Here is a 144179-nt window from a genome sequence, read left to right as displayed (position 1 = left end):
TTTACCTCCATCCTTATCCGATACTGTCACTAAAGCAACAGCAGTGCCAGGCTTGGTATCCTCTCTAATCGTCTCTAGTAGCGGTGTCACTGTTATTTGTGGTGCATTGTCATTCAAATCTATAACCTCCACTAAAACTTTGCATTGTGAGCTCCTCGGTGGATAACCTGTATCTGTTGCTTGAACTCTCAATTCAATTGCAGGATTTTCCTCATAATCAATTTGTCCTTGTACCATTATCTCTCCCCTATCTGGCGTTATACTAAACATTTGAGAAACTTGTGAATTTCTCTGACCAATTAGAGAATACAGGATCTCACTATTCACACCCTCATCTGCATCAGTAGCAGTGACCGAGGTTAATACTGTTCCAAAAGAAACATTCTCCGCTACCTGGACTTTATAAAGCGATTTACCAAAAACAGGGTTATTATCATTTACATCCAAAACGTGTATTATAACGTCCAAACTCCCAGACTTTGGAGGTTTACCCCCATCAATTGCTGTAAGCACAAGCGATATGGCTGATTGTTTCTCTCGATCTAATGCTTTCTGAAGCACTAACTGTACCGATAGACCCCGTCCTCCCTCACTCTGTACCTCTAAAGAGAAATATTCATTAGGACTGAGAGTGTAGCTTTTAAGAGAATTACTTTCCGTATCGGGATCATCTGCTACAGGCAGGTGTAGTCTCTCTCCAGGACTCGCATTTTCCGTTATGTTTACCGTTTGTGAACTGATGGGAAATGTGGGTACATTATCATTTACATCCAAAATATTTATCTGAAATCTGTAAAGACTATGTGGGTTTTTAGTCAGGGCTTCTATTTTTAAGGCACACTTAATATTAGTCCCACAAATCTGCTCTCTGTCAATTCTGTCGTTGACAAACAAGTCTCCGGTCTTGACGTTTGCATCAAAGTACTTCTTGTTAGATCCGGATACAATTTGAAAAATACGTGACTCCAGTTCCTGTACATTAATATTCAAGTCCTTAGCTATGTTCCCAACTACTGTTCCCTTGCCCACCTCTTCGGAAACCGAATATACAACCTGACCGTAAGATAAGTCCCATAGCCAAGCAAGCAGTAAAATCCGGGTCCATACGTATCCTCCGATTGAAATACCCATTGCTGACCAGTGGCTCTTACTTATCGCCTGTGCTCGATAACATCGATAAGGTTAGCTAGCCCTTAAGTTTTACACTCCACAAATGAAGAAACACATTTTCCTAGTTAACGTCTCGCCTTTCTGCACCTTCCCTGCAAAGATGCATTAGAGGTGGAGTCTGAAAAAAAATCTAAGTGCTTTACAATCGCGGTCTTCAGTGACACCATGTGGTGTGTTTGTATCGCGGTGCATCATCTTCTTGAAGTAGGCCTGTGCTCCGTAAACATCAAGACATCGAACTATGCATTATTGAAATGCACTTGCGCAAGATAAATACTCTACAAACTGTAGTTCAATGGGTAGAGCACGGACCTACGAACACCAAGCCCATGGGTTCGACAACCCAGAGAGCACACACAGGTGATAATCTATATCTTCCCTGCACTGCAAGTTGCCCTGGGGGGAAAGCATTTGCTAAAGGTCTACAGTTTAGCTTGAAATGGTTTTGAAATATCGAATACATGTAACTAAGAGGTAAATAATGCATACATCACCATTTAAATTAAGAATTCACGTGGTTTCATAAACAACATTTCCCAAAAAATCGAGATAGAAGTAGTTGTCAGATGTGGTGACATCCTTTTGGCTGCCCAGATATTGCTGAAACAATAACGTGTCGTGGAGTGAAATGAGATAGTACGACTCCTTTTGATGCGGGTATTTTAAAGTGTGACTGGATTTTTAGAAGGATTCAATAAACACCCCTTTAGCCTACTTATTCGTGTAACTGTTGGTTCCAGGACGGCATTGCAAATGTGAATACAACAATCAAGTTTAAACTTAATTAAAAAGAGAGTACATCATCAGCAAGGTCGGTAAAGTTTGAAGTGGATTTCGTCTACAATTTAAGAAGTCATAAAAAAACCGATGTATATTCATGAAATGTGTTTCTCTGATGTCACAATAAACATAGTTTGGTCATACATACAAGGTGATATTGATTCAGCAGAGTTAAATGCTTTTCAGATAAGATTTGATACAGTGTATAACTCTAAACATTTTGGCAACAGCAAGGGAGGAGACATTTGGGAACATGGTGCAAGCACCTGAAGACACACAACAGAGACAATTATGCACTCATTCAGTCCTTCATCAATGCAGGAGGAGCGCATGGAGCTCTTACAAGGCGCTGGCTCCTGTTACCTCTCTGATAAAAGAACGCAACAACTCCAACTTAAAATCATAGTTTATGACATTCATCATCTGAGAATATCCTCGTAAAGTGATTTCACAAATAATATTCGCAGCTTATATCATAAATAGCCCTACCTTCTGAGTACTGGGTAGAGTTTGTGTCCGATTAAAAGTATCTCCTCCGTTGATACTGACCAGTTCCGCGTCTGTTGGCGGATACGGTGATGGGAACACAACGACGTCACTCTTCAGTGTGTCTGAGCTAAAACAAACGTCGTACTGCTGAGTAGTTTTAGAGTAAGACCAGCTCCCGTCTGGGTGAGTGGTGATCATGGGGGCGCTGCAGGTGCTGAAAATACCGTCAGTCCTGTTGCATTTCACTGCTATTAAAGTGATGAGACTCACTATAAAGATCACTGCCACTGATATAATAGCAATGACTAAATAGAGATTTAGATCCGAAAATGTGTCCTCAATCCGTGGTACTTGTTCGAAAGATGTCTGCTTGTCTCCTGAATTTTCTTCAACCACAACGTCAATTGACATGGATGCAGAGAGAGGTGGCTCTCCATGGTCAGTCACCAAAATAATAAGTGGGTGCGTTTTTAAGTCACTATCACTCATACGCCTCTTGGTCCTTATTTCTCCAGAGCTGGTTCCGATTCGAAAGAGATTCGTGCCTTTAGGTTCTGAGATGTGGTAAGAGAGCAGCGCATTGTAACCAGAGTCTGCGTCTACAGCCCTGATCTTGGCCACAAAGTAGCCCGCTTCAGCAGAGTAGGGAATGGTCTCAGAGTTAACAGAGCCTTGGTCAGAATAGGGCGGGAGAATAACAGGGCTGTTGTCATTTTCATCCAGGATGAGAACATGTACAGTCACATTACTGCTTAATGTGGGAACACCAGAGTCTGTAGCTCGGATCTGAAAGTCGAACTTTTTTACTTCTTCGTAGTTAAGAGACTGCATGCTGTATATTTCGCCATTTAAAGAATTGATATTCAACACCGTGGACACCAGAGGGTCAGTTATTTTATTTTCAACCAATGAATAAGATACTTGCGCATTTTCGTTTAAATCTGGGTCGAGAGCACTAACTGTCGCCATACGGGTCCCAACAGGAGTATTTTCTTTTAGGTATACATTTATTACATGCTCTGGGAATTGTGGGGCATTGTCATTAACGTCAGAAACGTAAATAGTGTAATTACTAGAGCTGGAGAGAGACGGGATCCCACCATCCGTGGCTATGATAGTGACGTTATAGTGGGAATTGTTTTCTCTGTCCAGGGGTCCATCTACAACTAAGGAATAATAGTTTTCATAATTAGACTCGAGTTTGAGAGGAATTGTATCTTTAATGATGCATTTTATCTCTCCGTTTTTACCAGCGTCTTGATCAGAGACTGTAACGAGTGCAACAGCTTTCCCCGGCGTGGTATCCTCTCTCACCGTGTGCAGTAAGGGTGTCACGGTTATTTCTGGCGCGTTGTCATTGATATCTATGATCTCCACTAAAACTTTACATTGTGCACTACGTGGTGGAGAACCTTTGTCTTTAGCTTGGACTCGCAATTCAATAGCAGGGGATTCCTCGTAATCAATTTGTCCCTGTGTGTGTATCTCTCCAGTGTCTGGCGTTATACTGAATTTTTCAAAAGCTTTTGAATTTCTGTTTCCTGTGAACGAGTACTCAATATCGCTGTTCACGCCGTCATCTACGTCTGTGGCGGTTACAGTGATTAGTTTGGTTCCAAAGGGAACATTTTCAGTCATGTGAACTTTATAAAGCATTTTACTGAAAACAGGACTATTATCATTTACATCAAAAGCATGTATCATTATTTCTATGCTCCCAGATTTGGAGGGTTTACCTCCGTCAAACGCAGTTAATACGAGTTTTATAAAAGGCTGTTTTTCTCGATCCAATGATTTTTGTAACACTAATTCAGCGGATACACCTTGCACCCCCTCGTTCTGTGTTTCCAAAGAGAAATATTCATTTGGACTCAGTCGGTAGCCTTTTAAAGAATGACTTCCTGTGTCGGGGTCCTCTGCTATGGGCAAATGATACCTTTCTCCGAGGTTAGCAAGGACTTCAGTGATGTTTAAGGTAAGCGAGCTAACAGGGAAAGTGGGCGCGTTGTCATTTACATCCAAAATATTTATTTTAATTCTGTAAAGACTATGAGGATTTTGAGCCACTGCCTCTACTATTAAGGCACATTTCAAATTGTTTCCACAAATATGCTCTCTGTCGATTCTTTCTTTGACAAACAGTTCTCCTGTTGTTAATTTGACATCAAAGTAATTTGCGGTAGAACCTGATACAATCTGAAACATGCGTGTTTCCAGTTCCTTAACATTAATGTTCAAGTCTTTAGCTATATTTCCAACAACTGTTCCTTTGCTCACCTCCTCTGAGATGGAATATAGAATCTGACCCGAAGACACGTCCCATAAACAAAGAAGTAATATAATCCAGGTCCTCGCAAATCTGTTTGGGATTGTATGCCCCATCTTTATCCTGTGCTCTTCGGCGATGTTAGATAATTTGCATCAAAAGAAAAGCATGTCCATAACATATGTGTTAAACAGCACAGACGGGGGCGAGGGTTTTCTCAGCGGAAGATTATCATGTTGTCGCTTTCGTACTCAGCTCATCCTGTTGGTAGGATGTAATAGAGGTGGAGTCTCAACATGACATTTATCAAAACCTCACAATCATGGTCTACGGCGACACTCAGCGGTTCTTTTAGTCACGGGAGCATGATAAGATGTGGATGTTTACATTTGATCTCCCATTATTGTGGAATACTTGTAATGCTATACGACTACCAAACACTTTGTTTTTGGTATGAGAACTAGCATATTCCGCTTTGAAATGCAATTGCATGCAAAAAGAAACAGGCTGTTGCTGTCCGCTGATGAGGTGCTGAAACCAATAGCAGTGCCGAGTTTCCTGGTCAGAGTTGAACAAATAACTTAATGTAAGTATTACATACTTAGACTATTTAAATAGAATATTTTACTTTATCTTCCTATTTCTTGTGTTCTCCCTGACCAGATTAATCGCAGACTGTTAAGTAAGATGGTGGCTGCATAATTATTTAATCTACCTTAAGGGCAGAAATGGAAAGGTTTCTTCTTACCAATACAGCGACATATGTTGTGTTATCGGTAGGGACACAATTGTCTTCAGCCTACCATGTAGCCTAAATGTAATTGCAGCACCAACCAAATCTACAAAACTTCTTGAACTTTATTATTGCACACGGGATGCAGCTGCAAATTCTGTACTGCAAGAGGTAGGCCGACTCAACAAAAAAAAAAAATCCCTTTTAAGTGATTGGCAAGTTATTTTAGATCAAGCACTTGGATACATTGTCACTCATCGTTAATTAGCCTCTGCCAAAATATGTGTGAACTAGATATGTAGATTAGTATGATGGTAGACATTTATAGAGATAAAAAGAGCATGGGCAATCAACTGACATTTCTTAAATTTTTCATAATTTGCGTGGAAAAAATAATTACAAATCAACGATGTCCTACCTTTTGAGTACTGGAAAGAGTTTGTGTTCGCGAAAAAGTGTCTCCTCCGTTGATACTGATCAGTTCCGCATCTGCAGGTGGAAACGGTGATGGGAACACCACCACGTCACTCTTCAGTGTGTCTGAGCTAAAACACACGTCGTACTGCTGAGTAGTTTTAGAGTAAGACCAGCTCCCGTCTGGGTGAGTTGTGATCATAGGGGCGCTGCAGGTGCTGAAAAGACCGTCAGTCCTGTTGCACTTCACTGATATTAAAGTGATGAGACTCACTAGAAAGATCGCTGATACTGAGGTGATGGCAATGAGCAGATACAGATTTAGATCTGAAAAAGTCTCATCCTTTAGTGGTACTTGACTAAGGGGTTTCTGCATGTCAGTGACCCCTTCAGAAACCACAACATCGATAGAAACCGTCGCTGATAGGGAAGGTTCTCCATCGTCAGACACCACGATGATGAGTGGGTGTGTTTTTAAGTCATTGTCACTCATTCGCCTTTTAGTTCGTATTTCCCCAGAGCTGGTTCCGATTCTGAAGAGATTCGTGCCTTTGGGTTCAGATATGTGGTAAGAGAGAAGCGCATTGTAGCCAGAGTCTGCGTCTACAGCCCTGATCTTGGCCACGAAGTAGCCCGCTTCAGCAGAGTAGGGAATGTTCTCAGAGTTAACGGAGCCTCGGTCAGAATAAGGCGGGAGAATAACAGGGCTGTTGTCATTTTCATCAAGAATGAGAACGTGTACAGTGACATTACTACTTAAAGCGGGAACACCGGAGTCTGTAGCTTGAACTCGAAATATGAACGTTTTCATTTCCTCGTAGTTAAACGACTGTAAGGAGGAAATTTCACCACGGATAGAATCGAGACTGATACATGAGGATAAAGGAATATCACTACTCTTACTGTCAACCAACGAGTAAGACATCTTAGCATTTTCAATGAGATCTGGGTCATAAGCGGTTACAGTTGTGATAAGACTCCCCACAGGCCTATTTTCTTTTATGTAAACAGTTATCAGAGGCTCTGGGAAGCGTGGGGCATTATCATTAACATCCGAAAGGTAAACGGTGAATTCATTAGTGCTAGAGAGAGACGGGGTCCCACCGTCTGTGGCTACTATTGTGACGTTGTAGTGGGAACATTTCTCTCTGTCTAGAGGTCCATCTACAACTAAAGAATAATAGTTTTCGTAATTAGTTTCAAGTTTAAAAGGAACTTGGCCTTTAATGATGCTCCGTATTTCTCCATTTTTACCTCCATCTCTATCTGAGACTGTGATTAAAGCAACTGCTGTCCCGGGCTTCGTATCTTCTTTCACCGCTTGTAACAGAGGTGTCACTCTTATTTCAGGTGCATTATCGTTTACATCTATGACTTCCACTAAGATTTTGCATTGAGTAGTCCTTGGGTGGTAACCGTTATCTTTTGCCTGTACACGTAGTTCTATAGCTGGATTTCCCTCAAAATCAATTTCACCATTTACTTGTATTTCACCGGTGTCAGGGTTTATAGAGAATAAGCCATAGATTTTCGAATTTCCATGTCCAGTGAATGAATACACAATTTCGCTATTTACACCAGTGTCTGCATCTATCGCGGTTACGGAAAGCACGCTTGTCCCGGGAGCAACATTTTCAGGAACCTTGACTTTGTATAGTGTTTTACTGAAGACAGGGTTGTTGTCGTTCACGTCCAAAACATCTATTTTAATATCTAAGCTCCCTGATTTAGGAGGTTTACCTCCGTCGATTGCAGTCAGTACCAGATTTATGTCCGACTGCTTTTCTCGATCCAAAGCTTTCTGCAACACTAATTCAGCGGACAGACCTTGCCCCCCTTCACTCTGCGTATCCAAAGAGAAATATTCATTGGGACTTAACCTGTAAACTTTAAGAGAATGACTTCCTGTGTCGGGGTCCTCTGCTATCGGTATGTTATACCTTTCTCCTGGATTAGCGATTTCGGTAATGTTCAAGGTAAGCAAGCTGACAGGGAACGTGGGCGCGTTGTCATTAACATCCAAAATATTTATTTGAATTCTGTAAAGACTGTGAGGATTTTGAGCCACGGCCTCCATTTTCAAAGAACACTTCATAATTGTGCCACAAATCTCCTCTCTATCGATCCTCTCATTCACAAATAATTCTCCAGTTTTTCCATTTATCTGTAAGTAGGCTACTTCTTATTCGATCCGGAAACCATCTGAAACACGCGGGTCTCCAGTTCTTGAATGGCAATGTTTAAGTCATTTGCTATGTTTCCAACCACTGTTCCCTTGTTCACCTCCTCCGAGACGGAATATACTATCTGTCCGATAGACATGTCCCATACACAAAGAAACAGAATCAATGTCTGTCCGTATGCACTAACCATTGTATTTCTCATTGCTGTCCTCTGCTCCAGCACGACTTTCAGTACCAGATATTTACGAAACCGCAATTCCAACTTGTTATTTCGCATGCCTTGAACAAGGAGAACCGCATTTAGAGTAGAGGACCACCGCTCGTCTATTTCTCACTCCGCTCACACTCTTCATATGATGTGATAAGAGGTGGAGTCCCAGAGAGAAGTACTTTAAAGCCTCACAAACGTGGTCTCTGGCGACACTCTGTGGATGCCACTCAAAATAGTTAATTGTGTTTATCCTTTAAATTCGTTTTCATATTGCATGGTTCTTTGGTACACAAAAGTGGCAATATTACAGACAATTGACACGATGTGATCACAATTCGCCTATGGAGGTGACGTTTTGGCTTAACCTAATCTATTTTTGTTTGTGTTTTATGAGGATGTTGTGGCAGTTGTTTGGCTATTCATACAGACAAGAAGAAAAACTTTCTTGAAGTTTTCATCGGGCGAAACTTGTTTTCGCTGTCCAGCTATGTGGTGCTGAAACGCATTTACTTAAGTGGTTAAATACTGTTGGCTGATTGCATTCCCACATCAGAATCCTACCGACTACTAAATTAACTGGCTTATATAAATATGTTTAGAAGTACCAGAGCAGAGATCGCATCTTACCTTTGTTGTACTAGGAAGAGTTTGGGTCCGTCTGAAAGTGTCTCCTCCATCAATACTTATCAGTTCTGCGTCTGCTGGCGGAAACGGTGATGGGAACACTACTACGTCACTCTTCAGTGTGTCTGAGCTAAAACAAACGTCGTACTGCTGAGTAGTTTTAGAGTAAGACCAGCTCCCGTCTGGGTGAGTGGTGATCATGGGGGCGCTGCAGGTGCTGAAAAGACCGTCAGTCCTGTGGCATTTCACTGCTATTAAAGTTATGAGACTCACTAGAAAGATCACTGCCACTGATATAATAGCAATGAGTAAATGGATATTTAGATCCGTAAATCTCTCATCTTTGAGAGGAACGTTCTTAAAAGACGACTGCACGTCACCCATGTTTTCATCAATCACAACGTCAATAGCAGGGGCGGATCTAGCCATTTTGGGGCCCTAGGCAAAATATAGACATGGGGCCCTCATTTTTGAAACACGTACACAAAACAAATAACCATCCCAATACTCTTAGAATCGCAATAAACCCATAGTGCACTGCCACTCAACTCTCCACAGTAAAATCAGTTTCAGATTTCTCCAGCCTTTGCCAAAATTACATGTTTATTACTCAGATCAAACGAGAGAGAGAGAGAAAGTGAGAGAGAGAGAGAGAGAGAGAGAGAGAGAGAGAGAGAGAGAGAGAGATTAGAATTTCCATTCTCTGCCGTGTTCTTTTAGGAAGGCTGATACATTTTTCCAGTCTTTCGTGCCGTCAGTGCAGAACCGCTGCTTATTGCAATCGCCAAACAGCCGACAACAGAAACAAACAGCGCGGTCTTTCGTCTTACTGTACACAAGCCAGGACCTCTGGATTTTTTTCGCCATTTTTCATGTTCAAATACTAGTAGTGCGTGCTTGTAAAGCGTCTGCCCTGTTTGTTCTGGGGGAAATCTCCCCGTAATTGCACTGGTCCTTTCTGTACAATTGAACAACACTCGTAGTCTGTAAACTTTTCTGGCCAATGTGCAGGGTAATTTTCACCGAGTCGCATACAGATCCCTCTGCTTTGGTTTGAAGTAACGTTATTTCGTGCTGCGCGCGTTACTACGTCCTCATATTCTGGACTAGTCCAATGCACAATGGAGGGGGGCATGTGTGCTGGAAAATGATTATTTAGGCATTAGTTCGGCGTTATGTTGATATTTTTGCTATTTTTTTCTACTAGAAATGTGTGGTTTTTTTTTTTACTTAAGTAATGGCTGGGGGGGTCAGATTTGGGGCCCCCTAATAAAGACAGATTTGGTTGGGGCCCTAGGCACTTGCCTAGGTTTGCCTAATGGAAGATCCGCCACTGGTCAATAGACACAGTCGCCGAGAGGGTAGATTCTCCATGATCAGACACCGTTATCACCAGTGGGTGTGTTTTCAAGTCACTATCACTCATTCGTCTCTTGGTCCTTATTTCTCCAGAACTGGTTCCGATTCGAAACAAGTTCGTGCCTTTAGGTTCCGAAATGTGGTAAGAGAGCAGTGCATTGTAGCCAGAGTCTGCGTCTACAGCCCTGATCTTGGCCACAAAGTAGCCCGCTTCAGCAGAGTAGGGAATGTTCTCAGAGTTTACGGAGCCTTGGTCAGAATAAGGCGGGAGAATAACAGGGCTGTTGTCATTTTCATCCAGGATGAGAACATGTACAGTCACGTTAGTGCTTAATGCGGGAGCACCAGAGTCTGTAGCTTTGACCTGAAATGTGATTTGTTTAATTTCCTCATAGTTGTAGGACTGACTGTTATATATTTCACCACTCTCAGAATTAATATGGAGCAATGTGGAGATTGGAGTATCACTACTTTTATTGTCAATCAAGGAGTAAGACAGGTGTGCATTTTCATTCAGGTCTTGGTCAGTAGCACAAACGGTCGCAATAAGATGTCCTATAGGACTGTTTTCTTTCAGAAAAATGCGTACCAGAGGCTCTGGGAAGCGTGGGGCATTATCATTTACATCAGAGAGGTAAACAGTGAAATCATTAGTGCTGGAGAGAGGTGGGGTCCCACCATCTGTGGCTACTATTGTGACGTTGTAGTGGGAATATTTCTCTCTGTCTAGTGGTCCGGCTACAACTAAGGAATAGTAATTTTCATAATTGGGCTCAAGTTTGAAAGGGACGGGATCTTTAATAATGCATTTTATCTCTCCATTTTTACCTCCATCCTTATCAGAGGCTGTAACTAAAGCAACTGCGGTTCCCGGCTTAGTATCCTCACTCACTGTTTGTATCAGTGGTGTCACAGTTATTTCTGGTGCGTTGTCATTCACATCTAAAACTTCAACTAAAACTTTACAATGTGAACTTTTTGGTGGCGAACCTTTATCTTTTGCCTGGACCCGTAACTCCATAAAGGAAAATTCCTCGTAATTAAGTTGTCCTTTTGCCTCTATTTCACCTGTATCTGGTATGATCATGAAGAAAGAATTTTCTTTTGAATTACCATGTCCAATTAATGAATATGATATATCACTGTTTTCTCCTTCATCTGAATCGGTGGCGGAGACTGAGATTATCTTAAATCCAGGAGCTACATTTTCAGAGACCTGTACCTTATATAGAGGTTTGTGAAATATCGGACTATTGTCATTGACATCTAATACAAGGATTCTAATATCGAGTTCTCCCGACTTGGGAGGTTTGCCTCCGTCAATTGCTGTTAATACAAGCTGTACAACCGGTTGTTTTTCTCGGTCTAACGCACTTTTCAAAACTAATTCAGCAGACATACTCTGCTGCCCACCGCTTTGTGTATCCAAAGAAAAGTATTCGTTTGGGCTAAGGTTATATTTATTTAGAGAATTACTCTCAATATCCCTTTCTTCTGCTATGGGTAGGAGGAATCGTTCACCAGGACTTGCGTTTTCGGTTATATTTAATATCAGCGAGTCAACGGGGAAACTGGGAGAGTTATCATTTACATCTAAAACATTTATTTGAATTCTGTAAAGGCTGTGGGGATTTTGAACCAGGGCTTCGACTTTCAAAGCACATTTGCTGTTAGTTCCACATAACACCTCCCTGTCGATCCTTCCGTCCACATATAACATGCCAGTTTTCAAATTTACCTCGAAATATTTCTGACTTGATCCGGATACAATCTGGAACATGCGTGACTGCATTTCCTCGACATTGATGTTCAAGTCTTTTGCAATATTCCCAACCACAGTTCCCTGGTTCACCTCTTCGAAAACAGAGTACTCCAACTGACCGGAGGATAGGTCCCAAATACAAACAAGTATCATAATCCAGATGTGTGAGTGTGTCGAACGAAAAGAAAATCCCATGGTGGTTATCTAAGTATAGATAGGGATGTGAAGACAATCTTTGGGGGCAACGCATCAGTTCATAACAGGACAAAATAAACTCTATCTATAAACCTCGCCGTGCCGCAGTTAAATGCGCCGTCGTGAATAGCAGTCGACACAAAGGTGGAGCCATAGAAATTCTGACTGTTTCAGTATCATGGTCTGCAGCGACACTCTGTGTACATTTTAGGGGAAATATTAACATTGCTGAAATGGGTCTACACAGTACAGTAATACTATATAAAAAAGACGAAGACCCTACATTTGTAGCAGTTTGTGGAAGCAAAGGGTTTGAAAGAAAACACTGTACAGCCTATAACCACTAATGATGCTTTCACAAAACAGACCAGTTAAAAGTCCCTTGCAAAAATTCTTGCATAAAATGTGATTTGGTACAGGGATCTTAAAGGACGGCTAAAATGTACAATTTTAGACAGTGCCAAAACACCAACAGATCAAGAACAAGACAACAAATACACAGGCATCTTCATTAAATATCCAACTAACTATTTTCACTTAAAATCAACAGGGAGATTCACCTTGATATCGGAGATATAATGGGTTATAATCAATATTCAGAAACATCCTGTATTCAAAATCCTACTATCAGCTCAACAGTATGACAACTAACAACTAAATTGTACTTTACAAAGTGCAGGTGAGTTATGTAGCAGCATGCCAATGACTAAAATGTGTTAGACTCCAATCACCTTTAAAATAAGAGCCGGGTTAGACAGTGCTGTGCGTGTACATTTTGTTGGCGTACACATACAAAGATTATGTAAACAATCACGGCAACACATGACATCCACGACTCCTTTAAACTGTGTGCAATAGTTGGGTAAAATGCCACCAAATAAAACACAAGATAGTAAATCACTCGTTGCTCTTTACCGTCTTGGAGCTGGAGAGCGTTTGTGTCCGTTTATAAGTTTCTCCCCCATCAATACTGATCAGTTCCGCGTCTGCTGGATTAAACGGTGATGGAAACACCACTACGTCACTCTTCAGTGTGTCTGAGCTAAAACACACGTCATACTGCTGAGTAGTTTTAGAGTAAGACCAGCTCCCGTCTGGGTGAGTGGTGATCATGGGGGCGCTGCAGGTGCTAAAAAGACCATCAGTCCTGTGGCATTTCACTGCTATTAAAGTGATGAGACTCACTAGAAAGATTGCTAACACTGAGAGAATGGCGATGAGCAAGTACAGATTAAGATCGGAAAAAGCCTCGTCCTTTAGTGGTACTTGATTTCGGGGTTTCTGCATGTCAGTGACACCTTCAGAAACCACAACATCAATAGACACCGTCGCTGATAGGGAAGGTTCTCCTTCGTCAGACACCATGATGATGAGCGGGTGTGTTTTTAAGTCATCGTCACTCATTCGCCTTTTAGTTCGTATTTCTCCAGAGCTGGCTCCGATCCTGAAGAGATTCGTGCCTTTGGGTTCAGATATGTGGTAAGAGATCAGCGCATTGTAACCAGAATCTGCGTCTACAGCCCGGATCTTGGCCACAAAGTAACCCGCTTCAGCAGAGTAGGGAATGTTCTCAGAATTAACGGAGCCTCGGTCAGAATAAGGCGGGAGAATAACAGGGCTGTTGTCATTCTCATCCCAAATAAAAACGTTAACACTTGTGCTGCTGCTAAGTACAGGGGTTCCCGAGTCGGTGGCCTGGATCAGAAATCTGAACTGTTTAAATTCCTCAAAATTAAACGATTTCGCGCTGAATATTTCACCTGTCTCAGCGTTTATGCTGATATAACTAGACAGGGGAGTGTCGTTATTCTTCACGTCTGCTATGGTGTATTTGATGTCTGCGTTCTCTTTAATGTCTGCATCATGTGCTGTCACTTGTAATATTGTACTGCCAACAAGACTGTTCTCTTTCAGGTAAACGTTTATAACAGGCTCCATGAATTTGGGAGCGTTGTCATTTACATCGGAAATATTAACAGTAAATATAACTGAGTTGGACAAAGGCGGATTCCCTTCGTCTGTAGCTTTAATTGTGATGTTGTATTGAGATGTGCTCTCTCTATCCAGAGGCCCGTCGACCACTAAAGACAAGTAATTGTTGTAAGAGGACTCAAGTTTGAAGGGCGAGGCGTCGGCAATTTGACAGAGTACTACACCATTTTTACCAGCATCTCTGTCAGAAACAGTGATTAAAGCCACAGCTGTTTGCAGCTTGACGTCTTCGGGCAAAGTATTCAGCAGCGGCGTTATTGACATTTCAGGAGCATTGTCATTTAGATCCACAACTTCAATTAGGATTTTGCAGTGACCAACTCTGGGAGGGTTTCCTTTATCCATTGCTTGGACGCGCAGTTCATATGCCGGAGTTTCCTCGTAGTCAATAAGTCCAGTAACAGTTATAACCCCAGAATCAGGGTGAATGGCAAATGGCTGTTTTTGCTTTAAATTGCCATGTCCAGCCAACGAGTAGATAATCTGTCCGTTTAGACCTTCGTCATCATCGGTTGCATTTACTGTAATTACAGTGGTTCCAAATGAGGCATTTTCAAGTAACTTAGTTTTATGCAGTGATTTGCTGAACGTTGGCGTATTGTCGTTGACATCAATGACGTGCACCGTGATATCCAGTGTCCCCGATTTGGGAGGTTTACCCCCATCAACAGCACTTAATACAAGGCGAATTTCGGGTTGTTTCTCTCGGTCTAAAGCCTTCTGCAGTACAAGTTCTGCTGATACACCTTGTTCGTGGCTATTTTGTACATCCAGAGAGAAATGTTCGTTTGGACTGAGTGTGTATGTTCTTACTGCATTGCTGCTAATATCAGCGTCACTGGCCATTTGCAAAAGAAACCGGTCTCCCTGGAAAGCGTGCTCTGTTATGTTTAATGCATACGATTGGACCGGGAAGGTTGGTGGATTGTCGTTGATATCTAAAACATTAATTTCCACTTGACTCATATACGTAGGACCATGCGCTACAACCTCTATCTTCAGAGAACATTTTACATTACCCGGACATAGCTCATCTCGATCTATTCGGCCATTTACCACCAGAACCCCAGTCTTTAAATCGACCTTAAAATACTGTGAATACGGTCCAGGTACAATCTGAAACATACGTGATTCAAGATCCTGAACGTTCAGATTAAGGTCCTTTGCTATATTCCCAATCACTGTTCCTCTATTCACCTCCTCTGTTACTGAATATACTGTCTGGCTGGAATATACATCCCATAAACAAAGGAGCAGTACAACCCGAATCCACCGAAATTCCACATGAAGAAAAAGATCCATGGCTTTCTAGCATTGACAAATGGTTAGCGCACGGAGTCCTCCTTTAAACACACGAGACTCATTCTCAAGTCCAGGCGAACACTAGGAATCTTGCAGTGTTGTATACAATGTTACAATGATTTGCTTAGCCACCCTTCAGTGCGGAAATACTCATAACCTGCAACAACTACAGTCTGCAGCGACATCTCGTGTTTCTTTGCATGTGTGGCATAACAATATGGTGAGTTGATGGGACTACCTCAAGCACGACTACGCCACCCTGGGGATTTCGCCCAGGGAAATAGTTGATTTAATCTAGCACACACACACTAGGGCACACAGGTTGGTGAAACTGAGGAAGCTTAGAGACGTGTTTCCATAAATAATAAATATATGTTTATTAATACACAGGTATAAAATACACACAACACACAAAGACAAGGAATAACAAACACAACAGATGGATGAACACAACACAAACAGACACTGGACTGAGGCTTACCAGTCAGGCAGGAGTTTTAGACAGCAGGGATATATCTCCGGGAGGGGGGGGAACACAGCAACCGTGCACTGCTCACACCAAATGCATATACGGTAAAGGGGTGAATCCACACACAAACACACCAAAAGGGGCTCAAGACCACACACACACACACACGGGAGATATTACCACCGCTAGGGTGGGGAAGGAGGAACTACCGTACCTCGAGCACAGTCAACAGAACATTGAAGACGTAACAAACAGAAACAAAACAAAAGTACCCACACGAAGATGGACACAAATAAACAGAAAAGAAATATGAAAACAGTAACACCACCACGCAGACACAAGCACACGCAGGAGCAGCTGTAACAAACTGCAGCTGCGTGGGAGGAGGACGAGACGTGAAGGAAGACGAGACAAACGATACAGTCACTGTAAGCAAAACAGCAGCGGCAACCCACCCAGGCCAATTCCTATGGGAGAGATGAGAACGTTACCGCCACACAACGTTAATAGTAAATATTAAAACAGAGGCAGCAAGGTAGCCTACCAGGCATCCAAGGGTATGAGACGCAAGATGACAGGCAGCAGCTTCTGTGTCCGCTAGCTAAATACAAAGTGTAATAAACTGTGAGTAGCCAGCTTAAACAGAGTAACCGTTTGTGCAGGTCAAGGACCCAAACATACCTGTTTGCAGCGGCACACAACGAACACGTAATCCGTTTGACTGAACAGGATACGGGGTAATGGCTGGAACCACGATTTAAACAGGCTTAAACACACGACGAAAGGTGAACTGAGCTTTACGCAACAGGTACCATGGAATACGACGCATGCCCAGATGGCACGTAGTTGCCCATATATAGGAGCTAAGGGGAGGCACTTAATTAGGGCTCAATGAGACAGGCGGGGAGAAGCAAACAGACAGAGCAGTGACGTCAGCTTCTACCCGTCCTGCTACACATGCGCCTAAACATTTCAGATCAGCTGAACACTTTGACAACAGTGAAGCTTTGGTATCACATACTTGCTATCTTGTATTTCTGTACAGATGCGAAGGACTTTGAAAAGCAAACATAGATTAGGGTTTTTAAAATAAGGTGCCATCGTTAAGAATACCAGAAGCTTATTTTCAAATGTTGCTTCAAAACACTGTATTATCATATTATCAATGTAAATACCGACTAGTATGACAGTATCGCTGTCCATGGTCCTGAAACCTGACAACCGCAACGATTTCAAAATATATATTTTAATGAACTCTGCCTGTTCTTACTTTCTATTAAAACGATTCAATATTTTAAATATCACATTTCTCTAAAGTAAAAGGGAATATATCAGCAACATCTGAAAGTTCTGATCAGCTGATGCTAAAACAGATTCATCTGCCCATTGTCACGTGTGCTGTCATCAGTCCTTCCAACTTTTTAAAACGTAAACCCATGATGCTGTAATCACATGCAGTAAGTCGGGGGCGTTTCTTGGGACCAGTATATGTAAGCACATATTGTTGTACGGCTAATATCAGGGATTCTACCGATTCATTCACATCAGAAACACGTACAACTACACGTATTGTGCTTGTGAGAGGAGGCGTTCCCTCATCTGTTGCTGTGACTGTGATATTATATTCAGGATTCGTTTCCCTATCCAGTGGCCCTCCAAGTACAAGAGAGTAGTACTTCCCTTGGGATGATTCCAACAGGAAGGGTATGCCACCGGCACTTTTGAAAAGTAAAATATATATACACGTATATATTATATTATAAAATAAATATTCATATTTCTCTACTAATCTGTGGTATGGGTGTAATTCCTGATTCCGATTCCCAAGATTCCGATCATTTCGAGCATTTTTATTATCAAAATAGCTGAATTTGCGCATTTCCGGTTTAAGAGAAAACAGGGACTTGCGGTCAGGTGAGGCAGAAGCATTGGTGTCTATGGGCAAGTGAGGCAGTGCCTCACCTAGGATTGCGCAATCACTCCAAACTTTTGCGCATGCGTAGAACCTTTGCCTTAAGCTCAAAACGCATTGAAAAATCCGAAAGACAGTAAAGACTGTACCTTTGCCTCAATGAATGAGGCGAGCGAAAGGGCACTTGTCGGGTATATGCTGGTTCTGAAGTCAGTCTTCTTCTACACTTCTACGTAAAATGAAATGTGAAATGATTAATAATGGGAGACCAATGCCGGTGTTAACGGTGACACGGTGACACGGTGTAAAAGTTCAATTAGGCAGCGTTCACACTAGACTTATTTTTTAGAAAAAAAAGCGCCACCTTCCGCGCCTTTTGAGCTCTTCAGAATTCATGGATATCATGTGACGTCACTGTCTTTTAAGCACCGCCATAATTGTGTCCGACACAGACTCATCATGGTCACAACCTACGGTCACAACTCACAGAAAGTTCAAAACGCTAGGGGATATGTTGTGCTGTTGAATGCGACAACCTAGATATACAATTGCTAAAGATTTAGGGAATGACTGACCTGTTAAGTGAAATGCAGCACGTTGATACAGTAGTATCTGTAGTAGTGCTGTGTATTATCAAAACTATAGCTACTATCTTGAGCAAGCTACAGTGCTAGCAGTAATAGCTAGCGAGCTGTTTACGGTCACAACCCACAGACAGTCCAAAATGCCCGGGACATGTTGTGCTGTTGGATGCGAGAACAGTCGCAAAAGAAAACCTAGATATACAATTGATACAATTGTGAATAGTTGCTGTGTCTTAGCACTCTACTGATCAAGATAGAGTGCTAATAGCTAGCAAGCTATTTAGCCCTTCGCCCAAGGCTTTGGCTACAACTTGTTAGCCAATATTGGCACTCTTGCCTGCTCAGAAGAGTTTCTGTACGCTTGAAATCTCCGGTTTATGAGGATGGATTATGTACAAGATAAATGTCAATGTCAGGAAAAGAAAGTTGGGGCAGATGCTTTGCAAAAACACAGAGGAATTGTTAATCGCTAACGACTAGAAGCATGCTTACATTAGATAGGTAGCTCAGACACCTCGCAAATCCTCTTAGACGTATTTTTCAGTTACAATAGTGTGGTTTTAATATTGTACAGTGTCTATTTCTCGGTAACTTTCCAAAAATCTAAGCAAAAAAAAGTAAAAGTAAAATCTTCTAGGTTTAAATACGATGATCTACGGAGTTTGGTCGGCCATTTTTTTTTTTAACTAAGGTAGTAGGTTACTAGGGAAGGTACGCGACTACCTACTGTCCTTGTCCTGATTGGTCAGCTGTCAAAAAGACGCTTGACGTCACCCGGCGCTTTTCTGAAAAGTTGAGAATATTGAACTCAAAAAGGCGTTGGAGGTTGTGCTTTTTTAGAGTGTGAACACGGCCTTAGCATAACGGTTGTACGTTTAGCTGTAGGCCTATAGCCTCGTTAAAGTTAGGTTAACAAGTTAGTTGAGTATTGAGCCGCATAACTTATCATAATAAAAAAAAATAATGGTTTTAGACAATAAAACATAAAGTTTTTTTCAGTTCTGGTCAGATGACAATTTTTAAACCATAGACATATATACATTCTATTTTTTTTTTAAACAACTACAGATCGGATTCGGAATGACGTAATCACTTCCGGTCTCTGTGCCTCACCAGCTACGAACCTCACGGCACGTCACTGGCCACCGGGGATGGAGCAGTGTACGTGTCCGTTTTTCCCTCCATCCCGATCTTGAACTGTGATCAGGGCGATTGCAGTGCCTTTCTTTGTATCCTCTCTCACACTCTCCAAAAGGGAGGAGAGTTTGATATCGGGTGCGTTGTCATTCACATCGAGGATCTCCACCAAAACTTTACAGTGTGATGCGAGTGGTGTGTGGCCATGATCCTGGTCCTCCACTCGTAACTCGTATGCACTTGTCTCCTCATAGTCTAGATTCCCAAGTGTTGTGGTTACACCAGTACTTTCATTTATTGCAAATTTCTCAAATATTCTCCTCCGGCCCTGTTTAAATGTGTAAATAAGTTCACCATTTACACCTTCGTCAGCATCAGACGCAGTAACTGTCAGAATAGGTGTACACATTAGGTGTGTGTTCAGGCCTCTGTGTGTACTGCTAACTTGAAAAATGCATTAGGCGACAGCTTATAGGAATGAACAGTGTTGCTGCAAACATCCGGATCATCAGCACTGGGCAACGAGAATTTAGCACCTACCAAGGTAGACTCCGCTATTCTAATGGTTTAAGATCTCCCAGGAAACACTTGTGCATTGTCATTGATGTCAAGTATTTTCACCTCCACACGGTACATTTTCAAAGGGTTATTAACAATTGCCTCCAGGCTTTCGATGCACACAGGACTACTTGGACACATTTCTTCCCGGTCTTTCCTTTGAATGACGAGGAGGGCACCTGTTTTTATTTTTACATGGTAGGAGGAGATTATGGTAGGTGAACTGCAAGTAGACAGCGACACCACGTGGAATATAATAATGCGTATAAAACAGAATCATAGTGTATTTGAAATTAGGTTTTGAATTGTTGGAAGGAGTTTGATCTCATGTCTCAGGAAGATTGCCAAGCATTCCTCATTTATGTGGTAGCAGTTTTCGACCTTTCCCAGGGGAGATACAGTCGTATGCAAAAGTTTAGGCACCCCTGATAATCTTTATTACTTTCATTTATAAATTGTTGGGCGTTTGGATCAGGAACTTCATTTTCACATATATAATACTACATGGACACAGTGATATTTTAGAAGTGAAATAAGGTAAATTAGATAAACAGAGAATATGCCAAATGTATAATGACAGAATTAGACAGGTGCATAAATTTGGGCACCCCAACAGAAAAATCACAATAATAATTACTAGAGCCTCCTTTTGCCAAAATAACAGCCTCTAGACGCTTCTTATAGCCTCTGATGAGTGTTTGGATACTGAATGAAGGTATTTTGGACCATTCTTTCTTACAATACAGCTCCAGCTCTGTAAGGTTTGATGGGTGCCTAGCGTGGACAGCCTGCTTCAAGACATCCCATGTATTTTCAATTATATTCAAGTCTGGGGACTGGGATGGCCATTCTAGAACATTGTAGTTGTCCCTCTGCATAAATGGCTTAGTGGATTTGGAGCAATGTTTCGTGTTATTGTCCTGCTAGAACACCCAACTCCGCCGTAACTTCAGCTTGGTTACAGATTCTTGAACATTATTGTCAAGAATTTGCTGGTACTGAGTTGAATCCATGCGACCATCAACTTTAAATAGATTTCCAGTTCCTGTACTAGCCACACAGTCCCACAGCATGATGGACCCCCCACCTAATTTTACTGTGGGCAGCAAGTGTTTTTCTAGGAATGCTGTATTAATTTGCCTCCATGCGTAACGCCTCTTGTTGTGACCAAATATCTCTATCTTTGTTCCAAAATGAGCCTGGCTTGTTCAAATGTAGTTTGGCAAACCTCAAGCGAGCTTGTTTGTGGCGTGTGTGCGGAAAAGGCTTCTTCTGCATCACTCTCCCATACAGCTGTTTTATGTGCAATGTGCGCTGAATGGTTGAGCAATGCACAGTGACACCATCTGCAGCAAGATGACCTTGCAGCTCTTTGTTATTTTTCTTGGCCTGCCACTTCTAGCCTTAGCAAGAACTGTGCCTGTTGCCTTCCACTTCATAATAAAATTCATCACAGTGGAAACTGATAGCTGAAACCTCCAGGATAACTTTTTGTAGCCTTCCCCTAAATAAAACTGATGAACAATCTTTGTTTTCAGATCATTTGATAGCTGTTTTGATGCCCCCATGTTGCCACTGTTCAGAGGAGAATCAAAGAGAAGCACAACTTGCAATTGGCTACCTTAAATGCCTTTTCTAATGGTTGGATGCACCTTTCTATGGAATTGAAGGCTTGATGAGCTAACCAGACTAATTCTATGTTGCATTTTATCAGCATTGAGTAGGTACAGGTATTCAAATCAACAAAATTATGAGGGTGGCCAAACTTTTGCACAGCCTATTTTTCACATTTGATTTAATTTCACACCAATAAATACTGCTACACTAAATATCTTTGTCTGGAAAACACCCTAGCACTCAGTGATAACTACAAAATAAATATTTGACCACTGTGATCTTTTTTGGTGAAGACAGAGTAAATTATCATGCAGCCTTAGAGGGGTGCCTAAACTTTCGCATACGACTGTATAATTATCTCAGCACCATGGATAGTTCCTGTCGAAAAAACTGTCAAAACCATCCATCAGTACATCACAGATCAGCTGCATTTACAATGACATTAGTTGAGATGAAATGAGAAAGTTAACCCTCCTATGGTGTTCATATTTGTATCACACTTGTTTGTGGGCCTGCTGGACAACCATAAGAATTTATGGAAATACACTGAACAGATGTTGACTTTATCTCAGGTACAAGCAATATATACCATATCATAGTAAATATTTACCATTCTCCTCTGTCAGATAACATGTATCAAGCCAAAGCACTGTTCAGAGTCCCACACCCTGTGGTGGAATATAATGAAGTATTTTTAAGTACATTTTTACAGATCTGTACTTTACTTAGTTAAAAATTATAGTGCATACTTTTTACTTTTGCTCCATTACATTTTGCAGCTATTATCTATACTTTTACTCCGCTAAATTTCTACAATATGTGTTGTTACTCGATACATTTTATGAACACAGTTTTAGCTTTGGTTTAGCTTTTCCTGTTATACCTGAACATTCAACAGACAGCATGACTAACTGCCTATTCAACATGGATCCAGAGTCAGCCTGAACTGAGCCCTCTGATATGAGCCACCCTTGGCCCTTGTTAAAAGATATGTTCGAGTTCAAAGGCCCCAAGAATGACTCGTGGAGGTTTCAAGTAGTTTCCTGTCTGCCTCAAATTAAGAAGTTGCTAGCCTTCAATAATTCGTCCTCAATTTTAAAGTAGCAAATCGAGATAAGCAGAGTGATTGCTATGCTAAGTTAATGTCCCTGAATTTTGAATATTGATATATGTATTTAATTTGTTTACTGACATGATATTATAATGTTGTATAGGAAATGCATGTTGACATACAGCAGTAGCATCAAAATAACATGATTGTATCTTCATTATATATAAGCTATAACGTAGTTGTAAGGTCAAGCTGGTAGGTTAGCTATGTCAAGGTAGCGTGCCATGTTCTGTCCAGTTTTACAATTACATTTGTTTTTCATGTTCCATGTTTCCCTTTTTTACACATTAACAATTAAATAAAAGATTTACAGATATAACATGTTGTCTTTATTGGTTTGGCTTAATGGTATTAACATTGCAAATAATCCCTGGTTGATAACTTGTCATCCGCAGAATTGTAAGATAGAGTGTGAACAGTATTACAGATTGTAGGCACAATAAGTACAACAACCTTTCCAATTAACACATGCTTTTGCTTATAATTATTACTAGTAGTGACATCTGTAGAGGCATTTATTACCAGTAGCCATTTCTTTATCAAAATGCACAGCCTATACATTGAGAGACAACCCATTGCGTGAGTACTTTTACTTTTCATACTCAAAGTAAATTTAAAGTAAGTACTTTTTACTTTTACTTAATTATGATTGTTGATGTAGTACTTTTACTTTTATTTTCCTGGGTACTTGTACTTTTACTTAAGTACTCAACTTCATTACTTCCTCCACCACTTCCCACACCCCACTCAAAATGAGGAAGGAGACTGATTCCTGTGCCTGAAATATAAACTTTTCGTCAACTTCGTCCTTGTGTTTAAGCAGTTTCACTCAATACATAGGGTATCTGTATTTTATCTGATCACATATTGTACCAGGTTTGCCTTTATCCCACTACACACATTGTGCGTTAATGTTCTTCACAAAACCATGAGCCGAGGCACAAAAGTCGGGTCAGGCTGAAATGATTTATTGATCCATGTCATGTTTTAATAAACATTGAAAAGGACCCAAACGCTACAGGAGGGCTAACAGCACTCTGGTTGTCACCTCGACTCTCCTTGCCTTCTGTGCTCCTCATTGGAACTCAACACATCTGTGGCCTAATATCTGTGATACTGACTTGTCCTTACTGGTTGTAAGATGCTTATAGCTGATGACAAGACAAGATGGTAGTGGGTAGAGGCCACTGAAGATAGAGACTCAAAGTGGTGAGCAGCTCCTTACGGGAGCTAAGATATGGTCTTTCTGGTTTTGTTTTAGCTTGTGGAGCCATAGACGTATTATGAAACCATGGGCCCCTGGGCCTGGACAAACACCATTAGGCGTAAATACATTTTACCAACAATGTGTTGGATTTTGGGGCAGGGGAAGCTGAATGGGCTGTTTATCCTGTCCTTTGAAATAGCAAATCATGCATCACCAATTTTATGTTTGAAAGCCGTTGTTCGGCAGGTGTGCTGTGCCTCTGGCTGTGTTCAGTCAGCTTCTCGGTCTTGACGTTCAAATTCTGCGTCTAAACTAGCTATATCGTATTGTCGCATCACATGTTCAAATAGAGACTTGACATTGGACAACAAGAAAAATAAGAAATGATTCATTAAATTGAATCGGTTTTTTAATAGTTTCTATAGTTTATGTACGAAAATGATGATGATGATGATGAAACCATGACAGAGACAGGTTTGCCATTTTGAGAGGATACACAGCATATCCTGATAAATCCCAAACAAATGAACCGTTGATCAATGCCACATTTTACTAGCGACACTCTTGACATTCAAATGTCCGAGGAAAGTAATAAGGAAAGGCCTGCTTAGCCTACGATCCCTCCGCGCTGGCTGCATTGGCTTTAATTATTAATATTATTAAGCCAACAGCAAATGACCAAATACACCTTGTTCAACCATGATGAGATGCATAGCAGCAACTTCACGCAGAGGCTCTGGCTAAGGGGCCCGGTAGGCCCATTCGGTAATCCATCCCTGTATGGGGCCATCACTTTAAACCAACAATAGAAAGACATGTTGCATCAACATTTGAACTGTAATGTACTGTAATGTGTATTGGTTGCTAAAAGTGCAAAGTCTTTAGTAAATTAATTAGAATAAAGCAATTTTCTTGATCTTGACCTGCTCCGTTTCCTTTGGCTTTATCTGTTGTTTTAAAAGATGTTGTCAAATCCTCTCCGGATGTCAGAAGACACGGGCATCAATAGATAGATGAATTAGGAATTGTGTGAAATGTACAACTCTCTCCCTCTCTATCTAACTATCTGTCTATCTATCTATCTAATTTCTTTGTCATTCTCATTATCCCTTTTCTGTAAACGCTGTGAGTCAGAGGGGAACATACATATGTTGTTTCTGTCCAGGTTACTGATGATTTTTGACCCCATGGACCACTTTTCCATGTACACTTGAACATAACTGAAAGGTTTAGCTTGGAGAACCAATCTGGGTGTATTGTATGTCTTTCCACTATGTGATCCAAACTTTCATCAATGGCATAACCTCATGAAACAACAGAATCTGAAATAACAGAACCCCTAAATTCAGGAAATGATGTATTTTCCGTGTATTATAATGTGAATGTTAGGATTTCGTAAAAAAAAATTAAATCCCTCATTCTATCTTCCCTTTCTGCATCAGAAGCAACGTCGTTAGATGATACTACTTGTTACTACTTGATACTACTCTTTTTTAGGTACAGCCCTTACAGGCTGCAGAAACAGGAGGTTCAACAGAGAACCGATAGATCAGCAGCTCCCCTTGGTGGCCATGAGAATAAAATTGTGAAAATAACTCTCTCTCTCTCTCTATAGAGACTGGTGATCTACTATGAGCTGCACAGCATCCCAATGTAATTTAAAGCTGTACTAGGTTAAAGGTGGTAGTGGAACATTCTTTTTTTATTCCAGTGACCTGTACATGAACCTTGTTAGTTAAACTGTGATTAAAGATGGATAGATAAACCTCATAGCAATGCCCAGTGTGCATGATAAGTCTCATCCATTATGTCACTGGAAAACGTTTCCCATGTCAGCTAAAGGTATGATAAAAATGACTATATCAATCTTTTAAAATGTTTTTCAGTACTTGGTGTACAGAATGCAACACCCCATATCAAAAAGACGATCCTTAAGCCTTTAAATGTGCACTCCTCTTTTGGGGGTTTCACAGTCTTGTGGACTACAGTGCATTTAACTGTGTGTGTTATGCCACATACTGTACGACAATTGACAGAATCTTTAGACCTTTGAAAATGTAAAAAAAATGCTAAATTAAATGCTGGTGCCTTCAATTGCAGCATATCGTGGCACCTATATGTTCAGATGAATATTGCTTAATGTCACACTGGATAAAATTAGAAAAATTCCACCTTAGGATTCCAAACAGTCATTTTAATTCCTCTTCAAAAAAGTATTATTTTTTAACAAAATTACACAATGGTTGGCACCCTCAAGAAATTCTTGTAAACAAAATGTAACAGAAGCATTTTTTTATTTATATTTTACTTGATTCAATTTGCTAAGAGTGTTTAGGAAACGTATTGTACAAATATGAGGTGACACAGAAGCCAAATTACCTTAATCATTCTGCAACTGGGAAAGATAAGAGAACACAAAAATCTAATAAGGGAAATGTGTGATGACCTTCATAAGTCAGGGAATGGCTATACAAAAACTGCCTAAAAATGCCCATATCTATATTTGTCAGGGCAAAAAAATTATTAAAATTAAAGCAAAAAACAACTGGATCTTGCTTGGAAGAGGACTGACGTTTTTTGCCCCAAAGGACAGTGTGGAGGATGGTAAGAGCTGCATAAAACCCAGCAAGGATGTTGGAGAGTTATAAAAAAAGAAAGTCACCAAGAGTCAAAAACTACCATCAGGCGCCACCTCCATGCCAACAGATTATTTGAAAGGAATGTCAGAAAAACGCTGTTCCTGTTGTTTAACCACAAACATGAGGACCTGGAGTTTGCTAAATACACTGGGACTTCAAATGGAACTGTGTTCCATGGTGTGCTGAAACGAAAATTTAGTTTTTTGGCATCAAACACTGAAGGTGGCTGTGGTGTATGAAGAAGGATTAATATACTGAAAAGAACCCGATCCCCACTGCTGAGTATGGTGGAGGGTCTGTTATTCTGTGAGGACTGTTTTCCCTTTAGAGGCCCTGGGAACCTTGTTAGGGTACATGGCAGCAAGGACTCCATGAAATACAGTATGTTTGACAGTTTGTTAAATAAAATGTGTGAAGTAATTGTGATTTACGTCACTGTGAGTGCTCCACAATACTTTAAACATAGGCGAGAGGGAGAGAGGAGAGAGGTGTGGAGTGATGAAATTCAGTTAGATGGGAAACTGTATGGCGGAGGGGAACCTAAAGTACTTAATGTTGCACCTTTCAAGAACACTGAACATAAAAAGTTTAAAGGAAAAAAACAGTTCCTCAATTGCAATAGGATAGCACTGCAATGTATTCTCTCTCAAAGGGTAAAGTAAAAGAAAGTGTTACATCCAATTGTTGGACTGGTTGCTAAAGCTATTAATTGGCCCTATGAAAGACCAAAAGGTCAAAGTCTTAGTGTGAAGCTACTTAGTTCAATTTGGAGATGTAATAGGGGTGATATACAACCGTTAGTGAAGAGTATTTATAGTCAAAAAGAAAATAACACTAAGATGTATTTAACCACCACCACCAGAGACACATCAGGTATACAATCTGAGGCTGGTCAATAATTAGATGACATGGAATCACCATTAATCCATAATTTCCTCTTGAATTTCAACAGAGACTTCATAATAGGTATAATTGGGTATAATTTGACTACATTGGACCTATACTGAATCCAAAAAAGGAGAATATAGAAAATATAGGCCTACACTGTTAATACAAATAGCACCAATGAAAATATAGACAGTTTGAGAGGATGCATGTCTACAGAAGATTTGATTTAAAGTGATGTCAAACTTGTGCTTGTGTAGTCCTGGTTATTCAAGTTTTTTTTTTCAATCTTATACAGGCCTGCCTAGTCAATGGTATCTTATAACCGTTATAAAGTAACTTCTAAACAGTACCAAATATTTATACTATATGCAATGGTCATGTTTTTGTAATCATGTTTTGCTTTTGTAATGCAAATACATTATTTTTAAACTAGGCCTATTTAAACGAAATAATGTTCTAAAACAAGTTAATATAATGCACAGATAACAAAATACTATTATAAACAATGATCTAGCGCAGGGGTGCCCAAATTCTTTCTTGTCAGGGGCCAAATATTAATCGGAGTGGAGGGCCGCGGGCCAAAACCAGAGTTTCATGTTAGGTCAGGTCCCATTATATTGAAATGTATTGCATATGTGTACCCAATTAACATTACCATTAATATGACTCCAAAGGCTACCTCCACAAACATTTGTTAAGCTAACACGAACAGGTGAAACTTGTAGCAAGAGAGCGTCATGCCTTGACCTCAACTGAAGGACAGACTGCCCCAACTCAGATAGAGAGAGAGAGAGCTTGCACATTGACTACTGGTTGATTTCATATTTCAAATCAACATTCTTTACACAAACATAAGTAAGGTACTTACAGTTGGCAGTTGCTAAACTCGTGTTGACATGTGTGAATTTGAACTCATGAATATGAACTTGTTCTACCTTTTCCCATTATACATGTAAGTTGAGAAGACTATAACATCAGCTAGATAACTAGCTATCATTTCATGCAAACGGAGCTCTTCCATTTAAATCGTTTAAGGTTAAGGTAAAAGCTAGCTAGTTAGCTAGCATAGCAACAAGATAACCATAGATATGGATCTGTATTGACAAAAGGTCAATAGCGCCCCCCTTGACCCATCTGAAACAATGTTAAAACTGTGGCCAAGCAGTGAACTGCAACCAGTCTTAGTTAAATATGACGTTGAAACAGAGACCCTGTTAAAAATGGGTTAAAATGCTGTCTAACGAATGACGTTCTAACTATAATTCTGACCGGAGCGCGGGCCAAAATAAATCCAGCGCGGGCCACATTTGGCCCGCGGGCCCCAAATTGGGCAGCCCTGATCTAGCGAGTAGACAGACTCAGACCTTATAATGAGAAATGGGCTACTATAGCTTTCAAACACGCTTCCAACTATTTTCCCCATCATTACGACAAATTAGCCTGGATACCAGCCTGAACTCCGCCCACAAAATTTTTGGTCTGGGAGATTCAGTCTGGAGTCGAGCTAGTTGGGAGGGATTCAAGCCCACCGAAAAGTGATCTGACCAATAAAATTGTAAGGGCGGGCTTTATACGTTGATGGACAGATATAGATAGAATCATAGATATATAGAATTACTAGATAACTCACGGCGGAGTCTAGAACGTCCGCAGAGGTCGGCCATCTTACCCCGGGCAGATCGCTCACCGTAACATTGTGGTGGTAGTGAAAAATGTACTTTTTAAATAACCATAGCTTGCTCAATTTTCAACCGATTTTTAAACGGGTTGGTTTGTTATAAACGTCAGAGATGTAGCTATGACACTATATACGTATGAATAATCATTTAATGTTCTAAACAATAGAATAATTATTCTAAGTATGTACAATATACGACAATTCAGCATGATGTCACAATAACAAATATCTTACTTCCGGGTGGCAAACTTCGCCCCTGCCCATAGTAAACCTTAATAAACCAATAGGATTTTCCATGTAATTTAACAAAGGTACGAACGAGTTTAATCATAATTATGAATATGATTACAACACGTTTTATGCGGATGATCTTGTCAACTGAAAAAAATAGACGTTCCTGATTTCGTTGCTGTTGATATTTGTTAGCGAATAACGGTAATATTGCATCGACCAAGTCATTGAAGAACATTGAAGTAAAGTCGTAGTGACTGAGATCGCTACAATATCCAACTTAACATGAACGATTTTCAGGACTGTTTGTAGCTTTCCAGCTATTTGTGTGGACACAAGAATTTGTCCATACAGATATAAATAAAGTAGCCTACCTATCTATTTCACAATAAGTATCGTATTATAACTTTACATACTTTAACTGTAATAATCACAATATCATGTTGTAATGTAGAATTTACTGTGAAATCAATAGACACAGTAAGTTACTGTGAAAAAAATGATACAGTGATTTCACAGCATTTTGTTATTCCACAGTAATATACTCTATTCAAATCCTCCTTTGAGATAACCCAATACATTACTGTAAATTTGAACAACTGCGCTGCATTGTGGGCTGAAGAAGAGACAGTTGAACTTGGATCCACGGAGGATGATAGAAGAGCTCGAAGGTAAGTTTGACAGACAGCTTGTCACAACTTTATAATATTGTTTGTTGTCTGGGTTAGTAAATGAACGATGTTTTGGATCAAGTGTGCGAGTTATTCGATGAAGAATACGCGAATTAGCGTGAAAGTTAAAGTTAGCTAACGTTGGCCACCAGCTGCAGTAACCAGCTAAGTCATTTTAAAGGCGTTTCCCCCCGCGAAGCTTTGCCTCATATCTTTGGAAAGCTCAAATTACGTGTTTTCGTAATGGTCCCCTGATGTCTTTAAGAAGCATAGCGTGCCAGTTATTTGGTCGAGAATACGCAGTTATTAGTGCAAATATGCGCAAAAGTGAGCTAATGTTAGCCTCCAGCTGCAGCAACTAAGTAATTTCAAAGCTGTGTTTCTCCAAAAAGCTCGCATCACAGACAATACAGTATTTTATATCTTAGGAAGGTGCAAACTATGTGTTTTCATTTGGTGGTCTTTACATGTCAATAGGAAGGATATGCATGAGTATTTGCTAGACTACTATCTCTCAGTATCTGTCAGTAATTGCTCTCCATTCTTTTTCAAAGGCAGTTAACAAGAGTGGAGCAGGCTGTTGAGGTAAAAAGAACACCTTGCCAAAGGGGCAAAAAACGATTTCATCTGATGGGGAAAATAAGTGTTTCTCTTTTTACTATTGTACTTTGATCCGTCATTGAATGTTTCATCAAACTAGCAAATTACATTTTGATCAAATTAAGCTTATATTCATGAATCACTACAAAGTTGCTATAGTTGATATTTATATTTAAGGATGATATTTTCTTAAAATATATTTATGAACTGTATTTTAAGGTCTTTGCCCTACGATGGAAGCCAATTTCTTATATCAATCTGGCTTTGCTTTCAATACTAATTTATTTGGTGTACGATTTGGTTAAAGGGGAAGGGGCACCACTGCATGTGCCTTTAAAAACAATGCAATATAAAATCTGTAAAACTGAAAGTTGTCTTTGCTTATTGTTTACAGGTGCATCTTGGGCATTTACTCAGAACAAGGCTCGAAGGAGAGGCGTGGACTTTGAGTGGTCTTTGTAAATGTGAATTTGTCGTGTGCATTTTTATAAATCACAGTTTACAAGTCAAATTTGCAGTATTTTGCAGAGTTATTTAAATTGTAAATGTACAGTGCATTTCTGGCTACTAGTTGCATTACCTTTACAGTAAAAAGCATAACAAAACAGACAAATACTGTAATTTATATACAGCAAGACGATGTAATTCCACAGCTACATACCGCTATATCACAGTAATCCAATGGCATGACAACTGTGAAGTTACAATATACCGCTGTAGTTGCATTGCATTTTGCTGTGAAATGTTTACATGTAATTACTGTGAAACATGTACAGTACTTTACTGTGAAATATTTAAAATAAATAACTGTGAAATTACTGTGAAAGCAATGCAACTAGTAGCCAGTAATTTACTGTAAAAGTACAGTACCCACAACCTCTCCGGTCAGCCAGGTCTGCCTGTGTCTGCCTCTTTCGATGGCGAGGCGGTGCTTGTACATTGTCATGGTTTTCCTGAGTTTTTGTGTTTTGTTAACTGTCTTTTACTGTATTCAGGTAATAAAAACACCTTGTGCATGTGTGTATTTATTACACCTATCTGTTCTGTTTAATGTTATTTTCATATGAAAACCCATGGTTATAATTATAATTATTCATAAGTATGCAGTGTCATAAATACATCTCTGTACAGGGTGGGGATTTCAACATGCATCATTTCTTGATGTATATTTGTATAGGGAAATATTGTACCTACTTTATATCATTATTGTCAGTGAAGCACAGTTGCAAGCCAGTTTAAAGACATATTATGACGTCATGATGGCCCAATGTAAGTCAATGGGAAACATTTTATTAGTTTTTCTTTAATGTTTTAAAAAGTATAACGTTTAAAAATATGAGATACATAATCCTAGTGTCCTTTACAAGACCTACACAACACATTTTGAATGAAGTTTCTACGTTAAGGTGTTCGAGCTGAATTAAGCACAGAAGTCTGTACAAAGAATAATAAGTATAAGAAACGAAGGAATAACAATACGGGGCATTTCATGCACTGTAAGTATTTATATTTATATAGTGTCATAGCTACATCTCTGACGTTTATAACAAACCAACCCGTTTAAAAATCGGTTGAAAATTGAGCAAGCTATGGTTATTTAAAAAGTACATTTTTCACTACCACCACAATGTTACGGTGAGCGATCTACCCGGGGTAAGATGGCCGACCTCTGCGGACGTTCGACTCCGTTGGCCGGCAACGCGGATAATGTATCTAGTAATTCTATATGTCTATGGATAGAATAGCCATCGGACAAAGATGGCGCCGTCTCGGGAGCTTAGTGGGACATATTTTATATGATTTAAGCTATCTACACGACTTTTTTTATGTCTACATTGACTCGGTTAGTTGTGTATACGCAAAACGAGTGTTGCCAAAGTTTGTAGGTCTTAACTGAAGCACTCTAGACCATTATTGATCGGTTATGCTAACGCGTAGACAAAAAAAACATTGAAACAAATGGTAGCTTCTAGCCTTGAGTGCTAATTAAGTAACGTGAGCAGGCATATCTCAACAGATATTGATAGCGCATTCATTTTGAAAGAGGAACAGAGAAACGCGATCAAGGCATTTGTCGATTGAAACGATGTTTTTGCCGTCCTTTCTACGGGATCAGGTAAAAGTTTAATCTACCAGATGGTAATAATACTACGTTGCTCTGATTGGTTCTAGGTATCCAATTCAGCAAAGAGGAATTTTCTTTCCTGGTTCGTTGAAACACGCCCCATAATCACAGCCCAATGGTTCGGTCTCAGACTCATATTCTGACTAGAATTATGAGTATGACATCGTCAGGCTAACGACAAATGCAACAAAAACTCGTTCCATAAAAATTTTTTTTTTATAAAACAGTCGATTTACAGGGCTGTTTGTTAAAAAAAAACTTTCAGTTGATACAACAAACTTATTTTACTTCCTCGTTTCGTTGTACTTCCTGGGGTTATTGTGGGTTATCGTCGCTATTAGAACGGAACCTGGAAAAGTGTACGTGTCCGTTTTGTCCTCCATCCCGATCTTGAACTGTGATCAGGGCGATTGCAGTGCCTGCAGGACGATTTTCAGTACACTCTCCAAAAGAGAGGAGAGATTGAAAGCGGGTGCGTTGTCATTCACATCGAGGATCTCCACCAAAACTTTACAGTTGTTTGCGATTGGTGTGTGGCCACGATCCTGGGCCTCCACTAGCAACTCATACGCACTTGTCTCCTCATAGTCCAGATTCCCAAGTGTTGAGATTACACCAGTACTTTCATGTATTGCAAATTTCTCAAGTATTCCCCCCCGGCCCTGTTTAAATGTGTAAATGAGTTCACCATTTACACCTTCGTCAGCATCAAACGCAGTAACTGTAAGAATAGGTGTACCACTAGGTGTGTGTTCAGAAACCTGAACCTTATAGATAGATTGAGAGAACTCGGGTGCGTTGTCATTGGCATCTAAGACATCAATGGTCAGTTCCGTAGTCCCAGATCTGGGCGGGTTTCCGCCATCGACAGCAGTCAATATGAGATTTATTGCAGCTTGTTTTTCCCGATCTAGCGCTTTTTGCAACACTAACTCCGCAGACGGGCCTTGGTCGGCCTCCGTTTGTACTGCTAAATTGAAAAATGCATTAGGTGACAGTTTATAGGAATGAACAGTGTTGCTGCCAACATCTGGATCATCAGCGCTGAGCAACGGGAATTTAGCGCCTAGCCAGCTAGACTCCGCTATTTTAATGGTTTGAGATCTCCCAGGAAACAGGGGTGCATTGTCATTGATGTCAAGTATTTTCACCTCCACACTGTACATTTTTAAAGGGTTATTAACAACTGCCTCCAGGCTTTCGATGCACACAGGACTTCTAGGGCAAATTTCTTCCCGGTTAATATTTTTAATGACAATGAGAGCACCGGTTAGTAAATTCACTTCAAAATGTTTCTTTGCAGAGCCTGAGACGATCTGAAGCATACGCCCCTCCAATTCAGACACTTTCAAGTTCAGATCCTTCGCTAAATTTCCAACAAAGGTCCCTGGGCTTACCTCCTCAGCTATGGAGTAAGTAATTTGTGCCGACAGTCCTTTGCAAAAACTAAGAGCTATCCAAAACAGACTTGCAATGCAAAAACGTTCTCTTGTCTTGAATACTTCCATTGTTTTGCAGTCGTGTACACAAAACCAGCTGTGTAGAAAATGTTATATTTACACAGTAATAAGTTCAAAGAGGTTTTGCGCAAACAGGACAACTATATCACATTCCTGCGAAACACGTCATGGTAAAAGAAGCACGGTGGTTGGGGCTGGGGCTCATAGACACGTATTCTATGTCTATGCTGGGGCTTCCCATGGTAGGAGGAGATCAGAGTAGGTGAACTGCAAGTAGACAGCGACACCACGTGGAATATAATAATGCGTATAAAACAGAATCATAGTGTGTTTGAAATAAGGTTTTGAATTGTTGGAAGGAAGATTGCCAAGCATTCCTCATTTACGAAAAAACTGGCAAAACCATTCATCAGTACATCACAGATCAGCTGCATTTACAATGACATTTGTTGAGATGAAATGAGAACCTTAACCCTCCTATGTTGTTCAAATTTGTATCACACGTGTTTGTGGGCCTGCTGGACCCTGCTGGAAAACCATAAGAATTTATGGAAAAACACTGAACCGGTGTTGATTTTATCTCAGGTACAAGTAATACATACAATATCATAATAAATATTTACCATTTACCTCTTTCAGATAACATGTATTAAGCCAAAGCACTGTTCAGTCTCCAACACCCCACTCAAAATGAGGAAGGAGACTGATTCCAGTGCCTGAAATATAATAATTTCGTCAAGTACGTCCTTGTGTTTGAGTAGTTTCACTCACAGAGAGTACCTGTATTTTATCTGATCACTGTTGTACCAGGGCCCTATTCGGCGTATAGCTCGCTAAGCGTTTTAGCTAACTAGTTTCCAGGCTAAAATAATAAAAAAAAACGCCGAAGCAACGGCGAAGCAACTTTCGATAAATCACCATAGTAACATATCAATTAGCACTAACCTGCTCCAGGGCAGGCTAACCTAAGTTTAGCTGGATAAGCTTGCCACACCCCCGCCAAAAGGAGGTATCCCATTGACCAAGGAGTCATATTAGATAGTTTGATTAGCATAGGGAGTAGGGATGGGAAGATTCACCGGTTCGCATCGATGCACCGGCATAAAAGCTCACGATGCGATGGCCCGGATCAAAAAAATCTCCACTGCTGTCAATGGCCGATTCTCGTGAAGTCTATAATTTTTCTAAAATCTCTATCTGTCTGCAATACCACTCTCGGCCTCTACGCAACTTCTGCGCTTTCACAGGCAAAGACCGAGGGATAAAGGACTGTTAACCGTGTTTTTCGCCTGGAAGTCTCAAAAAATCTGGAACCTTATAGAACGAAATTAAAAAGCGTGAACGTGCCGTTCAAAGCAGTGACGTGCCGTGAGGTTTGTAGCTGGTGAGGCACAGAAACCGGAAGTGATTACGTAATTTTGAGCTCTAGTTGTTTAAAAATGTATATAATGTATACATACATGTATATATGTCTATGGTTTTAAAATTGTCATCTGATCAGAACTGAAATAACGTTATGTTTTATTGTCTAATACCATTTTTTTTTTATTGTATTATGATGAGTTATTAATAAGATATTAATAGTTACAAGCTAGAGTATGTAGCCCTCCACCAATGATATGGCTCATTTAATTTTGTCTGGAGAAAATATAACTACGGTAGTGGGATGCTAATTTAAATGACCATTTACCCAACTCAGACACAGTTTTGGAAAACTATTACATATTTATTTACACAACATATTAACAAGCAAACAGTTAAACACCGCATACATTGCACACAATACTCATGTTCTACTGGCCAGACAAAACTTTTAGCTCCGGCATTGGTCTCCCATTATTTACCATTTCACATTTCATTTCACGTTTGGATTGAAAGTCCAGTTTTGAGATCTGCTTCAGTTTAGCAATACGATGTTCCATTTTCGCCGTCAAGTAGAAGTGTAGAAGAAGTCCAACCGACGTCAGAACCTATACCCGACAAGTGCGCTCTCGCTCGCCTCCTTACCTGAGGCAGTGGTACTGCCTGCCTCCCCTGAGGGATTTTTCAATGAGTTTTGAGCTCGAATCAAAGGTTCTACGCCTTCGCACGCATGCGTTAAACCCAGTTTGGAGTGATTGCGCAATCCCAGGGGAGGCACTGCCTCCCCTGCCCATAGACACCAATGCATCGACCGCACGTCCCTGGTTCATTGGCTGATCACTGTCACTGGGAACCGGAAATGCGCAAATTCAGCGATTTTGATAATAAAAATGCTCGAAATGATGAATCATGCAAAAAGACACCCGTAACACAGATTACTAGAGAAATATGAATATTTATTTTATAAATATATATTATTATTATAATTTTTTTGATTTACTTTTCAAAATGACAGCACATCCCTGGTTCACAGACACCAGAATGAACACGTCCACAGTATCGTTCATCAGGCAGTAATACCGTACGTTCAGTTCACGTTCACCGAAATTATGAACGAGTTGATGAACTTTCGTCCAATGAACGCGATCAGACACAACACTGGCGCTTGATCCACGTTTCAAAGACCTGGCTTTGTTGGAAGACCACGGCACCAAGGACATGATACTTATTAAGATAATAGCAGAGGTGATGATGGAGGAAGAGGTAAGAATATACTCCATATATATCCATATATTAGCTAAACTCGCTATTTGTTACTTGAATTTACCTGTATCTTCCTTAAATTGGAAAAGGAAATCTAGCAGCTATACTGATTTTAGTCAGGCAAGTGACAGTGGCACACTGAATGAGGGCCAGGCAGATGAAACAGAGGTTGACAGAAGCCCCCACAAAGAGGAAGAGAGGTTTGTTCTGATAGAAACTGTGCCAAAAGTTATAAAACAATGCTTTCAGCCTATTGGCAAAGAGCTTCCCCTCCATCCCAGCAACAAGTGTACCCTCTGAAAGAGTGTTCAGCACAGCTGGTGACATACACCACAGCGCAGTTTGCTGATCATGTGGATCAATTCATATTCCTAAAGTAAAACCTTAAAATAGGACAAATTAGTTAAATTTAGTGTGTCAGGCAGTTGATCCACATGTTTAGGATAAAGTAAACTGTGTTGTGACTGCCAGGTATAGTTAAAAAAAAAATACATTCAGAGAACACATACACACATATACTGTACATATATTTTATCTTTTGTCAGAGACCTTGTTAATGATTTGTTGTATGACAAATTAATGAATCATTATGTACCATATGAAATTGCATTCTTTTGCATCGCATCGTGTCGAATCGCATCGTGTCGAATCGCACTGCATCGCAAAAGGGGTGAATCGTATCGTATCGGATCGCATTAGTAGCTGCTTTTATGTATCTTTAATGTATCGGATCGTTGGCAGTGCATCGAGATGTGTATCGCATCGTCCTCAGTGATGGAGATGCAAATCCAAACATTTGAACTGTAATGTACTGTAATGTGTATTGGTTGCTTTAAGTGCAAAGTCTTCAATTAATTAAAACCTACTGAGATCCTGCTGTAAAATCTATAATACAATTGTATTTACTTCTCTCAAGGCTTGTGCGTTTAAGTGATTACTGAATATGTTTGTGCTCAGGCGAGAGACTTCCTCTACCAGCGACGTCCAGCTGTGCACCCCGTTGCGCAGGCCACTCACGGGACTTTGGGATCCACAGAGAGGTCACCCAATCAGTTGATCCCAGAGTTCCGTGGGGGCTCGTGCACAGTGGAAAATGACTGATCAGTTGGCTACCCCAAGCCGATTTCAAAGCTCCCCATCATCACTCCTATAAATATCCCACCCACCTCTGGCCAGTTGTTGGGCAATAGAAGCTGGAGGAGTTTTCTTCGAGAAGTTCGTTGGACAATTCAATATCACCATCAGAGCCATTCACTTTCGTCATTGGCGTGCATCATAAAGAATGTGAGTGTTTGTATATATGTGTGATTTAGCTATTTTGTATGTCAGTATCATTGTAGAAAGTATCTGTTAGTTACATTTATCATAATCATCTGTAGCATTCGAATTTCACTCTGTGCTACTTCAACCAGTTACTGTTGGTAATGGAGATAATGGAATGTTCTCCGTTACACAGCATGGTACAGATCCATATTCAAATCATAGCCTTATTATTCAATGTGTTTATACTATATCCATACTTGTTGTATATATAATTGTTAATATCTGTATGTCATTGTTATTCATATAATTTCATTGAACCCACGGTTCACCAGTCATTCCATATCCACCTACCAATTCATGTCTTGCGATCAGGGGCGGTTTTCAAATACCCCCCTATTTTATACAGGTTACTGATGATTTTTGACCACATGGACCACTTTTCCATGTACACTTGAGCATAACTGAAAGGTTTAGCTTGGAGAACCGTTCTGGATGTAAGTCTTTCCACTATGTGATCCAAACTTTCATCAATGGCATTACCTCATGAAACAACAGAATCTGAAATAACAGAATTCTCGATTCCGGTCACAGATGTTTTTCCGTTACTGTAGGAAGATGAAACGTTTTCTAATGTAACTGTTAGAATTAAGTAATAAATAATGACATCCCTCATTCTATCTTCCTTTCCCTTCATCAGAAGCAACGTGTTATTAGATGATACTACTTGTTTTTTTAGGTACAGCCCTAACAGACATTTTTTTGAAGGCTGCAGAAACAGGAGGTTCAACAGAGAACGGTAGATCAGCAGCTCCCCTTGGTGGCCGTGAGAATAATAATGTGAAAATAACTTGCTCTCTCTCTCTCTTTCTCTCTGTGAGTGAGTGAGTGAGTGAGTGAGTGAGTGAGTGAGTGAAGAGAAAGTGAGAGAGAAAAAGAAAGAGAGTGAGTGAGAGAAAAAGAGACTGGTGATCTACTATGAGCTGCACAGCATCCCAATGTAATTTAAAGCTGTTCTAGGTTAAAGGTGGCAGTGGAACATTTATAACTCCACTGACCTGTACATGAACCTTGTTAGTTAAACAGTGATTAAAGATGGATAGATAAACCTCAGTGTGCCCAGTGTGCCCAGTGTGCATGATAAGTCTCATCCATTTTATCAGTGGAAGACTTTTCCCATGCCAGCTAAAGGTTTGACCATCTATAGAAATCCTTCATAATAATAATGACTAGTTTAATCTTTTTTTAAATGATTTTTAGTACTTTCTGTACTGAATACAATCTCGACAGCTTCCCACTGATTAGACAAAATCATGTTACTAACTTTCACCTGCTACAAACATTGGAGTCTGACTGAACTCGAAACAGAAAAGAACCCATAGGATAAAAAACATCTTTAAGCCTTTAAAAGTGCACTCCTCTTTTGGGGTTTTCACAGTCTTGTGGACCACAGTGCACTTAACTGTGTTATGCCACAAAGGACTATTGACAGAATCTTTAGACCTTTGAAAATGTTTCAAATGCCAAATGAAATGCTTGTGCCTTTGATGATGTGCCTGCTACTCCAATCACAGCGTGGCACCTTTAGTTTAAATATATATGTTTTGAGTTTTCTGATGAATATTGCTTACATAATGTGGAAACAATTAGAAAAATTCAACCTTTTGGATTTCAATTGAAGTAGTTCTCTTCGAGAAATACTTTTTTTTTAAAAAACAAAATCACAAGTGCCACATTTGTTGGCACCTCTAGAAATTCTTATAAACAAAATTAAACAGAGGCATTTTTTTTTTCATTTACATTTGACTTCATTTAAGTTGCTTAGAGTGTTTAGGAAACGGTAATCCATGACTTCTTGTACAAATATGAGGTGACACAGAGGCCAAATTCCCTTAATCATTCTGCAACATGGAAAGGATAAGAAAACACAAAAATCAAATAAGGGAAATGTGTGATGGCCTTCATAAGTCAGGGAATGGCTATAAAATAGAGCGGCCTGAAAAGGCCCATATCTATATTTGTCAGGGCAAAAAAATAATTAAAATTAAAGTCAAAATCAACTGGATCTTGCTTGGAAGTTTTTTTGCCCCCACAGTGAGGAGGATGGTAAGAGCGCCATAAAACCCAGCAATGATGTTGGAGAGTTTTAGAAAAAGAAAGTCACCAAGTGACCAAAACTACCATCAGGCGCCACCTCCAGGCCAACAGATTATTTGGAAGGCATGTCAGAAAAAAACTGTTCCTGTCGTTTAACCACAAACAAAAGCACCATTAACTGGAACTGTGTTCCATGGTTTGCTGAAACCAAAATTTCGTTTTTTGGCATCAAACACTGAAGGTGGCTGTGGTGTATGAAGAAGGATTAATATACTGAAAAGAACCCGATCCTCACTGCTGAGTATGGTGGAGGGTCTATGAGGCTGTGAGGGTTGTTTTCCCTTTAAAGGCCCTGGGAACCTTGTTAAGGTACATGGCAGTAAGGACTCCATGAAATAAAGTATGTTTGAAATATGAAACTCTTGCTGCCTCTGCCAAGACAAATGTAAAACTGGGTCGTGGTTGGATCAACACAAACTAGATTCACTGAAATAAAAATATGGCTGTCCATAAACCTAAACCTAAACCCCATAGAAAACCAGTGGGATGAGCTAAAGATCAGGGTGCACAAATTCTTTGGAAGAGATGGCGAGATTCTGTAGAGAGGAATGCTCTCAAACTGCTGTGTAGTCTCCAATATTATAAGATGTGGGGAGGTTGGGCAAAGTATTATATGCAGGGATGCCAATACTTGTGGCACAATGATTTTTTGATGAGAGTGTGAGCCTAAGCTAATTCACCAAAAGGTGAATTTATTATAACCCTTTTATACTCATCTTTACCAAGGGTATAAGTGATTGTGGAGGGGACTGTATCTATGAATTGGCTTGCTGCCAAAGAGGGAAAAACACTCACTGCTTTCTGCCCTTACCACGGTAACCATGACAACGATCATTACATAAATGCATGATGAATATGTCTGTTTTGTGTTTGTCCAATATATAAACTAAAACACAAAGGCCTTTCTGTACATACTGCATATTGCAGTGTATCCACTGGCATTGCTAAATAAAGATTGTGGGAGAAAAGTCAATAAGTGGAGAATGGCATCTACACTGCTTATGGTATGTTTGTGTGTTTATATATTGCTGTTTGCAGTTATGGGTGTCAGAAAGCTCAAGGAAGTCCACTGTAACACTGAAACTGTTCTGATGTTTCTGAGCGTGCACACATGATGGTGTAAATGATGGTTGTCTTACAGCACACATCACTCTCTCTGCTCAGTAACCAAACACCAAGGGTACTGCAGTGAGCTCCAGTTTCGAACACCTCAGCACCTTCCAGCTGCTGCAACCCCTCCCACCATCTCTCTCTCCCTCCCTCCCTCCCTCCCTCTCTGCCTAAATCCTCAAAAAGATCTAGTCTAACGAAATGTACCATCAACACAAATGTTGAAACATACCATTTCCGTCCCTGACTATAAGTGCATACACTTTAATTGTACACATTTATGTTTGCTGTTTTCAGCAATTTTCAAATCAAATCATCTGGACTGTTTCATAAAACAGAATGCAAACTTTCACAAGGCACATCCGGGATATTCAGTATTGCCTAGTACCCGAGGCATGTGCACACAGATGTTTCATAAGGAATGCATGTGTTACAGCAGTACATCATCATTAAGCCAATCTCTCTAGAAGGTGCCTTACTATCTCATCTTTACCAGGGGTCCCCATGACTGTAGAGGGGACTGTATGTGGCTCATAGAGTCAAAGATATGGCTCAAAATAACCTATATGCCATTTGATGATGTGAATATACGTATATAACCACTGGTGGCCAGCTTAGAGGTTTTGCCATTATTGCCCTGGATCACACACACACAGATGGCTCTGGAGATTCTCCGCATGGGAATGATAACAAGCACAGTTTCAAAATGACTGAAACACTGCAATTACATACCGATAATAGTTGGCAGAATGCTTATATGGAAAAAAACAGCTTCAATAGAGACCCAATATAATGATAAACCTTTTATTCACTTTGCAATATATACAAGCAGCACATTTACAAATCGGTAGAATAGCGGTAGTAAGAATGTTGGCCAAAGGGGAGAGTACACTGTACAGAGTTATTTGACTCTTTTAAAACAAAAGAAAAAGGAAAATAAATATTGCTACCATAGCAACGTGTGAATGAGACTAGTCTGCCTACACAGTCCACATAAAGCCATGCAGGGATTCTTAGCAGTAAAAGAAAGTAAGGAGTGGCACTTTGATGGAAAACACACAAACACTCTGAATTGTAGTTATTGTGTTTGTATTACCCATGGCACTTTGCCAACACCTGTCCTGAGCAAGTACTGGAAACACAAAAATCATAATTAAAAATCATAATTAAGAACACAGAGTAAAAAAAGAGGACAGCTGTGTTGTGTGGTTCTCATGTCAATGAAATGTTGCCCATTATGTACACATTGTAAGCTTGACTGTGGCATTTGTGTCAGGCACAAACAAACACACACACACACAATCTTCATCCTCACGACGGAGTCGTGTGCTACAAACCAGGTCGCGGTATTTGGCTCAGTGGTGGCCAGCTTAGAGGTTTTGCCTTTATTGCCCTGGATCTTGGCACACACACAGATGGCTCTGGAGATTCTCCACATGGGAATGATAACAACCACAGTCTGGAGCCACGAGCCCCCGGCTGCTTTGCACCGAATAAGAGATTTTGCAGCGGCTTGGGAGATTATTCTGTTTGGTGGATTTTTGAACTCAGGTCATCGTGAGCTTTCCGTCACGACCTGAGCGTGGGCCGGCTGTAGGTGTAGGGTGTTATTGACACAGTGACCATATGACCAGGCAGCTGTGTATCTGACTGGATTAGACAAAACATATGCGAATGATGAGAGAGAATAAACAGGGACAAACTTGGGGAGGAGATAGAGACGGAAAATACACTTTAAAACAACATGTTCAAAGGATTTACAGTTTTTTTTTCAACATTTTTCAATTTAAGTTACATTCCCTGCAGATATTAAAAAACAACTACATCTTCATTCGTTTTCTGTGTACAGAAATCCCTCAGCCCTCTTGAGTTTGAACAGAGTTACAACCACACAACACGCCACAGCCTTAGATGACCCTGGCATATTATATTCAGTATACTGAGGCTGAGGCAGAAACACCAGTGTGAAGTGGTATCAAAAAGGTTTCCTTATACAATTTCAAAATTAATGTGTATACTTCCAATTTTTCACATCAACCTGTCATTTTAGTGTTCATCTGTAACATATTTTTTGTTTTACTTCTGCAACTGACCTGAAAATAACCATGAAGACTGAGAGAGATGGGGAGTCTAAGGAGACTAAACAAGAGAGAGAGAGAGAGAAAGAGAGAGAGAGAGAGAGAGAGGTGGGAGTCTTAGAGGAATCTAAACTGGAGCAAATGACCCACTTTTTTCTGATGTGCTCCGCACCTTTTCCTCCCTCCCCCGTTCTCTCTGTCACACTGATGGATGGCTTGTTTAACTCCTGCGTGGTTGATTCACAGCACAGACCAGGTGTGGAAATGCGCTCTACATTTACTCATGAGTCATTTCCCCAAAAAGGCTTTAGGTATAGGGCCCATGATATTCAATTCCTTCTTTAAAACTAAAACTGACAGATGTTTCACCACTAACACAATCATTTACTCAAAGCACTTGATACAGAAGAAGCAGCATTAAGAGTCAGTTGCTCTATAGTACTTAACCAGAATTAAAGCAGCTTTCTGCACTTAACTCATCCTAAACACACCACCTCTTGTGCTGTGTGCAAAAACAATAGGCTATACCATTAAATGAGGATTACTGAACCCCAGTCTGTCCTGAGCACGTCAGGGGATGGGGTCCCTATATTGACAGGAACCCTGAACTCTTGCAGAATGCAATGAACATACTGTTTGGCTTTGTTGTGTGTGTTTTCCCCCAAACTAATATATTCCATATATAAACTCATTCCACTGCCAAACTGAATGTTTGTTAGGCGTCATTACACAACCAGTTGTTTTGGGAAACCCATTGTGAAGCACAGATAAAATTGCAAAATGTGCATTTAACACTTTGACATTTTCATATTAAAACAGTGTAACCTATGACTTGGCCAATACTGTTTCAATTAACCAAAAATCATTTATATATGCAAATTAGCAAAGTACTTACATTTATACATTACTTTAATTAAACAGTCTTTTCAAATGTAAATAGCTACGGCTATATACTGTGGATGTTGAGATGATGACTTCATGGTTTTATTGATTAAAAACTAATGGAAGTAACTGGCATATTTTCACAGTGCAAATAGCAGTGAGTATGACACTGAAACCATATGGCACTGGAGGCCTTCTACAAAAGCTACGTAATATTGGCGTTTGTGTACCTGCACCAACATTAAACTCAGCCAAACGTATTATGTCTTGCTTGCACCGCATGTGAACTCCTACACAATACATGTGGTGTTCATTTTACATTTTTATTTTTTTGGTTATTTATGGTAAAATAACACACTGCTCTGCACCATACTGGACCTTTATAACGCACGTAACGCATGGCCCAGGATAGCTGTGGTCTGATGTGTAATTCTGGCCTGAGATCTGATTCTCTGCCTTACAGGGCATAGATGGGCTCATAGAAAAGACCAGACAAGAAGAAAGTATCTACAATGTCTGTCTCCAAGGGTGCATGTAGTATCCCAGCAACCCTTTTCAAAGCACTTATGGGTCATAGATTATATTCAGTTTTTAATATAATTTTTTACACATTCAGTTGCCAGCTTATTAGGAACACTGAGCTAAAGCTCATGCAGTCTAATACAGAAGACCTGCAATACCTATTAGCTTCAAGAAGGCAATAATATTAAGTATTTGTTGGAACAAATTTAGAGATGTTGAAACAACTGTGTGTTCATTTTTGGAGGCTGCTGTTTTTGGTGCTGTTGAATTGTATTGTACTATGAATTGTTTTTATTGTTCTGACTACCCCATTTCAATTATGGATGCTAGGCTAAATAACAGAAACACCTTTGTGTTAAATTCAACACAGTTTAACATCACGACAAACAACATCCTCCAAAATGATCATTCAGCTGAATCGCAGTCTCTCCAAAACTGTATCAACATAAACTGAAAATCATGAAGGAAGATTTATTGGAGAACTGTTGTACTAGACTGCATTCGTTTTTGTTAGGTGTACCTAATAAACTGGCAACAGAGTACATTTCTGTCCGACACCTAGATGACTACTAACATGGCCAAGCCATGATCTTAAAGGTTTAAAATGTATCGTCTGCCAGTGATTCATTGCCCTGTTATTTTATCTACTGATGTGGTAGTCTTGAATTGCCTCTCATCGATTTGTCAAAGACGTACACGCTGTGACCAAAAGACCCTGTGGAGTTTTACAGTTTTGATATTTTCATTCAATCTGATCGGAGTCGTCATTACAAACAATATAGTGAAACATGAAGGAATACTAAAATGGAAATCTCTGAGTGACCACTCTCTGTGTCATACAATCAACCCTGTATAAAAGTCTCCTGCCTAAGCAGCACCAGCAAATAAGTCGGTCTTTGTTTGGTCAAATACTCAACATCAGTAAGGCTTTACATCAATGTTCCATTAACTAACACAAAGCCATGTGTTAGTTAACAACAAAATCCCTCCTTCATAAAAATACACCATAATGGTAAAACACTCATGGTCATGTTTTTTTTCATGTTAAATACAGCAATGCCTTCTAACACTGCATCCAGCATCTTTGAACTTACATTATTCAATTCATTAGTTAACATGAACGATTACGATTATGTTAACCCACTGTTATGTTAGCTAAGGAAAATATAATGCAAAGCATTACCTGTGTATCTACAAATGTACTTTTACAGCTTCTGCTGTTGCCATGCAGCTTCATGCTTGATGGGAGATATTTATGGCATTTTTCATCTCGCTGAGGTGACTGTTTGACTGTTGCTTTCATATCAGAGGTCCCTGCAGCTTCTTCTTCAGGGATATGAAGAACAGAGTTTTTTGTGTTGTTATTGGAAGGGATGGTAGTCATCTTAGTGCACATAGAGAGCAAGAGAGAAAGAGAGAGAGAGGGAGAGAGAGAGAAAGAGAGAGACAGAAAGAGAGGGCTGGTGTTCTGAGGTCATGGCAGGTCACTGCTTGACTCCTGCAATTAAGAAAAGAAAGCAGGAAATATAATTATCCTGGAGGAACAGACACAGGAAATGTTCAGACACAAATCAGGAGGACACCAGATTCCATGCAGCTAGAAGCAAGGGATTATTATACTGGGGCATGGCTGGTCACCGTTGTTTTCAATCAAATGAGTAGGAAGGCCACATCAGTTACCCACATTCAGTGTCCTGACACGTTCATGCATTTGAGTGAACCCCAATAATGTCTGTGTGATGCCATTACGTGTCTGCAGGGTGCGATTTGTCCAAAAACCAGAGGGGGGGATGGTTTTTTTTTTATCATGAAAAAAAAACAAGCAATACATAGGCCTAATTCTCTTCATATACATGCATCATATATGTCTATGATATGATAATCGCTGCTAGACGCTCAGTTATTGTGCTCCCTCTCATTCACGTTTAAATACTGAAACCGAAACTGAAACGCAACTGTTTTGGACAGAACTCGCTAATTCAGTGAACAAATATTTTCATATTCATTGTACAGTAGCCTAATTAGCTGGCTTTGCTCATTTCCGTGTTTGTAATGTTATTGTTACAATGTATACAATGTGTTTATGTGCATGGGGACGTTCCTGAATTCTGAGAATGCCGACAGTTCGGGTAAGGTGAACGTTAGAGCCAGCGATGTAAGCAAGTGTAAGAAAACGCTGTCACAACCTGTCTGTTTTTTCATAGTTTTTTTAATAATTCAGGGTTATCCCCCCCATGTATGAAATTCATCCAGCTGAGGTGGGGATGTAAAAACCAGAGGGGGGGTAAATCCCCACCATCCCCCCCGGCAAATCGCACCCTGCGTGTCTGGTTAATGACACTTTCTCTCTGTTCCAGGATTAGGTGTATAGCCATCAGGCCTCATTGTACAAGATAGAAATGTAACGGCAAAAGAAGAGGGAACATGGGGACATATGTCGCGCAGACATGCAATGCACAATCTCAGCAGGCAGACAGCTGCAGCACCGTTTAGAGGTTGGTAGTCACTGCAACGTGATTACCTCTGACTGCAGTCTTACACGTGTATGCTTTCAACTTCTGAGCTGATGATTATTTAAGTAGCACCCCCACCATGTACTATGAGTCCACTGATGTTTTGAGAGGCAAAAGAAATGGCCGATAGTTATTTTAAGATTCCTGTTAAGCATGACCCGCTTTTTCTTAACACTTATTCTCTGTCTACATCAACGGTCTGATTAGGATCCAATCTCTTGTCCCTGCCAACCCCACCAATCACAGTGTCTTAATTTAACACTGTAAGATGGGCCTGATCCAAGCTATCACTGAGAGATTGTTTTCTCGCTTGAGTGAGAATTTACAATCTGTTTTTAACTAATGAATGTCTGAAAACTTCAATGATGTTTTAGGGTAGAGATTTTTTTCCTGTCTTTTACTTTTAGTGCTTCCCCTCTCTGTTTTGGTGTACTCTCAGAGTAGAGAGCAAACAAAATATGATTGAAATATTAAAAAAAGGACAAAGACTGAAAAAGACAAGACCGGAGTTCAAATGGGGTTTGTTTTCCTCATAAGGTTTGACTGAGAGCAGTCGTAGAAGTGAAATATTTTTTCATCAACCTTTTTTCCTCTTAATAGATAATGTCTAGGTATTATTAGAGGTGCAGACCAGATAATATAAAGAAAACAAACGGAATTGAAAACACAGGTCTAGTTTCCAAACAAAATAAGGGGTCAAATATTAGAACAAGGGTGCAAGAGTAAAATTCAAGGAAGGAGAAAAAATCAGATCATGAGACCTTTAAAAAGGAGAGAACAAATGGAGAATGGGGGATAATTAAGAGATCCAAGGGTCAAAGGTCAAGGAAATCGGCAAAATATTCATCTCTACCATATCTACCAAATCACAGAGCTCCTATAACTCAGAGCCAGCAACCAGCATACCTCCAGCTGCAGAATGGGGTTCCTTTCATTTTGAGTACTTCAGAACAGAAAAAGAAACAAGCGTTTTGATGGTTAAAATCAAACACAAATTAGCACAATTAAGGGCAACACGTAAAAACATGCATTCATGTTTGATTAGGAATACACACATACACATGCACACACACGCGTACATAGACAGTTAAACAAAACAATGAAGCTGGGAACGTATTTGCTGCCAGAGGCATCTACACCTTATAAAATATCTTCATATTCTGTGGTTGTCAGTATGTCAGTATGGTGCGTCTGACTGTAGAGAAACTGATGGTGCAAGTTGTGGGTGACTGGGATTACTGGAAGTGGTAGTGGTGCAAGTTGTGTAGAGTTGCTTGGATAACTGGTAGTGGTGCAAATTGTGTATAGTGACTGGGATTACTGGTAGTGGTGCAAATTGTGTAGAGTGACTGGGATTACTGGTAGTGGTATTGGTGCAAATTGTGTGGAGTCATGCTGATGTTTTTGTTGGGAATCAGCAATGAGGAGAGTGGAGAAATATCATTGCGCGCTTGTGTAAATATTTCAAATTAAACAGTGGTAGAAGTATTTTCATATAAATGAAGAAACAGCATGTGAAGAGTAAAAAAGACAATGCTTGGTAGGGTTCCAGGGATTATCTACTGTATAAATCAAAATGATGAGCATCCGAGAGTAATGTGAACTGGTGGGGAAAATAGAAATCACATAAAAAAATGTTTTCTTTGAAATGTGTACAATGTTTTTTTTATTCTCTCTCTCTCTCTCCCTCACTCACTCACTCACTCTCTCACACACAAACAACACACTCAGCCACAAACCAACAAATGCACACCAAACTCCCTAAACATAAATGTTTGATGCTTTGCGTCTCTGTGGTTATTTGAAAGAGTCACAGTTTCAGTGATTCATCGTTTGACATAAACAGAACGTATTCTCAGAAGAAAACTGAAGTAAATAAGGGCCTTTCCAGTTCACCGGGAGTTGCATGGAATTTCTGAATATCATATGAAGCCCTGTGCGTGTGACGCTGTGGAATTGCCCAAGTGAGTGTATATTGTATGATGCTTATCATTTGAAGGACAGAATCATCAACATGCGCACCACACATACCTGCAATGTGGAGGTTCGTGATCCGCTGGTCGTTGTCATGGCTAAACTTCTTGGAATGCTGGATACAAAGTAGCCAGCACCATTGGGCAACGGCTGTCTCACCACCACCTTCCCTTTCCTGGTCTCGGCCAAAAACATACTGTACCAGTAGGCATCGCTGGAGATCAGGGTGGAGTCCGCTATGGTGGAGTTCCTCTGGCTGATGAGGCTGTTCCTGTTGGAGGGGGGCTTGGTGGGCTTCGGCTTTTGACACTTTAGCACGATGATCACCAGGATCGTGATCAGTAGCAGGAAGGACACAGACCCCAACCCAATCACCAGGTACAGGTTTAAGTCAGTGAATAAGTCGTAGTGGAGAGGTATTTCAGTGGTTTCTGAGAATTCAGTCACCACCTGCTCCACTGTTGTGATCTTTATGGTGACTGTGGCAGAGAGTGGAGGTTCTCCATTGTCCCTGGCAGTGATGATGAGCCGCTGATATTTGGGGTCTTTGTAACTGAACATTCGTGTGGTTCTCACCTCCCCGTTGTACTGGTTCAGGCTGAACAACGTGTTGTCCGTAACCATAAGGAACTGGTAGGTGATGCGAGAGTTCTGGACAGAATCTGCATCAAGTGCAATGACTTTGGTGATCATAGCACCTTTCTCAAAGGACCTGGGGATCACCTGCTCGATGACAGACCCTTTTGCACTCCAGGGGGACACGATGAGAGGGGCATTGTCATTCTGGTCCAGGATGATGATGTGGACAGTCATGTTACTGCTCAGTGGAGGAACACCAGAGTCCCTTGCCTCGATATGGAAGAGATACTCCCTCTCTCTCTCATAGTCAAACGTCTTCAGCGCGTACAGGTTACCATTTTCCGGATTGATGGAGAATAGCATGGACATGGATGTGTTGGCAATCATCTTCTCCATGATGAAGTAGACGAGATACTGGTTTTCATTCAGGTCGGGATCATGCGCTGAGAGCGAGCTTAACAGGGTCCCTGGTTCATTGTTCTCCATCACATGGATAGTGAAAAAAGACTGAGGAAATTGTGGCGCATTGTCATTGACATCCAGTATTTCTAATCTGATGGTTTCATTGTCAGATAAAGATGGTGTGCCCCTGTCTTTCACTTTAAATGTGATGTCATAATTGGATACTTTCTCACGGTCTAAAGGTTCAGAAACAAGCAAAGAGAAGTACTCCTCAGATGACTTGTTGAGTACAAAGGGTAGAGAAAATCTATCATGAAGAGTTAAATCAACTTTACCATTATCTCCCGAATCCCTGTCCCTTACACTTACGACAGCTATTACTGTTCCTATGGCAGCATCTTCCTCTATTGACCTTTTTAAAGATTTGACTGTAATTTCAGGATGATTGTCATTTAGATCTGTGATAAACACCAGCACCTTACATTGTCCAGAGAGAGGCTGCTGACCCTTGTCTTTGGCTTCAATGTACATTTCAAAACTTTTAATCTCCTCAAAGTCAATCACTCCTTTTACTCTGATTTCTCCTGAGTTTGGATCTAAGGAAAATTTCTCCTGGGTCTTCTCTGACGTGTACAAGGTGTAAGAATATGTCAGCTCTGCGTTCGAACCCTCGTCCATATCTGTTGCATTTAGTTGCATTACTAAGGTGCCAGATGATGCGTTTTCAATTAAGTCTACAGAGTAAACTTGCCGGTCAAATTGAGGGGCGTTGTCATTCGTATCCAGAACCTGAACTACAATACTGGCAGTGCCAGATCGTGGAGGGTCCCCATCGTCTACAGCTGTCAGAATGAGACTGTGAACAGCCTGCTGTTCTCTGTCAAGCTCCGTTTTTAAAACTAAATCTACATACTTAGTCCCATCACTTCCCGATTGCAGGTCAATGGTGAAATGTTCGCTCTGGCTTAAATAATACGTTTCAATGGAATTCTTACCCACGTCCATATCTACGGCGTTTGTGATTGAGAATCGCTCCCCCGGTGTCGCAGACTCTGAAATATCTAAGTGCATTGTTTCTCTCCTAAACTGGGGTGCATTGTCATTTATGTCCAGAATTTCTAATTCAACGTTAAATATACGTACCGGATTCTCAATTATGACATCCATTTTCAGGAAACAAGATGATACAGTCTTTGTCGGGCACAGATATTCTCTGTCTATCTTTTCCAGAATAAACATATCCCCGGTCTCTTTGTTGATATCTAGATATTTCTTGTTGTGAATGTTATCGAGCTTCACGTTTCGTTCACCCAGGCTGCGAATGTCGAGTCCAAGATCTGTAGCGAGATTTGCAACAACGGATCCCACCTCGATTTCTTCGGGGATGGAATATCTTGTCACCGACAAAGCGAGGCTCCACACTGCAGCGAACAGGAGGAAAGCGCATAGACGCCTTTCCCTAGGAAGCACAATTGAGAGAGGATCCATTGTGGAGTGAAAAATCTGAATTTGCCTAATGCATTTGCTAGTCGGTACAAAGAGGACAGCTCGTCACACACAGTGTTGCTAAAACATAACTCTGAGATTGTGTGGCATGTTTAACAATTGTGTTCGGAAGCTGGAGCGAGCCACCATCGCATGCTATATATCCCATCAGACTGTCATGGCTTCCTCTGATGTGCAGATCACATCACAGCTATAGGCTTAAAGAGCAGCGACACGACACCATGTGAACGCACATTTAGCAACAAGGTTTCAAATTAACTCCTAATTTCACCCATACGTAGGCTATATAAAGCAGTGTTACTAAGAAAAGCAGACTATTTATAAGAACCACTTCAGGCTAATTGTATGCAAGTTTTTAGAGAATGCATTTCCTCGTATTTGTAGGCCTACTCAAATTCACAGGATATCATAGTCCTCATGTGAGACTTTGTAGAAAGGGTAACCACTGTATTGTTTAATTAAGTAGCTTACAAAGCAAAGTGGATAGTATTATGGATGTAGTGACTGGCTGGCATGTTTGGGGTATATCAGCATCATAAGTAGAGAAATACATAATTGTGTAAAGGAGTAACATAGTATACAAATAAGATGTCTCATTGTAGTAAAGAAAACTTAATCCACCACAGCCTTGGCTGCATCCGAAAAAAGCTAAAGCTACACTGTCAGATTTTCAGACTGGCACATTTCTGCCTACACTCTAAACTGTTGACTAAAAACTGTATAAGCTACCAACAGTGCATGGGAACTGTAGCAGCCAGTTCGTGCAAACGCCTTACAAAACAGGTAGCTATAGCCCACTATTTTAAAGTTAGACCTACTTTTTTTCCCCCCGATTCCAGCAGTAGGCTTATGACAGGTAGTTATATTTCTGGGTTTTTAGAGCTGTGGCCTAATTACGAATGTTTTATTGAGAGATTATGGACATGAGACGAATCAGTTGACATGACATTTCATTCTCTTGAAGGAAATCATAGATTTCGAGGCGGTTCTCATGGATTTGTTGTTGCAGTAGAGTAGAATAATGAAGTCAGTTGTCAGGGGAGCCCTTCAACTTCGGGGCCAGAGTCAATTGCCTGCCTTGTATGGCCCGTAGCGACTCCCCTGTCAATGGTTGAACAGCGCCAGAAGCGGGTATTTGTGCTGTTTTTACTTCTGCAACAATATAGAGACTAATAGAACTTGAATCGCTTTATATTTTATAAGTTGACTATATATCACGTTATTGGCTGATAACTCTGGAAACACGTATTGATTAGACGAAGTTATTCTTAGTCACTTAGTCATTAAAAAAAATTAATGATTTCACATCACCTTTAACTTTATCGTGCTTGCATCGCTATCAAAATACCCTCTGAATAATTGGCAAACTTAAAGTTGTCCCTTGCAGTAACAACAAATATTGACGACATGCTTGAGTGTAATTAAACATCTGCATTAATTATATATTCATTTATTCATAAGAATCAATGCCAAGATTATATACATACAAAATGGAGTGATAAATACTCTCAAAAATTGTGGATTCTCATCTTCTCTGAATTGTGCTGTCCAACATCATCGTCGCTGTATGGTCATACATATAGGCCTTATTTACTTTGGTGACTACAGCGCCGAGTACAAAATAATAATTACAATATCTAAAATCACACAATCAGAAAGATCAGAAAACTATTACTATAGTAAATAGCTTATATTAGATATATTAAAATCATCGCCAAATGTTTACTACCATACCAAACAGATGAGTTTGAGTGGAAATAAGTTCAGTTTTAAGTAAATTGTTTTTTTTTCAAGTTGCTGTCCGGTAGCTGGCGTTCAGTTGAAAAGATCGTTGGTTAGCACAGAATCCTCTTTGTGGTCATAATTACAAATGAGCTTCTTCTTCTTCTTCCCAAACGTAGAAAATGAGTTGTACATATCTAGGTTGTCACAGTTGGCGAGCTTGATGGTACACTGCATGGATGCAGCGCCCGGGATGTAGACGTTGTGTTGGTAGTCAGGCGGAGGTTGGGATGTACTGTGCGGAGGGTACCTGGGCGTCCAGCATCGGTTTGGTATCCCACCGACTTGTGAGGACATAGTCATCTTGTAGTCTACGGAGATAATACATTAACATGAATGTATTAAGTATTAAGTAAGCCTTATCAGCACCAATCCACGAACTAAGCAATCAAACAGCATGCAGTGACATTTCATCATCACTGGATGTGAATACTTCTCAAAAGGAAAGAATATGATTCGGTCACATTCATGAACCTATGGGGTGGGTCCGTGCAGAGTAAGCAAGGAGACAGCATACCTCGCATGTGACTCCCCCAGGTCCAGTACTGTGGCCCAATCGAATTTGTGAAACTGTCTGGGTCCTGCATAGGCCTGCGCTGTAGGGTCTTGGCCATATGAGCTGAGCCCACAGAGCTGAAACCGACAGGGATTTAAAAGAAATTAAATTAAACGTAAATTTACACTCAGTAACAGTCAGTCAGTATAAATCAAGTCAGCATGCGTGTGTGTGTGTGTGTGTGTGTGTGTGTGTGTGTGTGTGTGTGTGTGTGTGTGTATGTATGTGTGAGTGTTAGAGAGAGAGACAGAGAGGGGGGGGGGGGGGGGGGGGGGTTGTGGTAAGTTTTATATTAGCATTTTACCTTTGCTGTGCATAATTATATTGGTTCTTTGTCAAGGTCCAGTCCTTGTTTGCTGCCACGAACTGCAGCTTTGGAGACAGAAAACAAAAGCATCAAAGCATTAGTGCTAGTGGTCTATACTTGCAGCCTGTTACTTATTCATTAACTTATTACCCATTGCATATGTGCTAATGCATCAGAGAGGCTATTTATCTGTTTACTAATTCATGTTACTGTGGAGAAAGCTCTAGTTTAGGGATTTCACAGTCTAGTTCACCTGGGTACTTGTCAAATCAGATTGTTCATGAAAAGTTGAAACCTACAGAAATGTCTGAAGAAATCATTATACACCTGGACACTACAGTAACAATGCACCCAAAATGTAAGTCAAATATTTGGTTGCTCTTTGCAACCAAAAAATATGCGCTCAGCTTCGTGCAAATAAATCTTCATGGTGGAATCTATAATTGCTTGCGCTCCATGATGTGTCCTGACAAAGCGGGCCTCAGTATGTGGGTTGCAATCATTGTCAGCTGTATCCTCATAAACAAGTATTAAATGACCCTAATAATGAGGGAACACATTTCCCCTTTAAAAAAAGCATGCTTTGGCAAAACATTTATTTCCAAGAGAAATGCTCAAGCGGGTTAATTACCAACGCATAGGGAACATTCCCATGTGACTGCTGATATGTTCCGAATTGTATTAATTTGTTTTTGTTTTCAATGTTATCATTTACCTCATTTGGAGAAGTGCTCCCATTGTTCGCCAGACGGTGCTGTGGGCTCCAGGTAGATGTTGACCGGTCGACCCCCTTTGTGTTATTTCGGAGAGTTGAGACTGTTGGGCTGCATGGCTTTAGGAAGGTAAAGTCACTCTTAGATGATTCCGGGGTCAAGCACATTTTGTAGCAGTAGTTCGGGTCGAGTGCACTGCTACCATTTACCTCTACGCGGTTTGTGGGTCCTTTGGTTCCCGAGGATATCTGCACATTTAAGTTGGACTTTTTAATGACATCTGTGGAAGATGTCTCTGAGCGATATCCGCAGCACGAGCTGATGGAGAGGGTGCATCCCCGGATGGAATGTTTGTGCCTGTAGGCTCTAATCGTGGCCAGGACAATAATAGCCACCAGAAATGTGAATGAAATTGCGCCCAGGGATACTATTAAGTACAATGTTAGATTGGAGTTGAACCGGGGGCCGCGCGCAAGGTCACCAAAATCTGGCAGGGATTCTGGCAATCTGTCAACAACTGACAACATGATGGAGGCAGTGGCCGATAGGGGTGGCTGACCGTTGTCCTTCACCAGAACGACAAGCTTTTGCCTTACGGAGTCCTTTTCTACCAGTCGGCGAATTGTTCTGATCTCCCCTGTATACAAGGCCACGGTAAATAGGGTCGGGTCCGAAGCCTGGATGATCTGGTAAAACAGACGCGAGTTTTGCCCCGAGTCTGCATCCATTGCTTCCACTCTAGTCACTAAATAGCCAGCATCGGCTGATCTGGGAACAATCCCAGTCGCCATCGTTCCATTTTTTGGAACAGGAGATACAATTATCGGTTCATTGTCATTTTGATCCAAAATAAATACATTTACTGTAACATTTGCGCGTAACGGTGGAAAACCGGCATCTTGCGCTTGTACAACTATTTGAAAGTTTCTGAGCTGCTCATGATCAAATGAGCGCAGTGCATACAAATTTCCGTTATCTGAGTTAACGGAAACATAGGTGGACACTGGCATTCCTTGAATGTCACCCTCTAGAATAGTGTAGGATAAATAGGCATTTTGGTCCGAGTCTGGATCTGTAGCTGATACTGAGCATATAGATGCACCCGGAGCATTATTTTCGGTTAAGTAAACTGTGTAAGAAGGCTGCTTGAATCGGGGAGCATTGTCATTTATGTCAGATACCTGAACTACAATAGTTTTACGGGTGTATAGGGGCGGGGTGCCCATGTCTCTTGCAGTAAGGGTGATATTGTATTCGGGTATGGCTTCCCTGTCAAGAAAATCGCATGTCACTAAGGTGTAATAATTTCGGAAAGATGAATGGAGTTGAAACGGGACGTGGTGGGGAATCTCACAGTCTACATTCCCGTTTTCCCCGGAATCCTTATCCATCACGCTTATGACGGCTATCACAGTGCCGGGTTGAGCGTCTTCTTGGACCGGCGTAGATACAGAAGTGAGGATAACCTCGGGAAGGTTGTCATTCACGTCCAAAACGTTTACCATTACTTTACAGTGTACGGCCACCGCGGATGGACCCTTGTCTTTTGCCTGAATGTATATTTCATGCATCTTTGCCTTTTCATAATCCACGACCCCTTTTACTTTTATTTCGCCCGTGCGTGGGTCCACGGTGAACAGTTCTCGTACTCTCATCGGCGCGTGCCCGCTGAAGGAGTATGTGATGTCTCCATTTGGACCTTCATCCAGGTCCGTTGCATTTAGTTTAATCACTACAGTACCTTTCGGGGCGTTTTCAGCAAGTCTAACTCGGTAGAAAGACTGGTCGAACACAGGTGCATTATCATTTGCGTCCAGAACTGTTATATTTATCACTGTGGTACCAGACCGCTCAGGAGAACCTCCATCCACCACTGTCAGAACCATCTCATGTAGCTGCTGGTGTTCCCTGTCCAACGGGCTCTCCAGAATAAGTTCTGCAAACTTACTACCGTCACTGCGGGTCTGAACGTCTATGGAGAAATATTCATTTACGCTCAAAAGGTAGGAGTTCAGCGAGTTAGTACCAACGTCTAGATCCTGTGCGCTCTCAAGCGGGAATCGAGATCCAGGGACAGCTGACTCGGAGATATCCAGGTTAAACTCGCTCCAAGGAAAAGTTGGGGAATTATCGTTCACATCCAGAATTTCGACTTCCACCCTGTACAACTCTAAGGGATTTTCAATTACGACTTGCAGGTGAAATGAACAAGACGGGTTTTGTTCGCACAGCTCCTCCCGATCAATTCTCTCATTAACAAACAAAACACCGTTCTCCAAATTCACCTCCAAATACTGCTTCTTTGCACCTGAAACAAGTCTGAACCTTCGGGCGGACAATTTGTTGACGTCCAGACCTAAATCTTCAGCTATATTTCCGACAAAAGCCCCATGTTCCAGTTCCTCAGGAATGCTATACCGAATCTGGGCCAGAACCAAATCCAACACAGAGGCAACCAGCGCCAAGCAGGTCAGGTGTCCTGTCCAGGCGCAAAATCGCCCGGCGCGCCGCAGTTCCATCACAACTCCGCTGAGCTACTGGAGAAAAGTCAACGTGTGCTTTCTGTAATCCAAACGTATTCAGACACAAAAAGAGTGTAGCATTACCATTTTTTGAAACTCATTGTATTTCAAAACGATTGTCTGTCTGAGAAGAAAGCGGCACGGGGTGTAAGTTTTCCTAGACCGACTGCAGATCGTGTGGGCTGTCCGGATGAGCGTGCATAGAAATGTGAGTGAGAGACAGGGACAGAGGGTGGGAGTGAAAGGGGTGGTTTAATGCAGGTCGCAAGTCGTATCCATGCCTGGCCTCAGATAAAGTAGGCTATTCGAAGTGTCTAATCGCGATAATCTCTCTCTCTCTCTCTCTCTCTCTCTCTCCATCCCTCTCCCTCCCTCTGTCTCTCTCTCTCTGTGTCTGTGTGTGTCTGTGTGTGTGTGTGTGTGTGTGTGTGTGTGTGTGTGTGTGTGTGTGTGTGTGTGTGTGTGTGTGTGTGTGTGTGTGTGTGTGTGTGTGCAGGAGAATCTTTTTTTCTGAGCTGAGCTATACCGTGAGAAATAAGACTATAGAGGATGCTCTCTCAGAACTGTGTCAGGGTAGGACTATCAGTTTCTCCTCCCGAGTATCATTGCTTCAGACCGGAGATAACCCTCCACCCCCTCCTCTTAACTCTCATCCCGTCTGCTCCAAAAAGAGTAAAAATCCCCTTGTTTTAAATAAGCAGAAAACACAATCTGCCCACCGAATGAAACCACAGCAGATGGCCGGTTCTCAGAGAGCCCGTGCTCTTTTAATTAATGTAGTGGAGATTAGAGAGCAGTATCCCGGATCATTAGCGAACAGAGGAATTAAAATGTTTTGTGAAAAAAAAATCCCAGAGCCCTCGGCGGGATGAACAGCACTATCTGTGGGTTGCTATTACATTTGTCCACATTCCATTACTTTAAGTGCATTCTCAGTCACATACCCAAATCGGAAACAACCGAAATTAAATCCGCCACTCTCGCATCAAAGACAAAACACATTAATGGATGAGACAAAAGAAGAAGTGGCCTGCACACGCCCAGACAAGCACGTGCAAGAGTTCAACATCACTAACTCACGCAGAAAGATAGACAGCTGGACACAGAAAGAAAGAACTGGCTCTTTCCCTATCTGACCAAACATTACCCAAAAAAAACAGATCCATGTGAAAAATCACCTTGCATTCAACGCAGGGTAGGCCTACTGTTTGTGTCAATTTCAATAGGCCTACTATTAATGTCAACCAAAAGTCACAATTGCATGTATGAAATATTCAGTATACAGTATACTTAAGGCAACGTTGGTGAATAAAAAGAATAATATAACAACGTTAAAAATAAGTACGAATATGTTTCAAATATATAAGAATGTGTATGTGTAAATAAGTATAATGTTATGTTTAAAAACATTATTCACTTCTCAGTCAATCTTGTAGAGTATTAGTCGGAGAAGGCTTTGAAACAAAAGCTTTCGCATGTCAGCTTTTGTGTTTGGGTGTCACCCGAGGCACTGGTGGCACACCATACGCGGGACAGATGTGCTCGCTAATTGCATGGTCTTGTAACCTACTTTGGTAACTAACAACTAAGGGATGATTCTGAAAAAAATCTCTCACAAACAAGACCTTTGTTATAAGAACGAATTAGTGTGAATTGTGTAACACATTTAGCCTACTGGATTCTGCCTAAAAGCAGCATTCCACCGTACGCCACCCTGCGGACAACATCTGAGTCTTAATTTTGAAGCCCACGCATGGTCAGCGTGTGCAACTGAGCAGCTAATGGGCTTTGTAAACTATAATTCACCTTCCCATAATCGAGGGGGTGAGGAGCTCATTTGACCTTCATATGGTTTAAGCCTTGAGCCTACTGATGCCAACGTCACGATAAATAACGTGTCTTGAGAGCCTAAAAGCATAATTGGCTGCATAATCTGCAGAATTCTTGTGTGAAGTACAGTGCTGAACTTTTGCATTTCATGTTGAAATTATGTTAGCATACTTACCATTAGCATTACTTTGGTAACTGAGACGAGTCTAGGACATTGCTACTCAGACATACTGCCGTTATCAGTTATAATGGAAAAATATACAATTATGTTAGTGTATTTACTTATTTATACATACTGTGTATGTATATAATATAAAAATGTGTTTCCAAAATCTGGAAGGACATCTAGATAAGCAGTGTTTTTTTCAGGCAGTTCTACAGAACTATTTATTCGATAGTAACGATCTAATACTGTAGTTTACTGATAAAATAACATCACCTTTGTATCTTTGTAATGCTGAAACATAACTGAGGCACTCCGCTTCCAGTGAACATCCCTCGACCTCGGGTAGGCAGAAGTATTTGTCTGCTGTGGGGGAGGGGAGTTGGGGCAGTGTTGTGACAGAATGAGATTGAATGAGGGAAAATACTTTTGACCAGCGTTGTCTTGCATAAATACCACTAGAGGGCAGCAGCGACCACTCGTTGGATTTTTTTTCCTGTTAGTTCCATCTTGCGGCCAATCAGTTTATTACATTCCTTTTACCCCTTTTTAAAGCAACAGTAAGGCGTTTTGGTCTAAAGCGAGTGAGAAAACTATCTACAAAGGGAGCTGCCACCAGCAGCCCAGTTGGCACTGATAAAGTCTTGCTAGCAAGCTAACTGGTGTCTTTTGGTGATACACTTGCTTTTCTAATACGTTCGTAGGGTGCTCTTTCCCGGACCACAGAACTACACATTGCATAGGCTGGACGGCAAGAGGGAATGACAGGTGTGTCTCTGTCCTTCAGATGACCATCTTCAAGTAACTAACCTTGAGCTTTTGAAGAATATTGACTTTCATCTGGATTTCAAGAACACAGTCTATGTCTACACCTGCTTTCTATTTACGTTACACATTCTCTTACATAGTAAACTCAAAGAGTTCAGTAGCAGAAGCAGTTTTTCTTTGTGGAGTAGACTTCAATGGTGTGTAGGCAAGCTTTGAAAAAGTTGAGTGTGAGAGAGATTTTATTCCGGGGTGGTGTGAGAGTCATGCGATGCCGTAACAAGTACAGATGTGGTCTTTTAATTCATGCTTATGAGGAATCTCTGATGGTGGCATGGGCGTGATGATGTATGTTAAAAACTATATTACATAACAAAGAAGAAGAAGGTACCCCAAAAGTATGATGGTGTGCAAGGAGGTATTTTAGTCACTTTCAGGACTGTACAGGACGTCTATCCAGGGTGCTGACTTGTGCCAGTAGTGATACAAATCTGACAATTGAAGGTATACTAAGCAAGTTTTTCATTTGCTCAGCCTGATGCTTATGTCATGCACCGCAAAGGGTTAAATAGCTACCGCAGTTTGTAATTTTTCATGCTTGTTGTTTTTCATGTTTTCATGTTATTGCCTGTTTATAAGGACGCCATGTTAGTAGTCATACTTTGGTGAGCTTTCCTTAAATTCCATCCACCCAAATGGAATGTATACTGAACCAAACCCCTTTTTCTCCCTCTGTCTGTCTCTCTCTCTCTCTCTCTCTCTCTCCCTCTCTCTCTCTCCCTCTCTCTCTCTCTCTCTATCTCTCTCCCTCTCTCTCTCTCTCTCTCTCTCTCTCTCTCTCTCTCTCTCTCTCTTTTGGGTCAGTCCAAAATCTAATTAAGGACAATGAAAAAGTGCTCTTCAATGTACATATAGCTGAATGACACATCTGGAACCAAGTACCTCTTGTGCCGCAGCGTATTCTTTAAATCTGTCATTCTGTCAGATCTCAGACTCAGGTCTTATGAGTGAAGCTTACAAATGAACTCAGTGACCGTTTCACTGCTATGGCCAAGATGGTATGTAGACCCAGTACTCCGTAGCCTATGTTTTGCCATTTGACATGAAAGTAAATTCACAAATTATATTCTGAACACACATTGGATTACACAATCAAATATATTGATGCCAGCAGTCAGATGCACACAATTACCTCACTTTAAAACACACACACACACACACACACACACACACACACACACACACACACACACACACACACACACACACACACACACACACACACACACACACACACACACACACACACACACACCACAGTTATGTATTGTTATTTTTCTTTTCTTTTTAAACTTTCATCCACTGAATTTTGAAGTCTGAATGATGCTGCAGTGGAAAATTGGCCTATGCCCAATGACTCAAAAGAGTCAAGTGTGTGTGTGTGTGTGTGTGTGTATGTGTGTGTGTGTATGTGTGTGTGTGTGTGTGTGTGTGTGTGTGTGTGTGTGTGTGTATGTGTGTGTGCGTGTGCGTGTGCGTGTGTGTGTGCGTGTGCGTGTGCGTGTGCGTGTGCGTGTGCGTGTGCGTGAGCGTGTGCGTGTGCGTGAGCGTGTGTGTGTGTGTGTGTGTGTGTGTGTGTGTGTGTGTGTGTGGGACTGTATACATAAGTCTACACTCTGTTTGATTTTGTCAGCTGTGTTCTCCTCTACACCCTTATTCCTCCCATAGTTTGCATTCACGTGTGATAGCTCCACAGCATTTCAGATGATATGACGGTAAGTAGCCATGATACCTGTTTATAGTAATTACATTGCAGCCGCTGAGCATTCTGTTCGATCTCTGTTGTTCAGACCACAGAAAACTCCAAACAGCTGGAGACTGGAGTGAATTAAGTGGCACCCTCGCAGATCCAGTTATGAGCCCAGCGAGGCTTGTCAAACATTGTTCAACACACACTCCGACTCGAACGAGTCTGTCTAGATTTTCAAACCATGCCCAGTCAAAGCCGGTGACCACCGTGGTTTAGCCATGCAGTTCTATCATTAAACGGTGCTTGCTATTTAAGCCTCTCTTCCATCTAGTGTTCCTCGCTATTTGAATGCCACTTTCCACTTTTCGTCCCATTGCCTTACAACCGCCCTGTACTTTCTCTGTCGTCACCTAAGGGGCTGCATCTTTCTTGCCTCTGTTGTCTCCCATCCGTCAGCCATGTCTCCTGCACACATCTCTCTTGTGCTTCTCTACTCTCCTCTCGCTCCCTGCAGAGGAACAAACCCCTGGGTGGATGGGACGGGTGGGTGGGGCACAGTGTAGTATGAAACTAGGCATGACCTTGATGAAGTTCAAAGAGGGAGAGTGGTGTGTGTGTGTGTGAGAGGGAGAGAGAGAGAGTGGGTTTGTGAATCACCTGGGTCAACTGAAGGTTATACCTTATTTCTGCATTTCATTAGAGGTTAAATAATAATATATTAGTTTCACTTATAATTTTAAAAAGGTCATTTCATACCCATATGCACATAAACTCACTTTTAGGTTTAATTCATACATGCAGCAACACTGCACACACACACACACACACACACACACACACACACACACACACACACACACACACACACACACACACACACACACACACACACACACACACACACACACACACACACACACACACACACACCACACACACACCACACACACACCACACACAGCTACCCTGTTTTTGTACCCCAGGTGGCTATGTTGTACTGCCATATTTCATAATGACTGCCTGCCAACAGGCATCAGCACATGCAATGTTTGATTATTTTAATAGACCATACCATGTGTGTAAGAAGTGTGTGGGGTTGTTTCTGTCCGTCGCCATGTTACACTTTTGTTTTCCCCATAATACGTGCCTCTCCAGATGTGAATTAAGAAAATGACATTGAATAAATAGACTGGATTCTTTTTCTCTTTTTTTCCTCTCCTAAGTCAAAAGGGCTCAACAGCGCATGTTCTTTTCTCGTAGTTGATGGCTCATTTGATGCAGCAAAACCCTCCCATAGCTGTTGAATTTTGAATGAAAACGTGTTGTGGCGTGAACTTAAAAGCATAGCACTAAAATACCGCAAAGACTAAACAACAAAAAAGGTTGTGTGTCTTTATGTGTGTGTATTGCGCACACCTATGTCTATACTTGTGTGTGTATGTCAGCACTCATCAGCCTGTTATACTGAGGCAAATTAAGAGTGGATGAAAGCAGGCCTGCACACCCTATGGAGTAAACATATTCATCTTGCACACTTCTGTGCCTGAATGTTTAGAACATTCACTAACACACACACACACAAACTGTACATGTCTATCTTTCTATCTAGCTATCTGTATACATACTGTGTGTATATATATATATATATATATATATATATATAAATATATATATATATATATATAGAGAGAGAGAGAGAGAGAGGGGGGGAGAGAGAGAGATACAGTATATCGGTTTGTATGCATGTATTTATGTATGACGATCATAAGACATTATTACAAAACTATGATTTTTTGCTGAGCTTGGTCATCCCTGAATGGCAAAGTGACGCTCTCATGTGTGATTTCCATTGTTTTTGTGCGCAACATAATGACCATAGACACTTTCTGTTCCTCAAATGATTTAAAGTTCCTCTAGATATGAACGACTGTCTTTCAGAAGAATAACCAGGAATCTCGGTTTCATCACTTTATATTTCATAACACTTCTGCAATGGCATTGAGCAAACATACTAAGAAGGGGAGCAGGGCCACTCTTGTTAAAAAGAGATTTTATTGGCAGAAATCCTTGGAGTTGTTCTGGATCCTACTGACAATGCGTTCCAATATTACCGTGAATGTAATCCTTTGGGTTTGCAGATTTATACGGAGGGAGTCAAAGCATGGTCATTGACACAGATTTTGTAAAATCACCAAGACACACAGGAATCTGCAAGCTTAAAATTCAAAACAGTTCTCAATGGCACATGAGAGAGAATATTTCCACCGTTTTATTTTGCCAGATTTAAGGGGGGATTTTGGAAGTCACATGCAAGACAAGCACACTCAGATCCACAGGATGTACAAGCAGAAATAAAGTGTCACTTCAGCGAGATGAAAAGGTAAAAAGTCAGGTAGGGTGACTCATGCTTTCCATATCCTTTCCTGTCCAGGCCACAACACTGACTGGCAGCCTCATGCACTCTTAGTATGCACACGACTTAGAGCACAGGAGCGCTCCTGAAATAAGCTCATCACTCCTTTTGGCGTACACTCTGTGAGTGTGTTTCTATCCACATACATGTGCAGTGACTTATTTCAAAGTAAACAAAAACATGTGCACTGTCTGATGCAGAAAAATGTGTATTTATATTGTTTGTTTCTGGTGACCGTAGTAACTTGCTGCTGCCAAATGAAAAAGGAGAGATATGGGTGTTAATCCAAGACTGTCGAAATGAGAGGTGGTGAGAGAGATAGAGAGAGAGAGAGAGAGAAGGAGAGAAAGCGAGAGAGAGAGAGAGAGAGGCCAGTAGTGGTCATAGTGATGACAGGTTCTGATGTTGCAGATTGCACATACAGTCCAAGGTTGTGTTTGAGGAAAAGTAAGGTCAAGAACACAATATACCTACGGTTGAGTGACAGAGTTATGTAAAGAATGAATTCAGAGGACACTAGGCCATGTAAAATATGACCATGGAGCAAGCGTTAATTTAGTTTACAATGGATCCTGAGCTAGTCCAGCCATGGTCTGCTAGTCTTGTCATCCAAAGGACTTTGTAACTGCACTCTCATATTTGTCTTTTCATACTTCTATCATCCAGACCCTCTCACCCCTTTCAGTGTCGACTCACTCTGCTCTTTTCTCTATCACTCATCTCTATTTCCTTCCATCAGCTATGGAGTCTTTCATCCCTTTTCTTTCTGTTTGAAACGTCTCCCTGCTCCAGTTTTTAAGTCCCCCTTCTCTCTCTCCCTCTCTCTCTCTCTCTCACACACTCAGTTTTATTCCCTTGCCATCTCTCTCACTCCTAGTACAGCATACTGCCCTTAACACCCCCCCCCCCCCCCCCCCCCCCCTTCTAATCTATTCCAGAAGACCGGCTACCATGGAAAACGCATAACAAGTGCACATACTTCTCTCTGGGCCAAGAACGAAATAACACAGAAAGGGGAAAATGGGAGTGGAGGAGGGGTTGGTCGGGGAGGGGGGGCAGACAGAGGGGGGGAAAGTAGAGAAAGTGTTTATTCAAACTCAAAGCTGACTCTTTTGTTGTGGCAGAGACCTGTCTTATATTAGAAGTCTGAGCTGCCTTCAAAGTCTGGAAAGACAGGGGACGAGCCAAGAGGAAGAGTTGGAAGGAGACAGAGTGAGACAAATCGAAGTGGAGGCGAGACAGAGTGTGTTTAATTTAGCTAAAAATGAAACTATGACCAGTGGTGAGAAATTAATATGAAAAAGTATACTTAAGAATAATGTGTTGCTTCTTTTAAGAGGGGCCAAGATGTTCCTCTACTGCTGCTTGGTATGTGTTACTGAGCTGAACTGTTGGACATATAAACACATGGACACTTAACCTACCCCTCTCTTTGAAACATGGAAATCTCTGATTCTGACTATGATGTTAACGAGGTGGAGTGTGTAGATGTCCATTAGACCCAATCCTGTAGAGCCTTACATTACGAGGGAGTGAGCATGTTTTACAATGATGGCAGCAGTAAAGCTGGCTGACCAGACAAAGAAGCTGCTCCAAGTTACAAAAACGGCCTTCAAGTAGGCTGTTCTTCATATTTTCTCTCTCTTTCTCTCTCTCTCTCTCTCTCTCTCCCTTGTGTTTTTCTTCATCTTCTTAAAGTTTAACATGTCCTCTCAAAAACAACACTGTCTCTATCCGGGTCAGGCCTCGAGCAGAGACAGTGTCACAGGGGGGAGCCCAAGGATAGCCAAGCTAAGGGCCCGCTTCTCGACTGGGACAAAAGGTTATCCAATCACGGTGCAGGTGTCAGGTACTGGGTGCGGGCAGTGGGAATGAGAGAGGACAGAAAAGTGGGCTGGAGGTGCCAGCGCTCGCTGCTGTGAAGCACGTCGTCCCAGCCAGACCCAGCATGGCTCATATGGAACCTGTTAACGTCGCATCGGTCTCTCTCTCTCTCTCTCTCTCTCTCTCTCTCTCTCTCTCTCTCTCTCTCTCTCTCTCTCTCTCACAGCAACCCAGAGCTTGGGCTGCTTAATTCAGTCCAGTTCTGAGACAGAGAGAAGATGGATAGAAAAGGCATGGTGATGGGAGTGGTGGTTGTGATGTTGGGTCGGGTTGGGGTCGGGCGGGGGCGAGATTGTCATTTGAAAAACAAGCTTATCCTTTTTTCGCTCATTTATCACACAAAATAATATTTTTTCTCTCATGGCTTAACATCCGAAGCAACAATCCACCCATGAATGAGGGCAGCTGACACCAACGAAAAATGAAGCCTCTCATAGGACACTTGACAATCTCTAGTTCAGTGAAATCTTTCACACAGTGAGTCACCACGATCAGGCTCATGCTCAATTATGCTCTCACAATTAAATCCCATGTTGCCAAAACAAACTGCATCATGACTGTTTGGTGACAGCGATCTCAGGAGGATCTCACTTTGGCACGTCTCAAAATTTGACTTGGCCTCTTCCTGGGTTATTTTAGGGAGTATGCATCTTCAGGGGGAAGCCCGTGCCAACAAGTAAAGCCTTTTTCTTGTTACACTCAAATTTAGGCAATATTTGGCCCAGAGGAAAACACATTTTCGAAAAGAACTGAAAGGACTGAGGTCAATTATTGAGGAATGAGAGTCTCTAGATATGTGTGTTTTTTAGGATTTTTTTTCTCTCCCTCTCCTTTGAAACCATTTGGCATGCATTTCTTCCTCTCATAATGTGGATGAATTGAGGCTTCCTCTAATCCACGATGAAACATTCACTGCGGAAACATTAAGAGGTTGGGCTCACCATCATTCAAAAGCAAATACTATGGATGGTATGTATGGTTAATAATGCGCCGGTCGTGCATGCTTTACTGGTAATTGTGGGGCAAAGTGGATTCCGAGTTATGAACATTCTTGTGCGGCGCCACCCTTTGGATCAGAAGTACTGTATCTTCCCTATTTGCCACTCCTCACCCCGTGTGTTTGTGTGTGTGCGTGTATGAGAGGGAGACTGTGTGTTTATGCATGTGTCTGTCTGTGTGAGTTTACCAGTGCAAGAGAGAGAGAGAGAGAGAGAGAGAGAGCAAGAGAGAGAGACGGCGCTGGCGCACGGACCGGGTGTCTGCGGTTCTGTCGCGGTGAGGGAGCGGAGAACGGGCGGTGTTGCCGAAATCCCGAAGAAATGTTCGTTTTGGAAACATCTTTTGCTTACATACCACCATCACGCGCTCCCCCTCTCTTTGCCATGGTCTAATATCGGCTTATTTCTCTTATAGCCTTTTTCACGTCCCGTGTGAGAGCTTGGGGTTAGTAACCCCAAAACATTTAAAGTCGTCATCTTTTTAACTCTCAGAATTGTTGACCATACGCTATGCATATGAACAAAGAGGTTTCGTGTATATTACGGCTGAATAGTGTCAAAATTAACGAACTTAATTGTCAGAGCCACGTATCGGACAGAACACAGACGACAGGTCAGGTGTGGAGTGATTTTTGAAGTGTCAGTTGTGGGCACAGGATGCGTCCTTTTGCTTTGGATTTTTGCCTTGAAACACAACTTTGAACTCCTTTAACCTAATCAGGATTAATGTTTCTTCATACGTCCTTCCGTTGCTGCCCCAGACTGTCAGCTTGAGTTGGATAGTCTGCAGTTGAAGTTCTCCACTCTCACTCGCTCCATTGCGAACCGGGTGGGTAACTGGCTGTTACACAGCTTTTTGGCTTCCTGATCACCATCAGACGAACGAGCCATGAATGATCGGGGTCAGAAGCCGACGAGTTCGTCACCTCAACTCCAACCTGCGAAGGTGCTCAATTCTGCTTTGGCACTCCGTTGCACCTAAGGATAGGATAGCCTACTTCACACAACTGCTGCTTCAATTCCGTCTGAAGGATGCGTTACTGTGAACATGCTAAGACCTCAGTTTCAAACAGCTGAAAAGATGGCTCTAAGTCGTTAAAAATGCAGGAACTTTTTCCGTCTTCACCCGTTACGCATGGAAATATGTCAAGAACGAAGATTGCCTCAACCACTGTGGATGCATGCTCCTGCGGTTAAATCCTGGATGGTGTAATATCGCTGATCGCTGCAGACAGTGGAGTATCCTCTAGATATGGGCTAACCCTAAAATGTTTAACATCAAGAGAATATGGTTAAGAAACACATAGAAAAAAATCCCTCTGGTGACACACATTGAGACGGCCAATTGAAGCAGAAACTTGGCTCAGTTTGACGGCGGCTGTTCACCTGTCGCTCCAAACCAAATTGGTTGTGAGGAGTTCAGTGCCAGCAGCGAATGCCTTCGCACGAAACACGTCTTGCGCCACCATCATCGCGGATGTTCTCGTGGGTTTACAGAAATCAGTGGAGGCCACTACATACTCTGAGAAGAATACGGACAAATACGGGACTCGTAAGACTTTTTCATGATAGCTGGACAGGTCAAACTCATGTCACAAGCGATGCGGCCCCTGCTCTCAGCGCTGCTCATAATGTAAGTTACAGTTAAAAATGACAGACTTGATCAATGCCAAACCGATAATACAGAGGTCTGATAGTTACCGTCTTACTTCATTTGACGAGGTTAGATGATCTGTGATGCATAGACGGGCCTCTTATTCGAGTTTAAGATTGACTGACGCTGAGCCCTTTAATCATACCTTCATACCTGACATGTACAGATGTTGTCCATTCAGTAGGTTGTTTTGAGTGCTCTCACATTTCACATGTTACCATGCAGACACTCTTGTCTGAATTTTTTAATTCATTGTTGTGTTCTTTGCTATGTGTCATTTGTTATCCAACTGCACAAGTTCATGCAGTTAAACAGTGACCTTGGAGGTCTGGTGGAGAGACTGGAGCATTTAAGATACCATGGAACTGTGACATATAGCTGACACACATGAAACTGAAACATAACTTTACAGTACAACAATACATATTCTATTTCATGGATGTTTACTTGCAATGGGTTAAAAAGAAGTACTTAGAAAAGTATCAACCAGTCATAAAGGTGTCTGATCAGCAGCAGTGATATATAAGCATTCATAACTCATCCCATCTTTTCTCTCTTAGGTGTTTCCAGGCTTTACTGGTAGTTTGCAGCCCTCTTCAGGTAAGCATATGTGAGCGGTCTCACTGGTTTACATATGTGCATGTGTACAGGAGCAATGGGATACATTTGATTGGCTTTGATTTGTTGTATTGGTGTGCATCCCCACTAACCTGGACCTAACTCTAAGGACCAAAAAAAGAAGTACAGTAACAACTCTGTCTCTCTGTCTGACTGCCACCACTAACAGGTGCTTGCCGTTGATAACTTCAACTTCAGTGTGCACGTGGAGAACCAGACGCGTCTGCGGGACGCCATGAGCCGTACGTACCACAGGCTCTATCAGCTGTACAGCAGAACCAGCGGCAAACACGTCCAGGTCCTGGGGAAAAGGATCAGTGCCAACGGAGAGGATGGGAACAAATATGGTAAGCCTCAGCCATCTGCTTAAGAGGAGGAGAGTCTCTCACTCGACCACATGCAGTAGTTAATAAAAATAGTCTATAGCACAACTGAAATAAAAGTATTTTTAGGAAATGGTAGTGGTAAGCCAAAAATAAATGCATCTGATACAAAGCCACTAATAAAAACTGAAACAAGCTGTTAAATGAGTTGCTTTCAAGATAAATTACGATAGTGAATAACAAAAGCTTGAGGGAATTTCTTTTTTCCCTTTGTGAGGTCGAACAAAAAAAAAACACAACATGATTAGAGAAGGGTGAAGCAGTGCAAAAGGCTTGTAAATATGAGACAATACTTCCATCAATCATTTTATGGATTTTCCATCTGCCCTGGGTGTTATTGATCTCTGTATTGATCTGGCTTGACTTCTGCGCTGTGCAGGGTCACATATATTATCCAAAGGGGGCCTCAGACAAAGATAATGCGTGTCATTTTTCACAGGCTGTGTGAGACTTACAGCTGATTAGAGAGTTCCTTCACTCTACAACCAAAAGGAAATATACCCACAACAGCTTCCCAATCCCTCCTTGTAAAATTCTCCATTTCTTTCTTCATCCCTCTCTCTCTTTACAAGCCCAGCTTATTGTTGAAGCCGACACCTTTGGGAGTCAAGTCAGAATTCGTGGGAAGGAGACCAACTTCTACCTGTGCATGAACCGCAGAGGGAAGCTCATTGGGAAGGCAAGTCAATTGTAAAGCTACCCTTGGCTCCCTTTATGGCTGTACCCAGCCAGATGTTATACAAGCTCTGTGTTTAATTGGAAAAAAGAACTGTGAAAACAGATACCTTTGTGGCATCCTTTGTTATGTACAGAGAGAAAAGTCAACAGGCATGCTAGTTAGTAATTCACTAGTTAATTAGGTTATAACTAATCCCTTATAATGCCATGGCTACAGTATTGGCTTAACATTGCTAAATTGAATTTAGCTTTTCAGTGTGCATACTTATATGGTAAAAAAAAATATAATTTGCCTTCCATTGTAGAGGGCCAGAAATCTCAGTGAGGATTGTGTCTTCATTGAGAAGATTCTGGAAAATAATTACACAGCACTGATGTCAGCCAGTCACAGCGGCTGGTACGTGGGGTTCACCAAAAAGGGGAGGCCTCGGCGTGGTCCCCAAACGCTGTCTAACCAGCAGGACGTGCACTTCATGAAGCGCCCCCCGCCGTGGCAGGATGCTCCAGACACAGTCACCGTTCGCTTCACCACCGTCAACAAGAAGACTAAAACAGATCAGGAGACAAGGCCCAGTTAGAGGGCTTCTGGTACATCCAAGAGACAAAAAACTTCATGTCTGGGAAAGCCAGAATGACAGTAACATGAAGAATGACGAATGTGGACTCCCTCTGTCTTTGGACTTTCATCCACGATCCTGTTCCATTTTTTTTTTTGGATTAGACCTTGTGTCTGGCACCATTTTCCTAGACAGAACCCCCCCCCCCCCCAAGTTGATGCAGCTTGGGAGAACTTTTTTTTCAGTCAGTTAATTGCTTCTTATATTGGGAAAAAAATACACTTCCTGTGGACACTTAATTGAAAACTATGACCACTGAGTAACCGTGACATACACTCCTTCATTTTCTTCACCAATCAGTTGTAAATTACCAATATTGTGTTGTAGAAAATGAGTGGACAGCTATATCTGTTCACAAATATTTACTCTCAAGTTCAAGTCTGCTGACCTACAAACACACGGCTTCAAAACGTTGGAGTAGCACTGGAGACCAAAGAAAGTATGAGGACTGTGTCGGTGGCAACTACAGTGCCCAGTTGAACGTACAGAGAGAAAATACTAACGTTCAGTTTGAAATTGAAATATGAATACATGTTTAGACGTGTGGATACAACATTCATCTTTATCCACTCAACCATGGCCTCTGTTGATACCGTTTTTTATTCTAGACACAGGACCTTTGGTTTCTGCATTTGAAACAATACGACATGCTGCTGTTATACAGTAACGCACAGCTTATACACCAACTCTTGCGAGAAATGAAATATGATTGATTATAATCTCTACTGTTAATAAAATTATTTATTTCATCAATGATGTGTGGAGGTTTATCAATGTTTGTTTGTAGCAGCTCTACCTTGAGCTGTTTGAAGGAGGGAACTACAGGCATTTCTAAAAACATTCTCAAACATTTCAGCACCACCTAGTGGTCACAATGCGATTCACCCTTTCAAATGTCTTCAAATGTCCATTAATCACATTGACTTCACTAGTATGATGTAATACTAGTAATCCATTAATTCTACTATATTTACAGAAATGAGTTACTTCTGATTGTGCATTGGTGTGTAGAACATATGAAACTGAAGAAACCCATGTGTTAGTAAGTGAGTTGCGGAAAACCTGAGAGGGAACAAGGGATAGAGACCGAAATAAAGAGAAAGAGTAGAAGAAAGAGCTTAGGCAGTCTGGCCTCAATTCGTCTACAACACTGTTGATCACCCTCATAAGGCCCCAACATTCTATCGGCTGAATGACTTCGACCCACTCCACCCTTACTCACGACACACACACACACACACACACCATTTAGGATGTCATGCATGCTAAACACTCCCCAGACAGATGCACAGTGCACACGCACGCACACACAGACGTACGCATACACTCACACAACTGACTTCTACAAGTGCTTTAACACTCCTTCACAGTCAAGATCTTTATTCTTATTAATAATAATGTGTTTTTTTTTCTTAAAAAAAATCATTTCAATATACAACACAATTTTAGACAAGACAACTCTGTTTTACAACTAAATTCAGCTCATTTATAGGTCATTCGAAACCTAGACAAGCAGACTGCAAAAATGGGACAAGACAGGACGGGCAAAGAAGAGAGATAGAGCAGGCGAGAGAAGAATAGAGGAGAGTGGAGAGACACTGTAGAAGTCTGTAAGGGGGGGGACAGAATTACAATTATTAGAGTACGATATGACAAAGAAAGCAAAAATTAATTAAAATTTCCCCAAATAAAAAAAAAGAGAGAAGAAAGTCAAAGAATAAAAAAGTAAGAAAGACCGAAAAATAGGGGGTCACTAGCACACTCTATTGTCCAATCATCCATTCATGCAGTAAGTCCATATGGAAGACACTCTCCTTCCTCCAGGTCTTCCACCATTTTTTTTCTCTTCTGTCAGAAAAAAAACCTCCAATAAGATAACAAAAGCAAGAAAAAAAAAAAAAGATCAAACAAATAAAAGCAAAACGGATCCACTGAAAAAATGTCTTTTGGGCCCACAGGGGTGGGACTGGGAGCTCTGTCACTCAGTCTTGTTGTTGGGGGTGACAGGGAGGAGCTCCTACTGCCCTCCTGCACCTTTTTCCTCTCTGTGACGTCTCTTTTTCGAGAGGCGCTGCCCATTCCATCTGTCCATCCATCCATCCATCTTTCTATTCTTTCACCCCTCCACCTGTGGTGAAATGTCTGTGAGCTCAGGCGCAGGAGGGGTGCGTGTAGAGTGGGGAGGAGGGGCTCTGTGGTGGAGGTGCGTCACTCCCACGTGGAGGAGGAAGAGGAGGATGGAGAGATGTGGAGAGAAGGTGAGAGGAGAGGAAGAGACGGGGAAGGAAGGGGAGGGAGGGGGGGGGGAATTCTTTTCCTCGACTTCATATCCTGGCATACTGACACAGAGGCTCGGTCGTCAGGACAATCCCCGCACATTCACACACACGAACATACACATTCACGCACACAAACACACACTCATACAGTGACCATCGCTGGGCCTACCCTATAAAAAAAAAAAGAAGAAGGACAAGACCATAATTTATCTTTAGTGTTAACACTTTGGGACAGGATGTAACTTGTCTGTGACACATATATTTCTGTGTGTGTGTGTGTGTGTGTGTGTGTGTGTGTAGATTAACAAACCTGCTATCTAGAGATGTATGTATACGTGCGGGAGGGCGATCGCCCTTCGTTTTGTCCATTGGTTGAGACATTGAGGAAGTCCCATATAAGAATAGTGTCGTCATGGGAACTGCTGATGATCTGGAACTCGTCAAACTGAAGCCTGAAGACTCGACCAGAGTGCTCCTGCAGAACAAAAAAGATCGGTCAGAACTCTCCACCTTCATCATCGACACCATGACAACCACCCTCCTGTTCTTATTCCGTGTGTTCCTGCAGCTCTACTCACCACCAATGTACGCAAACAGAGCGTGCTGGCAGGAGCCCGTGGATCCAGTGCAGCTTGCAGGTCCCAAACTTTGATTTTACTACAGAAACCAAAAACGCCTCATTAACATCAACATCCTCCTCCTCATCGCTGTCAAGCATGACTTTCCAAGCAGAGTCTAGAATGTAAAGCTTACCACATGTACAGATGATGAAATACGATTACAAGTACACCATGGTTATAATGTATTTAATTGGAGTAGCACTAATAATATGAGTAACATTTACCTTTATAACCAACTAAAGACCCAAGACAAAAGATTTAAGAAGGAAATATGCATTGCAGTATTTCACAAAATGCCCATCAATGTCATTTCTACCACTGAGGGCACTCCTTTCCCCTTGACTGGAGCAAAAGAGTAATGTGCTAGGGTCTATCAAGGCTACTGAATATAATCCAAACTGATTATAATGAAACATCATCCGACAGAATGCAAGAAAGTGGTTCAGACTGAAATAAATACATGAGGACAAGAAAGATAAAAGGCCTTTCGCACCCGTCATACGCTCCACTAACGATACGCTTGTTGTCGAACCGAATGCACCGGACCAACTCCTCGTGACCTTCCAAAACTCGCAAACATGCACCACACTCAATATCCCACAACCTGGAAGAGAACACAACACAGGGCCAGACATGAAAAGTCTGCAGAAAACTGAAGGGCAACATAAATGTCTTTTACTCTTTCCATAAAGAATAACATTCCCAGTACACAACCAACATTTAAAATACATAGAAATAGATCTCTTCCCACTTACATAGTCACTTATCAATAAATATAGAAATATCCCTTACACTTACATAATCACTTATAAAAAATATCCCTTGATCAGTGTCAAATCATTCAGTTTACTGGAATATATTTCTAGATGTTACTGAAAATATGTAGAATGACATGCAGAATACACATCCTGGAATATTAGTAATTACATTTCAGTAAATTACGTGGGAAAAACTTGAATGGCTTTAGCTTTATGCAAAATTAGTTTTCCCAATACGTGGGTAAAGTGTTCACTTCCAAGATTCTCTCAGGTAGGGGGTTTAGCAGGGAAAAAAGGTTTTGACTATAGAGATAGAGATTCTTCAGGGACTATAGAGGTAGAGATTCTTCAGGGACCCCACATGTTATAACACAGAATTTCCCATCAGGGATCAATAAAGTACATCCAATAGAATGTTTGAGCTACGCTCCCGATCTTAGGTCAGCAATGAGCGGCAGATTTCCAACGCACCTGATAGTGTTGTCAGATGAGCCGCTGACCACCAGCCTGTCCCTGTACTGCAGGCAGGCGATGCCCCGCTTGTGCCCGTTAAGTGTGCGCACAAACTCGCACGTACTGGTGCTCCATACCTGTAGAGGCAACGAGAGAGAGAGAGAGAGAGAGAGAGTGTCAATGCAGAACAGAGAAAAAATGACCCAGGCTTGGGAACACATAACACAATGTGAAGTAGATCTCTATGAATATGGTGAGTATTTCCCATAAATCAAGGACGACCCAAATTTCAAAGCCACTCAAAAATTCTCAAAGCCAAAGCTACACGACAGTCATGAGTGACGAGGCTGGACCTGTTGGGTAACTCCTGCAGTGCTCCTATGGCACGCATACGCACGCACGCACGCACACACACAGACTTGAGTGCATGCCCTGCCTGCCCTCCCTCATCATTCGGGGAATGTTTTTGGGAGATGTCGAACAGAGCTGTAGCAGACAGCTCTGGAGAGATTTTTTTTTTTCACCCCTCCCTTTTTTTCTCTCTTGCTTGTGCGGAATGCTTTGGCCTTTCTCCCAAGGCGATGGGTGGGCTCGCACGGGTCTTTGTTCCTGGAATCCCGGCTGCCCACAAATCCAGCGTCTGGAAGAGAGCGCGAGGGCGGGTGCAGAGTAGAACTGAGCCCAAGTCGAGGTGAGCTGAGGGGCCAAGCCAGACGTTGGCCAGCGGCAGCGATACTGTCAGGACTGGAGTCTGGACTAGGTCCTGGTACCAGCAGACACCAGCACACAGCAGAGCACTGCAATCCAGCACCCTCTGGTGGACATTGAAAACACTGCTCTGCTGAAGGTGGGAGCACCTGAGCGATTTGGGGATTTGAGATATGGCGAGTAATGTGGCGCCTTTTCGATTGCCGTTAACTTTTGTGGACGGCAAAATGTGCCCCAAAATACGGGGTTATCTATGTAGCCTTTAAACCAGTAACCAAACAGTAAACCACTTCCACTCAAACCAATAGTTATTTGGGAGAACAGAACTTGTTTTACACTTGACTTGCACTAACTGAATTTGTCAGTTTAAAGGAGACACTTTACTTCACAACTTTACAATTCAATATCACTCAAATCAAAGATAAGACTACATAGATGGCACAGCGGTATAGCATCACCAGGCTGAAGACAATCTCTCACACAGAGCAAACTATACATCCCCCAACCAGACATATCCATATATGTACATCTGCTGACGAAATTATACAGAGAACCAACCAATCCAACATTTCCACAGTACCCTAAAAATTACCCACAAAAGCAATGATGCAGCAATGACCTCCCTCCCCCAACTGACCTTTATAGTGCGGTCGCCCGATGCAGAGACGATATACTTGTCGTCAAAGTCAACCACGTTGACGGCGGCGCGGTGGCCCACCAGCACACGGCGCAGGCTGATGTCGGTGGGTGAGGCCATGTCCCACACGGCGATGGAGCGGTCCTTGGAGCACGTCACCATCAGGCCGTTGCAGAAGCGCAGATGCAGCACCGCCTCGTTGTGGTGAATGAGCGTGTTCAGCACCTCGCCCGAGTTCACGTCCCACACCCTGCCACAGACAAGCAGACAGAGGGATGATGACCAACAAGCACCAACATGTAACATGCTAATGCTAATAGCACTATGCAGTTGGCCAGCATAAGCTGTGGATATCTGAAGCCTCAGGGTAGAAGGTTAGCTACTGTGGTTTATGATAACAGCAAAAGTAGGTGAACACTTATCTACCCCTTATGCCTCTACACTGCACACTTGTATGTGCACGTGCATGTGATACACACACACACACACACAGCTGTGAAACACTCCACGAGTCTAGACAGAATAGCATAAATAAGATGTCAATAATATGACAGAACTATGGCACTATAGAAACTGAACGGAAATCTGGTAGAGGGCAATGGGAATGGTGGGATGAACTAAGCAGATGTCCGAAAGAGGAGAAGAGAGAGAACAGTGACAGAAAAGTGGTGGGGCCCCATGGGTATGGAGCTTGAAGAGAGTCTCTGGGGGTGTATGATAAAGAAAGAGCTGTTTTATCAGTCAGACCAATAAGAGTGTTGAGTAGTGAAGCGCCTAGTGCCAGTGATGTAGGTATTCAAAAGAGACTTCCTGCTTTTTTACATTGTGAATTTACTACTAGTGATATGATGGATTGGTGGGTGTCCAGGAGGGGGGGGAAGAGGGGGAAAAGGGACACACTAAGGCATGAAGAAGAGGAGGTTGCAGACCTGACGGTGGAATCTGAGGAGCCTGTGACGATGACCCGCTCGTCATACTGCAGGCAGAGCACAGAGCCGGTGTGGCCCGTCAGGATCTTCAGACACTCCAGGGTCTGTTTATCCCAGATCTGCAAAACAAAGGAGAAACCGGTTCAACAATCCCACCTACACACACACACACACACACACACACACACATATCTCTGCAGGGTCTGTGTATCCTAGATCTGAACAACAGTCAAACATTGCATCTCACTTCCACACACACATATTTCATGCATAGATCATTGCGTCAAGTTCAGGGAATACACTTGCCTGGTTGTTGGTGTGCAGTCACTGAGGGTTAAAATATTTTTATATAGTCTTAGTGCAATGCAAATCATGAACGCGCTAGTCAAATTGGGCCTTAAAGCGAGAGGAGAACAATTCTTCCATCTCCACACACCCACAGATGCACAGATTTCGCGTGAGGCCAAAACCTCCAACGCATACACACACACCTTGATGGAGTTGTCGCGGAGGCCGCTGATGATTTTGTCGTCGTCATACTGTAGGCAGTAAACACCTTTGCTGTTCTCGGAGCGACACTGAATCCTCTGCAGGTTGTGCCGCCCACACCTCCAGTTGGCCTCGATAGTCTGATCAGGAGAGAAAGGGGGGTGGAGGGTGAGACAAGGCAAAAAGAATAAGCCTGACACGAAGCCGAGGCCCTACAAACAGTCCTCCAGAAAGACACTGCTACACAATTTCTGAGTGTAACTTGCTCATGGCATTTCCAATTTGCCTGGGAAAATTTGCTTATTAGCGCTTCTTGCTTATTTGGTTTCCCCTGATTGGTGTCATAGGTTTCTTAATGGTTAATGGGCGGTGTAGCTATTCCCTCCACAAACACTTCTCGCCTCATTTCAGTCACTTTGCAACACCGCTTTACCTTTTTCTCGAAGCCCAACTAATACCCATGACGACAAAGAGAGAGGGGAGACATAGGTATACTGTACTGATGGGGCCTACATTTTCCATTCCACACACGCTTAAAACCTTACCAGAGATTGCACACCCTGGTTAACACATACCGGCACCCAGCCAATTCGCAACGAACACGGTCGCTATAACATGTCTGCGATTCCACAATAAAGAACACGATCACACCATTCAAAATGTATTCAAAGCAACAGAGCAGTTGGCTTCCTGCCCTGGTTTAAATTAGCTCTCTCGAATGTGTAAAATCTACCCATCTTAGTTTACCTCCCTTTTGAGAAAAAAAAAAAAAAAGACAGAGTGCCAGCCTCAGCTGTCACCTCATCTGACTTCTTGGCGTGCTGTTGGAACCCACGCCCTTTCTCATCCGTAGCTCTGACCGTCCATCTATAAGAAAGTCTCTCTATTCTATTATATTCTGCATACCGACTCAGGTCAGTACTGGCCTGGGTGTCTTCATCTTTCTAATAATCATGCATTAGGCTTCTGTCTGTTGACTTCCGCCAGCACTGATGCACAGCCGGATGTATTCAATTGTACAGCATAGGGGCTATCAAAGTACTTCACTACAACCAGACAGAATTTAGCTGGGTCAAAAGAAAACTCAAAAAGTGGCATCTGGGCTTTGAGTAAACATTCTCTCTGGCAGTACAGGGTCCCGTGGAGTCAAGACATAATGTCCCCACATGGCGTCCTCTTCAAACTGCTGAGGGGGGAGAAACGGTCGCAGCAGCTCTCCCTTCAGTCATAAATCATCGTTATTCACTGCAGTGCTGATGTGCGCCTGTCTTTGTCCAACAGTCTGTTTTAATCTCACTTAACAGGGAAAGCTCAGCGCTGCGGCACTCACCTCGATGTCTTGGATTATTTTTGGATACAGGGAGCGGTAGTAGGAATTTGGCGGAACTTCTGTTGTTCGGTTCTTGAAAAGGTACTTCTCCCTGATGGATTCAGCAAGATAGGAGATTAGGCTTCACACTTTCAGCTACATCTCAATCCTGGGTTACACTTTGGATAATGATCAGCATCAATAAACATTAACAATTCTGAAACATTTACAGACTATGCTATGATACTTTAAATACTTGCTAGGAAAATGCAAATCTGCTAATGTGACTAACACACTTGAAACTGTTTCTCCAGGCAATTCACAATCTTTCTATTTCTATTTCACAGAACAGCCAATACAGAATTGTCTGGCACATAAAGAGTTTGTTACAACACAACTACAGAGGTGGTACTGAACTCACCACTGGTGCCTCTCCGACAAGCCCTTCCAGAGGGGGTCGGTGCGGACCATGCGCTCAATCAGTTTCTTCCACAGCATGCCTTCGGAGATGACCCGCTGCCACTCCTTACACACCAGTTCAGCCGAGCACAGCGAGCGCGCGTCCAGGAATGACAGGATGTTCTCCGCTATGTGGTCCAGACCCTGAGCTACAGGGAAAAATTGGGGGGGGGGGGGGGGGGGACAGGAAGTTCAGTATGCCAGGTGTGAAAAAATAAATGTCGATAAATGTTACATTTTGTGATGGTGTTATCAATGTCAAAACCGCTTTTTAATCAATAGTTTAAATGCTAAGGTTTGTGGTAGATAGTGGTTTATTTTGTCTTGTGTTTAAACCCCCCACCACTGGATAGCAGTGAGGTAATCTATCTTCAGCCATTTGATGCTTCACTCCAAAGATTTCCTTAAATTATTATTATTTTTTTAAATCTTAATATATCGCCTTGTTAACAGTATCACAGTTTATCGCCATATATTGTATTGTAACCCCTTAATATGAATGTGTATAGTATCGCCAGATTCTTGCAAATACACAGCCATATTCCGTATGTATGGGGGGGTTGGTTATTCCATTTTACATCATATGTAGTGAGGATCAGTGGCTATAATAAAAGGATCTAACAGGGCTTGGTTCATTAGGTATGTCAAATGTGACACCTAGGCATTGATACACTGCAGTTCCCAGGTGGAAATACTCAGCCAGGGAATGGCATTGACTGCTTATTTCCCTCGTGACATGGTATGTCATGTTTCATATAAAAACCACCAAATGGACATGTTAACCAGGTTTGTTTAGGTAGGTAGGCTTTTAACCTGATTTTCACTGAATGGGGTATTAGACTACTCTCCACGACACACCTTTGAGAGTATCCAGGCAGAGGCCGACGTGGTGTCACCGTCACCAGTCACATCAAGACAGCTATAATACCAGGGGTAGCCCTCTAAAGAGCAGACAGGCCATGTCTGTGAGAGACAGGTCATTATTGTCCCTGGGCACAGTAAATCCAACATTTAAGCCTCTCCAAAAAGAAAGATGGATTGAAGGAAACACAAAAAGATAGACCAGGACATAAGAAGGGGGCTCTAGGGATTTCTGGTGACAAATGTTAAACTATGCCCACAATTCAATTTAGTGTCAACAAATAATGACAGAAACGCTTCAAAATGTTGACAAGCTGTGGATGCTCAATCAAATGCACAGGTGGGCAATCCCTTATCTCTTACACTATTCTGTAAATTTCTCTCCAAAAGCACAGTTAAAATCTGTGAGTACCATTAAACAGGAGAAATCCTGTTTTCATCTTTTTTTTTACTACTCAAAACATTTCATTCAACTCTGTGTGACTCACAAAAATACAATAGGGTGCGTCCCTGGCTGCAGGCAAATAGGAGGGGTACTCCTTACAAGAGCCGGGAGCAGCCCCAGCAGATAATGCTAAAAATGGATTTAGGATCAGTCCGCGGTGGAATCTGTGGCACGAACAAAGCATCTCAATACGTGTCTGAAGTCAGGAGCATCATGACCAAACTGGTAGGCGGGTGAAAAAGCCGAGCGAAGTGGACTCCAACACACTAAAACGAGGATCAACCATGTTTACACTGACAGGACGGCATTCCTTTATGTTATACAGGCTATGGATGAAATGGCAAACACAGACCTGCCCTGGTTTTTCTACACCTTCTATACTTACAGTATCAACCACAGATCAATGTGTGAACAGATTAACAATATTAGCCACATTAAGTTGTTTTTAGTCACTTACTGACAAAGCAATTCCATATCAATGCACGTCTTGCCACTATTTGCACATATTAAACACTTTCGACCAGTAAGACAAACCCAGCACTGACAGTCTACTCTCAAAAAACAGGGTAAACAGACACACAAGCGATTCATGACCTGAACTACTGTCAAGCCTAATAAATTCAAACTCTACTAGATGAATTACACTGCAATTGTTCTCCAAGGCCAGGTTCTCAGTATAGGAATGGCAACGAGAAAGAGACTCTGTCGAGTCTTAACCTGATGTTGGTAAGTGTACCTGGCAGTACTGTGATGAAATCCCTTTGGAGCATGGGCTTGAGGTAGGAGTTGATATGGCCGTGCTGGTAATGGCACATGCGCGAGATCAGGTGCTCCACAAACTCCACCTGGTCGGCCTCAGACCACTGGTCAAACAGCTGTATGCATACATCCTTCTCCTTCATGTAGTTGCCTTCCGATGGCCGTTTCCGCGAGCCCGTCATGGGACCATTGCTGATCTGAAATCAGATAAAATAATGAAACAGAACACCATTCTCTGCATTCTCAACATATACAGATGAAAGTGACAGTACTGAAAGGCAAAGTACATGGCATTCATGGAGGGTAAATTAATTTGGGGGAAAAAATACAGTCTAAAAATTGGACTACAAGCAATCCAGTCCAAAATTCAATGTGTTCAGAAATCAATAATTAGTTTAAAAAAATCAATTACACCTCTTTTGCATGCATGCCATTGCCAATTGACTGGGGGAGGTCAAAAGCAGCCTTTTAAAGGGCAAAAAATATATATATATTTCACCATTGGCAAACTTAATACCTCAACAACAAATGGTATCTCTGATGGAAAACAAGCCATTTCTATCTATGAAACATATCTGGAGGAACCAAGACAAATATAGCCAAAGGAGACAGTGGACAGAATGTCAGTTTTGCTCAAGCCCATAGAAATAATGTTATTCAATGATGAACTGGAAGGTAGCTCGCTCACCTTGAACACTGTGGTTGTCTTGGGGGAGAGATCCCCTGTCTGTGACTCCATGACGGAGGTGTTCTGTGAGGGGGGAGAGAGAGATAGAGAGCAAAGAACCTCTATGAATGCAGTGATGATCATGCAGACTACTCTGAAAAAGGAAAGCAACTGAAACAATATGAATTGACCTTTTCTGGCTCTGTGCTCATGCTAACATGAATGATGGTCCAGTCCTGCGTTTGTTATGTATAAACAACAACCAGTATGGTTCCAGTATGAGCATGATATTAAGCAGGGTAAGTGTGTGTGTGTGTGTGTAGGAAAGAAAGCAACCTTTCAGGAGCCCAAAGTATACACATTAGCCCAGGCCCCATAGCAAAATGTCAGCAAAACAAACACAAACACCATGCCTTTAAACCTCGCGTTTGTTTTAAGAGGTAGATTGGGTAACTGCCCACATAGTTTTCATCATTTCAGCTTCAGGCAGCTGATATCGTACTGTGATGCCACATCCAATCTTAGCTTGTCTTACCACATCCCTGTTTATAATCAGAATAACCCCATGACAAATTAAACACAAATATAGCACAAGAGACTGTACAAATAAAGGGTACCGAGAACTTGGGGTAAGCGGGAGCTAGTAACAGGCACAGCTGCTGTTCCGAGGGTGCCACTTCCAGGCCCTTTTATAGGATACAGCAGGTGTGAAGACACTTTGGTCTGACTTTACTCAACTCCAGGAATTCTGTAGACCATGCATGTTCATGCTGACCCATCAACTGCAGAACCAGAAACTACTGTGCTGTCTGTCTCGGATCATAGACAAAATCCTTTTCGCGCTCTTGAAATGTCGCCACACCTTATAACATTTGCAGTGAAATTCACGTAGGCCTTTTTTTAAAGAAAAAATACTGTATCCATGGCAACAAAAAAGAAACCATCTAGACGCCGGTGCAACAACTGATTTGCATAACCATCACTCCTTATCGGATGAGAATACAAACTTCTATGAAAAATTAAATAATGGAATTAACTAGGACAAATATGCAATGTATTGTTGGTGATATAACTACTTCCCTTACATTAGTTGTAACGTTTCTTCCCATCACGACAGCGTGTGTCCACCTCACAAACTATTATGAAATATTGCATGTCCAGGTAGGTTGACAAGGTGATGGGAGCCAACACTACATTGGCTTGCGATTCATTATAACACAGCTAGCAGATAACGTTACCTGTGGTAAGTATCATACACCAACTTACACCATACATTTCGGGAATTACATTCTACAACAAAACGTCCCAACCAAGCACATTGTTCAGTATTTTCATCAGTAAAATCAAACTAACGTTACCACATACACTGCAATCAAAGCACTGAACGAAGCAACTAACGTCAATGTTACTGCGAGCACTGTTACTAAGCTGTCGTTAGCTAACTACATAGGTTACAGGTACGAGGTACTTCAACCATTTGGCCACCGTTTCTCAAAATTGGTACTGAAAACAATTATGACACCGCCGCTGCACCCATATCAAAAAGAAGCCGGTAGCCATATAGTTAGCTAGCTTCATACAAATCGGGCGAACCAGGTTAGCCAGCTAATTTATCTAGCTAGCAAGGCAGCTATTGCTAGCGAGCAAATTACTTCCTTCTACGCAGCTTGAAACGCCTCTCACCTCGGCTTTGACAGCCGACTGGGCAGGGTTCTGCCCGGGTACTATTTGAGATTCATAAGATTAAGCTTAATTGAGCGCTTGTAATATTTAAAAAAATCCCGATTACATGAATGTCATCTGGACATCGTCCACCGTCACCATTACACCGCGGATATAGGCAGGCTAATGGCGCAGAGGCGCCGCAGTGAGACCCACTTAGCTAGCGAACGTTAGCTTGGTATCTTGATGGCTAGTCAACACCGACGGCTAAAAAACGACTTAGCATTCAACCATAACTAATAGTGTTTTAATTCAATATATCTACATTCCCGATGTCTAATATGTCCAAGTAAACTATGTTATACTACCCCCACCGGGAGGGAACATAACTGAGTAAGGGAAGATCTACCAACTGATGCACTTTTGGCTAGCTAGCTAATCTACTCTGCTAGCTACCTAGCTGAATGGTATCAGGCCCTCCCTATCAAAGTAGGTAGCTAGCTATTTGTCTCCCAGCTCACCCCTCCTTTTTCCACCCCCTCTGTCGATCTGCAACCGCTACATTCGACCAGATTTTCCTAAAGCCGACAAAATCGCTTTCAATTTTAAATAAATACTCAAACATCGAAGTCAAGCTAAATAAAAAATTACACCCTACCATTAGCTCCACGGTTTTGTCCTCCATCTCCGGCTCCATACTGTTGTTCCTCGCAGCAAAAAATGGAAACCCAGCCCTGCGTCGGCGGCCTGCAGCAGCAGCTGAGACGACGTCAGAACACAAGGGGCGGAGGGGGAGGGGTATTTATAAAATCGCATGAGTGGCTGGTTGGCCCAGCGCTGACAAAGAGGGTGTTGTTTTCGCTGTGAACTGGATCGCGATTGGATCTTTACTGCTGCTAAGGCAAAGATTGAGGTTATCCCCAATGATTCACGCTTTTGGTAAAATCGCCAGATTGGTATCTGTCATCGCCCTTCCAAACTGAGTCGAAGATGAACATCAAACATGCCAGCTAATCGCACAGAATTATTGACTCAACGTCTCAGCAGGCTGCGTTATGAGTCACTGAATATTTCAGCGTCTTCAATACCTGGTATAATTCACATGCCCTTTAGGCTGCCGATCGCAGTATGCTTATCCCTGAAAAAAAAAAAAAAAAAAGCTCCAACTCCCTTAACCCAACTTCACAGCAAAGTGCATACAAACGTATTCATTATACAGTACTTATTATATGAATAACAAACCACTTTAGGACAATTAGCAAACAATGGAATTGTTTAATATTTGAGGTCATTTGTAATAAATGATTCATACAAAATAGTGATGACAAAGAAAACAAGAGACAATGCATTTCTTAACATAAGGTTAGGTATATTGAGATGTTATACAGCTTTACATCCCTTGCTGAGGTTGTCAGTAAAACCTCTTAGAAAATAAAAGGGTCTTAAATCAAAGCAGTCACTGGTATGGTCCACAGCTTTGACAGCTAATGACAGTGCCAGGTCTGTCACATCTTTTAGTCTTGCAGCAGACACTTGAGCGGAGGGGCACCTTCATCTAGTAACAATTTTCTTGTTCCCGAAGAAAGGCTTGGGTTCAATGCTGTTTGCTGCAGGCTGGGCTATGGAGTTTTTTTTTTCAGACCTGACGAGGACAGGCAACCAGCCAAACAGAACTTGACAAATGCATCTATAAATACAAACGGTACCAAACATTCACTGCCTCACTCCTGCATAGTCTTAAAGTGCCCGCACAAACATACACATGCATAACCAACAAGACTCCTCTTTCCACCACAGAGAGTCGAGGGAGAGAGACTTTGAAGGCTCAGCACAGATTCACAAGCACACCAGTTAATATTCCAAGATAAACAACACCCACCCCACGGCTAAAATGAGAACAATCCGGCCTTACTGCAATAGACCATCGACATCAATGTGAAAGACTGAGCATCATTCATGCTCTTCCATCTTAGACACTTTGGGCATTCAGTCAGTCACCAGAATAAGAGAGAAAACAGGAGTCTAACTACAGGTCAGCATTAGGTTCCAATCTCTCATCACACTCAATGAGCTAGACTCCACCTTAGGTAAGGGGGTCCGCGGGGACTTGTCTGAAGAAGACCCTGCTATGGGACTCTGAGAACAGTGAAAATTGTCCTTTCCGCCTCTAACCTGGGAAGATCAGTACAGAAGATTGAGCTGGCTCAAAGGGTACCACCAGTCACAGTGACAGAAGAAAAAAACAGGAAGAAAAAGGGAGGGAGGAAAAGAAATTGGATGGAGGATGACCCCTATGTGGTTGTGTGGCTAAGAATCTGTTATTTCCGATCATCCTCAGAAACAGTAAGTGAACGGAGTGGGGGGAAAAAAATGAAAGCAAAAATAAAAACAAAAAAACAATTAAAAAATAAGCTAAGAAATGCAACAGCAGCAGATGCAAGCAATTAAAAAAAAAAACAGGTAGGGTATAAAAAGAAAATAGTATTTTTATACGAGCCAATGCATGAAGTCCATCAGTGTCTTGGAGAAAGAAGGTGTGGTGGGTGTGTGTGTGTGTCTGTTGGGGGGGGGTTACTAGGCCTTGCTGACACTTCATACCTTCACAGAGAGGGGAAAGGAGCAAAGCCCAGACTCGGTCCAAATCCAAAAGTTCATAACTTTTGTGTGTGTATGTGTGTTTTTTTTTTTGTCAGGGATACAACATATATGTACCGTTATACTGTTTGTCTTCTTTTTTTTATATAAACTTTTCACATTGCTCTGTTCTTCTTCTTGAGGACTCGCATGTTCTTTTTCTCCCAATTGGTCTGGTCTGGATGAAGCCTTACGTTTGTAATATTCCCCCGATCATGGTTCAGTCCAGACTACCTAGTAGTCATCCAAATCAAAGAACTCATCATCTGCGCCCGTGTAATCCATTCCCTGGAAATCCACCCGGTAACGCAATAGCCCTAAAGTAAGAAGAAAAACAAATAAGAAAAATAAACATTGTCATTAGTGCATCAAACGAAGAGAATACAAAGCAGATAAATGCAAATTAGGCAAAACCTATGAGAGACTGCCAGTGGTTAAAATGCAACAGTTCCATTTCAGCAAAAAATAGAAACACAAATATGTCCTCACCCCCGATTCCTCCAAAGCCTTTAACAAACTGTGACCCCTCTTGGCTCTTGTCGGTGACTATCTCCAGTGTGGCTCCAAACCTCTTGTAGTTGTTGGCAAACCACTCCAGCAGAGGCATGCTTTCAATCAGCTCATGCTCTTGTCCTGTCTAGGTGCCACATGCACAGGAAATATGTCAGATTAACTGCAACAGGCAGGAAATTTACATTCATTTTGTCTTACGTTTGGGCATGGGAAGGCCAAAAAACAAGGTTAAACTGACTCTATACGATACTCATGTACAATCATGTGCCTTTTCGGTGGGTGCACAACGCAGAATGGCTTTACTGTCCAACAGCATTTCTTTTCTTTGGACGTATTTTCCATAAGACAGAACATTTTCCATGAGACATTTTAGTGACAAATGCCCAAAGGCACATGGCTATTCTACTGTATAGCAACGGCACAATTTTATGTTCTTCTGCAACATCTCTGTCATAAAAAAGCACCAACTTTTCAAAGCACCAACTGCTGGCAATTTCACTACGAAATATTTCACTGTCATTTCATTGACATTTGATACCACAAATTTGGAGGGGAGGTGACCCTTTCAGAATTATTGAAGAGAGATGTTAAATGGCACTTGTAAGTTGTAGACAAGAGGACTGCTTTATGCTTTTGTGATTTTCTATCAATAGGAGGTGAAAATGAAAACGCATGACCTTTTCCCCCTCCTTTAGTGTACAGAGCATACACTCCTAGGTCATTTAACTAATGGGTATCCAAGGAAGGAAGGAAGGAGAGGGATTTGCTTGTACTAAGTCGGCCATACTTAATTTCCCTTGCTCCATAGGGGGGCATTGCCATTGCACAACATATTTAAACCGTGTTCTCAACCTTTCAGTGGGAGAAAGACAAGAAGAGTTAAAAGTTCAGCACAACACTGTATACAGCTGTGACAATTGTTGTGCTTTGTGGCGTTTTGTACCTCTTTGTCAGAGAAGTGAGATTTGTCCTTCTCTTGCTCTGGAGTCAAAAACAATGTCTTCTCATCTAAGGAGAGGAAGAAAGGGCAGAATAAGGCCATTTTCCCATCATGATGTGTCATTTGGAAAGATATAAGATATGAAAGATATTATTCTACTGCTTCATCCAATTGTATGGTTGTGCAACATACAATGAGAGTCATTTTCAGTTTGTCAGTATAGCTATGAGGTGGGCCTATACGTAGTTGACAGCTAAGACACAGTCTGCTTGGCCCCTGCTACCTCTGGTAATAGATTGTCCAACACTGTAACCCCTGGCCTACGGCAGCAGCTTTCGCACCATTCTCTGTTCCATTGCTTTCGGCGCCATGGCATCGCAGAACGTAACGCATAGTGTCCAGGTTCTCGTAGACTACGAGGATCTCCGCGGCTCCCATTTCCAAAGCCTTCAGGGTGTCCTCCACACCAAAGCAGTACTTGCCCGTGTCCTGACTGATCTCATCAAAGTATCTTCCTGAAGAGGGAAAGAGTACCCATCAACATAAACACCACCAATACTAGAGCGCCATAGAAGGCAACATTAGCAAACAGCACAGAAACACAGTCAATGATTAAGTGCCGAGGAGAAAAAACACTGACTATAAATTCAGCTTTTTGTTTCTAAGACATGTTCCATACCGATCAGTTTCTTCTCCTGTATGAACTTGACATTGGACAAGACCTCGGCAGAGAGCTCAATGGCCTGGTTAAAACCGTTCTCTCCTCCGTACGAGATGTCCACCAGCTTCAAGACCTTTGCTTGTAACCTCTACACAGAAAACACAAGGCAACCAATTACCAGGTTAGTCAGCTCAAATGTCCTCAGTTAACATAAAATATTTAAGTTAGCACACGTCGGCACCTACCGGATCAAACATGTCCGACTGACTTAGTTCCGTCTTGAAGTCCGCCGATCCGGCGAGCACCAGGCCGGCGACGTTGACCTTGTCATTGGAAACGTAGAGCTGACACGCAGTCTCGGCCACTTTGCGTACGTAGTTGTGCCTCTTCTCCATTCTCAGACGGGCGAAACGCAAGGCAGACTGACCTCCTCTACCTGAATAAGACAGGACAGAACATGTGCTACATTGCTTAACGCAGGGTGGATAACTGTAGCAGTAGATGGGTATGTGTGTGGTTAAGAGGAATGTGTTGGCAAGACAGTTAGCATGTATGCAAGAGATACGAAATGCAAGTGAGTGTGTGTGTGCGTGTGTAAGTAAATAGTAAGTAAGCAAGCAGTTGTATGCCATGGAGTTGAGACATGAGAGAAGCAGGGCTTTTTACCATGCTTTTTGGGAAGGTCCACAGTGAACTTGTGAAGCACTTCTCTGGTGTTTCCCTGGAGAGTCCCAAAGAGTGCACCACTCCCATCAATCACAATGAAGCCAAATTTACTGTCATCTGACAGCAAGGCAGTAAGAGCCTAGAGAAGATGAAAAAAAAAAAATGATTAACCATGATTCGCATGACAAAACAAGCCATTTATTCCCCTTTACAAGAGCTGCCTTGAAAACTCTGCAAGGCCACTATTTTGTTCAGTATGTAAGAAAATGCTGCACAATATATTTGGATTTTCAATTTATGTGAATAATAGATAAACAATAACCAAAAAACATCTGTCTCGGTCGAAAATCCATTTAACACTGTTGAAAAGGAAGATTGAAGGACTGATTCTTACCTCAGTGTGGAATTTGTTATCGCATAGATACAAGGATGTGTTGATTGGTTTGAAAGGCTCAAAGTCGATGTTGACTTTTTTCTCTTTGCCCTCGTCTGTTACAATGGTTCCACAATACACCACCAAGCCATTGTGTGGCACTGCATAAAGACAATATGGGAAGACAGAAATGAACCACCACACTGAAGAGCCTGACTATTAATATGCCATTATAATCATTCCCCCATGACAAAGGCACTCTAGGCACATAACAGTTTTGATCACAAAATAGCTCAAAGGGAGCACCACTTGCTGAGGAATTTCCCCATATTTAGTTAACAAAGGCTTGATTAGAACTCTTAGAACTTAGTCGTAATGAGGGAACAGTGGTAATATGCGCAATAATAATAATAATAATAATAATAATAATAATAATAATAAAAATAATAATAATATTGCCATATTTTTAGACATTGGCACTATTCAGACATTGGTAGCTTTCAGCATACAAGTGTTCCACCCCAGGCAGAACTTCCAAATGTGGCACTCCCTCTTGTATTGCAGCAAAACCATATAAAGATTGCTGTGATATTTAAGTACCTTAAAATTTGCAATAATAACTGGGTCTCCAATAAAATTCTGCCTGTTATAGCCGCTGGGTAGGATTTTATTATCAGTCAAAATCAATGCTAGTCTGATAAAAGTGGAGGCAAAAAGTCTCAATCAATGATAGACTCTGTTGCTATAACTAGCTTTTGCCTATTCTTAACTCAGAGAGAAAGAACGTGTGATTATTATTGTTTATATATGTCAAGTTTGTTAAATAGTAATTAATGTGAACTTAAATTGGGATGTCAAATCTACTTCATTTAGTCCTACTTGCGTACTTATGTTTAAATAAGACCAGAGTTGGTGGTTTGGACTGATAGACAACATATAGTCTCCAACAGTAAGTGCAGTTCTCAATCAAAAAGGAAAAGGGAGCTAATGTACCATTAGTGTACACCGGTGAAATCCAGGAGGCAAACACCAAGCCTGCTGGCCACTAGGCCCTGATAGCAAAACACACAGCGCAAACAATGGTGCTTTGACATCCAAATGATAAAAGCACATGAATGTAACATAATAGGCCAAATCAGAAGCTAAACGGATCATTATGTCTAAGCCATGAAATAATGCCCAAGAGATTGCCATACTGCATGTAGTGGGCAAGCACATGTGGTAACCTTTCATTTCGCCGGAGGCTGCCCAATCCAGTATGAAAGACGCTGCTTTGATGGAAGACCAACCCAGTGCAGGCTGCGCAAAGCAAATGAACAATTGGCCAGCTGATCCGAAATTGAAATCCCTTGTCCATAAGTACAGCAGCCAACGGATGTGCACCTGGTGACACACCATCGAAACCTACATAACAGACGGAAATGTCCACTAGATAACCCTTTTAATGTGGAATTGGATTTGCCTTCGTCAAACAGTTCCGGCAAAAAGTTTCAGTTTTCAAAAACACGAAAAATAAATTAAACCTATAATGAGCAATGCCACACAAACTAAACCAAATAGAACTGCAGGTTAAATCAGCTTCGTTTTCACCCTTAATTTGCACTGTGGTTGCTAAAACACTGTCCTGTTCTGTTTGACTTCTTGAAGAATAAAATGCCTCATATTTGATGTCATGCATTCTTTAATCCTACCTTTTTTCAGCTTCTATAAAAGGTTTTCTTCATAATATCTGAAAAAAAATCAAAAAGTAACACTAAAACTAAATAAAAACTAAACTAAAACCAGTCAATTCTTCAAAAGACTACGTAGTTACGCACTCTAAAAGCAAACTGAAAGACTAAATAAAAATGAAACCTAATGAACATTTTAGTCTGGTCTGTAAGCACCAGCACAAGGGCCCATCAGATAGGACAGGAAATATTTTAGAGAGAGATGAACAGCAAACTTGAGAAAGTTTGTATGACAGACTCTAGGCTGTTGACTACGATCAGTTCACTATTTGTCCTTCGAAAACAGCTCCCCAACCTCTCTGTGATGCGTCCGTTGTCATGAGGACACCCTCAGTAAGGAAAATCGGTAGTCTGCCAGTCGCACAGGCCAGACAGACAGGTCTGCTTAATCCAGACACATCTTGTAAGGTGATCATTGCATGAGGGACACAGAGGTGAGTGTAAGTACCCATCTCTGAAAATCACTCATGTGCTGCATGCTGAGGGGACTCACAGCAATCGTAGAGGCCATAAGGCAGAGGAAGCTAAGACCGGCACGGAAACAAACTTTGTGTCCATTTCTGAAGAGAGCGAGAGACAGGAAATGAAGGTCTGGACTCTGTCAGGGAAGCGCTGTAGGACAGGATTTTCAATGTCTGCTCCTTCTAAACGCATTACATTCCCAGGGCAAACACACTCTTTTGGATATTTACAATGAAGGCGAACAATGTGAGTTGTTTGGATCCTCTGCGTATAGCTTCCGATACCCAGAGCGGGGTTGTTCACGAAGATTTGTTTGAGATGCAATAGGCACTCTGGTGGCCAAAGGTAGGAAGAGCTGGCCACTGTGTCCAGAGTAGCTGGCCTCATATTTAGAGCATAAACTGGCAGGTTGCATTCAGACCTTGCATTGGGTTAGCTGAGGGCTTATGAGGCTTGAAACCTGATGTAGAAAGGGCATAGTTTGTGTTTCGGACATCGCATGAGTGATTGGCAAGCTCCTTTTGAAGGTTTTTATGTGCGAACTCAAACTCTGGCCCACACCCATTGTCTGAGAGTGAGCAGGCAGTGGAGGGATGCTGGTAACAGCAGGCACTCTAGGGGCTGTCTGGAGCAGGGGTTTTGGCACCATGGGCCTGAAGCAGCTGCAGCTTTTTGTGACTGTGGCTGTTCCCTCTTGGTTTCCAAAAAATGGGCACGCCTGAGGTTTGCTGGCTATCTGGAGAGCAGAGGATGAGGCCATGTCTCCTCCATGTCTCGCAGCATGTCCTCATTGTGGAAGATAGAGTCATCATCATGATGAGGAGAGGGGACTCAAGGAAGCTTCCCCCTCACCCAAGGGAGGATCTCCTCCCTCTACAACAAGCTGGCTAGGAGGAAGTACCACGGGGCAGTCAGATTCTTCATTCATCACGTTCTTCATTAATGGAACGTGGAATAATAGCTAAAAGATTGTCAAATTGGGGCGTTTTCCTTTAAGGAGCATAACGCGTTGTCCTCCATACTGAGGCAATGCTGGCATGCTGAAGGGTTAGCCAACACCACCAAGGCATGCTCAAGACCCAGGCAGTTTTAACATGCTGCGTTAGTCCCTGTGATTAATTGCAAAACCACAGGAATAAGGACATGGCCAGTATTTGTGACATGGTCTAGAGCGATGCAATGTTGCAGATGGAGGAGAGAGAGAAAATAAAAACCACAAGGGCTAGGCACATCTCTTACCATTGCTACTTGCAAGCGTGGCTAAGTTAGCAATTGGGAGAGGGTGAGGACAGCTAATGCAGTTCATCCGAAAACTGTGAAAAACAGAGAAATGCTGCTTGGCAATGTTCAGATAAAGAAGTGTGCAGCGCTTAAAACCCACCCACAGGCTTAATCCCGGGGTGAGAAGAGATTATTCTAACCAACAGGAACCTAATATGGTTTACATCAGCAGCTAGATGGGAGGAAACACTGACAGAAGCAACTTACCAGAAAAACAGTCACTACGACACTACGAGTGTGTAAAGAGGATTAGTCTTTATTATACATATTTAAACTTAAAGCTGGTGTAAACTTAGGCCCCCTTTACACGAAGTCTAGATTAACCTAAATTGGTTTCTGGAGCCTGGTAAAGGATGGAGCCTGGTAAAGATAGCGTGAGCGGATAGAGAGTGTTCGTCCTTACGATAGGGCTATCTGTAAACTAGGCTTCAGGTAAATGGCCCCTCAGTTTCCTCTAAACTTACACCAATTCAATTCAATTCAATTCAATTTCAATTTTATTTGTATAGCGCCATAACAATACATTGGCCTCTAGGCGCTTAACAGAACCCAGAGCCTAAACCAATGCGTTACAGCTATCTTCATGTCTACTTAAATAGTTGGCAGATAGGTGAATGGCGAGTAATAAGGAAGCTAGTCAATGCATTGGTTTGTATTCTGTTGCTGGCAATATAGCTCAATACAGCTGTGACTTGGCATAGCATTGGTGCTTCATGTGAAATAAATACAGGTTCAGGGCTCAAGACACACGCAATGAAAAATAGAATCTATTGGCTCCTGAACCAAAAATATTTAGGAGCCAAATCAAAGTTTTAGGAGACATAATTTACACCTCAAGTGTGAAGTAAAGTAAAATATATCACACACTTAGTATAGTTTGGTCTGTGCTTCCTTTTGCTTGCCACAACACTCTGCACTGAACTGGCAACCTATAAAGGCCCTCCTTTAGTGGTGATGGACAATATAACCTAAATATGACATAGAAAGGTATTTTAGTGGCAACAATATTACTGACATATGATAAAATAAATGCAAAAAATAAGGGTTTTCTTAAGATGTTATCAAAAAAATACCTTTCAGCTCAACTTATCAAAAAAAAAACTATTATATTTACAACTCATATTAAACAAACATGAGTTATGGTGCCATGAGTCTAAAACGTCCCTAAAATTTCAGTAATATGCCTTGATTACAATCTATGCACGTGATGTGGATGGTGTGAGAACCTACACTACAGTAGCCTTGTTGCCAATGAGCTTTTAATAAGTTGTTGCAAGCCTGATCATTTTTGAAAACTTAGAAAAGTTGTCAGGCTAACTGTAGTAGACCTTAAGGTTAACTAGATTAGCTCACTGTAGCATACCTTAGCCCTAGGATTAATTTGTTTGTGTTTCCTGTTTCCCGACCAACCCTAAAAAAACTGCCGACCCTTACCTTTTTTTTGGGGTGGGCCGCGTTTCCCTGTCGATCTCCCAAAAAAATTAAATAATCACTTTCATTTTCCGTTTTCTTACGGACTTCGGAAGACCATAGTCAGAAAATATATCTGAACACATCTGAAGTGTTCTCAGCAGGATTCTTAAATTGAACTTGAAATTGAATAAGGTGCCAAATTTCTAGACACTTCCAGACGTACGCATGGCAAGTGTGAGAGCGCCGAAGTTGCGTAGTGGCCGCGAGCAGTATTGCAGACAGATAGAGATTTCAAATTGGATATGAAGATGAAATCTGACACATAGTTTCAGCGTTAAACTTATAAAATAATTGCTGTCTGTGGTTCTGTATGGGCTGTGGAAATAATTTAGAAAAATTATAGTTTATGGATTGATAATTGATATAATTAAGAACCCCTTGTTAAATGTGTTCTTGGTCACATCAATTTGAAAGCTGGACCAGTGTTTGATTTAATTCAATTACAACTAGGCCCAATACAAACTAGGGATGGGCATAATTAATCGACGATCGATTAATTGATCATTAAGAATTTCATCGATGTCATAATTTTTTCATCGATAAAACTAATGCACGTTCTGTTGCGTAGTGTGAGTCTTGAAGGAATGCAATGGATTTCGCTATGTGGCAGCAATTAAAATTTTACCAAACAAGGGCAATGTTTGAAAAAACGCCACAGGCCTACTCAGTTACCTGCAAGTTTCCGTGTCTTTCAAAAGTAAACATGAAGAGGTCACGGCATGGGACCGTTTTGATTAAAAAAAATGACTTAGTTCATTGACAACACTGCGAAGCTGTGTGTACAACTCGGCCACACCTCAAATGATGTACCACTTGAACAACGCACATCCGACCATGGTTAGTGACAGTACACAACTAAGTAAGTATTAAACATATGGAACCCACCTTATTTATCAGCACTGTTGGAAATAACTTGCCATCCCAACAGCCTCCATCACTTAGCTTACCGTGGCTAAGTTAGCATGCCTACCTAACCTAGGATTGCTGACGAACTTGGCTTGAAGGATTCCAAAAGGTAGCCAAGCTAGCTAACTGGTTGTTTTAAAAACGTGTGCTTTAACAGTTAGTTACTAGTTTTCAATACCTTCCAGGGTTATTGTTTCTGGTAAGAAAACCGGGGATTGACATAGCTTGAAATTGGCACTGGTCAAGAATCATCTTATAAATTGACGTTTACTATCAGCTGTTATTCTAAGCACCTGGACTTGTAGGTTTAGGGCTTAACTATTAATATTCTCTTTACCAGTGAATTGAATGGCTTGTCGATAATACTGTTACTGGTTGTTTTAATGGAGCTTTGTTAATTAGCCTTATTCATTGTTAGGTAGGCTAACCGAGTAAGTTGTGTTTATGAGCATCGGCTTCTAGCTGTCGGCGCCGCTGCTTAAGAGTACAGTAGCGCATATTTTTCAAGTGTAACCATTAAACGGATCCGGTTTAACTGCCACAAGAGTTGTCAATCTTGTAATACAGATCTCATTGAGGAACACGCTGTGTTTTATCTTTTTTCACTGCATTTTAATATAGCCTATAAATAGTGCATTTTTGACATAATTTTTTTTTAATGATTAATCGAAAATCGATCGTTAATTCTCCCGACGATCGATTAAGACAATTTAATCGAATGCCCATCCCTAATACAAACATAAGCTGTAAGTGCAGTTTGGAGTCTGGACAGTCTTTTTCTCTCAACGCCTCAATAGGTAGATCTTGCCTTCACCAAGGCAAAGGTCAGTGATCTTGGGCCTAAAAAGTTTGGGGACCACTGCTTTAGAGGCTTAACAGAATTATGTTCTTCGTGAGATTTGTGAATGCCTGATGGAATCAAATTAATTCGTTTATGAAATTACTTTTGGATACTTGAACTTCTGAAAAATAATAAACCAAAAAAACTGGAAAACTTTACTCTGACTCTGAGCTTGTGGCCTTACCCACGGATAGACGGTTACCGGGGGCTCGGTCAGTCACAATTGTTTAAAAAAAAAAAAAAAAAAAAACCTAACCCTACCTACCCTAATTTTTTTCAGGGCTGAAACAGGAAACACACCATTTTTTTTCCTAGGCCTTAGCATGTGTTCGACAGAATTTTGACACATTGTGTTTTCAGGCGAGAATATGGATGAGCTGCAGTTTAGCTTTAATAGGCTGGTTTCCACTGAAAAATGTCATAAACAATGACGCTAGCTGAAAACAAATGCTAATATCCATATTACGTTTACTGGCACTGCACCATAAGTGCACTTGCCTTTCAGCCAGGCAAGTCTTTCAAGTTCTTGTAATCATATTTTTCATTTTTGCACAATTGGACCTGCGGTAATGCTGAACCCTGTCACATCATGACGTTAGTGCATCAACAGGCAGAAGGAAATGGGTTAACTGGGGGATAGTTGGCACTGGCGACTAGGTGGCGAAGACTCACTGGGAAAATCACAAATGTAGGAACACTGCAAACCATTTCAGTCACCATCTGGAGCCCTGATGTCTATCACAGGTTCTACAATAAAGGCGGAGTATGATAAGTGATTAAGTGATTAAGAAATTAAACGGCCCAACATTTTTTGGAAGTTTTACAGTACAGACAGATCATTTGTACATGTGTGCCTTAGGGATGTCACGAGAACCGATACTTACGATACCAAAATAACAAAACAACGACGATGCCCCTTTTTTTGAAGCACCGTAAGTACAGTCAGCGCCGATGCCAGCTGTTAGAATAGGTGCTGCGCTTCTTCTGGAACTGACGGGTGCTTCAGTGAAGTTGACATGTTTTTCACATGCAGATGCCATTTACTATTGTAAACGATGAAACTAGTGGAGTCGGCCAGGTGCGCAGTGTTGCCAGACTGGAAATGGCGTATCCGCACGCGCTATCTTTACCAGGCTCCATCCTTTACCAGGCTCCAGAAACCAATTTAGGTTAATCTAGACTTCGTGTAAAGGGGGCCTAAGTTCACACCAGCTTTAAGTTTAAATATGTATAATAAAGACTAATCCTCTTTACACACTCGTAGTGTCGTAGTGACTGTTTTTCTGGTAAGTTGCTTCTGTCAGTGTTGCTTCTGTCAGTTCTATCAGAGGCTCATTTTGGAGGATAATTATCGTATCTGGCAACACTGGGAAGGCGGTTCTCTCTACAGTGAGATCTCGCGCAAAAAGGTGGAATGAAAGGGAGACGTAATAACTAGTTTGTGAAAAACCCAGAGAAACACAAATATCTGACGAGGCAAAATCCTGGACGCTTTTGGAATCCCTGCCAGACGCATTTTTAAGGTCCCGAAAAGAGGACATGTCCAGCTAAAAGAGACGTCTGGTCACCCCACATTATGCAAACGATGCTACCGTGTTCTTCAGACCAAGGGAGGTAATACTTCCAATTTAGCAAAGCACCTGAAAGACCGTCATCCATATTTGTTTAAAGATCTCAAGGTTCTGATTCATATTAACATCATCCAAAGAATGCAGTTTTTTTAATCTGTCATACTAAAATACACGTGACATGATGTTTAAAATGGTGGTGTGTTACAATGGCTTATGTTATGCACGTAGTTTAGGTAAGCTATGCTGTAGTTTTAACGTAAGCCTATAGCCTACCTTGGTTAGAAGGAGATAGAGAAAGAGAGCATGTATCTGTATCGTGGCTAAACTAGGGAAAATCACTGAATGTCCTAGTTAAATAGTTACAAATGAATATGCAATTGGTTTGAAAAAACCCGATTACCCAATTTTTTTTTCAATGCCATAGACTCGATGTAGCCTATAAGATGATTTGCGAGTGACAGCTGGAATTTCGCCACGACCACACTGAACATTGATTTATTTTGTATTTAATACGTCCTTTAAGAAACTCAAAACACTTGCTCATCTTGTAAGCTGAATGGCTGCACTGTTATATCCACGGTTTTGTTTTGCACTGTTGTTGTTTCTGCACAGTACCTTTTGAAAAGAGGCCTGGAAGTCTGGAATGTGCCTGTGGTCACTAGTTGTTGCACTATAACCATTAATTGCACTGATCTGACCAATCAAATTGTCAGGGCGGGTTTCATACGATGATGGACAGATGATCAACCGTAACGTAATCAACTACCTCCCCAACGCTTGGCTTGAATTTGTATTCAACAAACAAGGCTGCTGCTGGAGAGCTATAATTTGGGGATTCAAGTCTGTTTTAGAAGACACTGACAGCGCCTTCATTTTGAAAGAGGAACAGAGACGCACTTTCAAGGTATTTGTCGATCGAAAATATGTTTTTGCCGTCCTTCCTACGGGATCCGGTAAAAGTTTAATGTATCAGCTGGCCCCGATGGTCATACTACGTTGCTCTGACTGGTTCTAGGTATATAAAATTGAGCGAAGAGGCATTTTTTCTCCTGGCTCGGTTGAAACACGCCCCATTATCACAGCCCAATGGAGCAGTATCAGACTCATATTCTTACTAGAATTATGAGTATGACATCGTCAGGCTATGTGTGCCTATCTAAACAGCTAGAATTAGCACTACAGATCATCCTTTGTTCCACAAATGAAACACAGTCTTTCACACACAACCAATAAAGGGAGCCAACACAATCAAAGGTGGATATAAGCATACATACATGCACACCCAAGCATTCACAAACAAAGAAAAACCCACCTTTGTTGTAGAGCTTGAGTCTCTGTTGTACAGACGTGATGGCTCCGAGCACAGAGAGCCGGTTGACTCTGCTTTTGATATTGGAGGCTGTGCCAAATTCATCAGCCAACATCTTGGCCACTCGAGAAATCTGGTCCTTCGGAGGAATGATGAGTGAGATCATACTCGTGCCATTCCTATAAAAATGCATAAACAATATCTCAATTCAGTTAAAAGAACATCTTTATTCAAAGTACACCCATAAATCAAAGTGGATTTAATAAAACAGATGACTACTGAACAGGTGTGACTTTTTACAAAGGGGCAAATGCTCAGTACATTGATGTGCCGAATAGTATTCTGTCAAAGATGAAAGGTAGCCATAACTCCCAGTTACACTTTAGACATAATCCCTATATCCAACATAACACACAAGATGAGAGCAGTCCCACAGTATGTTGATATCGGAGTTCAAACATTTTACTGTTGGTGTTTGCATTTTGCTGTCAAAATGTACCTGAGGTGTACTGTACACCAACAACATGAAAACATTCTAACCTGCTCCACTGGAATGGTATATTCGTACAAACTGCGCATGAACCAAGTGAAAATAGACTGATGTAGGTAAGAGAGAGACTACCATGGCAGCAACAGAAACAAGCAACATATTAAAAATCATACTCCACTGGCATGGTATACAATTTCTTTAATAATAAACGGGTTGTGAGCTAACCCTATAACGGTATTCTGGGGGTACTTGTGTAGTGTAGACGCCGTACCAGTGTATCAAACTAGCTAATCGCCGGTGTTATGTTTGTTGGTATGACAGGCATGTCAACAGTTTCTATTTAAAACACCAACGTTCATAAGGTGTGCTACACCTTACAAAGGCTGAGTAAGCAAGGTCCGACCTTCATTCTAGTTATCAAGGTAATGTTTCCGAGCTTCCCTGTGCCATGCACTGCTCTTCTAAGTCAAGTTAAGTTAAACTAGCTACAAGCTAATGTTAGCTAGCCACTGAAATGTTCGGATGGTGGCAGGTGTACCATGGTCCGCAGATGTGAAAGGTGCTAACGTTACAACACTACTTTGACATCTGCCATCAAGCCAGGCTTAGGTAACAACTTAAAATCTACCCTTTCAATAAACGTCTTAACAGTTACAACTTATATGGTTTCACCCCTGGAGTAACGTGTAGGCTAAGCAGCTGTTACTGTTACCCACCACAGTTCAACATCATAGCATGCAGCCATCCACTTTCACAACTACTCCACCCATCCGAAGGTTTAGGACACTTACCCTCTGGCTGCTTCAAGACTTTTGATCAACTTCTTAATCTTCCAGATCTCCACGTTTCTGTCTGCTGCGCTGGGGTCGTCCGCCATCTTTCTTGAATCGTTTCAGGACCTAAAACAGAATGGCTAGCTATGTTAGCTAGACAGCTAGCAACCCGGATAGCAGGCAGAAAAACCGGGCAGGCTAACTAGATACATGAGAAACTGAGAGCCAATAGCAAAGAAACAGTCGGATTCGAAGTCACATAGTTACTAAACCTTAGACTGCCTATGTACACGCCTTAGGATGATGTAATAACCTGGTTCAATAATAATCGGACACAAACTGTTGAAATCTTGCAAGCTAACTGCGAGAAGGCCCTTCTACATCGGTTGGATTGGAATGACTACAGAGCCCTGCTTGATCGATTACAATAACCTTCCCAGGCCCTAAAGTCCACCCAATTCACTAACAATTTGCTTCGTTTGTTCGTAATGAAATGTCTTGGAAGTCTGACTTCTTCAGTCATAATGTCTCCATTAAATGTACCACTTACTGACTCCTTGGTAGTTGCTTTACTGCGTCTCCAATATCACTTCTGTTGTTTGTACCTGTCTGCTATTCTCTGACGTTGCCTCGCGAGCCGGTTCGGGCTTGCTGCGCGTGGTACGGTTTAGCTCACGTGTTTTAGATCACTTCCTAGAAATGGATATACCACTTTTTCATTGGATGGTAAAGACAGAGTAGACGAGACTACGACTGAATATCCACGAAGTGCATCCTGGAATATGTAGGTTTTTTTTTTTTTTTAGCAAAGGTCGGCGACAAGGACCTCACAAATACGGCAGTTTCAGCTTTTTGTATAACCAAACCGACCCTATGTTGAAGAAATAGGAAACAATTAACCATCTATGTAACATATTGACCCCATTCATATGGGTTATTATGACACTTTGAAACATGCCACTCAGGCTTTAAAACTAAGATAAAGAAAATAAAAATAGATATTTACTTCTCGGAAAAGTCCTGTGTAATAAAGGTAAGGTAGGCTGATGTCCCAAGTGACAGGAGGAAATGGCAGACCCTCCCTTTGCACAGGCAGAGGGGAACTGGCAAAGACGGAGACCTTCATCTTTCTTACTTTTTCTTTTTTTTTCTGGGTCAGAAGTCATTGATCACTTGAAGGGCACCAATTGGGAAGACATGTTGCTCTCTTTCTCAGGATCTTGACCAGCAATGTTTACTGTTGATGGAAATGTTACTGAAAACATTCTGTAGGCCTACGTCTTGTGGTGAAATCCTGATACTTATCAGTTTTATAAAAATGATCTCCTTATTACTGAATTCTTCATAATACATAAATGCAGAGACAATGAACCAAACACAGGACACTCATTACTCAATTACGCAGTATTTAATAGACAGTTATACATCATATATTTTAAAGGTACATATTATATTAGTAACAGGATTCCAAATGTGTAAATAACACATAATAATACAATTTTTAAATATATCTCCATTCACAAACAACTTAGGTTATATCAATATTGGTATAAGTAGCCTAAGTAGGGTTAACTGAAGCAATACAACAATTAATAACTTGAATCTTTGTGAACCTATACAAAATCTAGAGGATAAAAATAGTAATAACAGGTGGAACTCTTTCCATGTGTTTACATTTACGCAAAATTAAAAGTTTATTTCACCTCTTCACATTCATCTTACCTCATGTTTCTCTACTGGTTCATAACACCAATAACATAGTGGCAACAACAGTGAATGATAGTGATTAATCATTGGTAAATTAATCAAAACATATCCAAAGTATTTTCTGAAATGAGCTTTATTTATTCTCTCTCTCTCTGTCTGTCTCTCTCTCTCATGGTTTCTTGTTGGTTTTGCTGAGCTTGTCACTGAGCTGCTGGATCAGGTCAGCCAGCTCTCCTGTGGCCTGTGACTTCTCTTCTAGCAGCTCATAGCGTAGACTGGAGATGTCCTGCTTAATCTCCTTCAGCTCACCTGCAGGACAAATAGCATATTACAAATAGATTCAGGAAAAGTCCCTTGCCCCTTAAGCGTGCTCGCTCACACACACACACACACACACACACACACACACACAAACACACACATACAGACACACATAACAGGCTCTCCCTGTGTCATTTGGTCCCACAGAGGCAGCGTTGCGGGGTTGACTCACAAAATGACTGTGACTAGGATTTGGACAGCCAACTGTCTGATGAAGAAAGATTACACACTTTGTGAGAATGAAACCAGGTGGCCTCACCTTCGTTGACTTCGTCGTTTTCACTGTCGACTTGAGCCTTCAGGACATATCGCTTAATAAGCCGCTTCATCAGTTTCTAAAAATGATTAAAAAATCAACACTGGACAGTCCAAATATGGGCAGAGCAGAATGTATAGCCCAATTCAGTAAATAGTAGACAATTAAAAGCATTATAGAGGAAACACATAAATATCATTGATTAAAGACAGGACTGAACATGATAAGACATATACTGTCCAATGAAGTTTGTTGCTAAATTATAAAATAACGATTAATAACTACTTACTAACCAAGAGTGAGGTCATGCCGGGAAATATCAGACTGAGGCTGTGACGTATCAACCGAGCAAAAGCGACAGAATGGACAACACGGCTCAGCTAAAATGGCTTTAATTTACAGTAAAGTAACAACACAAGTGATTCAAACTATAGTAGTCTAGTTTTCATCTTCATTTCCAATAACACATTTTCGCTGCTTCTGAATTTCCTCATGGCTTTTGATGTCTATCAAAAAAATCGCTAATTTTGAAGATGACGTCAGAGGGCAATAAGGATCCGTATTAGACCGGCAGACCGGCGAGGAGGTCAATACGCGGCTGGCATGACTACCCATTTGCCAATCAGAACGCTCGTACTGTCGTTGCCATATAATTATACATTTATTTCAACTTTTAAATAAGTTTAAATAACACAATTAAGTTCCTGATCTTAAGGAAGTACCTGATAGCGTGTTGGATGTTTGATTGGGTTTCGCACTGTGAACTCATCTTGTGGTCGATAGTGAGCGCTGAATCGACTCAACTTCATTCATGAAGAAAAAATTAACAAACGAGAAAAAGAGAAGGAAAATATTAATCATGAAGGGCATAACTGAATCACGACCTTAGGAAAAAGTAATACAACTTTCAGGTAGACCTGAAATAAAACATCAGACCTTTGAGCCAGAGATGATCTTGCCCATTTCGAGCTGATTTTCATGGTGGAATGCCCTGGACTTGCAGAGTCTTACAAGGCAAGCCCTGGTGCGCAAAGCCAAGTAGTAGAAAGACTTTGGACTCGGTACCAGGTTAAACGGTGGTGGCAATGTGCGTCCCTCATCAAAGTAAGACAGCCACAGCTTGGCACGAGCAAACTTCCATTCCACATCTGCATCCTCCTGTTATGATACATGTTGGTTTGCGTGTGTGTTTGACTCATATCCAAATTATGAGAATAAGAAAATGTACACAGAAGTTTAATAGTAAATAGTGAACTATATTAATTAATAAAATCAATCAAAATAAGGGTCAAACCTCAATCTCCTGGTATGAGTGGTTGATCATTGCTATCAACATGTTGAGCAGAACCACAACCATGGTGACGTTGTAGACTCCGTAGAGGATATAGCCGATGTTCTCAATGAACTTGTGATCGTATTTCAGAACCACAGAGATAACCTCAGACAAGCCAAAAATGGACCAGAAAAGGGTTTTGAAACTCTCCTCAACCCTGTAAGCAAAAGCACACATTAAAAACAGAAAATATATATTTCTCAGATAAGCTAAACTTACAGTCATACGACAAACATTCTTAAATTGAATAGAAAACACGCTAGTACTCACGTGGTGAAAGCAGGGTTGTACTTGGCTCCTAGATAGTATGAATACAGATTGAACATGCCGATCATGAAGGCCAGGAAGACCATGATGAATATTACCATGAACTTAAATATGTCCTTCACTGTGCGGCCCAAGGAGATCTGCAGTGGTCCAAGGCTCTCATTTGCAGGTAGAATGTAGGCTATTCTTGAGAAGCTTAAAACCACAGCAATGGAGTAAAGACCCTCAGATATGAGCTGAGGATCAGAGGGAAGCCATTTGATCCTGGCTGAAAACAAGACACGCAAAGTGACATGAAAATCCCATTATAACCACAAGAGGGCGGAATTTTATATTTTTCCTGTCTTTCACTTTGGTCTTTGCAATGGTCTTGTATTTCACCCATGAACTATTATTCACTGCATGCATTTTGTGCTTATTATATTATGACAGTAGATTTTTTTCAGCAACTCAGCTATATTCAGTGCTAACATTACAACAACAATCAATCAATCAATCAATCAATCAATCAATCAATCAATCAATCAATCAATCAAATCAGACCACAACAATTCGCAACAACATAAAACACGCCACAGTATTTTTGCACAGCATTTCTTATACTGTACTGTACTGTACTGTAATAATATAATAAAACATCACGTTTTATTCCATCATAGCACTTTTGGACCCTGATGAGTAGGCTTCTCACCATAGGTGAAGTAGGCCACTTCCTCTGGCAGGGAGGCGTTGTTTAGGTCTGTGTTGAACACATATTGGTCCACATATAGCTGTGCCTTGGAAGCTCTCAGGAAAGCCATAAGTCTCGCTGTGTAAGATGCTACGAAAATGGACAGCATGCCAAAGTCCAGAACGTTCCACATGTGCAAGATGTACTCCCGTGGCCCATCAGTCCAAATCTCCTTGCACTCGGACCAGATCATTCCTAAACAAGAGAAGTCAAAGTAAGGTCAAAGTGTTTATTGTCACATGCAACAAATTGCTTCAGCGCAGCGAAATTCTTATGACTTGGCAGGCAACATCTACGCAGTAGACGTCATACAAGATTTAAAAAAAAAAACATATTACAAAAATAACATATAACATATAACAAGTAACAACAATTTAAAAATATAGCTGCAAGCAGCGATGGCGGTTTCCTCCTTTAAACATTGTGAACCAGGGAAAAATGTAATTTTGTGACAATTTGTCACTGTATAAAAAAATCCATGCAGCAGACTTGCCAATGGGATATTAAATTTAAAATCCAACATTTACAATGCTTTTGCCCTGAAGTTTAGACTGAGTGGAGGTTGTGTGCACTTACCCTGTGTGTCTGTGAGAATGTAAGTGCTTGACACCAAGCTGTGTGTCTGTGAGAATGTGTGTGCGTAAAACCAATGCTGCGCGTGTGTCAAGAGGGAGACTGCGTGTGTGAGATTTAGGAGCCGCGCGGATGAGGAGACAGAGAGACATTCTAGCAAGTAGCCAAGCATGCATGTTTCAAATATTCACCAAAAATCTACTTTTCATCTTACATTCAACTTTTTTCCAGATTTGTGTACAAAACATTCTCAAGTGTCTTCATATGAACTTGTGATTGAATCAGAGTATCACTTTTTGTCCTGCAGATGTGTAAAGCATTATTTTAGCGTTAACAATGTATCCAATTTGCTTTATATCAATCATTTTTCAAGATATGAGGTTGCCTTTGCACATGGGATCATGTTGTAGTGTCTTCCAGTGACATATCAAGTTTGGTGTTGATTTCTCAAAGATTTGCCAAGATATGACTTCACTTCCTGTTTGGCGACTTTTCTGCTGAATTTGAGTGGCTGTACCGGACAAACGGTTGTGAGGATCAAAATTCTAAATTAAACGTAACTTTTGTGAGGCTAGGTCTGAAGATCATCTCTGGTGATTTTGAAGAAGATTTGCCAAAAATTGTAGGAGGAGTAGGCTTTCAAAGGTTTTCGATAAAACCGGAAATAGTGGAAAATCTATATAACCGGAAATTGACGCCATAGGGTCTGTTAAATTCGTCTTGATCCAGGGAATCCAATGGTACCTAATTTTTGAAAATCGGTCATATGGTTCAAAAGTTGCGTGTGTTATAAAAGTCCAACTTTGACCTGTTGGTGGCGCTAGAGTGGTGTAATGAGAGCCATGAAACTTGGTGTGAATTTAGAAGGGACTGTCCTTAATGAGTGTGCCAAATTTCACAAAAAGTTACCATATGGTTCTAGGGGCTGCCATTGACCCCCATGGAACAAGAATAATACTAACAGATACAATAGGTTACCTCCTACCGGAGGAAACCTAATAAAAGAAGGGCTAGCAGCAGAAAAAAAGAGGGGTTTGCATAACTGCATGAAAATTTGTGCTGTTATAGTGCAAAATAAAACCAGCCTGATTGTGCTCATTTGTGCTTTAGTTGTGCTGAAAAGCAGATTCTGGCATAATGGCATTACACATTTCACAGAAGCTGGGAACTCACTTACCAACAACCCACATCATGATGAGCATCTCTGTCCAGGAGAACTGTGTTGTTTTGACACGGAAGACTTGACGAGGGTGGTCAGTGATGGTCTCATTGGGAAGGTTTTTGACCCCGTCAAATCGGTCTGATGCGTTGAGCACAAGCAGACCGAGGAAAATGGTGAATGACACTGCGTGGGCCACAAACTTCATGAATGGGCTACGAAGGATCTGGCCAATCTGATAAGAGCATAAAACCCAGATCAACACTTAAAACAATCATACAAATTAATTGTATCCTAATAAGAATAAGTTTGTTAATTTTCTTTTTCTCCACAAAATAAAAATGTACAGAAATGTAATCAGATCATGAGGTATGTATCAGATGTGAATGTATCAGCTACCTTACTGCAGGGCATGATCCAGTACACAATGGCGAGGAAAGGAAGCCCCACAGTCACACCCAGTACTGTCCAGCACTTCACCCCTATAGACTGCTGCCTGAGACCCTGCAGGTTCTCATACCAGAGAGTCAGGAGCTGCTGCTGGCAATTAGGATGGGCTACAAACTGGACACAAATAATAGCATGGTGACAGACAAGGCAAAATGTCACTGCATAACTCTTGTGAAATATGTGAAAGTCATGATATCAATATCTGAAAGTCATGATATCATTTGGGTCATCTAGTCCAAATAACACACTTTCATGCACAACAGCACTGTGTCCAGCAAACTCTGTATTCCCAGCTGTGGGGGTTTGGGTTTACCTTTTTGACCTCGTACTTGATTGCGAGCTTGACCCGGCTCAAGCAAGGCCGGTGGTGTTCGCTGGGCGGGATTTGGTCCACGTCTCCATTCAGAATAGCCTCCACTTCCTCAGTGTCCCTGCAGCGGTCCAGCACTCCCACCACAAAGTCCTTACATTGCATGGAGAGCTTCCTGTAGTCATTCTAAAGGAAACAAATCATTCATAAAAAAAGGTATATTAGTTGTAATCTACGTCTGTAATGAACAAAATGATAAATAGAAAAAACTGTCATGCCTTGGAGGAAAAATAGAGAAAAGAAATGAAAAAACGGAAAAAAAAAGGAAATTTAAAAAAATCATGGGCCACACTGCAAGGTAGTCTGCAAGCAGTCAGCTTACATTATCACTTGTAAATTGATCTGTAGGTGTACAGTACGGGGGCAGCACATGTGTGAATTTACTGAAAATGAAAGTAATCCCCATAGGTCACACCTCACAATGATGAATAGATGTAACATGATGGCTGTCATCAGCCTACACTCTCAAAAAAACTCCAGAGCAGATGACAGGAGATCCTACCTGACCTTTTAACACTTCCAAATGAATGATGTCACAATGGGAATAGACACAGACAACGCAAGATCCATCTTCATTATCCCCATCTGCGCTATGGTGTTTTAGCAAAGAGAGTTGTCTATAATTCCCTGACTTGATAGCAGGCACGTGGGATGATTACCAATCAGGCGCTCAACAGCGGGTAAAGTTAAAGTGGGCTTTCTGTGGACCCTTTCTCAATTACAGTTTTTATCGATTGTTTTGGGCATTTTCACGAAACCGAAATTACATTCTCAAAGCTCTTACAGTTTTTCTCAATCGTTTTGCCGAATTATTTCATTCACTGTTTACGTTTTCAAAACAGCTCACACACAGCCCGTAACAGAAGCTGAAATGACCAAAACACTGTATGATGTTTGTAGAATGACACTACCTTCTCAAAAACGTATCACACACCCATCAAAATCAAACATTTCCTTCAAAACCTACAATTTGTGCTCAATTGAAAATGTATGTTTTCTCATTTATTTAACAATTGATAGCAAAACTCAAAATACAGCTTTCAATATCAACCTATGAAACCATCACTTCAACTTTTGTGCAACACCCTCACAGTATTGACTATTTTACCACTGACAACGTACTACAATTTGGGTTTTGTACTGAGCACTCTTACTTAGGGAATATACTGTCAGAAAATATTCGAAATCTGAAATTTGTATACAGTAAAATTTTGTAGTTCTGTTTTTGCATTGCTAAACACTATATCATATATATTCTCAAAAAGGACCTGTCAACACCATTGATTACGTAACATTTGTTTTACTCTGCACAAAATGGCAAAGATTCTGACACAAAAATATTTACAGTATTGCAGTCCTTTTTCCACATTACATGTATATTCTGTACGTCAAAATGACAGGTTTCATTATAAAGTGAAAAGGTCAACTCTGTTCTGCAGTGAATAATCTCCCCCTGCCACCAGTGTGGGCCAGTGTGTTGATTCTGTAAAAAATAGTGCAATAGGCTGTAAATACTGTAAATATACATAAAGTAATCAGAATTCGACCGTATATGTTGTAAACAACTTTAGTGAAACTACAGTATACATTGTATTGTGACAACATACTTTACAAAATTATAGAAATGGTTGTTGCCAAGAGTGCAAATACAGTGAAACACAATACATTATATTGACTGTGAAGGCCAGCAAAGTGTCATTGTCATTGCTGAACATACAAACAATTGATGCCACAGTATGACAGCTCAGGTTTGAAAGAACCCTTTGGCCAGCCTCTCTCATGGAGAGATCATGATTCATTATGGATCAATGACTCTTGCCCTAATTTCATTTGAGCATCTTACACAAATGCCACATCCCCTGACAGGGGCCCCTCTACCTCTACCACAACCTCTTCCTTGTCCTCATCCTAAGGTTGTTGGTGGTGGCCTATTCGATACATGCTTGGTATCAACTTCAATCTATTGACCCTTTTTTAGAGGTTGAGAACTGCTTGATTAGTTTTGCACAGAGAGTTCACACAGGTGTTGACGATATTTAGAATATAGAGAGCAGTGCCAGTAGGCTGCTACTAAGTGTCTTCAATGTGTTGACATGGTTATTCAATTAGGTTTTGTGTCTTTCTCTGAGAAGTGTGTAAACTGTTTTGAAAAGTGTATTGACACTCAAAGAAATTTGCGTGAAAGCAATGAGAAATGGTAAACCCATTTGCCAGAGAAGACTCTTGCTGTGCAAAGAAGATGTGAGCATTAGATGAAGTTGACCCATGATTCGCTAAATGCCAGAAAACGATTGGGAAAAACTGTAGTGCATTTGGCAAAATAGCCTACGTATATGGTTCAGCACAACTACATAGATCACCTTCAAAAGGTCATATCTCACCCAAAACAGTTCAGTCAAGCTTCAAAACCAAATCATTTTCTCATAAAAATAGTCAGTGCCCCCAAAATGAAAAGTTCCTTCCCGAAAAGAAAAGGACATTCTCCAAGCTTTAAATACATTTGCCAAAATAACCTAGATGGTTTATCAAAACACTATGGCACACCTGCAAAAGGTCATATCTCTCCCAAAACAGACAACTCATCAATTAAAACTAATTCCTTTTCTCATACTTATAGTCAGTGCCCCCGAAATGAAAAGTCCCTTTGGCATTGTTTAAGCACTGCAGGTCAAAACGTTTAGATGTTTTGTCAGTATGGCAGTGGACCATAGAAATATCCCTCATGTGCACATTTCAATCTGGGCTTAGTCCTTTGACACTGAATGGTTACTGTAGTAGATTTTTTCTTTCCAGAATACCATGTGTATCAAACAGAAACAAATTCAATTGTTACAGTATGTAATTGCAAAACAGAAACAGAAAAAGTGTACAGCAAAAAACACTGTCAAACTAAAGTATAGCATACACTACTGTAACAAAACATACAGAAGGAAAGGAAGTCTTCAGTCTTCGTCCTCACTCTCCTGCTCAGCCTCACGCTCACGTCTGTCTGGCCACAGATTCTCATCTGCATCGCATCTTATGTTCTCCCTTGCAATGCAACGTGGGAAGAATCGGCGTGCATGCCACAACCATCCCCTGCAATGATCAGCCGTTACATCCTCACAAGCATCCATTGCTTGGAGGAGGGACCTCTGATTTAGAGCACGATGCTCGTAGACCCTCCACCGCTCCAAGCTAAAAAAAACTCCTCAATAGGGTTTAGAAATGGGGAGTAAGGGGCTAGGAGCACCATCACCATCCTTTGATGGGCAGCGAACCATGCCCTGATGAGCGGGCCACGATGAAAGTTGACATTGTTTCACACAATCACATATGTCGGCAAGTGAGGCCCTACCAAACCCCCCTCAAGTAGAGGGATAAGATCAACGTAAAGGCGGTCTAAAAACACCAGGAGCTTCTGGGTGTTGCATGGGCCGATACTTGGAATGTGGGTGACTACCCCGTTTTCAGATATCGCAGCACACATTGTGAGGCAGTTGCCCTTGCTCGTTTGGTGCTTCCATGTTCATACTTGTCAACTGTACTGAACTTTGTCAAGCCCTAGATGTTTGATGGATGCATTTACTGTATACTCCTGGATAGCACCTGTAAACTAACTAAAATTACTGAGTGATTGGTGATCAGATGTGAGAAACTGCCCCTTGATTACGCAGTAAAGTTGTAGTTGCACCTGAAAAAATGAAGCCGATAATCCAAGAGATCCATATTACAGTTTATACCATGATGTTTTTCATGGTATTATGTGCCTGAACGATTGTGACAGTGGAGTGAACTATTCTGCAGGTGATGATGTACAGAAGGAAATTATGCCAACATGTTTTGGAGCGAACAACCACTTGACTGAGAAGCAACAGTCAGTTTAGACCAGCAAGATGTTTTCAATTGGTAATTGGGCTAACTGAAGGCAATTGTACCTAACCATTTGCACAGATGTGCTAAATCATTTGAGATGTGTGCAAGCCGTAGGCAATTGTACTTGTCATTTGCAAGGAGTTTCTAAAACAATTGCAATTTGATTAAAGGAATGGGAAATGCCAATCGGTTTTGAACAAGTGCCCAGTGGTTTTGAGGTTTGCACGTGTTGTTTTGAGAATGTAATTTCTGTTTTGTGAATCTGCCCAAAGCAATGGATAAAAACTGTAATGGCCTACTAAAACAATGAGAGTCAACAGACTGGATATGAAAATCCTACTCTGGCCCTCCCTTTTGAATCGCTGACATACAGATGAGAACTCTTCAGAGTTAGCACACACTTATAGATGGCAGAAGAGCAGGAGAAAAAAAGAGAGAAAGAGAGAGAGAGAGAGAGAGAGAGAGAGAGAAAGCAGCTTGGAGAGGATGTGTATTATAAATGAGCAGATTCAATGTTCTGTTTGAATGAATGTTCCCACAAACAAGCATCACAACCACAGAAGACCCTCTTATTTAGACCATTCACTGCATGTTGTATGGATAAATTCTAAACCTCACTCCCCAACAGCTTAAGCCAGAGACGCATTGACGTTGCGTGTGTCTGGGCCAAAATGTTGCACTTGATCACATCACAAACACTACAGCTAGTCTCCAACTAGCACGTACTGTACATTCTGCCCTGTGCAAGAGGAAATAATTATTTTTACTCATTTAACTCAAAACTCATAATTTTCTCACCACTCTCGCTCACCACAGGTGGTTTGGTACCATAGCTACTTCTAATCAAGAATACGTCTGATAAGTCGTTTCAAATGGCACTGGCGTTGTCAGCCTTTGGTATTTTAGTTGTGAAAGAAGAAAGGAAGAGGCAAAGAATAGGAGAAACCACACTAAATGGGTGAAATTATGATACTACAGTGACTGGTTCTAGGGGCTTTCCCAAACCTGTATTAAGAGCTGGAGGAGATAAAGGGAGATAAATAAGCCGAACAGCCAATCAGAGTAATCTCTCTCACCAACAGGCTCCGCTGCCGATTCAGCCTGCTCAACTGTTCAAAGAGCTGACAACAGATGTGGGACGCACCTCAAAAACTAGGGGCCTAAGACGCTCACCGTGCTAGTGACAGACACTAGCACCTTTGGGTCTTAGCTTCCGTGTTAACACGCCCAACCCCCATGCCCAAGGTTGCGAGTTTGAGTCCAGTGCGGGATTATGCTTGACTATACAATGCAGGTTACATTGGTGCCGATCCCCAGATGGGAGTGAATGTAACAGTAGCCAGTAGGTCCTGTGCAGTGTGTAAACCTCACTCCCCAACACCTTAAGATACATGTTAGGGACATCCATGGGTTTTAGCCTCCTTGTCTACATATCATATCATATCTGCATATATTCTATAATTTCACATTTTCACCAACTCCTCACATTACATTTACCTTAAACTCGGTTTCAATGTTGGCCAGCTGCGAGAGCTCGTTGCTGAGTTCCAAGGCGGTGAGCACGGGGTCCTCACTGGAGAGGGACAGGTAGGCCGCGCTGGCCAGGCCCTTGTAGGCATTCATGCGGGAGCGTGAGTGGCTGAAGGAGTCACGTCGCTGCTTTTCGCCGCACTCACCGCACTTGCAGAAGTAGTTGTGCGGTTTCTCAATGTGTGCCCCCTTCTGCAGCAGCGTGTGTACGATCTCGTACTCCTGGCAGTGTGCCGCCAGAATAACAGGCGTCACGTCCTGTGAGAAGCGTGTGCCGTCCTCGTCGTAGGCGTAGAAGTCCTCATCGTCCCGCAGCTCCTGCTCCAGCGGGCTAAGTGTGAGCCGCAGGCCACCCTTGAAGGCCGGGTGAGCCAAGATGGCCTCCACGATGCGCACGTAGCCTTTGCTGATCGCCAGCAGGAGGGCATCTCCAATGCGTGCCAGCCCTTCCTTCTTCAGCAGCAGCTCGGTCACTTCCAGGTGCTCGTTGCCCACGGCCAGCTGCAGCGCGTTCTGACCCATGTAATCCACACAATTCACGTTGAGCGTTTTAGACTCCTCGAGCATCTTGCGTACCACAGGGATGTTGCCATACTCGGCTGCGTCCAGGAAACGCTCTTCCTCGGCTGTCAGGCTTGTGGCACGCTCACTAAACATGTAAGCTGGGCCGCGGACAGCTTGCCGGCGCCCTTTCTCACGTAGGGTGGTGTGCCTCCTGTTCATGGCATCCAGTCTACGGAGGAGAGCATTGCAAGAATGATTGTGGGAATTATACATTTTAATAAAAGAACAAACATAAAATGAAGTAATAAAAAAATTACCGCCTTGTTCAAAACCCCCATCATCCTTGGCTTATTGAGAGTATTCGTAAAGTACAAAAAATTTAATGAAAAATTACGTAAATCCATGTCCATGTCAATGATCGTGGTAACTATCAGACTTTGTTATCCGCCTTTTCTTTCTCAGTTACAGCTGGTAGGGAATGCCACATACCATTCAAGAATCTCCTTAACCGACCTCCACAGTCAGTTACCTCTCTCTCCATTGATGACGTTGCAACTTTCTTTGCTGAAAATGTGGCTGCCATACGTGCCCAGTTCTCCGTTCCTCCTTAATGTGTTTTACCTCATTGAATTTATTCTCCCCTCTCAATGAGGAAGAAGTCTCCATGCTTCTTCAACGGAGTCTTCTGGACCCTATTCCAACCACCCTTCTACAGTATATTTTGGCCACAGTTTTACCTACCTACTACGCATGTAGTCAATGTTTTACTCAGATCGGAAAATCTTTCTACATCATTCAAACACGCTCAGGTTACTCCTTTGCTTAAGAAAATGTCCCTTAACCCATCTGATGTAAAGAATGATAGACCGGTCTCCCTTCTTCCCTTTTTGTCAAAGATTCTTTAAAAGGTTGTCTTCAAGCAAGTTTCTGATTTCTTGTCTCAGAATAATTTGTTAGACCCTGAGCAGTCTGGTTTTCAAAGTGGTCATTCTACGAAAGGACACTTATTTAAGGTAATTGACCTTAAGGCAGGTCAGAGGGGCAGTTTTGATGGCTTGAAACTCCTTTGTACTGAATCCAATTTAAAAACTGTGTTTTTAATGGTCAGGGAGAGATAAACAAGCCAATGAATCAAAGCCAGCATTGACAGCAAAGAATGTCACATCGACATCATGTTATTACAATTGATGATTTCAGTGGCACAAAGGTCAATGTTGCATGTCATCAGTCTTAAATTATGTGCAGGTAAATACAGCCGACCAGAACACAATGGAGGATATATTGATTGGGACACCACCAAGAGGCGCTAAGCAATTCCCACATGCAATGTGACTGTCCTCCCCTTCTGCCAGTGCTGTGAATGGAAATTCATCCATGGAAGAATATGTAAATATGTACCTTTCAAACTGTATGAAGTACACAAGGCCTTTAAAAAGGCAACTCAACCGAGACCATTTTTTCTCCCAGGATGAACACATACACTGGTGAGTAATACTGACCACTTCCAATGCATTTATTGTTGAGTTATGAGATGCTCTTGAAATAGAAGGCTAGTGTAGTGTTTAATATTCATTTGTCTAGTCCATTGTTTTTTCAGTGACACAGGTCACGTAAGGTCCTCATCTGAATTGCACTCTCAGAAGCTCAATACAAATCACTCATAAACACTCACACTCACTCATGAGGATCAAAATAATAATTCCACACAAATCCCCCTGTACCATGAAGTGAGAATTGATGAGGTTCATGGGACCAAATGCCATTGTAACCAGGAAAGAACAGAAGAACAGAATGAATGAAAGGCTACTGAATACTACTGAGTGCAAAGACAATATTGACTCATAGAGTCCAGGTGTGTAATTCTCAGTGACTTGTTTAGGGATCTCTGAGGAAGAACTGATTGTCAAATTTTGACACCAATGTGTCCTAAACCACAAATCTTTCACAATGAGATTAACTTCAAATTCAAAAGATGTAACAGCAAATTAAATGTGTGTGTGTGTACACACATGCCCGTATGGGTTAATAAGAAGTCCTAAAGTCAGATTTTATCCGTTACATAAAATATCACACTCTAAATCCTCAGCATGATTTCGAAATAATAATAATACTAATAATAATAATAATAATAACTAGAAAGACACTCTGAAAATGCCACAATTTCACAATGCAAAAAAAAATCCTGAAACCACCCCATAATTTGGATGTATTTCAAAATGTTCTTCCTTGGCACATGCTCCACCCCTCAACCAAGTTTCATTAAATCAACCTTGTAGTTTTTGCGTAATCCTGCTGAAAAACAAATAAACGAGCAGACAAACAAACCAAACCAAACACATGGTGTAATGATGGTCACGATGATGATAATAATGACAACAACAAGAACAACAACAATAATAATAATAACAATAATAATAATACGAAATAATACAAGGGTCATGAGAATCAGTGAGACACAGGTGTGGTTGCGGAAGTCAAGCACCAGAGGACAAATTCCATTTGACAGACTGATTAGTTGCTGAGCCAGAACATGGAAGTTAATTGACTATCAGGTAGTTTTAACTTCATCAGTAGCGCATGCAGTTGCATAAGCAACTCACTTTTCCCATCACAGTGATTTATATTCATTAAATGCTACTGGTTTTTTGTCATGGTGCCTTTCACACCCGTCCTATTCTCTCTCTCTCTCTCTCTCTCTCTCTCTCTTTCTCTCTCTCTCTCTCTCTCTCTCTCTCTCTCTGTGTATGTACGTATCGTACGTGTCTTTAAGCTTTGCCTAGAAATAAATGTCAGATCATTGCACTGTCTTGGAAGTTATTCACATACATATTGAACAAGGTTCACAAAGAAGCTTAGTCGGAACTACTAATGACCTTTCCTCGAAAGAGTAGGCTATGAAGAAAGGCAAACAACTCACCAGTTGTAACGGTTATTGGTTATTATTACAACTATTTATTTAATACAGTCAGTACAGTATGTGACTCGCCAAACATCCTGATACACTAACCCTAACAACCCGTCAGACGTAAGAGTGCGTCGTAATTCATTATAAATTGCATACAAATAGACTCGTCGTGAGTTGCATGGCACAAACAACATCAGGACTAGTGCTTTCCACTGATGTTAATCACTAGGCTGTGCAAATGACATGTTATTTCAGCGGTCATAAACTGCCTCCATCTCTGCATCTATCTCCACAAACTCGTTACTCTTTGAATTACTCTCATAGGCCTAGTCGTTATTGTGCAAATGAAATAAAAAAATGTATTTAAAAAATAAATGTATAAAATAATATAAAATTTATAAAAATAATTAATTTCTAGGGTTGTTTCTAACCCTAGAAATAACATTTGAAATAACATAACATAATTTTGTATATGAAAACCGGTATCAAATTAAAGAGCAGACTTATAGCCTACATCGCAATCATTTCCAGTAAATAGCTTGTTGAACAAAGGAAGAGGTAGTCATTTTGTTTTGAAAACACATACAATTAAAAAAAGTTGCAATAATTGGTAATTTCTTACCCCATTTTCACACTTCTGCTTCATAGCTATATAAATTGCAAATTGTTCGTACTAACCTTTTCAGATTATGCTAGTCTGCACAACTAAGTATGGTGAAGTAGTCTGGTTTTGAAACTACAGAAAAGGTCATCGTTGCTGCAAAATATAAACTATTTTGCATAAACATAGATATTTGTTTCAAATTAATAAATCATAAAGTGCCCCACCATCAAGGTTCTGATATCACCAGATTGCAGTGTTGTCTATACATAGCCTATGTGAAAAGATATCTTCCCTGTCATCAGTATCTTCTGAGATAGTAGTAAAAATACAACAATGTAGTAGGCTAGTCTCAAAAATGATTCGCCCTTAATATGCAAGCTTATATGACATTTAAACAAGTAATACATCATATGATGGCAGATCTGGATAGCCCTGACTGTCCTGAAAACATATCAACATTGCTATATTGACCAAGATGGAAGTTTAGAAGGTGGTGAAATTATGCTGAAAATATCCTTGGGCCCTAAGAGTTCATGTGGATTCTAAGCAGTGCCAGAGTAAAGCTAAAGCTTAAAACAGTGAAAAGGATTTGCACTTACGTTTGTGGACAGCTAGTGCGTTGGGAATCCCAATGAGTCAACGACATACTGTGAAGCACTTGCGCTGACGGACATCGCTTTTCCAAAAGTTTAGCCACTCCACCGGGTTCCTCCGTGGTGGCAGTTATTGCAACTGCTTGTAGCGCGGAGTTGCTAATGGCACCGGCAATACCATATTCAGTTCTGCGGCGCGCATCGACTTTCCGTCGAAATAGGGCGCCAGGTAGCGTCATACACCGGCTAAGCGTGGGCGGCTCACTGAACCGTGTATGTTCTATGCCATCAATAACGAACGGATGATCAATCGGAGGAGATCCAGACTCCAGCGGTGCCGGGGATCTCCAGACGTACTCTTTCTTAAGTTGAGGAGGGACAGCTAAAAACAAATAAGAAACAACAACAAAAACAGCAGCTGTCTTAAATAAAGAATTTCTCTCAAATGCAATTTCTGAATCACCTATGTGTTTTACAAACCCAAATGTATATATTTAGATACATAAAACATAAACATAAAATACATTATTATAAGTCTTACCCATTGGTTTGCCTTGTAGGACGACCAGTCCTCTTCTCATCAATGTGAATACAATCTGCATAAACTGAATCCTGACCCCTGTGCCTATATACCAGTCTATATAGACCCAGAGCAAAGTGAACTCTGGATTTAAAAGAGGACTCAAGGCTTGAGGTGTGTTGTCGCTCCATGGAAAATTACATTAAGTTGTCACTTTCAATACAGCCACGTATCCTGTAAATCTCATCGTTTTTCTGATGAATGGGCTGCTGTGCCTGAGTTTAGCAGTTCAGGTGGCTGACCGCTTTGATGCACTTCAAAGGGCCAGGCTTGCCCATCTGAACTGGGAGACAGGGATTGGGTGAGGACTTTTAATCTAATGCCACAGGGCCACAAACACGATTGTCCAACGTCCAGAGAAGAATGTAACTCAATGAGCCACCAGACCAAACACTTTTCAGGAAAGGCATTAAGATGACGTATGTTCTCACTGGTCTTCTCATGTCTGAATGCTGCATGTTCCTTATGTCATCAGAATTATGCATGCTAAGTTGCTGTTGGTGTTTATCAACATAATTGACATTATTGCCATCATAAATGTAACATAACACATGTAGCATATGTAACATAACACTTAAGAGACATCTATGCTTTATGCATGACACACTACTATTCCATATCGTTTTAGAGTTTTACCCTACTGGCATTCCTCCTCTTGCTCATCTCACCATAACACAGCCAAAGCAAACTGGTGCACATTGACAGCCATGTTATCCAGATGGGTGCAACAGATAGTTGGCTGTGCAATGAGACCCCCACAATATGCAAAGTCCTTTGGAGGTATCTTGACAGGTGCTTTGCAAGCAGTGCCCCAAAATGGGCAAAACACTTTAAATGAATGTTGTATTAATTAATTTGACCAAAGTCTTTGGAAATCAGTTTTGTATTTCATTCGTAGGTCATCTGGGATAACTGGCAAATAATAACCGAATTTGAGATTCATTTAGTATGCCATGATAAGTCCCATTTATTTAGTTTAAGGTTTTTTGAAATGTCACAGCCATGTTGTCAGAGTAGGTGATTTATTAGTGATTTAAAGGTCTAAAAGTGGCAGCAGTGTAAAACAGTGTGTATATTTAAACAGTGAGTATTAACAACAGCGGGAGGTGAATAAGATGAGCTGTAGGGATTAAAGCTACAGTCAGCCAACTCCCACTCCCATCCCCAACACACACACACTCACACATGCATAAAACACAACCATTCATTAACAAAAACACACACAGGGAGATTTGTCTTAATCTGCACATGGGTGGAGCGGGGTGGTGAAGGGTAGAGGTGATGAGGTGAAATAAAGTGGAGCTGAGTTCTGATGAAAGAGGAGACTAGACGTTCATAGTGGAGAAATGACAGGACAGAGAAAAGAAAAGTAAATGCCTTTTACTGTGAAGTCACGAGTCCACCGGTGAAGGGTCTAGTGCCCGCAATCACTGAGGGATGAATGGATTTGACCCAAAATGCACCTCTAATGTAGCCTGGATACCAGACAGAATTTAGCCCCGCCCACAACATTTGAGGTCTGGAAGTTCGGTCTGGCACTGCTCCGTTGGGGAGAAATTATCAGATTTCAGAAACTGATCTGACCAATCAAATTGTCAGGGCGGGCTTTATACAATGATGGACAGAAGATCAACCATAACGTAATCAACTACGTCACCAACGCTTGGGTTGAATTCGTATTAAAAAAACATGGCTGCCGCTGGAGAGCTAAAATTTGGAGCAGTATCAGACTCATATTCTGCCTAGAATTATGAGTATGACATCGTTAGGCTACCTCTAATGTGAAGTGTATGAGTAAAGTTTTCCAAATGTAATTGGCAGGGTGGTTGTCTGTACCAAATCTAAAACCAACTGACTGCGTGTGCAGAAAGAAGTTGGAGAAGAAAAGTAGAATTTTTAATACTTAATAGGAAAGAGGCCAGATGTTCTGATCACACACACACACACACACACACACACACACACACACACACCATAGAGTATATAGTGGCTATGTCTTTGTTAAAAGTAAAAAAGAAAATAGTGCTGTGATCTGTGTAGAATGTCAGAGTGAGATTACTCAATATTTGAAAGTCAAAACAGCCACTGGTGGTGATACCTCTCTCTCTCTGTGCCTTGACATTTGACAGGCAACAACCTTATTGATCACAGCGTTGCATGTGTATTCCTGCTACTTGTATATACTTTTGCACCCTCTGCTGTTATAATTGAGAACAAAATGAGACAATTTTTTTGATGCCAAAATAACTTCAGGAGGTGTTAAGAATGGCTTGAAATGTGTTCTTAAATCAGTTTATCTGTACATTATCTGTGTTTGTCTGATTGTTTCTCTTCAACAATAGGCTTTAGAATAGCATAGGTCATGGGTTAATTGTTGAACAGCGAGATTTAAAGACAAAATTTGTATCATGAACGTGGAAAAACCATGTACAGTGTAAAGACAGACACAATGATTTCTCTCTTTTCCTCACATTTATTTGTTGGAAACTGTGTTTCAGATACAGCAGAAATGCCAATTGACATCAATAATTGAGCTAAACTGATCTCTAATCAGGTGGAGCTATCATACTCTCTTACATTGGGAAAAGCATAAAGCCTGAAAAGATGTTGTGATTGTGTGCATCATCATAGAGCTGGTGGTTTGTCTCTAGCTTCATGTAGACTGTGTCCCCCTTCACTAACTGAAGAACTGCCCCACTGGAGTAGTGGCGAAGCTGACCGTTTTTGTCATGTGTGAAGATGTTGATCATTTGCTCCGTGTTCTTGTAGAGTATGGCCCCACTGCTGTATGACGGAGTTTCTGTGCCGACGGTGAATCTGAAAAAATACACTCCACTCGCAGGGGCGGTGAAGATTCCTGCATGGATGGTAACAGATGGAAAACAATCAAAGTGTAAGTCCAGTGTTTCATCACAAAAAAACTACACCTACATGCCCTGGAACAGGCTCTTGTTTATTAAATAGATTACCTGTTGATTGACTGTAAGCATTGCCAATGTTTGTCAAGACTCTGCTGTAGACAAGTGAATGTGGGGAACTGTAAGGACCCAGCCTCCCGTTTATCCCCAAACTTGCTGCAAATGCCACCTTTGGTCTGTCTGTGGACATACAAGATTAGCTGTCAAAATATTTCATTTCTTTGGCCATCACAACACCTAATTAGCAATCCTAAATGTAATAATCAATAGTAAAATTGGTGTGAATCAGAAATAACTGAAAGAAGTTCTTAAAAATGATGAAGGATAACATGCGTTAAAGTAATCTAGATTTTCTGCGCAATGAATTCAGAAAGATTTCCTGTTCTGGTCTACCAATATGCCTTTGTTGATTTATCTCGGATCTTAGCCATCTCCCAGGGCAACAGCATATCCCTTTTTATAAGCAATACCTGCGTTCTCTTTTATCAACCTGTCCATCACAGTATTTAGCTCCGCCATGTCAGACAGTATTTCATTGATCTGGACATCAGTGGAGTTTGACTTCTTTTCCAGAAAATCCAGTTCAATGTCCTGGTCTGAAATCACAGCCTTACAAGCATTAACAATAAAAAGCAAAAAACACATGTGTATCACACATCTACCTGTAACTTAGACCATATACTCAGAGTGCTCATATGGACATTGGTATGACTGTGCATGAATCCACCTCACTCAATCTAGTACTCGTACCTGCATTCTCACTCAATCTAGTACTTGTACCTGCATTCTCACTTAATCTAGCACTCGTACCTGCATTCTCACTCAATCTGGTAGTAGTACCTGCATTCTCACTCAATCTAGTAGTCGTACCTGCATTCTCCCTTTCCAGTCCATCCAGCTCAGTCTTTAGCTCCTGCATCACAATATTGTGCTCTTCCACCAGAGTGTCAGTGATATTTGACCTTTCATTAAGGGTCACCAGCTCCTGGTCTTGCACTGAAATCAGAAATGGCAATCAGGCACCAATAATTACACAACATTATTATGACTGACTCTGCATATAGGCCTAATGTTTTTAAATGTTTTTTTTTTTTTTACGTTTATAAGTCTACGATACCATATACTTAGGCTTCACCAATCCACATGAAACTAGGCATGATTGTTGCCGCCCAGGTGGGTATTTTGTCCTTAGGTGGGCATTTTGTCCCCAGCCTGAGTGTAAGCGGTCTTTGGCCCCAAGTATTTTTACTCTGAAAACAAAGATTTTTATAGCAAAACAGACAGACAGTGTAACAGAGTGGAACTTGACTTGCAGGCATGACTTGCAAACTTTGGTTTAAAAAAAAAACAGCTAGTCCTATTTCAAGAAGAAACCTCAAAGACTTCAATAGCAACCCAAGGTAGATAGCCCTTACGCTAAAAATAAGCATACAGTGAACTGATGGCCAAGACTGTCAAGTGAAGGTACGGTGACCAGACATCCTCTTTTAACCGGACAAGTCCTCTTTTCGAGACCTAAAAAATGCGTTCGGTAGGGATTCCAAAATTGTCAGGGATTTTGACTCATTGGATATTTGTGTTTCTCTGGGTCCTTCACAAACTTGTTTTTACGTCTTTACAAGTTTTGGAAAGGGTATCTCCCTTTGTGCCCATCTTCTTGCGCGACCTCTGACTGTAGACAGAACCGTCATTGGTCAACTGTCTATGATAATTATCCTCCAAATACGATAATTTTGAGCCTTTGATATGATACTATTTACAATCTGACAACACTGAGCACCTTGCCGCCGCCACCACTAGTTGCATGCTTACAAAAGTACATGACATCTTTTTTGCGTAGTTTCAACTGGCACTGCGTATTTTGACTAAGAATTGCGTAGTTGGTACACAAAATGCGTGTAGGTTGGCAGGTCTGCATTTGCTAACCTGTCGTTCTGAGAAATCAGGGTATTTGTCTGAGAGGTGCTTAGCCACAGTGGCGGTTTTAGGCACGGGCGACCCGGGCAGCCGCCCGGGGCGGCACTTTTTCATGACACATGGGGGGCGGCACGAGCACTTTTGAAAAATAAATAATAATCATCTGGGCCGCGAAGCGCTTTTCTATTATATTTCATATCACTGCGTGAGGAATTGGCAAATTGGCGCCCCCTGCAGCTGCAGGCGCCACTGCTCGCTAAGAAGGTGCAGCGCAATCCTGGCTGAAAGGGGGAAAGAGAGAGGGGGCGGCGGGCAGCTCAGCTCTGGGTCTCCCAATAAACATTATAATTACCCTATACTTTTTGTTTTTCTGAATTGTGTGAAATAGCTTGTAAAAATAGGTAATACAGAACGATTATGTGGTCGCCAAAGGCAAGGTTAATTGGTGGAAGGAGACCACTAACTGCATCACCTTATCCAACTGGTGAAGGTAGTAGTGAGCAGAGTATAGATAGATAGATAGTTAGATAGATACTTTATTCATCCCGAGGGAAATGTAATACATCTTTAACAGAGTAGTCTATTACATTATCGATAAAGCTATTGAAGGATGCTCGAGTGGACAAGGTAAAAATGTGCTTTTTTAATCAAGTGTAGCTTAACCAAAATTCCTATTACTGTAAGGCAACCAGCTAATGTTAAGCACCAACTGAATTGTTTGCTAGCTAGCGTTAGCTAGCTGATTTGACCATAGGGTATGAACATGTTGATTCATCTGACACTAGGCTAAAGTGTTAACGAAATCCCGCTAGCCACAACTAACAGAATGTAACAGCATACAGAGTACTAGTTTAATCTTAATAATGAACAGGTCGATAGCTAGCTGGTTAGACCACAGATTTCCTTTTAAAGAGCTGGTAAGCTAACATTAATGTACATGATGTGTGCATTCTCTTAAGTGTGTTATTTTAATGCTCTATTGAAGGAGTTGTGCAATTGAAAAGCATACAGAGTACTAGTATAATCTTAATAATTAACAGGTCGATAGCTGGTTAGACCATAGATTTCCTTTGGACACCACTAGACTAGCAAGCGTTAGCGAAATCCCGCTAGCCCCTATTAGCAAACTCAACTAACCATAATGCATGTTGAGTACTTGCACAACATGCAGATGGCTGGTTAGCTAACATTAATGTACATGATGTGTGCAATGATTCTCTTAAGTGTGTTATTCAAATGTTCTATTGAAGGATTTGTGCAATTGATACATTTAAGTTTGTCTTTCACTTATATTGTTATAATTGAAAAAAAAGTCTTTCACTTATATTGTTATAATTGAAAAAAAAGTAAGGGGGGGGGGGCGCTCGGAGGGGGTATCGCCCTGGGCGTCATTCCATGCAGAACCGCCACTGCTTAGCCATATTTGACGTGTTACCTTCCTTTGCCTGAGTGGCTTTGAAGCATGTTTTACAGAAAGGTCTCTGTGTGTCGATAGTTATTCCCTCACAGTCTGCTTCCTATCCGAAATACTTCCAGATCTCAAGTCTTTTTTTCAACAAGCCGAGGACGGTCAGCAAAAGTTCCCGCACATGAGGCCATGCCTCCCCTGAGATCACTCGCTGTGAGTGAGGGCTGCCCGCCCTTGCAGTCAATGCGTGCAGGCAGCCCTCACTCACAGTGGGAGCGGAACAGTGAGTGCGCTCTGATTGCGTGCTATGTACCTATACTAAAAATATGCAAAATCGTATCGTTTTTTTACGTAAGGTTTCCGCGCTACCTTTGCAGTACCGCTACACCGTGCAACATTAGAATATAACTTTTGTATACTGTATTGCCATTCCTTTTTTTTTTTTTTTTTTTTTACATTTGGAAGCCAGACTTTTTCGAGGACCGCCAGGCAAGGCGTCGCGGACCCAAGTTAAAGAACCACTGCTATACACTACCACGCCCCCCTCCCCCACAACGAAGTGTCCTCTTTTCAATAGACTCAAATATGGTCACCCTAAGTCATACCTGGACATTGTACGGCCCGCGGGCCAAATATGGCCCTCCGGGTGATTCTGACCGGCCCGCGAAAGATTACATGATAATTCGAATTTTTTTTTTATTTTTTATTTTTTTTACAAAAAAATCATTTTCATTTTCAAACTGTTTTCTTAAGGACTTCGGAATACCATAGTCAGAAAATATCTCTGAACACAGCTGAAGTGTTGAAATTGAACTTGAAATTGAATAAGGTGCCAGATATCTAGAGACTTCCAGGCGAAATACACCTGTTGGTTTGCCCAAACGGTAGATGCTGGGTGCGCTTTCTATTACTGTGTATGCATGGCAAGTTTGAGAGCGCCGAAGTTGCGTAGTGGCCGCAAGCGGTATTGCAGACAGACAGAGATTTCAAATTGGATATGAAGATGAAATCTGACACATAGTTTCAGCGTTAAACTAATAAAATAATTGCTGTCTGTGGTTCTATATTGGCTGTGGAAATAATTTAGAAAAATTATAGTTTGAGATGGATTGATAATTGATATAATTGAGAACCCCTGGTTAAATGTGTTCTTGGACACATCAATTTGAAAGCTGGACCAAAGTGTTTGATTTAATTCAATTACAACAAGGCCTAATACAAAGATAAGCTGTAAGTACAGTTTGGAGTCTGGACAGTCTTTTTTACTCAACGCCTCAATAGGTAGATCTTGCCTTCACCAAGGCAAAGGTTGGTGGTCTTAGGCCTAAAAAGTTTGGGGACCACTGATGTAGGCATATAAGTCAAAAAGGCAACAAAACTGGGACAATTTTCTTTACACAGTTACACAGATCAGTGACTTGTTGTCTTGTTTATTTTGGCTACAAAGATGATGTGATGTCTTTAGAAAGCTAAGAAAATCCTTGTTTCAATAGTATATGAAACTCAAAATGCCCTTTGTTATTAATGTGAATGAAAATCAAAGTCAAATGTTACACATTTTGTTTATTATTTTGGAAATTCAATTTGAATAAATTATATTTTTGAAAGCTAACATCACATTTGAATTGCCAAATAATAACATACACTCTTACTCTTATTATGCATAATTGAGTTCGGCATTTTGGCCCGGCCCTCCAAAATATTTTCAGTTGCTCATTTGGCCCCCTGGGAAAAATAATTGCCCACCCCTGCCCTAAGTGAAGGTCTCTCTGTCTCTTGCTCTCTTTCTCAGCTAAGTTAAAAAAGAAACAGTAATCTACAGATAGTAAATATTTAATGTAAGCACAGTGTGGCTGTGAGCTGCTTCTTGCTGTGTGCGCTGTGCATGCCCTGGAGCAGGAGGGTCCAGAGGCCCTTGATTTCATAATCTGTCCATGCTCATTCTCTCACTTTGTGGGGCTGTCATATTGTGCTGCGTTATGCGGTTTGTCTAGTTTTGTTTATATTAAGGAGGTACCAGTATACAAGATATCGAAGATTAGATAGAATGACAGCGTGGTTTACATTTTCTGACTGATCTTGAGGTATGTTTGTGTTTTAAAGCTCCTTAAATATCCCTGAACACAAACAGAAACTTGTGTGTGTATGTGTATGTGTATGTGTGTGTGTGTGTGTGTGCGTGTGCGTGTGCGTGTGTGTGTGTGTGTGTGCGTGTGTGCGTGTGTGCGTGTGTGCGTGTGTGCGTGTGTGCATGTGTGTGTGTGTGTGTGTGTTCTATCTATCTATCTATCTATTTGTAAATGTAAGCAGTGTTCACTCTGACAGACACCTGTGTTACTGACGGATATTGTGTTACTGTTATTTTGGCTAGTAGATTAGTAAATGAACCGCTACATTCGACTTCTTACCTGCATTCTCTTGTTGTATCTCCTTCACCTTTCCTGTTAAGTCCACCACTGTAGTCTTGTACTGCCTCAGCTCATCCTCAGTTGTAGATGACTTCACACTGAGCTCCTCCAGTTCACGAGCTTGAGCTGAGCCAAACACACAAGTGGAGCATATGTTTAGAGCGTATTCAACTGAAGTTTTTGGAGGTCAAAAAGCTGAATCAGTACCTTCATTCACAATCTCCACTTGCTCCAGCTGGTTTTCAGCAGCCTTCAACTTGGCCTCCATGTTGCTCAGTTGAGTCGCTTGGACTATGCAGAGAACATTCAGTCAAATGGTTTGTTGGGAACTTAGCAGTTCCAAATAATTTTGCTCTAAAAGCCTCATCATAGCTAGTGTAAGTCTAACAGTTATGATCCCAAGGCTCATGGGAATTGGAGTTTTTTTTTTTTTTTTTTTGCAAGAATCTGATTATTTGTTTTGTTTTGATTAGACATAGTACCTGTGTTTTCCTCCTGAAGCCTGTCCACCTGCTTCTTGCTACTCTTTCAGTTGGCCATGTGCGAATCTATCTTTCTATCTATTTATCTATTTATCTATCTATCTATCTATCTATCTATCTATATATCTATCTATCTATCTATCTATTAGTAATCATAGTGTTAATACAGAAATAATCCCCTGTATCAACAACAAAACCCGTCTTAGTTGACAAAGACCATATGCAGTGTTTTCAACCTCACTTCAGCCTACCTGCATTTTCTTTCTTCAGTGTCTGTGTTTCATATTCCAGTGTTCCCAAAGCAGTCTGCTGTTCCTCAACTAGACCTTCAGTGGAGTTTGACCTCATGGCAAGGTCCCGGAGCTCAGAAGCTTGGACTGAAATGACAAAGGAGCAAAATATTTCATGAGCAGAGTTCACTTTGACAGACACCTGTGTTACTGACAGCTATTGTTTTATTTTATTTTATATATTTTTATTGTTTTATCAGTGTTTCTTTTGGCTAGTAGCAGCTAAATTGGCCGCTACATTTGCCTTCTTACCTGCATTCTCTTGTTGTATCTCCTTCACCTTTCCTGTTAAGTTCCCCACTGTAGTCTGCTGCTTCCTCAGCTCATCCTCAGTTGTAGATGACTTCACACTGAGCTCCTCCAGTTCACGAGCTTGAGCTGAGCCAAACACACAAGTGGAGCATATGTTTAGAGCGTATTCAACTGAAGTTTTTGGGGTCAAAAAGCTGAATCAGTACCTTCATTCACAGTCTTCACTTGCTCCAGCTGGTTTTCAGCAGCCTTCAACTTGGCCTCCATGTTGCTCAGTTGAGTCGCTTGGACTATGCAGAGAACATTCAGTCAATAGATTGGTGCCCCAGTTTTGCAATAATACACTTTTTGTCTTTTTTTTCAGTAAGGAACAATACTAAGTAAACTCAAAAAACGATGATGAAACAACAAAGTGTCTTATAGCATTAATTGTGGCTTTATTTTTTGTAGCATGGTAACTGATTTGCTGTAAAAGTCTCATCATAGATAGTGTAGCCTACGGTTATGATCATTACCAAGATTCATGGGAATTGGAGTTCTTTATTTTAAGCGAGAATCTGATTGTTTGTTTCGTTTCGATTAGAAATAGTACCTGTGTTTTCTTCCTGGAGTCTGTCCACCTGTTTCTTGCTGGCCTGCAGCTGCATCTGCGCAACCTCCAGCTTCATTCCCAGCTGGGTGATCTTTGTCTGGTGCTGCTGTGACTGCTTCTCGCTGGTCTCCATTCTGGACTCCACTTCTCTCATGTCAGAGGTGACAGAGTTCAGGCGCAGCGTCTGCCCGGCCGCCAGCTTCCTCTGATCGTCCGCCTTGAGCTCGCCGGCCCTCAGCCGCATCTCCAAGCCATTCACATCGGACTCAGTGGCTGTCAGGGCTACGGTGTGCCTCACCGCCACTTCGCCCAGCTTCTTCACTATAGCCTGCAGCTCTTTCAGCTGAGTTTGGATATCTGATTGTTTAACAAGGCCATCCTGACTGAGCTCTCCACTAGCCTCTGTCCAACACCCAACTAATAGCAACACCAGTGCCAATTTGGCTATCATCGTAGAATTGGGCTTCTAGGTCAGCAAGCCAAATGGAGTAAATCATCGTTGGTTCAGCTTAATATATGGAGTGCAGTTCATTTTCATTTTTGTATTTATTCAAAGAACTGTGATAAGGCTTGTTTGTTCTTGACGGTATGAACGTTGACATGGACATTCCTATCTGTTTGTGGGAAACTTACAGGCTGACTAAATTAGCTTGCCAAGTGTTCGGAAGGTTGTCGCTCACAGCAGTGTCCAGCTGTGAACCCATATTATGCCAAGCACAATGTTTGGGTACACAGAGAGGTCAACCAATATTGTGTTCCCAGTGTTCCATGGGTTGCGGATGGGATTCTCTAGCACAAAAGGTAGACTGTTTTCAGTTCCCCCAGGACAAATTCAGGCACCTCCTTTCCTAACTTGCACTGCCTCTCGCTTCCTCTTCCTTTTTCTACCTTTCCTTATCCTTCCTCTAATCTAATCCCCTCTAACTAGTACTTAACTCGCACTTACAGTAGTTACATTCCTGCACTTTATTTTTCATTTTGTTACACTATTTCTATCGCTCGTAGCTTGTTTGTTCTCTCCTCTGTACGTCGATTTTGATAAAAGCGTCTGCTAAGAGACTTAATGTTAATGTAAAAGTCTTCTGAACATGATGATCATATGTTATCAGTGTGTGTGTAGTGTATTAATAAAACTTTTATTGGGAATTTGGCATCCATCTGTTCTTAACGGACAACCTGTGTTGTTTAAGAACAGCCCTTGACGTGACTCCAGTCACAGAGGGAACACTTTTGGATGTAAGAAGATCCCCCTCCATTACACATTTGTGTACAGTATGTTGGGGTCATGGTATCAACAACAGAAGTTGATTCAAAATTTCCCACAAAAGAGGGTTTTCATCAGTTTTGTGTCTACATTTATATTTACACTTCATAAAATTGTCTAGAGAACATTAGCATTTTGCCTCAAATCCTCCTGAATGATCCTGAAAACAAACATCTTTCCTGGGGAAAGGAATGACACTCAAATGTATGGGTTTTGATATTTTAAGTTAATTTTATTTATTGCTTTTAATTCCCACACATTCATCACAGTGGTGCTGACATTACTCACATCATAATAGACTCTGTAATTCTTGGGGAGCTGGATATAAAATATGTCTCCCACATCCCATGTATCTCACTCGGCCATACATGCTATGGCCTGGACCTTTTCATATAGGTGGGCCCCTGTTCCGTGATTTGACTGCAGCTGTCCACAAGTTGTGAATCTGAAGTACTAGAGGCACTGAAGCTGTGAAGATATCTGTATGAATCAAAGAAATAAAAAACTGAAATAAAAACACAAGAGATCACAGACACAATTATTTTAACCAGTGTAGTTCACACACAGTCTATTTGTGCTGTGTTTTAATTGTACTTGTGAATGGAGGTTTTCTGAAGTCATACAGCTATCTTGCACTTTCTCTGTGTCTGGCCAAGACATTTGGTGATGCAACACATTGAACAAATGTGTTCTTTTATTAGCCGTTTTTATGTGTGTTAAATGCTAACACACTTCAAAGGTATATTCTGGTTAAAAGCAAAATTACTGTAATTGTGTAACTGTAAAGTGACCTGTTACTGAGTCATACTGGTTTCCAATGTTTGAGAAGACATTTTGGCGTATACATTTTTGTTTTTGAATGGACCCACATATCCAGGACCATGACGATCCTAAGAGGCTGAAAGTAAGGTATAAACTGTATAGATAGCATAAAAAGGCAACATTTACTCTAACAACCATGCAACTGAAAATGGGTATTATGAATGCCGGTTTATCAGAATTGTACCGGTGCTCTCTCTCTTCAGCTCCTAAATATTTGTCCTCAGCTCTGTCACCAAACTCTTCTGACTGTTCAGCAGATTCTCACTGGTGTTTGATCTGACGATAATTCCAGAACTTGCGCTGTCGTCACAGTGGCATCATTAATCATTTGACATATGCAAAGGACTGATACAGTACATATTGGCACACAAAATAATACTGTCGACAGGGTTAACAACAGGGTTAACAGGGCAACGAAAATTGCACTAAAAGAGTCTGACATACTGTATGTTGTTGTAAAGAGGTCAAGTTAAACGCAATCTGAACGTCCCTGCAAAGACACCCTGATAGCAGAGACATCTGGGTGTTCTCTGACCTTTTTTTTTTATATAAAAAAGGAGAAACAGAGGTCCAGAAACGGGCAGGGCGGTGCTCAGACAACCATCTGTCACTGAACACCACAAAACAAAATAACTCATTCTGGACTACAGGAGATGAGGTGTAGACCCCACCCCACCCCACTCCAACATGGACTATGTGGAAAAGGTAAGTACTCCGGTTGCACTGCGGCAGACAAGACAGCCCTCCAAAGAATAATTAACACAACACAGCCCTCCCTGGAAAACATTGCCTGCTCCCACTACCTCTGTAGGGCAAAAAACATAATCAAGGACACATCACACCCAGGCTACCACCTGTTAACTCTCCTGCCCTGTGGCAGGCAGTACATGTCCTGAAGAGCAAGGACCACATGTTTAAAGGACATTTTTTCCCCCCAACGGTTATCAGAACAAAAAACTCACACATGCACTAAAATGCGGACTATTAAATATGCAATCTTTCAACTTCATGTCACTTTATTTTACTGCAAGTCACTTTATTCCATTTCAGTGTAAGACAATAATGTTACTTCTACTCATGGTCAGAGAAATCCTTGAAATAGTAGGCTAGTGTAGTGTTTAATATTCATTTGTCTAGTCCATAGTTTTTCAGTGACACTGGTCACGTAAGGTCCTCATCTGAATTCCACTCTCAGAAGCTCAATACAAATCACTCATAAACACTCACACTCACTCATGAGGATCAAAATAATAATTCCACACAAATCCCTCTGTACCATGAAGAGAGAATTGATGAGGTTCATTGGACCACATGCCATTGAAACCAGGCGAAACCTAGAACAGGATGAATGAAAGGCTACTGAATAATACTGAGTGCAAAGACAATATTGACTCATAGAGTCCAGGGGCCGTATTCACAAAGCCTTTTATCTTACCACTAGGAGTGCTCCTAACTCGCGCTAAAACCTTTTACGTAGGAGTAATTTCTTAAAAGTGATTCACAACGGCTCTGAGACCTACTCATACTAAGGATAATACCAACTCCTAAGCTAAAGATAAAAACTCCGTTGCTATGGATGACGTCGCTTCTCATGCACGAGTTTAGAAGGGGTGAGGACGGTGATTGGTTGTTGACAGGCTCTCTCATTAAAAACTCATTCGTGACGTCTCTCTAACAATCCCACTATATCGACTGAAAATAAGAGAATAACCTAGGCTTCAAATTAAGTCATATTAAATAGTTATGGACAGTGCAGTTAGCAGAATGCACACGCATGATGACAAGTTTGTGCATCCAACGGGAATGACACTTAGCACGTTAAGAGAAATATAAAGCGATCAATATAAAATATGGCAATTGCATGTAATCAAGGCAGTAATAATTAAAGCACCCAGCAAACTGTTAGGATATTATATTTCCAGCCCTTGACCACTTCAAATATCAGCACATACGGCCCTTCAAGCCCTCCAATCTTAATTGATCAAAGCGAAACGAACGTGAACCGTAGCCTAGGCGAAAGCCTACTGGTCCTAGGACCAATAGCCACTGTCACCCCAGCGGCATCCAGCTGGTAAGTTCTCAAAAACCTGCTGCAGACCGCTCTGCGTTGAAATGCACAAGTCATCGGTACATCCAACTGTTGGATGATGTGGGGTCTACAGTGCGTTGATAGTTTGATGAATTAAACGGCTGAATGATGATCCCCAGTGTCGTCATTTGCGTTTTCCGCGAAGCCAAATAGCCTATCTTTATGTTTCCAAACATTTCACTTCGGGACACATCGTTGTTTAAAGGCGTCATTGCATCCCGCGCTAATTCTACGACAATATTAATACCTTCACGGTTTAAGCAATGTCTTTTATCAATTCCAAGTCGGCTGCAGCCATCTTAAGATTTTTTGTGAATAGGTCTTAGTGACTTAGGAGTCCTCATGAGGAGTTTTAAGCTGTCCTAGACTTAGGTGCTACTTTTAGGGATAAAATATTTTGTGAATTGCTCTTAGTAAAAAAAATTAGGAGTCCTACATTTAAGACTGACACGCCCATTATTTTTAGGAGTTTCTCCTAAATTCGCCACTTATGCGCTACTTTTAGCCCTAAGATTCTTTGTGAATACGGCCCCAGTTGTATAGTTCTCAGTGATTTATTTATGGATCTCTGGGGAGACACAGTGTCAAATTTTAATTTGGAAATATTCCCAAAACACCAATGTCTCCGAAACAAATCCTTCGCAATGAGATTTACTTCCAATCCAAAAAATGCCACAGCAAATTAAATGTGTGTGTGTGTGTGTATACACACATGCCCGTCTAGGTTAATAAGAAGGCCTAAAGGCAGATTATACCTGTTGCTTAAAGTATCACAACCTAAGTCCTTTACTACGCTCAGCATGATGTATTATCCGATTCCCAATGCCCTATCTTACAATGTAAACATTATTCCTGAAACCGACCCATAGTCCTGATCCAAATTTTCTGGGTTCTCCCCTCCACCAAGTTTCATTAAATCGACCTGGTAGTTTTCGCATAATCCTCCTGACAAAAAAACAAGCAGACAAACAAAATCATAACCTCCTTGGAGGTAATACAAATAAATACAAGGGTCATGAGAATCCATGAGATACAGGTGTGGTTTCTGAAGTTCAGACCCAGGGGACAAATTCCATTTGACAGACTGATTAGTTGCTGAGCCAGAAGATAGAAGTTATTTGACTACCAGGTAGTTTCAACTCCATTGGTAGCGCATGCAGTTGCATAAGCAACTCACTTTCCCCATCACAGTGATGCTAAAAAATGCTACTGGTTGTTTGTCATGTTGCCTTTCCCATCCCACCTACTCTCTGTGTGTGTGTGTGTGTGTGTGTGTGTGTGTGTGTGTTTCTCTCTCTCTCTCTCTCTCTGCGTGTTTGTATGTTTGTGTGTGATTCATCTTTTACCTTTACCAAGAAATAAAGTTATTGAAAGCTACCAATTGGCCAGGTTCTAATCATCAACCCTAATAAAATACGTTAGAGGAACAAGTTTCAATATTTTTAATCAAGCAAACACAAGCTCTATAACAAGGTTTATGAAAACTTGTAATTACTATAAGGCTTAATATGCAAATTAATTAAATATATTATATATAATATTCATCGCCTGTCATAATCATTGGTCTCAAGCAGGAAAGTGGTCCCAACAAAATGGCCACCACGATTTGCGTGTGGCCTCACTTTGAAACCATGGGATGCGCTATCCAGTTTTTTTTTTTAGATCAGTGGGCAGTTATGCTTGTAGCGTGGAGCTGCTAATGGCACCAGCAATACCATATTAAGTTCTGCGACGCGCATCGATTTTCTGTCAAAATAGGGCGCCAGGTAGCGTCATACACCGGCTTAGCGTGGGCGGCTCACTGAACCTCGAACGAATGATCAGTCGGAGAAGATCAAGACTCCAGCATAAAAACAGAAAAACAAACAAAAAAAGCCGTCATAAATAAAGGATTTATCTCAAATGAAATTTCTGAATAATCTAAATACACATGAAACGTAAACATTAATAGACACATACATTTAATTATTATGACCCTTCCCCATTGGTTTGCCTTGGAGTATGACCAGTCCTTTTCACATCAATGTGAATACAATCTGCACAAACTGAATCACGACAACTGTGCCTATTTACCAGTCTATATTAGACCAAGAGCAAAGTGAACTTTGGAGTAGGAAGGTCCTCTGGAAGATCTAAAAGAGGTCTCCAGGCTTGAGGTGTGTTGTCACTCCATGGAAAATTACATTAAAGTGTAATTTTTTAGTTTTTCTCCATTGCTTTGGCCCAATTCTTGAAACAGAAATTACATTCTCAAAGCTCTAAGTGCATTTGGCAAAATAGCCTATATGGTTCAGCACAACTACATAGATCACCTTCAAAAGGTCATATCTCACCCTAAACAGTAAACCCAAGCTACAAAACCAAAACATTTTCTCATATGAATAGTCATTGCCCCCAAAATGAAAGGTTCCTTCTCGATTGCTGTGGCTCATCTCTCGAGCAAAAAAAGCACATTTTCAAAGCTTTAAATACATTTGCCAAAATGACCTAGATGGTTTAGCAAAACACTAAGGAACACCTGCAAGAGGTCATATCTCTCCCAAAACAGACAACTCATCAGTCAAAACTAATTCCTTATCCAGTGGTGTCGTCCAGGGTATACGCAGGTATACGGCGTATACCCACTTTTCAGTCAGCATTGGGTATACCCACTTCTCAAAACAGGGCGTTTATCCTGTGCTATATGGGCTGCTTAAAAAAAATAAGAGTATACCCACTTCTCCAGGGACCATTACACCACGGTCTTTATCTCATACAAATAGTCAGTACCCCCAAAATGAAAAGTACCTTTGGCATTGTTTAAACTCTGAAGGTCAAAACGTTTAGATGTTTTGTCAGAATGGCAGTGGACCATAGAAATATCCCTCAAGTGCACATTTCAATCTTGGCTCAGTCCTTTGACACAGAAAAAAGAATAATTCAAGCGTAGCCTACAAGGTAGCACTCATACTGCACTCATACTGTATGGAAATTATTAAAAAATAATGTGCAGCACAATATACTGTCATACAATAAGCACATCAAAACTAAAATGATGTATATGTCGTGCCACAGTAATGCAGGTCTGAACCTCTCTGAGACACAAACACCAAACTGAATGTATTTTAACAGGTTTATTAACAAGGAAACACCAGCAAGCACATACAGGAAGGTAGCAGCTTTCTATGGTCACAATGTCAGGCAAAGACACTCTCAATTAAGGTTCAGGCTAACCCCCCACACAGTTCCCACATAAGCCACTAGGAGCCAAGATTGGAGCAGCACAGAACTGTCCTGATTAAATCCCCATTTCAATTACCCCACACAGCAATACAATAATGCACACAGATAATAAAACCACTACAAATGCAGAATGATTCACCGCACACCAGGATACTTCACACAATCACTTCAGTTCCTCACTGACTCCAGTAGGCAATCGTGCATCGCCATGTCCATGGGCCTGACGTTCATAAGGAGAGGAGGCTCACCCCGACAGAGTCCACGCCCCCTCCACTGCCGCGCGCTGCTGGGTTTCAGGAAAGAATACGTTGGTCGGCGGCTCCCTCCTCGCCGACCAAGAAACAACAAGTCCCACAATGCACCACGTAAACCCGTCACTGGTCCGGTCTGGCTGTGGCCAATGGCGTTGATTCACACTCAGTCTTTGCAGCTCGAGCTTCCGTGTTTGCAGCCGTGACCCTAGACATATCCCTGCACCGTGATCGCCCTCAGGAGAGAAATAGACAGCTTTAGTGACAAGCAAAACCCTAGCGATGGCCCATCCATGCCAATAGCAATAGCACAGTACAACTAGAAAATGCATTTCCTGAAGGAAATACCAGTGCATGAAATGCAAAGGTTAAGAAAGGAAGAAGAAAAGAAAGAAGAGTGAAAGAAGGAAAGAAGAAAGGAAAGAAGAGTGTAAGAAGGAAAGAAGAGTGAAGAAAGGAAAGAAAAGTGGAAGAAGGAAAGAAGAGTGGATGAAGGAAAAAAGAAAGGCAAGAAGAGTGGAAGAAGGAAAGACAAAAGGAAAGAAGAGTGAAGAAAGGAGAGAAGAGTGGAAGAGGGAAAGAAGAAAGGAAAGAAGAGTGAAAGAAGGAAAGAAGAAAAGAAAGAAGAGTGAAGAAAGGAAAGAAGAGTGGAAGAAGGAAAGAAGAAAAGAAAGAAGAGTGAAATAATGAAAGAAGAAAGGAAAGAAGAGTGAAGGAAGGAAAGAAGAGTGGAAGAAGGAAATAAGGAAAGAAAGAAGAGTGAAAGAAGGAAAGAAGAAAGGAAAGAAGAGTGTAAGAAGGAAAGAAGAGTGAAGAAAGGAAAGAAAAGTGGAAGAAGGAAAGAAGAGTGGATGAAGGAAAAAAGAAAGGCAAGAAGAGTGGAAGAAGGAAAGAAAAATGGAAGAAGAAAATAAGAAAGGAAAGAAGAGTGGAAGAAGGAAAGAAGAGTGAACAAGAGTGGCTCTGGATGAAGAGATAAAGAGAGAGTGAAAATATTGAAAAAAGGAGATAAAAATGGAGTGAAGAAGAGAGATTGAGTGTGAGAGAAAGTTGACAGAGAGAAAGATGGAGAGATGGAGAGAAAAAAAAATAGAGAATGGATGGTGTCTTAATGTTCCTAGTTACAGTTAAATTGAGAGGGACAGAGAGAGAAGAGGTTCTTTGGATTTGGCACAGGTGTCAGTGAAGCATACTAAGGCAGAAGGCAGTAACTTCTATGTTAAAGCTCAGTGGTATGATAACAATGGAATAATGACCCTATTAATTAATCAGTAGTAATACTATTTCATTTATCACAATTACCAATACAATGATTATCACACACACACACACACACACACACACACACACCATTGAATTATCACATTAAGCACATAAAACAATGAACTTGAATTGTCACATGAAACATGAAACACATAAAACATCTATGTCAGTCCATTGGGGTGTGTGTGTGTGTGTGTGTGTGAGAGAGAGAGAGAGAGAGAGAGAGAGAGAGAACGATAGAGAATGAGGCCCATTTTCCCCCTCCACATGCCCCCGCTCGCCAAGCGAAGTTACCCGATTTAGATGCACCTTTTTCGGACTAGCCACAGGCACTGGGTGGGGGAATAGCCCGATAGCTTAGCATATCTGCCATGCAATTCTAATGGTAATGCTACCTAGCTTGGTATGCTAATTGTCGGTAGCCTATACATCGTGAAATCAACCAAAATACTGATGTCACTGGCTTTAATTTGATAATGGCATGTTAGTAGTACATTTAATATCAGTACATTTGTTTAATTACTGCTGATATTTTACAAATACGTAAAAAACTCATTTTTGACCAAACTTGAAGTTACGGTCTTTTGCCTTAGCACGGCAGAGTAAAGCACAGGTGCAAGCCAGTTTAAAGACCCTATTATGATGTCATAATGGCCCAATGTAAGTCAATGGGAGAAATTTATATTCGATTTTCTTTAATATCTTAAAAAGTATAAAGTTTAGAAAAGTGAAAAATACATAGCATAAGTGTCGTTTACAAGACCTACGCGACAAAGTTTGAATGAAGTTCCTACGTTAAGTGGTTCGGGCTGAATTAATCGCAGAAAAAGGTAACAAGAATAAGAAGAAGAAGAAGAAGAAGAAGAAGAAGAAGAAGAAGAAGCCTAGGAATAACAATACAGGGCATTTCATGCACTGTAATTACTTTCCTTTAGCAGACGTGTAATCGCGCATATCAGCCGTCCTCTCTCTCCTCGGTCCTGCGGCCCAGCTCTCCATAGACGGCACCCCTCGGAGAGAAAGCATAGGCTACTCAGAATGAAACGGACACTCGCTGGCCCGCACACACACAGTAAGTTGAGTTAAACAGTGGATACTTTCCTTCACTGAGTTGGTTTGTTGCGTTCTCTCAATCCTCCAGCCGCCAGTGGTGTGCCGTCTGCCTTCCATCAGCTGTTTCTCCGAGATCACGTCATCAGGCCGACCCGGGGTTCTCTCTCGACAGCGAACTTTACGTTCTCTATAAAAAGGGTTTTTCCTCCCAATGTCCCCAATCACAACTCCCCATGAATCACAGTCCAATTAGTCCAATCAGTCCATCACCCAATCAGTATTCCCTTCGTCTCTGGGAATCATCCAGCACAAGGCAATTGTCCATTATGCCGACATGAACCCAAACCACAAATACATTGCACAATTAACAATTACATCACTTAATATTTATACACACATTGATACATCAAAACCCCACTGATCGTGACATATAGCCTACACTAACAACACAACCTGGAGCTTCTGGGTATTGTATGGGCAAAGAATGGGAATGTGGGTGACTACACCATTCTCTAAAATGGCAACACACATGGTGATGTTGCCCCCGCGCTGGCCTGGGACATCCACCGTTGCTCCTCTTACAGTATATAGCTTGATGTTTTTCATGGTATTATGTGCCTGAAAGATTTTGACAGTGGAGTGAACTATTTTGCAGGTGATGATGTACACAAGGAAATTATGCCAACATGTTTTGCAGAGAACAGCGACCTGACTTAAAACAACAGTCAGTTTAGACCAGCAAGATATATTGAATTGGTAATTGGGCTAACTGAAGGCAATTGAACCTTACCATTTTCAAAGACGTGCTAAATCATTTGAAATGTGTGCAAACTGTAGGCAATTGTACTTGTCATTTACAAGAATGTGCTAATGCAATTGCAATTTCATTAAAGGAATGAGAAATTCCAATCTGTTGTGAACAAGTGCCCAGTGGTTTGGAGGTTTGCACGCGTTGTTTTGAGAATGTTATTTCTATTTCGTGAAATGATCCAAAGCAATGGAGAAAAACTGTAATACAGCCACATATCCGGTAAATCTCATCGTTTTTCTGAGGAATGGGCTGCTGTGCCTGAGCTTCACAGATCAGCTGGCTGACCGCTTTGATGCACTTCAAAGGGCCAGGCTTGCCCATCTGAACTGGGAGACAGGGATTGGGTGAGGACTTTTAATCTAATGCCACAGGGCCACAAACACGATTGTCCAACGTCCAGAGAAGAATGTAACTCAATGAGCCACCAGACCAAACACTTTTCAGGAAAGGCATTAAGATGACGTATGTTCTCACTGGTCCTCTCATGTCTGAATGCTGCATGTTCCTTACGTCGTCAGAATTATGCATGCTGAGTTGCTGTTGGTGTTTATCAACATAATTGACATTATTGCCACCATACATGAGGCAATGACAAATGCTGAACATGTAACATAACACTTAAGAGACATCTATGCTTTATGCATGACACACTACTATTCCATATCGTATTTGAATTTTACCCTACTGGCATTCCTCCTCCTGCTCATCTCACCATTACACAGCCAAAGCATACTGGTGCACATTGACAGCCATGTTATCCAGGTGGGTGCAACAGATAGTTGGTTGTGCAATGAACCCCTTTGAGTCCTTTGACAGGTACTTAGAAAGACAGGTGCTAGGCAAGCAGGGCAAAACCCTTTAACTACAAGATGTTATGTGAAACAATTTGACCGAAACGAAAGGAAATCAGTTTTGGGTTTCATTCGTAGGTCATCTGGGATAACTGCAAAAAGATAATAGAATTTAGGATACATTTAGTATGCCACGATAAGCCATATTTGAACAGGAAAGAGAAAAGTAAGGTGTAGGTATATTGTGAAGTCATGAGTCTCAAGTGAAGGATCTAGGGGCCGCAGCCACTGAGGGATGAATGGATTTGACACAGAACGCACCTCTAATGTGAACTCAACAGAGTAAAACTTTCCAAATGTTATTGACAGGGTGGTTGTCTGTAACAAATCTAAAACAAACGGACTGCCTCTGCAGAAAGAAGTTGGAGGAGAAAGGTCCTTTAAAAGTTGCCTTTCTAATACTTAAGTGGAAATAGGGCAGAGGTTCTGAACACACACAATCACACAGACCATAGAGCATATTATGGCCATGTCTTTGTTTGAAGGTAAAAAGGTGCTGTGATCTGTGTCGAGAGGCAGAGTGAGATTACTCAATTTTTGAAAGTCAAATCAGCCAACACTTGTGATGATTCCTCTCTCTCTCTGTGCTTTGTCAAGCAACAACGCTATTGATCACAGCATTGCAAGGGTATACCTGCTACTTTTATGTGGTTTGGCTCCCTCTGCTGTTATAATTGAGAAGAAATATAATAATCCCCATGCTGAATTAACGTCAAGATGTTTTACGAAAATGTGTCCCTAAATCAGTTAATCGGTACATTTTCTGTTTTTGTCTGATTGTTTCTCTTCAACAATGGGCTTCAGAATATCATAGGTCATGGGTTCATTGTTGAACAGCGAGATTTAAAGACAAAATTTGTATCATGAACGTGTAAAAACCATGTACAGTGTAAAGACGGACACAATGATTTCTCACTTTTGCTCACATTTATTTGTTGAAAACTGTGTTTCAGATGCAACAGAAATGCCAATTGACATCAGTAATTGAGCTATACTGATGTCTTATCAGATTGAGCTCTCCTACTCTCTTACATTGTGAAAAGCATAAAGCCTGAAAACATGTTGTGATTGTGTTCATCATCATAAATCTGGTAGTCCGTCTCTAGCTTCAGTTGGACTATGTCCCCCTTCTCTAACTGAAGAACTGCTCCACTGGAGTAGTGGCGAAGCTGGCCGTTTTTTTCATGTGTGAAGATGTTGATCACCTGCTCCTTGTTCTTGTAGAGTATGGCCCCACTGCTGAATGACTCGCTCTCTGTGCCAACAGTGAATCTGAAAAAATACACTCCATTTGCAGGGGCGGTGAAGATTCCTGCATGGATGGTAACAGATGGAAAACAATCAAAGTGTAAGTCCAGTGTTTCATCACAAAAAACTACACCTACATGCCCTGGAACAGGCTCTTGTTTATTAAATAGATTACCTGTTTTTGGACTGTAAGCATTGCCAATGTTCGTCATGACTTTCCTGTAGACAAGTGGATATTGGAAATTCATAGGACCCAGTTTCCCGTTTAACCCCAAACCTGCTGTAAAAGCCACCTTTGGTCTGTCTGTGGACATAAAAGATTAGCTGTCAAACGGTTAATTCAAATAATTTCTTTGAACATCACAAAACCTTATTAGCAATCCTGAACCCAATGATCAATAGTAAAATTGTGTGTGTGATTCACAAATAACTGTGAAAGCAGTTATTAAAAATGAAGAAGGATACATTTAGGATAATCTAGATTTTCTGCACAATGAATCCAGGAAGATTTACTGTACAGGTCTACCAATATGCCTTTGTTGACTTATCTCGGATCTTGGCTGTCTACCAGCGGAACAGCATATGCTTTTGTATGAGCAATACCTGTGCTCTCTTTTCCCAGCTTGTCTATCACAGTATTCAGCTCCACCATGTCAGACAGTATTTCATTGATCTTGACATCAGTGGAGTTCGACCTGTTTTCCATGACATCCAGTTCAATGTCCTGGTCTGAAATCACAGCCTTACAAGCATTAACATTGAAAAGCAATAAACACATGTGTATCACACATCTACCTGTAACTAATACCATATACTCAGAGTGCTCATATGGACATTGGTATGACTGTGCATGAATCCACCTCACTCAATCTAGTACTTGTGCATTCTCATTTAATCTAGTACTCGTACCTGCATTCTCACTCAACCCTGTAGTCGTACCTGCATTCTCACTCAATCTAGTAGTCGTACCTGCATTCTCACTCAATCTAGTACTCGTACCTGCATTCTCACTCAATCTAGTAGTCGTACCTGCATTCTCACTCAATCTAGTAGTCGTACCTGCATTCTCACTCAATCTAGTACTCGTACCTGCATTCTCACTCAATCTAGTACTCGTACCTGCATTCTCACTCAATCTAGTAGTCGTACCTGCATTCTCACTCAGTCTAGTACTCGTACATGCATTCTCACTCAATCTAGAAGTCGTACCTGCATTCTAACTTAATCTAGCACTCGTACCTGCATTCTCACTCAATCTAGTAGTCGTACCTGCATTCTCCCTTTCCAGTCCATCCAGCTCAGTCTTTAGCTCCTGCATCTCAATATTGTGGTCATCCACCAGAGTCTCAGTGATTTTTGACCTTTCATTAAGGGTCACCAGCTCCTGGTCTTGAACTGAAATCATAAATGGTAATCAGGCATGATTTGCAAGTGTGTATGTGTGTGTCGACTGTACCCAAAGGTATTAATGCTCAGAAACAGATGGACAGACAGACAGCCCGGCAGACACCTTTGTTCTATTCCCTTAGCTGGTCCACTCCATCCTCAGCTCCAGCACTTCAGCTGCCTGTCCCTGCACCTGGCTCTCTGTGGAGCTCATCTGCCTGCCAGTCTTGAGTAAGGTCTGTCTCTCTGTACAAACAGGGTTGCTTAGCAGAGTGTAGCAACACACCTATCTGTGTAATTTATTGTTCTGCTTTTCATGCCTTCACCTAATGGTCTGGACTCCAAGGCATTTACCTTAAGGCACATACACATGGGCTCATACATTATTTAGTGTTTGTCAAAGATAATTTTTCTTACGTTTTTGGTCTACGACATCATATACTTAGACTTCACCAATCCACATAAACCTGCCATGAATGTAGCCCCAGATGTCTGATATGGAATATAAGGTTTGTGTCCCTAGGTGGGCATGTCCTTAAAGGGGCCCTATAAACCCACACCAAGTAAGCTTGAGAGACCCTAAAAGGCCCCTTGCAACATACCAAAGGATACACGGGGCCCCAGCCTGAGTGCAAGTGGTCTATAGGCC

The 144179-nt window shown here is 41.3% G+C and overlaps 11 protein-coding genes and 1 pseudogene across 14 annotated transcripts in view; 1 reads left to right on the top strand and 11 right to left on the bottom strand.

Moving 5' to 3' along the window:
* The window catches only part of LOC308370903 (protocadherin alpha-2-like), a gene marked incomplete at both ends in the record, with an annotated part of 2397 nt that extends 1266 nt beyond the window's left edge, over window positions 1-1131 (bottom strand). The window contains one exon of the mRNA XM_080845637.1: window positions 1-1131. This exon is cut by the window's left edge and continues 1266 nt beyond it. Coding sequence (XP_080701763.1) covers window positions 1-1131 — 1131 coding nt within the window.
* Window positions 1132-2418: 1287 nt separating this feature from the next.
* On the bottom strand, window positions 2419-4821 carry LOC308370892 (protocadherin alpha-3-like; the record flags this gene model as incomplete). Its single annotated transcript, XM_080845625.1, has 1 exon — window positions 2419-4821. One exon carries the CDS (start codon window positions 4819-4821, stop codon window positions 2419-2421), a length of 2403 nt encoding a protein of 800 aa, XP_080701751.1.
* A 1020-nt stretch (window positions 4822-5841) lies between these two features.
* On the bottom strand, window positions 5842-8225 carry LOC308370881 (protocadherin alpha-3-like; annotated as a pseudogene). The gene has a single exon. The product of its transcript is annotated as a protocadherin alpha-3-like (transcript).
* Window positions 8226-8511: 286 nt separating this feature from the next.
* Window positions 8512-12144, bottom strand: LOC308370874 (protocadherin alpha-3-like; the record flags this gene model as incomplete). The annotated part of the gene is made up of 3 exons (XM_080845604.1): window positions 8512-8526; window positions 8874-9291; window positions 10217-12144. The coding sequence occupies 3 exons, from the start codon at window positions 12142-12144 to the stop codon at window positions 8512-8514; spliced, it is 2361 nt and encodes a 786-aa protein (XP_080701730.1).
* Window positions 12145-13083: 939 nt separating this feature from the next.
* On the bottom strand, window positions 13084-15480 carry LOC308370865 (protocadherin alpha-2-like; the record flags this gene model as incomplete). The annotated part of the gene is made up of 1 exon (XM_080845593.1): window positions 13084-15480. One exon carries the CDS (start codon window positions 15478-15480, stop codon window positions 13084-13086), a length of 2397 nt encoding a protein of 798 aa, XP_080701719.1.
* A 4100-nt stretch (window positions 15481-19580) lies between these two features.
* LOC308370855 (protocadherin gamma-C3-like) lies at window positions 19581-34415 on the bottom strand (the record flags this gene model as incomplete). The annotated part of the gene is made up of 2 exons (XM_080845579.1): window positions 19581-19910; window positions 33348-34415. The coding sequence occupies 2 exons, from the start codon at window positions 34413-34415 to the stop codon at window positions 19581-19583; spliced, it is 1398 nt and encodes a 465-aa protein (XP_080701705.1).
* A 12060-nt stretch (window positions 34416-46475) lies between these two features.
* On the bottom strand, window positions 46476-51963 carry LOC308364355 (protocadherin alpha-C2; the record flags this gene model as incomplete). The annotated part of the gene is made up of 2 exons (XM_080837476.1): window positions 49546-51963; window positions 46476-46499 (listed from the first exon to the last, which is right to left on the bottom strand). Exons 1-2 carry the CDS (start codon window positions 51955-51957, stop codon window positions 46476-46478), a joined length of 2436 nt encoding a protein of 811 aa, XP_080693602.1. The 5' UTR covers window positions 51958-51963.
* Window positions 51964-53790: 1827 nt separating this feature from the next.
* On the bottom strand, window positions 53791-57852 carry LOC308364283 (protocadherin-10; the record flags this gene model as incomplete). The annotated part of the gene is made up of 4 exons (XM_080837366.1): window positions 53791-54068; window positions 54275-54390; window positions 54618-54685; window positions 55336-57852. 4 exons carry the CDS (start codon window positions 57850-57852, stop codon window positions 53791-53793), a joined length of 2979 nt encoding a protein of 992 aa, XP_080693492.1.
* An 11407-nt stretch (window positions 57853-69259) lies between these two features.
* On the top strand, window positions 69260-71569 carry LOC308370846 (fibroblast growth factor 18-like; the record flags this gene model as incomplete). Its single annotated transcript, XM_080845565.1, has 5 exons — window positions 69260-69291; window positions 69873-69912; window positions 70100-70277; window positions 70886-71003; window positions 71305-71569. 5 exons carry the CDS (start codon window positions 69260-69262, stop codon window positions 71567-71569), a joined length of 633 nt encoding a protein of 210 aa, XP_080701691.1.
* Window positions 71570-72926: 1357 nt separating this feature from the next.
* fbxw11b (F-box and WD repeat domain containing 11b) lies at window positions 72927-85378 on the bottom strand. The gene is made up of 13 exons (XM_080833461.1): window positions 85302-85378; window positions 83003-83065; window positions 82292-82511; window positions 80212-80398; window positions 79812-79902; window positions 78484-78621; window positions 77993-78111; window positions 77064-77313; window positions 75737-75855; window positions 75001-75111; window positions 74466-74544; window positions 74198-74362; window positions 72927-74057 (listed from the first exon to the last, which is right to left on the bottom strand). The coding sequence occupies exons 1-12, from the start codon at window positions 85338-85340 to the stop codon at window positions 74201-74203; spliced, it is 1578 nt and encodes a 525-aa protein (XP_080689587.1). The 5' UTR covers window positions 85341-85378; the 3' UTR covers window positions 72927-74057; window positions 74198-74200.
* Window positions 85379-85898: 520 nt separating this feature from the next.
* Window positions 85899-101931, bottom strand: etf1b (eukaryotic translation termination factor 1b). Of its 2 annotated transcripts, none has more exons than XM_080855162.1 (11): window positions 101872-101931; window positions 101285-101392; window positions 100007-100182; window positions 90452-90591; window positions 90058-90196; window positions 89637-89827; window positions 89410-89539; window positions 89072-89245; window positions 88734-88798; window positions 87767-87914; window positions 85899-87594 (listed from the first exon to the last, which is right to left on the bottom strand). In XM_080855162.1, exons 2-11 carry the CDS (start codon window positions 101368-101370, stop codon window positions 87512-87514), a joined length of 1332 nt encoding a protein of 443 aa, XP_080711288.1. In that variant the 5' UTR covers window positions 101371-101392; window positions 101872-101931; the 3' UTR covers window positions 85899-87511. The 2 variants fall into 2 exon arrangements, with proteins under 2 accessions (XP_080711288.1, XP_080711287.1); XM_080855161.1 differs by having other exon boundaries at window positions 101817-101906.
* A 1211-nt stretch (window positions 101932-103142) lies between these two features.
* Window positions 103143-114540, bottom strand: trpc7a (transient receptor potential cation channel, subfamily C, member 7a; the record flags this gene model as incomplete). Of its 2 annotated transcripts, XM_080854870.1 has the most annotated exons (11): window positions 103143-103282; window positions 103554-103629; window positions 104273-104353; window positions 104487-104708; window positions 104845-105040; window positions 105154-105418; window positions 105842-106075; window positions 107631-107847; window positions 108012-108176; window positions 108376-108558; window positions 113785-114540. In XM_080854870.1, the coding sequence occupies 11 exons, from the start codon at window positions 114538-114540 to the stop codon at window positions 103143-103145; spliced, it is 2535 nt and encodes an 844-aa protein (XP_080710996.1). The 2 variants fall into 2 exon arrangements, with proteins under 2 accessions (XP_080710996.1, XP_080710997.1); XM_080854871.1 differs by lacking the exon at window positions 104273-104353.
* Window positions 114541-144179: the final 29639 nt, after the last annotated feature.

The sequence above is a fragment of the Sprattus sprattus genome (genome assembly GCF_963457725.1).
Source record: "Sprattus sprattus genome assembly, chromosome: 1".
Taxonomy (NCBI): Eukaryota; Metazoa; Chordata; class Actinopteri; order Clupeiformes; family Clupeidae; genus Sprattus; species Sprattus sprattus.
The sequence above is the reverse complement of the archived record's forward strand: the minus strand, read 5'-3'. Positions and strand labels throughout refer to the sequence as shown.

Excerpts from the sequence above, each read along its gene's own strand:
- etf1b (XM_080855162.1), bottom strand. The coding sequence starts at position 101,370 with ATGGCGGACGACCCCAGCGCAGCAGACAGAAACGTGGAGATCTGGAAG. Across the intron at positions 90,197-90,451 it reads ATAACAAATTCCACACTGAG|GCTCTTACTGCCTTGCTGTC; the intron begins GTAAGAATCAGT and ends CATCTTCTCTAG. Across the intron at positions 89,540-89,636 it reads AGTCGGACATGTTTGATCCG|AGGTTACAAGCAAAGGTCTT; the intron begins GTAGGTGCCGAC and ends TTTTCTGTGTAG.
- fbxw11b (XM_080833461.1), bottom strand. The coding sequence starts at position 85,340 with ATGGAGCCGGAGATGGAGGACAAAACCGTGGAGCTAATG. Across the intron at positions 78,622-79,811 it reads AAATAATCCAAGACATCGAG|ACTATCGAGGCCAACTGGAG; the intron begins GTGAGTGCCGCA and ends TCTCCTGATCAG. Across the intron at positions 74,545-75,000 it reads GTTAGTGGAGCGTATGACGG|TAAAATCAAAGTTTGGGACC; the intron begins GTGCGAAAGGCC and ends TGGTTTCTGTAG.